Source organism: Anarhichas minor, unplaced genomic scaffold, assembly GCF_050575085.1.
Source record: "Anarhichas minor isolate MPS153535 unplaced genomic scaffold, ASM5057508v1 ptg000026l, whole genome shotgun sequence".
Classification (NCBI taxonomy): domain Eukaryota; kingdom Metazoa; phylum Chordata; class Actinopteri; order Perciformes; family Anarhichadidae; genus Anarhichas; species Anarhichas minor.
The window spans coordinates 6,449,158-6,593,336 of NW_027466472.1; the positions used below are offsets into that span (position 1 = coordinate 6,449,158).

The 144,179-nt window shown below is 42.6% G+C and overlaps 5 protein-coding genes across 13 annotated transcripts in view; 2 read left to right on the top strand and 3 right to left on the bottom strand.

Annotated features, from left to right (window-relative positions):
- Positions 1–29,072: 29,072 nt before the first annotated feature.
- On the bottom strand, positions 29,073–54,072 carry pid1 (phosphotyrosine interaction domain containing 1). 2 transcript variants are annotated; one of them, XM_076100947.1, is made up of 3 exons: positions 53,958–54,072; positions 45,587–45,733; positions 29,073–31,749 (listed from the first exon to the last, which is right to left on the bottom strand). In XM_076100947.1, the coding sequence occupies exons 1-3, from the start codon at positions 53,985–53,987 to the stop codon at positions 31,270–31,272; spliced, it is 657 nt and encodes a 218-aa protein (XP_075957062.1). In that variant the 5' UTR covers positions 53,988–54,072; the 3' UTR covers positions 29,073–31,269. The 2 variants fall into 2 exon arrangements, with proteins under 2 accessions (XP_075957062.1, XP_075957061.1); XM_076100946.1 differs by lacking the exon at positions 53,958–54,072 and having other exon boundaries at positions 45,587–46,351.
- Positions 54,073–57,705: 3,633 nt separating this feature from the next.
- dner (delta/notch-like EGF repeat containing) lies at positions 57,706–102,307 on the bottom strand. Its single transcript, XM_076100854.1, has 13 exons — positions 101,666–102,307; positions 76,735–77,103; positions 76,472–76,569; positions 73,165–73,328; positions 70,796–70,944; positions 69,815–69,968; positions 68,951–69,064; positions 63,245–63,478; positions 59,791–59,913; positions 59,534–59,647; positions 59,191–59,322; positions 58,621–58,867; positions 57,706–57,817 (listed from the first exon to the last, which is right to left on the bottom strand). Exons 1-13 carry the CDS (start codon positions 102,074–102,076, stop codon positions 57,706–57,708), a joined length of 2,421 nt encoding a protein of 806 aa, XP_075956969.1. The 5' UTR covers positions 102,077–102,307.
- A 2,039-nt stretch (positions 102,308–104,346) lies between these two features.
- On the bottom strand, positions 104,347–128,657 carry trip12 (thyroid hormone receptor interactor 12). 8 transcript variants are annotated; one of them, XM_076099835.1, is made up of 42 exons: positions 128,501–128,657; positions 125,225–125,371; positions 124,679–124,804; positions 123,661–124,448; positions 120,188–120,293; positions 118,307–118,443; positions 117,997–118,080; positions 117,721–117,816; positions 117,482–117,633; positions 117,342–117,377; positions 117,139–117,234; positions 116,941–117,033; positions 116,682–116,843; positions 116,253–116,321; positions 115,959–116,124; positions 114,638–114,755; positions 114,331–114,487; positions 113,862–113,931; positions 113,281–113,509; positions 112,986–113,104; positions 112,583–112,790; positions 112,175–112,275; positions 111,858–112,032; positions 111,583–111,724; positions 111,267–111,458; positions 111,022–111,179; positions 110,737–110,894; positions 110,490–110,563; positions 110,159–110,358; positions 109,620–109,747; positions 109,364–109,515; positions 109,108–109,250; positions 108,801–108,957; positions 108,513–108,611; positions 108,290–108,404; positions 107,850–108,004; positions 107,444–107,608; positions 107,159–107,323; positions 106,935–107,048; positions 106,703–106,797; positions 106,479–106,582; positions 104,347–105,873 (listed from the first exon to the last, which is right to left on the bottom strand). In XM_076099835.1, exons 2-42 carry the CDS (start codon positions 125,320–125,322, stop codon positions 105,677–105,679), a joined length of 6,099 nt encoding a protein of 2,032 aa, XP_075955950.1. In that variant the 5' UTR covers positions 125,323–125,371; positions 128,501–128,657; the 3' UTR covers positions 104,347–105,676. The 8 variants fall into 8 exon arrangements, with proteins under 8 accessions (XP_075955950.1, XP_075955951.1, XP_075955949.1 ...); XM_076099836.1 differs by having other exon boundaries at positions 111,022–111,173; positions 113,862–113,934; XM_076099834.1 differs by having other exon boundaries at positions 113,862–113,934.
- A 1,690-nt stretch (positions 128,658–130,347) lies between these two features.
- On the top strand, positions 130,348–141,673 carry zbtb38 (zinc finger and BTB domain containing 38). Its single transcript, XM_076099837.1, has 3 exons — positions 130,348–131,199; positions 131,784–132,065; positions 137,362–141,673. Exon 3 carries the CDS (start codon positions 137,362–137,364, stop codon positions 141,034–141,036), a length of 3,675 nt encoding a protein of 1,224 aa, XP_075955952.1. The 5' UTR covers positions 130,348–131,199; positions 131,784–132,065; the 3' UTR covers positions 141,037–141,673.
- Positions 141,674–143,879: 2,206 nt separating this feature from the next.
- The window catches only part of rasa2 (RAS p21 protein activator 2), a 33,894-nt gene continuing 33,594 nt past the window's right edge, over positions 143,880–144,179 (top strand). The window contains exon 1 of the mRNA XM_076100905.1: positions 143,880–144,003. Coding sequence (XP_075957020.1) covers positions 143,946–144,003 — 58 coding nt within the window. The 5' untranslated portion in view covers positions 143,880–143,945. The remainder of the gene's footprint in view (positions 144,004–144,179) is intronic.

The following is a 144,179-nucleotide window of genomic DNA, read 5'->3' on the forward strand; positions in this document are numbered from 1 at the left end:
GCGAGAGATGAACAGATTGAGAGCGAGAGATGAAGAAAAGAGTGAGAGCGAGAGATGAACAGAGTGAGAGCGAGAGATGAAGAAAAGAGTGAGCGAGAGATGAAGAACAGAGTGAGCGAGAGATGAAGAACAGAGTGAGAGATGAAGAACAGAGTGAGAGATGAAGAAAAGAGTGAGAGATGAAGAAAAGAGTGAGAGCGAGAGATGAAGAAAAGAGTGAGAGCGAGAGATGAAGAAAAGAGTGAGAGCGAGAGATGAAGAACAGAAAGAAGAGAGCGAGAGATGAAGAAAAGAAAGAAGAGAGCAAGCGAGAGATGAAGAAAAGAGCGAGAGAGCGAGCGAGAGATGAAGAAAAGAAAGAAGAGAGCGAGCAAGAGTGAGCGAGAGAGAGACCGAGCGAGAGTGAGCGAGAGAGTGAGCGAGAGAGCGAGCGAGCAAGAGCGAGCGAGCAAGAGCGAGAGATGAAGAAAAGAGCGCGCGAGAAATGAAGAAAAGAACGAGAGTGAGAGAGCGAGAGATGAAGAAAAGAGCGAGAGAGCGAGCGCAAGAGAGAGAGAGTGAGAGATGAAGAAAAGAAAGGAGAGACAGAGAGAGTTTCTGCTTTCGGTCTTCATCAGTGAGTGTTGATGAAATGTTCTGTAGATGGCGTTTGTATATCATTTAATATAAATACCAACAAAGATAAATAAATAGGTCGTGTGTGGGGCTTTTGAGACTTCACTCCAGTCACAAATGCATTTTTTTCTACAGCCAATCAGACGTCTCCTCCAATCTCAACCAATCACATGAGCGCGCCCCCACGAGGGTTTACGTTACGTCTCACACACACACACACACGCACACACACGCGCACGCACACGCAAGAAAATCTTAATTGGCAGGTCATGACTTTAAAATTTTTTAAATAAACATACAAATGTGTGTGACTAATATATATCATTAGTCAAGCATTTATTTTATAACTAGTTATATATTTATATATTAAAGAGTATGCCTGTGCCTCATTTAATTTTCCTCTGTGGTGTCAGATTTCATGTCTTTTTTTTGGGGCGTTTGTGTTTGTGAAAGCTGCAGCACTGAAGTTTTGCAAAAAGCAGCAGTGAGGCAGCAAACTAAGCAACCCTCGCTTGGCTAAAGATCACAGGAACAATATTGGCAATCTGAAGTGAACAAGCTGAACCTTCGGCCTCTTGCAGCTTCAATTAAAAGAACTCTTTCCCTTTCTGAATCCTTCTTTGAAGCCACTTTGATGGATGTTTTTAGATTAAACAGAACAGAATATTTGAATAAAATAGGCTTGCCGAAGATAATTACATTTTTTTTTACAGCAAAAACAATTGTTTAAGACAAAAAACTGACAGAAAAAATGAGACACTGTCAGCGTTTCCTCCTGTGACGCTGCAGGAAGCCGGCTTAACCGCCTTCCACTAATCCATTTAGCTCCCCCATAATTCCTCTTTGTGCTAAACAGTTACAGCAGTCATCAGCCATACAAACATTCAATCCAATCTGCTCTCAGGTCAGATATCGACACTGCCAAGGTCTGTGAAACAGTGGAGACACGCAGCACGTGGCGTCCCAATTCCAGAACAGTATGCCGTAAACTAAAGAGGAAGAGGATATTGTTCCAAACATCAATTGTTTTGTTTTTTTCTAACATATGTCAACAACTATTGGATCGATTGCCAATTATGAACATATATGCATGGTCCCCAGAGGATGAATCTACCGACCTGTCCTCTGACTTTTCATCTACAGATCTGCAAACTCTATAGAGTAGGGAAAAGGGTGACAAGATACAGAACTAAAATCAGGTAGGAGGGTCAATTATCCCCAAGAGAACATTTGAGCAATTTTAATACACAAATGAAGCTTTTTGAGATTAGAATACAAGGAGAAATAATTGCATTGCATAATGATATATTACCAAGCTACAAAGCTTGTGATATTCCCCCTGGGGACCAATAAATAGGGTTGGGTACCGAAAAGCGGTGCCAGTATGGCAGCAGGTAACAATAGCCTCGGTCCTCCGCTCCTCACTCATAGTATTATTACAACGGGGCACTTAGCGCACATAAGCACAACATCCACAGGCACGCGAAAGCTTCTTCTTCTTCTTCTTCTTTGAGGTGTAGTGGCGGTTGGCAAACGACGAATTGGCACATTAGCGCCACCAACTGGTAAAATAAAATAGGTCATGAGACGTGTCGTATTTTGCCAGAGAAGGCAAATATGCTCATATTTCTGCAAAAGAATTGCTGAAGTTTGAAGCTGTAGTGTGTGTACAGAGTGTGTGTGTGTTTTGTATTTATTTATATTTATTTAAGTATACTGTAAACTGTTAACAGTTAATATATTGTTCATAGTTTGAAGTTAAAAAGTTTGAAGCCAAGTGTTTTGTATTTATTTATATTTATAGTATACTTTAAACAGTTAATTATTGTTCAATTTGAAGAAAAAAGTATCGGTTCAGGCACCGGTATCGTTTTAAAAGTATCGTTTTAGCAGCGGTATCGGAAAAAACCCAAACGATACCCATCCCTACCAATAAAGCCTTATTGATATAATAAAATAATTTATTGATTGGATCTAAATCAAACTAATAACTAAAGCTGTCAGATAACTGTAGTGCCGTAAAAAGTACAATATTTTCCTCTGAGATGTACAAGAGTAAAATGGCAGAAAATTGACATACTCAAGTAAAGTACAAGAACCTCAAATTTGTCCTAAGGAACAATTCTTGAGCAAATGTATTTAATTACTTTCCACCACTGGTTCCCCACCCCCATCCTGCCCTTAACCTGCTAAACATCAGCATGTTAGTATTGTCAGCGTGTTAGTATGCTAACGTTAACATTTAACTCAAAGTAACAATAAGATCTTCCTCAAGCTGTCTTGCTAGCTACCCACAATGTAATGTTTTACAGCTGAGAGAGGATTCTCCATGTCCTTTGTGCATTGCATTGTGGCAGAGTATTGTACAATAAAGACTTTTTTTTCTTTTTATGAAAACTGATATTTTTAATCCAAACCTCCAAAATGTAAAATTCTCAATAGCTTGCAAGTACGTGTGAAGGGCACTACAAGACTCTGAAGTGACAAATAGCAAATGTGAAAGATTGGAAGAGCTTTACTCAATACACGCTTTGCCTCATCAATATCTTAATGAGGTCAAGACACATGGAGGTCCAGCCTACTGACAGAAAGGTCAAAATAGAAGCTCATGATTGAATGCAAGATAACCAACAAATACAATCAATACATCCAATATGCATTATAGCATCTTGGTGTTAAACACTGAAACAGGATTGTTGAACAAGTACTGAATCTGTGACAGTTTAAATGATCTCTCCTTGGCATGTTAGAAAATGTATGGTTGTATGAAGTACGCAGCTATCCTATGCATAGGAGCCACTGTACTGTTACACAACATTACAAGCTAACAGGAAAAAAAAGCCCCAATATGATATCTGAAAACAACAAACAAAGAGCCATTGAGGTGTGTTGTGGCAGGTCTTGTGCTGCGTGTTGACGCATCTTTAGACCTGCAGCACACCGACATATTTATGTGACCATGCAACCACGTAGAACCACAAGGTTCAGCATAACATCTGCCGAGACAACACTCGTGTGTGTCATGCTTACGGGGGTGTGAGTGAATTCAAGCTGAACATAACCGTTTGCCTAAATATCTCAAATAAACACCATTGCAAGAAGTAATTGCAGCATTGATCACAAAGACCTCTTGATACACACAAACACACACATATGAAAGGCGTATGCACTCAGCCACACTATTGCTGCCATCCACAGGGGTGGCAAATCAAACCGGTATTACAAAATGGCCAAAAGCACTCACCGCGCTCATGAGGGTCGATCTCTCTTTCTTTGTAAATGGTACTTTTTAAAACCAGTCCCTACTCTCCTGCTGCATCTATCGCTACAACCTCTGAGGCTCAGCATAGAGAGTATTTGGCTCGTGTGTGTGTGTGTGTTTTAGTGTCCCTAATCCCTGCTGAGTAGGTGCTAGGCAGCAAATGTTCACTGGAGAGTAACGCACACAAAACAGGGGTTAATTTGGGCTCTGTTATGTGGTGGGAACCTGTTTTCCTATGGTGGCTGAAAGGGTCCATGTTATTAGTTTCATAGTATTCTACAGGCCCATCGAGCACCACAGAATCATTATGTTTCACATGTACGATTAGGTCATTATTGAATAATCAAACTACAATTACCGCCTCACAGTTGTACGCCTCTGCCAACCCAGTCATGTTGCAGTTTACGCCTGTGTCTGTTCAAAATGTCATCACTGAACCTTTGACATCTTATCAGTTCGTCCTTGAGTCCAGGTGGGCGTTGGTGCCAAATTTGAAGAAATTCCCTCAAGGTGTTCCTGACATATTGCGCTCACGAGCGGAACGACGGGACGTGTGAACAACCTGAAAACACAACGCCTCCGTCCGTGGCCGGCGTATAAAAATACCGCTGGTCCATAGTTGCTGACATTCTCCACAGTCAAAATTCCCTACAGGTTGGTGTTTCAGCACTCCGTTCTCTGTATGTACCAAAAATGAATAATCACAGTATCAGACTGATTTAAGACGCAAACTCATGCCCACACTCGTCCACAACCATTGATCTCTTCATTCTGCTGAGACTGAGCAGAGTGAGTGGTGAGGGCTGATTGTCAGTCTTTTCAAGCTGTAAGCAGTTTAATTCAATTCAATTAAACTTATTTCTGTATGGCCCAAAATCACAAATTTGCCTCAGAGGGCTTTACAATCTGTACACATGCGACATCCTCTGTCCCGGGACCCCCCCCAAAAAAACAAAACTTTTACATGTTGCCATGTAAGTAATACTGTAAGTCCCGACTTCTTAGCAGCCGTTGTGCTGGGGCTGAGTCCACGTCTAGTCCCAGGACTCACATTAGTGATACAAGCTGGAGGCGTTGTGGTTCACAAGCTCATTCATCTTCATTTGTATACTGTCAGGTTGATGGTGTTCTCCCTCATCCGTTGCATCTGCGGTTACCGGGAAGGTCTTGGGTTGCTGAGTGAGTAGACATGGTGAAGGATGCGATGTACTCAAAAAACTTCTTCACTTTCCCCCTGTATGCCAAAACCTCAGCTTTGCCAAAACACTGCTAAAAATACGCTTTCTTTACCTAAATTTGGTGGCAAAGCAGAATCGGTGGCAGCACATGGTCTGACAGTAGAGTAAGCCACCGTGGAGTCAGACACATGTTCTATAATCAAGCTAACCGAATAGAGCTAATTGTATATATTTGTATTTTGTCGCTAACGAGGAGTCTGCTGACGACAGACCAGCTTTATCGGCCACACAGCTACAGGAAGTAAATAAATATGCTGTATCTTTGTCCAGCTCTCCAGGTCAAGTCTTTCCTAAATCTCTCCCACACACACACACACCACAAAGTAGATTAGTGGGGCTGCTTGGTGAGCCCTTAACAGGACTAGTCCGTGACACAGAGGCTAGCAAAGCAGGACAACGAGCCAGACTCTGCTCATCCTTTTAGGGATGGTGATCCCCCGAGAGGAGACGGACCGCTCTGCACCAGAAGGTAACCTGGATGAATGAATCAAGGAAAACAAAGCTGTCGTGATCTCTGCCCCCTCAAAGAAGCCAGGAACTATTTTCGACCCTTGCTCAACCCGGTCTGTTGACCAACAGGAACAGACTGCGAGAGCGTTTGCAGCGAGTGACGTCGGGTTAAACACGCGTACACAAATACCCGGGGGCTGCCCGCCACAATCACATATGTTTGGCCTGCGAGCAGCTGGGATTTCTGGGCATCAGAGAACTTCAGCTGCTGCCTTCAAAGCTTGCCTTGATTTCCCAGATTTTTATCAATGCAATCCGAAGCATAGCATCGTGTTCGGTTCTCCCCCGTGTCTCGATGCTTTTTGCACCGAAAGAGAGTCGGCGACTGTTACTGCTAACTAACAGGGTGAATCAAGCCAAATGGGATCCGACACTTCAAAATTGACCAAAACAGAAAACAAAATTAATTCTGCGTGCTGCTTGTCTTAAATGTATGCAGATATCAATCCTTCATATAGATGGATTCACTCACACAAACACCACATACAGCCAGAGGCAAGAAACAAGATGAATGCAGCTTCTGAAGAGAGTACGGCTCCCAGCAGACGGGTAAGAATACATTCAAGGGTCATAAAGTGTAACATTTTACTTTGTCCGTGTATTAAAGAAATCCAAAGATGAAGTTCTCACTTCTTTTAGATGTAAACTTACATAAAAATATCCTCCTTTCGTAGATGAGTCAGACGATGAGTCTCATCCAGCTGGCGTCCTTGCCGTGGAGGAGACATGACATGTTTTCTATGGTTCAGTTCAGAGGCTAAACTCTCCAGCGTCCTCTGAAACACACACACAGGTGTCGAGTGATTAATGCACAATGCACCTATGACTTGTTTGACCAAAGGGTTCCTTACACCAGCAGCTATTAAACCATTATCCAGGCCACTGGCTTGCTGCAGTGACGGTCAGTGTAACCAGTTTGAATGGTACCGGAAAGTAAATGAAGAGAACTGGTTGTTGTTCTGCTATATGGCGAGCCATGAAGCTGCAGATCACATGTCATTCAAGACGTTACTATACAAGAGTGAAATTGTTGAGACGTATTGTGCCACAATCAAATTAAATTGCGGACTTTTCAGATTATTATGCAGAACAAACAATGAACGCTCAAATCCTTATAAACTAAACATTGACGTCAAGTCAAAAAAAGCTGTATCCGATGACATCATGGAAAGTCAACCATCAAACAACAAATAGGTGAAATACCTGAACGGCAACCATAACAAATAAATGGATCAAATAATTAACTGTGGACATTAAAACAACATAATGAAGACGAACAAATTATGAATATAGAGCGAAATCCAGCTTTACAGTATGTTAAGGTACGAGTCTACTGCATTTCATTATTTGGCAAAGGGTCCAGTACAACCCAGTCACGCAAACCCAAACAAACCGGTGACAGTTATGCTAGTAAGGTAAATAACAATGTCCCAATTCAGAGGCTGGATCCTCCAAAAATAAAATGGGCCATGAGGTCCTCCAGAGGATGTGGGGGCCAGGCTCCTCCTTCCCAAACAAGACTAGTTTCAGAGAGACCAAAACTAAAAAGGTGTGTTTGGGAGTTTTGGGAAACTGGGCCAAATTCCATGACTACAGAACATGCTATGATGTTTGTGAGCCCACATTAGACTATAGATAGCGGGCGTCTCACAATGTCACAATTGTCCGCCTGTCAAAAGTTCCTCACAGTAACTTTACATTAATTGAGGTAATTGCTGGATCCTATCAGTTAAACTTTGATTTTGATGATTATCCAAACAGCTGTGCCCAGTAACAGCAAACCACCAGTAAAAAGTCCTGTCCTCACTGTGAGGGTGTTAGTTCAATTCAAACAAAAGCTGGCTGACCTTTGATGGATCGTTGACACACTTGACTTTCCTCGCAGCGAGGACAACAGATCATCTTTCCAAAATGTGGCGAAAAAGGGTGCAGCAGCTCAGTCAGAAAGTCATGTTCCCTCATCGTGAATGCAGCCGAGGGCGCTCTTATCTGATGTGTCAACATAAAGGATGTGTATTTGTTATTTCCATTTCATTCAGCCTTTATCTAACCAGACGGTTCCATTAAGATTCTTTTTGATATGCGATTGATCCGTTCTCACCGGAGACATTCAGGTTCAAAGATAGGCTCTTTATCTCCGTTCCTTTTCTTTGAAATGAACATGACTTTTGTCAGTGTGGGATGAGGAGACCAAAACACTCCTCGACCCCCAACCCCCCATCACCCAATTCATCAGCTGCCGCCCTCGCCGGCAGTCTTTTTCTGTTAAGAAAACAGACATCAGTCTTCTTCTGCCTGGGGGAAGAACTCGCAGACCTTTCAGAAGAAATGTTAGGGGAGAGACAAGGAGAGCAGAGAGGGGAAGACAGCTGGGTACACACACACACACACACAGGAAATGAATCTGCTCATAATCATTATGCTCCTCGGAAAGAAATATCTCGTACGATAGGCAAATAAAAGACAAATAAGGGCATGAAATGTTTTAATTATTCTCACACAATTGCTCTAATCATATTGAATTGCTCAACCTTTAAAGGTTTCTGTGAGGTGACCCATGGAGGACATAAAGGGGACAACTGCCAAGACAGCTTTCTATTCGAGCCACACACCTGTGAAGGGGACAGAGCTCCGATGACCTGACCCCCCCACTGGTCAGCAACATGTTTTATGTCATTGGCTTTTGCTAATTTACAAAATGTCCCAGCTATCAGCACTTTCTACTCAACAATAGACTACTTGTATTGGTCACGCCAGAGTTATGACCGCCTCGTGGCCCGTATGGTTCCAACGCGCTCAACAGCTGCCTCTTACTCACAGTCAGCATCAGCCTTTAGGAGGTGAAAGCAGCCCGCTGCAGGAGAAGCTAATTGGATAGATAAATGGGATAGTGACTGGTGAATTGTGGGTAAATGAGAAGACCGCTTCCAATAATTGCTATGGATGAAGTTTAGATTAAACACTACCAGGAAAGCAGAGTGATTTATAAGGCATGAAGGGGCAATTAAGATGGGTTTCAAACAGTAGCTGTATTTTTGGTTTATTTCCCAGCATCACGACAACCAGTTGGAGTCACTTGTTAACCAACCGTGACATGAACCCACATCAGCTCGCCAGCTGCCAATAGACCCTTTTCATAGTCGCCATTTTGGACGGAGAGTGAGCAGGTGAGAGGGACGGGAAGGTAAACAGCCGAGCAGAAAGCCCGTGAAAGAAAAGCGTGATCAACAAAAAGAGAAAAGGTCATGGCCATAATTGGGGCCATCCATCATGGGACGGTTTTAGGAGTAGGTGTGATGTGTCATCAATCCATCGAGCGACCGGTTCTCTGAGTGGATGGTGATAAGACGCTCTGGAGCCGCGCCAGCCAGCTCTCACCTTCTGCTCATTTACTGCTGCATGAAGCTGCTCATATTCTCACAGTAAGGCCTGTTGGTAACTCTCTATACTGAGAGTTGGTGGTCTTTGGAAAGATGTGATAAGCCAAAGCATGTTTCCTTTAATATCCGTGAAGCCTTTACCACGCCGTATTGTGTGAACTAACTTATAACGTGTGATCTCTCTTTGTGGAAGACGAAGGCCACACTGCGAGGGATGAGCACAGAGGGATGGAGAGGTGCAACAACTTAATGGATGAAGCTCTAAAATCTAAACGCCACATCAATCCTCCGTTCCCCGCTCGACCTCGCTAAGGACACAGCAGCAGATTCTCCTCCCCTGCAGTCTCGTACGATGAAACAGGAGACCGAGCAAAAAGGCTAAATGAGGGACGTTGCTTTGGAGACAACTGAAGTGGAAGGGAAGAAAAGGAAAAGAGCAGAAAGCATTCTACAGCGAGGAAAGACTAGAGACAGACTTGAGAGTGTTATAACAATTAGTTAACACAAAAACATTTAATTTACAAGATTTGCCTGCTCACATAGTTTAACCATAAAGTTAAGAGTTTATATGGAGTGCTGGACTGTGTCTTGCCTGACAGTAATATATTATTAACAAAAACCAACGCTGTGCAGGATACAGATATGGTTATTAGCAAGGAAGCTGCATTTAATTAGCTTAATAATTCACCTCAGACTGCGACAGTAGCAGCACCGATCTCCTGAGAGGTGATCTCTGGCAAGCTGTGTGTTACGTATTAAAAAAAAGGTCATGTGAAAGTATCATGTAGGTGGGAGGTACACACAGGTACTGTGTATGCGCAACATATGAAGTTGTATTAGTACTATATGTAGAAAGTACTAACTCATCTGCGGATACGAATCAAAATCTTGACAAGATGCTAAAATCATACAGAATGAAGAAGAAGAAAAAAAAAAAAGCAGGAGTCTTGAGTGAGTCCATGCATTTCTATGACGCCTCCACAGTGCAGTGATGCGTCACTCCCTTTAAGAAAGTGACACAGTTACATGGAGGTGGGAGGGTTGTGGAGGTCATAATAAACACGTCGAGTAAATCCATTATGGACAAAACCTTAAACAGTGAAGGCATACTTGTTATTTACTTGTATATATTTTTATATTTTTAATATGTGGATGCAGGTTCAGTGGTCTGATACCATGTCGACTTGTCCTTGACCCTGGTAGGACCCCTCTTAAGCTTGCTGTGAGCGTCCCCTGTGGGGCTGCGGCTTTTTCACAGCAGAGCCGAGTTCAGCCAACCCAATAAAGTTTTACAACATGGGCTCAGACACACCGGTGGGCACAGCAGGGAGTAAGTGGTTCGGTCCTGCTGTTTTTGTCCTTTTTGAATTGAAACATGGGAGTGGAATTACTAAAAAGGGACAAACCATAAGGTGGCCCAGATGTGGCAGCTCCCAACACTATGATTCTTCTCAGAAATCCCGCCAAGTTGAAACACGCCATTTACAGCAGACGTGTCCAGTCGAATTACTGCAATCTGAAAATAACCACCATGTACAGACAGAAGCAGATTCCTTACACATTTAGAAGAATTGGTCCGCAGGGAGCATTTAAACCAAACGCAACATGGTCATCCTCACCACTAAATTGGTAGCAGTCAAACTCTCAAAGCAACACTGACGTTTATTCCTCTTATTCTGCATTTACACCCTGCTGGGCATGAAATAAGTGCTTGGTAACTTGGCTAAAAAGACATCGAACACTATACTTAGCACTCAACGGACTACCTAAAATACAATAGAGTCATACAAGAAAAGAATATGGACCTGTTGGAATACAACCATGAGAGAAAGCCCAAAAAGATGGAACACTGTGTCGGAGAGATCCTGCATGAAAATGTACAGCAATGACAGAACAGTGTGATCATAAACAAAGATTCTAGACAACTAAAGACACCACAACAGACACGTTATTCTACACAGTAGGATCAGCACTCAAGTGTCAAGATCCAAGCATCAACACTCACACCCAATCATCAGATAAGCAGCTGGTCAGGAGACCAAATGCAAGCTGCGATTATCAAGACTGTGAATCTCCTCACAATGCACCGAGGATTTCATCAGAAATCCAGCAACCAGAGACTCTAAGCCAGCCAGCCAGAGACAGAGAGACAGAGAGAGAGAGAGAGAGAGAGAGAGAGAGAGAGAGAGAGAGAGAGAGAGAGAGAGAGAGAGAGAGAGAGAGAGAGAGAGAGAGAGAGAGAGAGAGAGAGAGAGAGAGAGAGAGAGAGAGAGAGAGAGAGAGAGAGAGAACAGACTGGAGCCGAGTGCGTGTCAAGGCAGCCGTCCTGAATGAAACACAAAGCATCCATCAGTTAAATGGAAGCTATTTTGATTGAGACTTAATACTGTTTCCAACAACGATGGTCTCCGGGGACCAAAATCTCAAGGACGGCTGCACGGTTATGTTTCATGAACCAACGTTTACACAAAGACTTATAAAAGGATATTGGGAAAGAATAAAATGGATTAAAAAAAAAAAACACCATTTCTCAGCCCAAATTAAATTAAAGGTAAAGTCCACAGTGCAAAAGCTGCCTGAGATTAGCTGTTAGAAGGCAACTTTCAGTACGTCTTCCCATCATGCCTCTGATAAGCGCAGGCCTTCCTCGGGAAGATGGCTTGCTTAGATTTAGGCCGCTGCTGCTGCTGCTGCTGCCGCCATGCTACCAAACCATCATTCCAAAACATGAATATTTCATTTATTCAATATTATGCAAATCCATTTCGACAGCAACGGAGCACCATTCACAATGAATAAGCCTGTTCCTACGGTACTGTGGCTCTGTGGGTCAAGCTGTGAAAACAAGCGGGGGGGGGGGGGACGTATACCCTCCATCAAACCAGAACGAGGCTTAGCACCACCACCAACAGTGTGCACCATAATGCCACTAATCTTTATGGACTATTCACAACATATCACACATTACAAGTGCCGTGTGCAGAAACATGCAGGCAAATAAACTGCACGTCTGTGCGGACGTGAACACATACGTTCGGGTTTTTATTACCTTTATTATGAGAACATCAAGAAAAGAAAAGACTAACGAGGTAAAGGTTAGAGGTCTTTCTATGATGAAAGAATATCTTCTTTTTTTCCCCACACATACACACACACACACACACACAAAGCCGTCCACGCTTCATTCCTCGCTCCTTGAGAAAAGCAAAGCCTCCTTATTTGGCAGTGAAAATATTGTAATATTTTAGGTCAGGGACTAGGTGGAATTTTGCATTGTTCAGAAGGTAAAAAAGGTAAAAGCGGTGCTATTTCTGGAGTCTGCTTTGTGCAGTGCACAGTAGCAACAAAAGAATGAAACCTCGATTCCACACTAAGGAACACACATTTGTTGCTATAAATAAATAAACACAGATCCATTCTTCTTCGTGCCCGTTTCTTTCTGTGATTTATCTTTATGCAAAGCGGCACGAGGCAAGATGTCACAACAGAAATATAAAAGGAGAGTTTCCCCAAAGTCACTGACCCGACGCTGCAACATTTACCCGTTTACCAAAAGCAAATTCAAGTGGCTCTTTTTAGATGGTGAGCAGACCATTTTAGAAGAAAGACAAGTAATAATAGCAAGGCTAACAAGATATTATTAGACAGAAGAAGCAGCGTACTTATTTCAAGGACCTTTAAGAATCATCATCATTAACATTTTCATATACTATTAACAGTCTATAGCCATGCTGGCGGTGCTTTGAGACTCTACTTTAAGCACAATGGTGCTTTGAGCACTGTGTAATCGGTTAATTCATTTTATAGATTGATGTTTTTAAATACACCCATAAAACATTTCAGAGGCCAAAGGGATGCCTTTAAATAGCATATTGTAAAACCAAAACAATTATTATTGACATGTAATTAAAAACAAGCAGCAAATCCTCATATTTACCCAACAAATATTTGGTATCTTTGCCTAAAAAAACGACTAAAACAATGAATCATTATTATAATCATACTGTATAGATGGTGATTGATTTTGTTTCTATCAACTAATCCACTGATCGACTATATAACCGTTGCAGCTCAACATCTCAGCTTATGTTATCCTGATGGACTCTACATTAGATTTGCTGGTATCTATTGTTATGATAAACAACAAGTATTGGATAAACTAAAGAGTAGCTTAGGGGTTAAGATAAACCGCAAACCAATAAACCGCAGCATCCCCAGCTTGAGCCCGGCTGGGGTTGCATCTCTCTCCCTTATTTCTGGCAACTCTTACAACAACGAAACCTAAAAGTAATGCAGCATTGGTTGTTGGGGGATGACGTAGTAGCAAGAGGCCACAACTGACCACTGACAGTCAAGAGCATTTTCTCAGCACAAAACAAGTTTACTTAACAATACATTTTGTGTATGAATGTGAATAGTATTGTGTGTGTCTTTCACTGACCGGTGCATTTCATTAAACCAACCAAATCGCAGAGAACTGATTTATTCTATTGAACGCAGAATATGCACTGAGATTAAATTTGGTATTTTTCGGCTCTGACCCACAGCCGAGCTCAGCACAGCAGAGATTTGAGAACAGCAGCAATCATCAACACCCCCCCCCCCAAAATCACATTAGATATCGAGCTCGATGCACAGCTTTTATGTGGAATCTTCTTGTGGATAAAACAACTAAACCGGGCCACGATGTGCAGGAGCCAGCTGAGACACACTTCAGCTATTAAGAACATTATGAAATGATATGATCAGCAGATGACCATCCCATGGGTGTGGTTTTATGGTTGGTAATGGATGTGGCTGGGAGTAACCTTTCACCATAAAGTAGGAGCTCAGCAATTTAGATTCAATTATGATATGAAGGTACATAATGCAAGCTGTTACATAAACCTAGAGCACGTGATGTACTGCATGTTGGGAAAAAAAAATATGTGGGATCCAAAAGCCAGATCCCATATTATAGGAACATTATGCAAATAGTGTGATGCACTACAGCACTCATGTTAATAAAACGAATCAGTAGAGACGGTAGCAATGATGCAACACGCCTTTTAAACTCAAACATTTCTCACATTTCACCACAACACAAGTCAACAGCATGGAAGCATCACACTGCTCAGAAAACAAAGACAGCCACAATGCAAAAAAAATAATAAAGTGGACACCAACAGCTAGCAGCAGCAGCAGGGAGCAGGGAGCAGGAATTAGCAGCCCGCAGATGCCAAGGGACTAAACAATTAGCAGCCTGGTAGCGAGTGCTAATGTGTAGCTGCAGGGCACGAACTGAGTATTAGCAGATACTTACTTTGCTCGAGTGCAGTGGTTCTCAGCACGTCATGTGAGTGAATTCATCCTTTTTGGAAGGAAAAAGCAAGCAAGGTCCCAAACCGCCAATAGAGAAAACTCCGAGCAATTATTTCTGCACAAAAACCTGCTGGTGTTGGAAGCAGGTGAGCTACAGCAGAGGGGCGGGGCGCTGTCAGTTCAAACAGCCCGCCTCGTCGCCAAAGGTGCGCTTGATATGTGTTATGGATGTGACTGAGGCAGCGCAACTAGCAGTGTCCGCCTGACTATATTTAGCGACAAAATAACTCTCTATGCCACTATTAAAATGTGTTAAAGTGAAATGATTAGTGTTTTTAAATAGCAACTATAAACTTCCTCATATTTATTGTAGTTGTTATGCTTAAACCTATTCTTATTCAGTAGACCACCCCAACACAACACTAAAAATATGTGCAATATTAATACACCGTGCAATAAAAAAATATTCTGCCTGTATATTTAATATTTTTAGTTATATTTTAGTTATTGTGGATTTTTTACTTTTTTACTAGTTAATATTCCTTACTGTTACTACTTATTTACTTATTTGTAATACTTGTGATCTTGTTTTTACTGTCTCTTGTTTGCGCTATACTATATGCTGCTGTAATCCTGTAAATGTCCCCGCTGCTTATCTTATGTTTATTATATATGAACAAAAAAAAAAATATATATATATATATATAAATGCATACTAAATAAATGAGATTGTGCTATAAGTAAAGCACATTACCATATGACACGACATAATAAACTCTCTAACTGTCTGACCTGAACTAAACTCATCTCAGGTACAGATTTTAGGGCCTAGGCATCACACTAATTGTCTTAAACCTCTCCACCCTCTTTAAAGTTAAGCTAAAGCTCTGTTGTACCAAAAAGCAAATGCTGCCGTGAACAGCACAGTTTTCAGCACAGTTGCTCCAAATCGCGTTATTTACCAGACTTTTGTGGAGTTCGACAAAAGACCAGGTATACCTGGGGCTGTTACACTCAGAAACAGTAATCGTTTGTGATTGGTGGTAGTGAGAGTCAACAGGAGAGGGGGATGATGATGGAGGGGTGGTGAGAGAGAGCAAACTTGTTCAGGGATGAGTAATCTGTCCTCAAGGATTGCTGGATTTCATTAACCCTTCAACTGAGGTCTCTCCGTTTTTTCTCCTTCTGGCTCTCCACCTCTGTGTAGCCCTCCAGCTCTCTCTCTCTCTCTCTCTCTCTCTCTCTCTCTCTCAAACCATGTGGATGACTGGCCTGTCAGAAGGCTGACTGCACCACTCAGCTGGAAAATGATTGGCTGTTCATGTGGTGTGTTCGCTACAGTCAGTGAGGCTCTTACAATAACCAGAATCCTGCAGAGCCCACCCATATCTTTGTTGTGTTGTAAAAACATATGCAGCATGTGAGCCAATGCCAGAAACAGGCAACAATACAGCAGATGCAGGTGTATCAATGCTCCTGCTGCTAAAGAAAATGATTGAATCAGTACATCAGACTAACGTTTAATAAATGTTATAAATGTTAATTTGTTGTACTGATTCATCGATATCTTCGATGCAGGAGCAATTTCAGTTAATCTTCCTTTTCTGCAAGGCGTCATGCATCCAGTACCAGCCTTTGAGTTCTCCACTATCTCTGTACTCTGAGAGCTGCTGCTCTGTACACATGTATTTTACTAAAGCAGATATCTCATATTTTTTTCCATGAAACTTGTTCATAGTCCCAAGAGGATAAATCCTTGTGACTCTGGGCCATTTCCTGACGTTTCTTCGAAAGGACACTGTGAGGTTCACGTTTGTGGGTTTTAAGTGAAACGTCCAGACAGCTAATAAATGGACTGCCGTGACATTTGTCGCGCACATGCATCTCTCCCTCAGGATGAATTGTAATAACTTTGGGACCGTAATAACTTTACATATTACACATCACATCATCGGTTCAGAATTCAAATGTGTCCAATACTTTGATTTATGATCACACACCTGTACATGCTGTACTTTGTACTTTGTTTAGTGCTAAATAGCAAATGTTAGCATGGTTAACGTGGTATAAGCATTTAGTCCACTGTGCCGTAGTGCCTCACAGCCCCAAGCTTGGCTTTTGACAGCTCCTTAATATCGTTTAGTCAAACTTTAGCTTGCTTATGCTACCTTTGTCTTACAGTAGCACGCTCGTGTATTTTGGCCTGTCAAAAACTTGTAGGACACTGGGGATAAGGTAAAGTTAGGCAACAGATTAAACATCTGCCAAATATGACAGAGGCAAGTGAGTTACAGAGAGACAAATGAGACTTGTCAGGAAGATGTCCACAGGGCACCTGTGCTTGTTTGTGTGTGCTAAACGTGACAGTGTTTGTGTGTAACAGTGACGCAGGTTCACTTATGTATTTCTTAGGTCACATTATCATAAATAGCGTCTACATTTGAACTCTGAGAAAATGTTGTTCATCAAATGCTCATCTAAAGTGACCTGACCTGTATTTCTCGGGGCCAACTGTGTTTTTCTTGTACTTCAACATAGATTATGTGTATTAAATCGACCAACTCATCATAGGAACACCTCTCCATTGATGAAGTTTTATGAATACTAACCTTATGCTCTTATATAAGTAGCTTTATGCTCTTGGCTTTTTCAGTACCTCCCCTCCTTATCGCTAAGCCTTTACAATCTTTTCATTATAAGCTAGCGGCTATGCACGATTTCTCTCTGGTCTCTCGGAGAGGATGAGTGAGCAACCTTTGACACCAAGACACCGAAGACTGCAGGCAAATCAGGCACTTTAGGGTTCGACTTCCTCAAGATAGTACGACTGTGCTCAAGTGTATGCATTTTGAATTTGTGTGAGTGTGTGTGAAAGAAGGATGGAGACAGACAGAGAGAGAGAGAGGACGTGAGTGATTTCCAGAGCTCATGTTTTTTTTTTCTTCCCAGACATGCCTCACACCCCATCAGCCCTTCAAATTTCTTACCCTTATCACGGACCACACAGGGCATAAAATATAAATCTGGCTCTGGCACCAAGTCAGCTCACATAACCACTAAGCATTAGAAATAAACAGAGGGATGTTTTCAAAGTGCAAGTGAGGGCAGTGATAGCCCGAGGACACAGACAATAAAATACTTACCAGTTCATTTACATTTCCAGCTGCACATTAAAGTCAAATCCGCAGTGTATTCATATTTAGAGGTTTTAATATTTATCCCGTTGTGGTATTACACATCCATTTTATTACCAAGTGCAAAATTACGATCCTCCTTTATTAAATTCAGCATAATACACCTCCATTCAGCTTTGTTCTTGCAAGTATTTTTACATTTTGTTTTGTTTTTTGATTTATTTCCTTTCTAAGAAAAACAAATATATATCTCAGGTATCTTTTTCTGATCAGATGTTTCATCACCTTTTTTTAAATAAAAGTAACGGGCTAACTGAGTCCTGCTTTTAGATAACAAACCGTGTATCTTATTATTATTTGACTCTATAGTTCTATCACATTTACCAGAGACCCTAGAATAGTGAAACAGCTCTTCGGCTTTATGTAAGCAGTGTAGCCCTTTTGGTTGCTTCCTTCCTTCACAGAGGAATAATAAAAGTGTAGTGTACGGATGCCCGTTTATAAACCTGTGGTAGATGACATGTTTTTAAGGACTAACAACGTGTGTCTGGATTGTGCAGGAAACTCACTTTCTATTGTGTTGTACCTGACAGTATTGTAAAGTTCTATGTGAATAAAGCCCTGTTGCTTTAAAAGAAAAGAAAAGCAACAATGATAGCATGGGACAAATGCGTTATCAAAAATACATTTGGATTTCAGCTGGAAAGCAGCCTGCCCTTATTGTAACATATCAAAAAACTCATCATCTGGGTTTTACATCATCGCCTCTTGACCACTTTTGCCTCCAGATTCTAATGATCTCCATGTGATGTGTTGATGGCATATGGAGTCAGGGTGACCTTAAGTGGCTCAGTGTTGTGTTTTGTGTGGTTTACAGAGACCTCACTAAAAGTACTAGCTCACTGAGAGTTACAGCAACACAGAGGCACTAGGTGGGTGATAATACATATAGATTAACCTCATTGCTATATAGCTCATTATCATTAATCTCTCTCCTCTGCAAACAGACTACACATGGGACTTAATCACTTTCACAGAGACAGGTTTTGCTCACATCAACCGGTCTTTTGGACATGCTGCTTTCTCAAACAGTGGTCTTTGCATCTATTGGTCTTACAGTGTTCTCCCGTCACAGAGTTTCTCAGACCGAGGCGACCGAACTGATGCTCCTCTTTTCCTTCAACAACGCCGCCACGGTTTCGATCGCAGGCCAACCGTCTGCTTTGGCCTCTGAACTCCCTGGCCTTGCTGTTTGCTCCCACAAGACCTGTAATTAAAAACAGAGGGTTTAAGGGGAGGAAATGTCAGAGCACTGATGGGGAATTGTGATGTAACCACAGAGAAAGGTCAGAAGGAGGAAGGAGGGAGGGAAGGAATCCAATATTATCAAATACATATTTGAAACGGAGGAGTGGAGTCCTCCAACAAACATAAAACTAATCTTCAAAGTGTGTTTCTATCAATCTTCAAAGTGTGTTTCCCAAAATGTCAAACTATTCCTTTGAAAAACTTGATTTAACATGTGCCAAGTAGTCAGATGTTCTTTATTTTATATCCCACACAAAACTTTAATTAAAGTCTGTATTGCACACAAAAATGTGTCGTAGTTATTTTACTTTCTCTCAAGAGGAAATATTGGCTGACTGACCTGGTACTCATGTCATTGCAGGTTTAAATAAGGGATCTCTGTCATGTCATTCCTCCCACTTTCGACACCCCCGTGCAAAAATATGCATGTATACATTAAATATTTACTTCACAGCCCCGCTGGAGGAGAGAAGGCTCATACAGCCAAATGCTGGGATGCATCACAAACAAGACATCTGCTGCTAAAAACCCGTAGTGGCTCAAGAGCTCTGGATTAGCTTCCCTTGTATCTGTGGACGCATCTCATCACCTTCCCCTGTTTGATGGGAGATTTATCTTTGCCTGTACACCTTGAATTATCCACAAATACATTTTCTATTTATGAGAAAAGTCTATTTGGTTCAAGTGCTACCTCTCTATTTTCATGTCATTGTCTACTCCCCTGAATCGGTTTCCATGCCTTGTTTATTAGCGTGTTGAGCGGGCTGTGACACCTGGAGAAGAGTCCAAGGACAATGTCTCATTAAATAGTCATATGTAATGTCATGAGGAACAACTGCAACTCCTCAAGGACGCTAGCAGTTCTAGGGAGAAAATTCTATTCTGTTGGTCCATGACAGAGGAGTAAGAGGTGTGAAATGGTTTATTTGAGTATACATGTGTTGGTAGTTGTATATGGACTTAAATATGCATGTTTCTAATCACACTTCATTTGTAGAGGCTGAAATATCAATGCATCTGCATTGCCATGCGTCTGGTTTGGGTAATTTCCCCGCAAGTGCACATAATGCAAAGCATATTTCAACATTGTAATATCACACATGAATATATGCAAACAAAAACACACACACACACACACACACACTTCCTGGAGAGTTCATCCCTCAGCACCACCTGCAGCTTTGCCTCTCTAAGAACAGAGCTGTGGTGGGATGTGACACGTTGACAGGCATGCCTAGATAACCCAGAGGGGGGGCGGTCCAGACACACACACACACACACACACACACACACACACACACACACACACACACACACACACACACACACACACACACACACACACACACACAATGTCCTTGAATTAAGGATAAAGACAACTGACAAGGTGTCTGGTTACAGACCAACATAATGTCCTCTCTGCTGACAGTTAATGGGAACATTCTTACAAGGTCTCCCATGCTTAGCAACTTTCTCCTCCTTTGGGACTGACATTTCTGGGAGTTAAAATTCAAAAGCAATTAAATGCCAAGGTCATTTTTTACATATAACATAGTATTTGGTGGTGTGATGACGACTTTGGCAAGGATCTACTTTAGCCTCAGGGCTCAGCAGACCCCCCAAAAACTTCCTGAGCAAACACTGACGACTGAGAATATTGCAAATCAGAGGAGGTTGATTAATTAAGTGATCCTGGGCTTCTTGGCTGGAGGCTGATGTAGCTGTTCTGGTTTGGAAAGAGTGACCGGAGAAATTTGAACGGATTCATCTGGACATGCTGAGCATAAGAGAGGAAGCTGATTCAAGTGGCCACATGTCAGGACTCTTGATCAGAGGGTTAACTGAAGGACGATTGTGAGTTTAGTTGGAAGCAAACAACCGGAAGAGGATGACTCCATTTTGGTTTAATATTCTTTGTTTTAGAAGACATGCCGGCGTAAAGGGTCAGAATGCTGTTCAATTTTATTAAAAAAATATTTCAAGAGCGTGGAAATGGAAATTACTATGCAGATGGTACTTCTAAAAGACACATCCAATGTAATTGTATAGTTCTATCAGGGAAAGAAGGGATGGAGATAATGAAAAAGCTAAATCAATGCGTCGAACAGTAACAATTTAATGAAATTTGTTATTATTATAATACAGTAAATGGACTGAAACCATGTGTAACACTGACCAGCAGCAAAAAAACAAAAAAAACAACAATTGCAGTCTGACTAGTTGTGTCAGATGTCTCAGGCTGAAGTGTTATCACTGGTGATGGACTTCGCTGTGGCTGAGGACCTTGTCTAAGCTGGTTAAGTGTCTCTCTGTCACTGGCTCCATTCTTAGATGCCCAATGCTGTGTCTTCCAGCAGAAACTTTATCGTTTGCTGCGACAGATTTGCCAGAGATCTTCACAGTGAGGGTGCTAGTGCTCGCTTTGGAGGTTTAAGAAGAAGGATACTTTTGTACAGTCAAGATCTACATGACCTAAATACATGTACAAGGTTATTATCACCACTGTAGCAACATGGCGGAATAACATAATAACAGCCTGTCCACTCACCTGGGACCATCCTCTCACAGTGAGTGTACACTTCTGCATCATCTTTCTCGGGTTCAAGCTGTGGCTCAAACTTAATCTGCTTTTGTCGCCGTGGACTAAGGTTTCCACAACACAAGGCATGGCATTCTACTTACTGAAAGTATTGTATCTTTGAAGGGAGAATCCCTGGACACGTCTGAGCACACCAAACTGGCCGATCGTGGGAGCTGCATCTCTCTGAGCCAGATGGATTGCAGTAATGTGAGCCTCAGTTCAGCTCCCAGTGTTCTCGGGGGCTTTTATCAAAGACAGCGACTCTTCAGTTTTCATGCAGCATCTCTCTGTGAGGAGATGCTGCACTTCGTTTCACTGAAACTGTGAATGTTGAGAATGTGCAGAGCTTTGACGAGACCACCTGCAAACAGCTCCTGCTACAAGATAATTTATCAGGCTGCAGAATTGTTCAGCTCAGGGGTCATTAAGATGATTTTATTTTGAATTGTTTGCACAAAGCAACCAACATGCTTTGCTCATTCCAGAAGGTATTGCATTAGCTGACCATGATGAAGAAAAATAGGTTCATAAAATCCCTCACTGGCATATCTTCATCATTCAATCATGATGATTCACAAAGCCAGACACAACCAGAGCTGACTGAAACTAACAGTTATGTAACGGTTACATGATTCCCATATTGTCATAGTGACATGTGTGGCGACATACATACAATACTTCTGTTCCAGATAAAATATTGTGTTTTTTACTATATATATATATATATATATATATATAACTGCACTGACTCAATACTGTCAGTGTTTCACAAATAAACTAAAACAAATAATTTAGCATCTACAGTACTTAATACTAATGTAACATTATGTAACCGTCAATAACACAGAAGGACTGACAGGCGCGAGGGTCCTATACAGTTGTTTCTCAGTTCAGAAGCAAAGAGTTTGAGTCATCCCCCCCTCATCTAGACAGAGTGACCTCTGACCTTTACCGTCCCTATGTAGTGAAGAGAGGAGACAAGGTGATTATCCTCGATAAAGTGTGCTGACAGACGATGAGCGACGTTATTACATCTGACAGCGCTGCGATGCTCAGCCGCAGGTTCTGACAGCAGACATCCTTCTCTGGCTACGACGTCCCCACACTTGCTGTAATTTGACCAATCACCTGAGTTGTTTGCGGCGTCAAAAGGACCTCTCAGAAGGCAATCAACCAATCAATCGATCACCCTGAAACAGTCACATAGAGCTCAGTCATTACTATCTTGTCACTTTGTTGCTTCTGAGACTTCAGAGCCACAATCCTGATTGAACATGACCCGATAGATTGTGCATGCTCATATACAGTAGGTAGAATGTAAGTGACACTGTGAGAAACGTGAAGGGGAAATCCTCCAACTTTGTAACAGTCAGTGTTCAGAGGCCGACTGCAGGAGGCAGCAGGCAGAGTACAATCATTTAAAGAGAAAAGCTGACAGAGTCCAAAAATGCAGCTGGTCCAGCAGGCCGGAATACAGCAAAGCAAATCCAAAAAACGTTGTTCACAGGAAATACACTAGAAACCCCAAAACACTGAGAGAAAAACAATCACAAGGGAAAAAAGGGAACTCACAATGAGCAATGAGGAACCGACAGGTGGAACAAATCAGGACGGCAGACAATCACAAAGGAGGGAAAACGTACAATATGTAGGCAGTAAAACCAGACATGAGACATAAGGTAAGTATGTCAAAATAAAACAGGAAACACTGAACAAATGAATGAAACGAGGAACAAAACAGATACCTAGAAACCACAGTCCATCTGCATGCTCCACACAAAGTAAAATTCTCTCAAAAGTGACCTGGTCATGTTAGATAGCTAGTAATAAGTCTAGGGGCAGCATTATTTTATGTTGTTATGATAAAACGCTTTCTTTAATAGAACAGAAAGTTGCATGGATGATAAGGGACTCTCAGTTGCTTCTACATGCATGCATCATGAGGAAAAATGAACACAATTTACCTGGGCAATAGGGAGCACTGCTACCTGATCAGCTATATTAGCTTCTGCTCTTTAATACAATTCTAGTGTTTCTTACATTGTTGTTGTTTTTACAGTAAAATAATTTGAGAATCTTCTATTCTATCCAGATAAAAGTGATTATTTTGTTGGTATGCAACAACTGAAATAAATGTTGAGTCCCTCAAATATTCTCTGGCACGATGATGACAGTGTTGTAATAAAAGGAAAATCTAACATTCACGGCAACCCACAACAATTAGCAGCCGATACAGAACCAGAGTGCCAGTAAATTGTAAATTATTTTGTCTCCCGGTCTGATTATGATAATCAGACAGTTGTTCAGTTTCATTTCAAAACTCTTGAAACAGAATTAAGTTTACTGGGAGTTCCGACCAAAGGAAATTATTTCTGTTTCTTGTAATCTGTATTTCTTATTCATCAAAACAGCATGATGAGCAGCCGCCTGTGAAAAGACACAAAACTCAGAGGATCCCTTGTGTGACAATACGGTACGCAACCTGATTTCCATTTGATTTTTAACAAGAATTCTTTGTTTTATATAAAAGTCGACTCAAAACAATATAATTAAAATATATTCCAAAAGGTAAGATTCTTTGCTTCAGCTTGACTGAATGTCAGCAAAGAAAACAAATTATTTCTCTTGTATTTGCTCTACACATAAGCACGCTAGTGACTTCAAGTCACCTTAAACACCACATACATATAAAGCTATAACATTATCTCAATATGGCCAGCTCTCCTCCAAGCCTTCCTTTTTTTGAAATGTGTGGCACACAGTTCTTAATATCCTATCACTGATGACAAACATGAAAATCCATTTTCTATTTCGGATTAAGGTTATGAATCCTTTTCCCACACACACACACACACACACACACACACACACACTAGTCAGATGAAACGATAAAATGGTGCTGTGAGGTCGGTCCTGTGTTGAGAAGATGTGCTTCCATCTTATATCTTCACAACAATCTGTGGAGCTTTGGGGCCTCAGGATGAAACCAGCTGAGCCGCACAGGTAGCCCTCAACCTCAAAGGACACAGTATAATGTCCTCATTCAGTTTCATCTCTGCTTAGGCCCAATGCTGATGTCAGCATGGCCTCCAGACTGAAAATTGTATTTGTATGTAGGCAACAATTGTTTCACTTGAGGTATTGTCCCGATCAGATTCTGGCTGCTGAATTTCTGGATTAAAAACAGGATCATCTTGTGTTTCGTGATCTGCCACAACGATACCAGTTCAATGCTCAGTGATCTCATCTTTGTGCTCCCCTCAAAGGCTTTGACATGGGAGAAGGAAAGCAAATGTGAAGGGGCATCCATCCAGAAGTCACGACATTTTCAATAAGGAAAGCCTGTAGTGGCTGAAAAGAGACCGAATAATCTCCAACATCCTCTCGGCACTAAACTGATGTTTAGATTACTTCCAAGAGATGCTGCTCAAACAGATCATGTTTGTTTTTTCGCAGTAATTTCATTTTAAAATCTCCCACTTTAAGGAAGCATAAAGAGGTTAAGTCGTAATAAAGTAAGGGAGGAAAACAAAGAAATGTACAACCTTTTTAAATGCAAAGTCCCACTGTTTTACACTCCTAGCAATAAAAGTACAGATTGTTCTTCAAAGTATAGGTTCAGCAGCCAACTCTAATAAATTCAGCAATTAATACAACTTTTGAAAATGCTGGTATCTGGAAAAAGCATCATTATCAGCACTTCCATTATATCAATTTTATTGAGGTCAATCCCTCGTCAGACAGCACGCAGAGCACTGGTTTTAAATGTTGAGCTATGGCGACACCAAGTGGACAAAGAAGGCAACAACAGCAGAAGTCGAGTCTTCAATGGTTCATATCAGATCATTTAGGAAAAAGTGTTTTTTTTTCTTCTTTTTGTCTATCTATTTGTGTCTGTGACCTCATTCTCAACCCATGAGACAGTTTGGTCAGTTGTTTATTTTCTGAGCTGTTATTTTGGCGCCGGCCAGCAGGATGTGACAGAGCTGGATTACTAAACTCTTCCCTTCAACATCTGGTTGCAAGATGCCTGACCAGATGAGCCGTGTCTTCACTCCCATCACCTATTCATCCTTTCTCCCCTCCCCTCTACATGCATTCCTTTCTACTTTCCTCTTCTATCTCCCTTGTCTCCTCACTGCTCCTGCTATACTCCCTTACTGTTATGACTTTGAACTGTTAAAAATCAGTTTTCAGCCTTGAAATGAAGCAGAAGATAAACAGTTTCTGCTGCTCCTCAAGCGCGGGATAGATTACATGAAATCTACGGGTAGACTGATTGATTAGTTCAGTATAGCAAAATAGTGAAATTACCATGAAAACGTACATTTGCAAAAAAAAAAAAAGAGGGAAAAAAGGGAAAATATGATTATTCACTTTTCTGCACAACCACAAAATGTAATTTTACACTTTTGTATGGATTAGTGAGCTTTAGAGGTGATGTAGTTACCTTTGGAACAAGCCAGGCTAGATGTGTCCCACTGTTTCTTTGTGCTAAGCTAATCGCCTGCTGCTGTAACTTTATATTCGGCAGATATGCGAGTGGTATGCATTTTTGGAGTTGTTGCTGTCAAATAACCTTTTATTAGTGTAGCCGCTATGGATTCCTTATAGTCTCTGCTTACCTTACCTTTAATTCAGATTCCTATCTGAAACCTAAACTCTCATTTTGTGAAGATGTAGTTTTAATAGATGAAAATGTCAATCTCACTTGTAAAACATAAGGTACAGCTTGTTGGAACACATCAAAACAGGCCATGTGCTTTCAGAACAGTTATATCCTCAGCAAGTTGTTTACGTCTTAAGCGATGTTTTCTTGTATTAACCTCTGAACAGTAACAGGTGTGCGGTTAGCAGAATTTGAACGTATCACAACAGTCAGAGTCATTGACATTCGGGCTCCAGGCTTTGTTTCAGCTTGTTGTTCCCTCGGACTCTTATCCCTCGTTCCTGACAAACCGGCTCCTCCTGGATCTCAGTCCAGACATTTCCTGTCCCCCAGGGATTCAGGGCAACATTTCATCTGTAAGTATATTACAATAGTGATGTGCACGGAATCCTCTGGGCTTTGGCTAACTGAGAGAGTCTGGAGTAGGTTGTGACAGCCCCCCCCCCCCCCTCTTCTTCTTTCTCATAATTCCAGTCCACATTTCAATATGACAGGAATCTTAAATCATATGAAGTTTTTAGGGGATCTGGACATGACCAGAGGAAATAGTTTGTATTTCACAATGGAATATTCTAATATCCTCTTTATCATCCATCCTCAGGTCTGGGAGATGTATTCCCTTCGGCACTTTAGATTTAGAACAAATTGTCTCTTCTTATTTAACAACACTTCATTTTACATGTCTGTATTTTCCCATTAATGACCCAATAGTTTTCTGTAATGTTTTACTAATTACAGGGAAGACAAAGACAAATAAAAATATTAAATTTGTCTACAGTCAAACAAACAATTCAACATATATATATAAAGAATGTTTTCAAAATCAATAACTAATTAATATTTTCGGGGTTTAAATGGAGCAGGTATTTCAAGGAAATCAGTATTTTCCTCATAACCAGTGCAAACAATATTGTTATTTCCAGAAAACCAAGGAATGTATTGTGAAATGATTAGGCAATAAAAGGACCCCTAAAGAGTTACTCGTGTTATTTCAAAATGTGGCTTTTCTTGCTCGTTCTTTTGGCATCTTTCAGCAACAACAAAGTCTTTACTTCCCTGTTCAGTTTGTAACGCATGCAATATAACAGAGTGGTCATGCCAAACCGATTGAAACTTAAAAGAGGGAAGACAATGTGTGCTTTGTGTGCACAAAATAATGCCTGTGCTGAATTAGCAGTGGTTATAACAACCACTGCCAACTCAGCACATACGTCTTATTTTATACCACTACTGTATCTGCCTGGCTACTGTTGACTATTCAGTTACAACACACTATTTGTCGAATGTTTAAAACAAGTATTCTTTCACCATGTTGAACAACACAATGTATGTAAAGTGTGCTTTATCAGTCAAGCCAGAGGCAGAAAGAATGTGTACAGGTCCTGGTCCATTTCATGCATATGTTACACACACATGTTTACAGTACTCCCTCCAAGAGGCCCGGGCCCCCCCTGCTTGGGGAGCGACAGCCGAGAGAGAAAAAGAGAGTAAGGCAGAGACAGCGAGCGAATAACAACGATCTGATCAGAAGCCAGTATTGGCACTGCTCCCCACCCCAGCCGGACCTGAAGCGTGTGGGCCTCTGACGGGTGGATAGACAGGCGGTTTTGGGACTTCGAGGATGAAGCGCGGCCAGCTGGAGCGCTAACAGAGTTGTATTGTGAGCCGACTGACTGACCGACGCCTCGGTGGAGCAGAGACGCAGGCTGATGGGGGTGGCCTCTTTCTGGGCCCCCACAGGGCCCCTCTGTGCCGATGCACTCCTCGAAGTGGGTCAGACACAAGAGCACAGCGGAGAGCGATTGGAGAGTGTTCGCTCAGCAGAGGCACGAGACAAAGAGGCATCAAAACGCCGGAGCTCGTGTACAGTGAGCTGGAAGAGACGGGGGCAGAATGCTTTGTTTACTTGGTGTTATAACACTTTAGTGCGGAGATGATTATCAGTACTGTGGTCAGATTATGTCAAAGGATTGTGGCTGATCAATGTTGCATCTGTGCATTACTCAAATTAGGAAATGTCACTCATCAATGTCCATTTGGTGCATCGGTGTGCACAAAATTCAGCCTCTGTTATCTTTTCCTTTTACCCCAAACAAGCCAATGACGGCAGCAAAAACAATCTGTTTCCCTCCTGCCACATAGAAAGTAATGATTCTCATCACGAGGAGTCAGGACTGTTTATGACAACATGAAAAGGCCTCTTTGAAAAAAAAAAAAAGAAACCTCAAAGCAAGAGGCTGTAGCTCTTCTTGCCAGAGGGAGGCAGTGTTCTCATTCAACACACATTAACATTCTTCACAGCATCCATTTTGCCTCAAATTCTCTGCAGCTCTTAAGCTGCAAAATGATCGCCGGCCACATAAGCAGAGAGCAGCTAGTTATCTTGTTATTGATGTGGGCACCGTGAAGAGACGAGGGCTGCCACAATCTGGCAGACGAGAGGCCGGAGCACAACAACGCAATAAAAGACAGATCAGAGGAGACAGAAGAATGTGAAGAATGGGAGAGTGAAACCTCCTTCAGAGGACGGACAAAGGCAGTGTCACACTTAAAACCTGAAATGAGCTTGGAAACACCATAAAGTTATGTTTACGAGTTTGTTCAGGGAAATTGTGCCCACACGCAGCCTGAGGAGTGATGGTACTGGAAGTGTGAGACGCTCAAACACTGGTCACGACATTTCTGCCCCATCGGCACTCTAACATCCACGATCCCATGAAAACAGAGCTTTTGTGTTAGATTGTGGCTTCAAATCAAACATTTCTCAAGCACATCAAAACAGATTTATATACCTTGAATAGTTGCAGGAAAGTCACATTCCAGTGCGTTGCAACATGTGTGGTTATGCTTTACATATGTCCTGGCACCCTGTAAGAGCATCATCTGGTTACTCGCTCTGTTCGTTCTGAAACTGAACATGCTTTGTATTTATCCTCCCACATGAAGCCGCAGCAGGGAATCCAGTAAGTTAAACAGATTTTAAAGAATGAATACTTCTTCTAGCCGGGGATCTGGTGACAGTTGGAGACATGAGATGTTGATTTGAGACGAAACATAACCACACCATCAAGTGCTTGGTCTTGGTAAATACTTTATATGCAACTGTTTCTTGATCTTTGCAAACACTGTATAGAAAACACTTAAGGTAACACTTTTCAAACATTTAAAGCGCGTCTGAGCTTTCAGACAGACATGACACAGTAATCTACAGCTTTATAAACACTCTCCCCCCTCTGACATGTCCATACACCCCCCTCACCACTCTTCCCAACGCATACAATCACTTCCACACACACGCACAGCCACCGCTATCAGGCTCTCCAATTATTATTCACAGTAGGCTTTATAACACTGTTTCTGTATCGTATGATGGTTCTCAACATTTGTTTTATTATTTAAAATAGCTATCAACATTTATGCTGTAATATTTGGAAAGTGATACATTTGTATTTACATAAGCTTATTGAGCAATATTCAAATACAATGTGTGTGTGTACATTATGTATAATTGTATGCAGGTGTGTATATTTGAGTGTGTGCGGACCAGAGCCACCTGGTCATTCTGTTTGGGTCACTGACCGAAGACCATTTCCACTGAAAGCGCCCAGTCTGTTCAATACAGTCCAGCTAGAAAAGAAGAAGAAGAAGAAGAAGAGGCGTGGAGCTCTGAGGAGTTTTTGCCCCACAGTGGTGCCTCGATGTAGGGCAGCAGAGCAGAGTGAAACTGGTCACCGACTGTCCCTTACAGCTCGTCTGTGATCGCATGAGGAGATCACGGGGAGAATGAAGTGACCGGCGACGGCGCGAGACGTTCACAGCACGTTGGACTCATCATACATTCAGCAGCGGCCAGGAGGTGTCAGTCTTTTATCTTGGACGGCTGTGTTTCAGTGTCCTACATCCTCAGCGACTGGCACATTGAGACTCTCCTGTTTCTCATTTCATAAGAGATAAAAAGTAAGAAAACGTGGCAAATGGTCACAGTACCATATCTTGATTTTAAAACGCCTCCTTAAGCATCAAAATGGATGCTTCCGGGGCGAGAAGTCTTCCAGCTAATCGGTCAAAACCGCCCTCCCCCTAATCTTCCTCCTCCCTTACCTTTTCTCATTCACACACACAGAGATGCAAGCGCTCACGTGTACATTCATATACACAAAGTACAGAAGTAAGCAATTACACCCACACACACACACACACACACACACACACACACACACACACAGAAAAAAAGGTTGGCACGCACACATGGCCACACACACACACACACAGGGACCTGGGTAAGAGACCAAACTAATGTGAGAGGAAAGTGAGGCACATAATCTGATAGGCAAAATCCAGCCTGAATTTTGGTATACTCAAAACAGAAGTGGATGATTAAGGTGTCGCAGACAGGCCCGGGCTTTCAGCCCAGTGAGAACTTCTAAAATGTAACAGCCATGTAGCACCTATATCCTCCGAGGGGCCGTACCAATACTCCGAATCTTTAAGTACCTATTAAAACGGAGACAGCGGTAGAAGCTCCGGCTCCATTGTCCAACATGAGTAACAGCCATGCCGGCAAATAATTTCGGGGTTGGACTAAGGTACCATAGTGATGATATGAATAGTGCTTAAAGGCTTAGCTTTTCTTTCACATCCTCATGTGCTATTACCAAGGTCGAAGGCATTGTAACAGAGATGCACATAATTAAACATCTAAAGAATTAATGTGCTCCAACAGTCTCATAAACTCTGGGTTGGGACCCGAAACAAGCCACCGGCCTATTTCTGCTGGGTCCCTACATGGCAAGAGTAGCAATAGGTTGTCATGAGCTGGGGTCAGAAGAACAGGGACTAAACTCTGTTTGTTTCCTGGGTGAAACGCTTCGGAACCACAAACAAGAGTCTCTGCTGAGTGCAGGAGTGACGCAGTGGTTGGAAATGAAGATGGAAATGTCAAGTCAATCTCTTGAGGGCGATTACAGAGGTGCTTGAGAGGGCCCTGTGGGTCTTTGAGGGCCATTCATTCAAAGTGGTGGCACTTTGAGATCCCTGTATGTAAATGTAGGTCTTTAGTAACTCCTTTTTTCATATACTTTCCCTTTACAGTATTTAAAAGCTACTTCATTATACTGGGCGTGTTGGTTCACAGGGTCCGTTAATTTTCTTCCAAATTGGTAACAGAAAGGGTAGTAAGGGGAGAATGAGAGAGAGCAGGCAATCTGTCCATCCTTCCAGTCACCCCTCGCTCTGTTAGGATGGGGATCAGGAGTTTAGGTGAGATTCAGTTCAACCGTCGTCTGGGGTCGAGTCGTCCGGGGTGGATGAGTCCTCAGCAAAGTCGTCCGACGAGCCACTCTTGTGGATGCGGCCGTCGCTGCGCATGCTGTGGAAAGTCTTGCGGAAAGCCTCCATCATCGAGTGCGCCAGCTTCTTGGCCTCGAGCTTGTTCTCGCACTCGACGGCGTGGCAGTCCATCTGGAAGGACAGGTCGTCATTGATCTCCCGGTAGATCCAGGCAAAGACGTTGGGTCGGACGCTGTGGTCGGCCGTGCAGTAAGCGATCCGTGCCACCTGGTAGGTGTCCATGGTTACCGAGGCCTCGCCGTGCTCGTCCAGGTGGTGAAGGCGCACCTGGAAGGGCCGGATCTCCAGCAGGGAGTTGCCCTGCTGCTGGGCACGACGCTCCACTAGACCCACCACCGCCGACTCTGTGCAGCCCGACAGAAACTGGGTCCCGGAGATTGTCACTTTACCCAGGTAGGCCACCTGTAGGAAGAAACGCACAGATACTATCAGACTCGTCTTTTCCAACAATGCCACGTTTAGCAAACATAAACATGCAGTTGGCTACAAATACACTACTACGGTTACAACTGCAGTTTTCTAACCGAATGTGCAGATGTCAGCTGCAAAGGGAAAAATAACAGAGATGCGATCCAAACTACCGTAGAAATATAAAAAATGGGAATGCTCCCTGTCATACTGAAAGAGTCCTATTATTAGGACTATTTATAAAGCAAACAAAGCTACAAGGAACAGACACAGGGACAATAATAAACTCTTAATAAGTATAGAAAAAAACCAATTGTTTTAAGAAACAATTTGAAAATTGTTACAGACATCTGACAGTGTCATCTGCATAGAAGAGGACATCATGGTTTTGAATCACCTGACTGAGCAGAAAGATGCAAAATTGAAGACAACAGTGGGCCAAGAATGGTCCACCGGGGTGACCTGGCCTAATATTTAAGTATCTACAGAAAGGAGCATTCAACCATCAACCTCAACAGTTCTGCAAAGAATCAATCTCTGTATGTTCAGCTTTAACATCAAGATACTACAGACGCCACTGCCATGCAATGTGACAGCTGTTATCAGGGTCCAGAATGGTCCAAATCACTACTAGACAGGTCTTTATCTTCCTCTATTCATATGCATCTTTAGCTTAATCAACCTTAAAAGAAACTGGACTGCGTTAAGTCTCACTGTAGTGATAACAGCCTTATCTGATTCCAGCCGATTCTGTGGTAAGTGTGCTGACATGCACAGGGATGTGTTTGCTATAAAAAAACAAACTATGTTGAGCTGTAGCTGCAACAAGGAACATAGAATACCATAGTAATGACGCTGCATACCAGAAGAGCGATAGACTGAGGAGATGGAGAGGGATAGGAGGAGAGAGAGTTAAGAAGGGAACAAAGCTGGAGTTTTCTATGGGAACGTGGCCAATTGGAGAGCGGTCCAGCAATAATGGCTGACTTGTGCACGTTCTCTACATGGTGTTCTTTATAGCTTTATAAAAATACACAGAGGAGGCGCCTGCTACGAGTCAAACACTAAGAGAGTCTTTACTCCTGTCTGTGTTTATACTGGGGCAGGGGAAAACTCCTCTCTCTCATAAGTTCATTACAGCTGGCTTACATGCAGCACACATGGCTGCAGATGACATGAGTGCAATGATAAGTGTGAATACTAAAGGAGAGATGCGTATCATATAACAAACAGCCTGGAACATTTGTAGAAGATGTGACCTGCTTCATTCACGTCTCAGTGCACATATGTCAATGTGTCAACAAAGCAGTTGTCCTGGTCCTGTTTTAATCAACACGTGATCGGACTACGGGCTCTTCTTTCACAAGTTTTGTTTAGTCTGCAACCATTACGTCTGCTTGCTCTCATTTTCTGCTATGAGTTACACTGAATGGGATCTTTCAGAATAAGCATGTAGAACAGTCAGCCAGTCACTTAGACCAGCTTCTTGGTTAGACAGGCAGTTAGGTCTTATGAAGGGCCGGTGTAGCATTTACCATTAAGCTGCAAAAAAAAGATTAAAAAAACTGGCACCAATATCGTTTAATTACAAACAAACACACCCATTAAAATAATAAAAGATTCTTTAAAAGAAAGAGGAAATGAAAGCTATGGAGAACACGAGGGGTAGAGACAGAGGAAGCTACTGAGAAATAGAAATTATCAGAAATGTATTTCTGGAAAATGTATTCTCATATAAAATATTTCAACTTCCACAATTCACTTTCTTTCCAAAAGTTGGATGAGAAGATAGATATCACTGCTAGGTCTATGTGTTATGTATGGGGCTGGAGAAAAGACATGGTTAGCCTAGCTTAGCATAAAGACCGGAAGCAGGAAGAAACAGCCATCCTGGCTGTCCAAAGATTAAAAAAACAACACATGTATCAACAACGCTAACGCTCACTTATTAATACGAATGTATAACGACAATTTGTGGTTTTAGGGGTAGTTACATACCTATTGCAAGGTCAATTTATGAAAAATAAGAGATGTTACTGTATATAGCCTGACAGCAACACAAGCAACAATAAAATATAATGCCAACATCAGAGATGTTTCAACTCTGCGCATTAACTGAAATCATGTCAGGATGCACCATGGTAATACATAATATTTCCTGTGACAGTCAGGTGGATTGGTAAATAAACAGAAGTAGCATATCTCACCAAAATGTCTTTTTGATTTGGTGGTGACTCTACTTTAAAGTAGCATGTGTAGTATCTGCTCCATATATATAAAAAAAACACTGGTATGCTACAACTATGGTGGATCAGGCCCTGGTAAACCCCGATTACAGCGCAAGATGACATGGATTCCCAGTTTCCTATAGTAAGAGATCCAGGAGGTAAGAGATCCAGGAGGTGAAAGCAGCTGCCTCCTCAAGCCTTGTTTTCATTAGTGGTGACCTCAGGGGTGGGACATACAGCCTTTGCACCCGATCCATCATTCAGCCGAGTACCACGGGTCTGCACGAGCAGCCTGGAGGCAGGGTGGTTTGCTAGTCGACCACACTGACACCGTCTCGCAGCCAAAAGGCGGTCAGTCACTCAGCAAGCCAACAAATCCAAAGACTATGCCAAGATAAATCAACCATCCACAGTTTGTGTGTCAAACAGCAATAAAGAGTCATTGTGCACTTCTTTTTTTTCCCCCTGTCTCTCCTATTTTGATATCGAGTTACTTGTTTAAACTGCGATCGTTTCTACTGATTGCTTGCTTCCTAGTTGAATGACGGTTGACTGCGTTGCCAGGTTTTGTTCTCTTACAACAGCTGTGAGCGGGCCAAAACACAAAAAGGCAGTTAATGTTTTCTCTCAATCTATGCATGTCTGCTCTACCGTCTCTGGTGTTAGAAAATTAGGAAGTGATCTAGTTAATGTGCCAGGTTAAATAAACTATGTTCACAACTTGGGAAAAAGAGCCAAGATGAAGAGTTGCAGCAGCTTGATATCTAGACTGAATTTAGTCTGATGTCTTTTCTCCAAGGGAAAGATTTGTTCTATTTCCTAAACCAATCATTAGTGACGGGTGTATCCACTACCGTTAGGTAGTTTTATCTGTACAATAAAAACCAAAACCCAAAGGATATGTTAAGGACAGTAAAAATGCAGAAGAGACGAGCATAGTAGACACACTGGCCTGATTTGGCACATTTGGACAGTTTTAACTGTTTGGGTTGAATGTTAACTATCAACATTCCAGACAAGAAAGAAAACGAAATAAACTCGTATAGAACAGGTAGATGTGTGTGTGTGTGTGTGTATAAAGATAAGCGAGGAGTGTGTGAGGTGAGGAGGACACCAGACTCAGCAAACATTTAGAGTTTGTTTCCTCAAAGTCAAAACCAAACATGCAGCTGAAGAGGACATTGTTACATCGCCTGAGCAGAAAGATGAGGGACAGATAGAAATAGAAAAATAAAAAACTGCTTATAAGGCTGTTCATAAAAGAAGAAAAAAAGATACACCACTAACAACGCTTGACTTGGATACGTTTTGTTTTGGTTTGCAGTATTTGAATCAGCCATTTCAGCAGTATTGACATGTTTTCCTTCAGGGCTAAGACACTGAGCCTATTTACACCTGCTATTAAACTGTGGTCTGTAGGAGAACATAGCATCTCTATAAGGAAAGATGAACGTTTTGAGCATTTGTGAAACTAAATGTGGAGTATATTTGGTTCGGGTGCTGATTAATGGCGCTGGATAGACAACAAAATGTGAACAGGTTCAACTTATATGCCAAATAAGCACCAGTATATTGCCATAATTCCAGAAATATATGTTCAAATATAGTCATGGTTTTCACATGTATATTATATGTGGCACAAACACCAGCTGTGACTCACGGCTGTTGTGTCATTAATGTGGTGTTTTGCTGAAAGCAGCAAAACGTACTGTTAATCCAATCCATGTGAAACACTGAAAGTGTTTGGCCGTTGGGCAGAACCATCATGACCGCAGGCAGAACTACCAGTGCTAGAATAATGGACATAAACTATATAATTGTGCTCCCTGGAGACACTCCCAATGAGACAGCAGTGAAGAGTGACAGCGTTTAAAACTAGAAAGGTGCCATTGAAATACACACATTTATATCCTGAGGAATGATAAGAGACTAGATCCGCTGACCCAGCACCTCTCATGGATGTTTTTGTTGAGGTGTTGCTTTCCTTCGTGGGAATACACAAACAATAGACAAGTGGGACCCTTGCAGGAAAGCTGAAGCTGCAATGAAGTTAGACCGGAGTTAAAATGATCACAAAACATGAGATGCTGTCAGGAACCGGCTGAGTAAGTGGCAGTGATCGACTGGACAGTCGTCGTTGTCTTCTAGCTTTGAGGTAATAAATCAAAGCTTTATGATGCAATATCAAAGAAAACTATTATTTTCCCCAGTCAAAGAGGTTGAAGGCAAATGGTTCGATGTGTCACTAGTAAAGGGGGATGCGTGTCAGGAACAATTGAATTCACAGGAGGGGGGCAAGTAGCACTGCCTCTTAAACATTATGTATTACCTTCATTACAGTAAATACTTGCCAATTTTGTGAAGTAGGGATATTTTGAATTTGCAGGGAGTACACATGGAAACAGTAAAGCCTCTACTGCTTCAAAAAAGAAAAAGTTGAAACTTGAAAAAAAACTGTATAAAGGCAGTCAATCTGGCAGACAACAGCAGACATGACATTTAATATGAAATCTGTCCAAGAATGGAGAAGTTGCTTTAAAAAAATCCTTCCTTTCTTAAAGAAAAGGTTGAGACTTCAAACCAAACACACTCTGATAGAATAAAATACAAATAAAAAACACCATTACAGCCTGAGCTGTATAACACATTATCTAAATCTTGTTTTGGTTTGTCTGCAAACATTATAGAAGAAGCCGGCGAGATATGTGGATAATCATCAAAAGAGAAAACACACATTTTTATGTAACTTCTGACTCCAGCTGAATACCTGAATTGAAAACAAGGCCTCAAAGCAGCAGCGCTCAAACGCTCGCAGAAGCACAAGTGAACAATCGGTGTTTCTGGAAGCTAGTGAACTGCAGAGGCGGACCTGAGACAAGTTAGTGGGTGACTTTTAACAGCTACAGTGTTTGAACACACCAGGATGGTTTCCAAAAGTACAAATCACAGGTTTTGATTACAGCAGTGAAATTGACCCGCTGACTCAAATCATCCTAAATGCTCCAGGCGGAGAAGAGTCGTGATTCAGGTTGGACTGATGGACGCGGTGCAGAGATGAGCTGCAGTCAGGATCTCCAAGCCAAACTACAGATGCCTGCATGAGTCAGTGTTTGTGCAGCGTGTGAAGCGAACCACTCCAGCTCTGACTAAGAACTGATCCATCAGTCCATCCATCCCAGACCTGAACACGTCTATTGTTCTCTGCTCTGGCGGCCTGCTCGCCAGTCGTCGCAGTGCTGGCAAGTCAGGCGGGGCGGCTTAAATCATTCCAGAGATCTACAGTCCCCCCCCCCCCCCTTGTCTCAACTCTCCATGTGTTTCTCTTCTTTCTCCCCCATCTCTGAATTTCTGTTGTCTTCTGTCTCTTTCACCAGTTTCACTTTCCAGCATCTGTCCCCCCCCCCCCCCCCCTCTCCTCATCACCCCTCCTACAGCTAGCTGTTAACATTGTTATACCGACCAACTGAAAATAAGCCTGCAAAGGAAGGAATGCTACGAAGTGAAATGGAGCAAACATTGACAGAAGAACAGTGAGGCAACAGGGACGTTGAAATTGAAACTATCCACTGGATTGCTGAAAACTACATGTGTACGTGTACCTGCTTTGTAGGACATGGACAGAAACAAAAGAAATGGAGTGCAAGTGTTTGTGAATGTGAGACAGAGAGGGGAGCAGCGTGGTTAAACATTTGCATGTGTGGCGAGACATGTGGCCACCATTACTGACTCTTTGTTTATGTAAGATATTCCTATTCTAGTCTCTTTCCGTCTCTCTCTTCTACACTGGGAAACTCTACGGCCTGCAAGCTAAAGTCATTGATGGACTAGTTCTTGGTAGCCTTGCTAACTTGTCTTTGTGTCCTGTAAGAAGTTGAAAGAAACAATTTTGGGAGATACGCTTATTTTGATTCCTTGCAGAGGAAGGAGATCAGGGGATTGAAACCGCTGAAATGTCTGCACGCTGTGCGTATGAAGCTACTGGCAGCAGCCGGCTACATTAGTTTAGCGCAAAGACTGAAAACAAGGGAAACAGTTCGCCTGGCTCTGTTCACAAACCCACCTACCAGCATCTCTTAAGATCCCTAAATAACTTGTAGTGTCTTGTATGTTTAACCTGTACAAAAAAAATATTTGCAGTTTTGTAGATTGGAAATGACAGATAAGGAAGAGGAAAAAAGCTAAATTTGAGCAAAAAATCCTAGTGGCATATATCGACTGTAACCTAAAAAAACTCCTATTAAACATCAGCAAACCCACAGCCAGTGTGGTTTATAAAAGTTAACATTGTAATAACAGCTCACACAGCCATCAGTAAACATGCTAGCAGATTAGCTCACTAGCGGTAGCGCTGTTGCTTATGCCACAAACACCTTCCACGCCTCTACCCTCTTGCACTCACCCATATGCAGACAGACATTTACAAACTTTTGCTACATTTTCTTGTGAAATCTTCATATTTGCATCTTCACATTCCTCTTAAAATCCTTCTGATGAAACAATCTGACAAAGAAAAACGTCTGCTCATAACATACATAACCTGTTCTTGGGGTTTACAAGTAGATATTGCCTGATTTTACTGGGAGACGAGCCAGGAAGGTTGTGAGTGATTGCTCTAGTTCCTAAGGTCTCGTTCCATCTGTATAAGAGACATGTCTAGAAATCACCGGGGAGGTTGTGCAAATACGTTCAATACATGCTGGAGTATTAAGTTGTCTCTGCATTGCAAGAGACTGCAACTGTTACTCATTAAAAACATAAAGTATACTGTAGCACATCCATGCCAACAAAGTCACTCTGCCACCACCGCTTTTAAGCACATGCCAGTAACAATGCTTTCTCTGTTTAATGATAAATGAGGCAAACAGATTTTAACATTTAACATGTTTTTGATGAGTCACAGGACACAAACCCAACAATGCCTTAAAAACCATAATGATGGCATGACAAAGGAGAAGCAGACATACATGGGGAGACGGAGAGAGAAAGTTATTGTCGTGAGCAGATTGACAGCAGAGCTGATAGAAAGTAATTGTATGCAAAAGGAGGACAGAAGAAAGTGAGGGATACACAGAGGGAGATAGAGAAAACATCCGCAGTCCAGCAAGCGAGCCTGTGGGAAGAGAGACAGGAACATCCTGGTCCTCTCACACACACGCACACAAGCACGCACACGCAGCACACACTGTCTATGTGTCTGTCTGTGTCGTTCCAGACTGTGTTTGTGTGTAAGCACACAGGCATGCATGTGTGTATGAGAGGTGCAGAGCTTGGGCAGCTGGAGCCACAGCTGGTTTGGCTATCAGCAGAGAAAGGACCAGAGGGGATGGGAGGAAAAGAGGAGGAGGTTTGGGAAAAGGAGGAGGAGGAGGAGGAGAGAGGAATCTATGAGGAGATACCTGTCCCCACGGAGAGAGGCTTTGGGAACATGGAGAAAGAAGAAGAAAGGGGGGCCGAGATGACAGGAAGAGGGACTGAGAGCCGAACAAGGAGGCACTTGTTGAGGAGAGCAGTTCTGGTCCTGTTGGATGAAATAGTCAGCTACACTTCTGGAACCCGTTGTTTCAGCATGAGGCACTTTCCCAGACGCCGGTCCAATGACACACTGGTGGTGCAGACAAAACAAACAGTCTATCTCTCAAGCTGTCTTCCTGTGTTTTCCTATTTGCCCCTCATGGACGCATTTTATGTTCCAAACAGTAAAAGTTTGTGTTCTTTTCCACATGGCACGAGATGAGTTGTCAGTGAGAAAAATACGGTTGTTTTTGTTCATGACTAAATGGCTGACTCTTTGGAAACATGTGGGACTTGTATCTGGCAGTGGCGATCTTATGTTGTTTGCCAAAAGTAAGAAAAATACCTGGTATTATCAGTGTGCGAAAGCAAGCTTGTAACTCAGAAAACAAAGAAAAAACTGTGACCTATGGGAAGTTTATGCTGATCAACACTTTAGCATATTCGTGCAGTCCTAAGGCTTACAAGCTCATTTTAAAAGGAATTGCTCAACATTTTAAGAAATCCGCTTATTCACATTCTTGCAGAGAGTTAGATAATAAGATTGATATCACTCTCATGCTGGTACAGTAAGCTACAGCCAGCAGCCTTAGCTTGGGTTAGCTTTGCTTAGCACAAAGACTGGAAACAGCTAGCCTGGCTAAATCTAACTACCAGCACATACACATCTCACTAATAAACATGTTATATCCGATTGGTTTAATCCGTTTTTGGGAATGGGTGTTATATTTCACTGCAGATGCTCCAAGAAGATTTTCTAACATCCAAAATATCAATATATGTATAGTATTGACCCCAAATATACAGCATTGTCTACTCAGTACCATGACCCTGACAGAGACAGTTACTGAGCCCAATATAAAGATGATACAGCGTGTTCTGTAGATGAAACACCACCGTCCCACTGTCAGAGATGGAGGCTATCCTGGTGTTCTCCCTCAGGAGGCCCCTGCGTCTGGATCCCCCCCAACATAACTGGGAATGCACTGCTTGGGAATGCGGCATTCCTGAAGAGGTTGTTAACATTCCTCTAAACTTATTGAATCAGCACAGTGCAGCTGGCTCCGCTTGCCACGGCATTCGAAGATGGATGAGGTTTTTTTTTCTTCTTTTCTGTTTTTTTAAAGCGCTGTTTGTGTTGCGCGGTGAGATGACGATGCTGTGTGTGTGTGTGTGTGTGTGTGTGTGTGTAAGTACAAAACAGAGACTCAGTGTTTCACTGTAAGTCAAGACAGGAGCACCTCAGTGTATATGAAAGAAGCTTTCACATTCCCTAACCCCTTCCATTAGGTTAGATTCTTCATACTCCCAACGATGGCAATAAAATGAGTCTAAGCTTAAACATTCACTTTCCACTCTAGTGACACTGGTGGAGTTACTTTTTTTTTTTTTTCTGGCCACAAAATATGGTCTCACGCACACAAATTTGCACGAGGCCCATCAGGACCACCCGACAGAGCACGCTGTGGTTAATCTAGTCCAGATTTTTGCACAGAGAAAGTTTTGTGCAACATTGTAAAGATGTTGTTGGAGGCAGAGCCTACATACATACTCATACCAGAGACGTCATATGTTTGTCAGGCCATCGTGATCATAGTCACACCAGTGCAAACACAGAACATTTTAGTGGCACTGGCAGATTCTAACTTGGGGTAAGAAAGAAACACAAGAAAATGCCTGTACTCTGGAGCTCTGTAGAAGTTACTTTGCTCGGGTCTAAGATTATTGGACACGTTTTAAACTGCTGACTCCCACCACAGAGATAACAGTGTTGAAGGCTAAACTTGAGACAGCGTCATGTCTCACTGTCCAGTGCCTGGGTCGGTTATTGGATCTGAGGGAAGCTCTGAACCGCTACTTAGTCTGGCTCCTCCACCAGTTAACCTGAACCTGAACCCAGACTGCCTTTGAACAACCTCCAGTTTCCATAAAAACAAACGTGCATTTCACTACTTTGAATTATGCTTACTGTGGACATTCCTATATTCTCATGTCAAGGCCTACTCCCGAGACCTTGAAACACACTGAGGTGTGAAGAGTTCCTCGTTTAGCAGGGAATAATCCGGGAATGTTTGTACATTATCACACACACACACACACACACACACACACACACACACACACACACACACACACACACACACACACACACACACACACACACACACACACACACACACACACACACACACACACACACACACACACACACAGAAAGGGAAAATCACTGATACAAAGGATCCATTAGTCAAAAACACAGACGCACAGTGGGAGCACCGGTCATCTCGCTCTGGCTGCTAATCATCTAAATGTCATCACTGTGTGTTCTGTTCACTGGAGAATACGGTGCGTCCAGTTCACTGACTGACATCTGAATATCAAGTACAGAGAGACACGAGGCCTCTCTGCCTCAGAGATTAGATAAAGACGTGGTAGTGTAAATTACGTCAGTGTGGGAGGATCACACGCTACCACTGGTTTGGTTTTGCTGACTGTCTTTTTCACAGCAGACATTTGGACTTGCCATACCAGGAAAAGCAAAGGTGTGACTAAGAACTGTTTTAGCCATTACTATCATTTAATTTTTTACACTTTTCCTACTGTGACAAAGGCATTTTAGTCACGTTCTGTCAACCGTCATTAGTCAAATCACTGTCAATCACATCTTCAAGGCTAAGCCAAGGTGCAACGTTTCCTCGGTGTGATGAAACAATGCCAAACCAGTTTTAAAACCTAGAAAAGAAAATCTAAATAAAGAAACATCTGAGAAATTTAGCTTCAAATTCACAATTTCAAAAAAATTGTGAATTCAAGATTCAGAGAAAGTCTTTGTGTTAGGTTAGGGTTAGTAGTCTTGATAAACTAGCCAGAGTACGATTCGAAAAAGTAGATTTTTAAAAATGATCCAACCCAAAAACCAGCCAAGTTTTGCCAAATATTTTCCAATAAAAGACAAAAGTTGCTAATACTAGCAAGAAAGTTGCCACGCCTGCGACACTGACGGCCTGTATCTTCAGAAACGGAAATTTAGCTCCACTCTTCAACAACTTCAACACAAATAAGATATTTTCGTAGCATTTTGGCAAAGGGAGATTCTTGTGGATGACGGGTTGTTTCCACTCCACATCCGTGATAATACTTCTACAGTTTACACAACGTCTCACCAATGGGCTGCTACAAAATGTGAGGTGGACGTGCATCCGACACTTGTGTGCTCATTTACTGTATGCAAGATAGGCATACCCAAGGGGGCCGCATGAAAAAGCATGCACTTCTATGACAATGTAATTTGGCTATAAAGCCAGTCAAAATGAATCACATATTCCTTTGTCAGAGACATGTGAACAGGGAAAGTATCAGGTGATTATCTACTATTTTTTAAACTCTTGGAAAGTAGAGACAAGACTAAAAAAAAAAAAAAAAAAAAGAAATCACGAGTGAGACGTCGTATTGTTTGTATTTTCAGCAGACTGCAAAGTAATTTCATCATTGGTCATGAAGTATGACTGTGGAGCTGGCACGGCTGTAAAGTGCATTGAGGACTTTTTCTCAATGGATGTGAAGTGGACTGCTTTGACGGCAGCAGGCCAGGCAGGGCAATCAGAGGTGGCCTTTCATCCTCGCTAGCTGTTAGCTTTGGCAGAGGGACAGCCGGCCTCAGCGAGCCTTCCTGCCTGCCTGTAAACGGGGGTCACAACTGGGGGCTGGGAGAGACAGAGTGAGAGGGGTGAGAAATGAAAGAGAGGGGAATACAAAACACCGCATGAGCATAATAAGTGGTATCATAGTGTATTGTAGCGTTTAAAAACAAGCAGGAAGGAGTGCAAAAAGACTAGTGTTTGCTTAGTTTTCTCCCGTGATTTTATCATTTTAGAGATATTGCAATGGTAAGGAGCTTTTATCCCAGGAGGATCATTTATGTGTCCGTTTTAAATTGGGTTTTATTTACGTTCTATCTTCCACCTCGAAAGAAATGTGCTGTCTAAATAATGTTTGCTTGAAAAGAAAATAATGTCTCTTTGAGGTCCAACAGTAGAAGCAGAGGGGCAGAAACAGGTGGGCACACAGATATGCAGACTGGCAGGTAGTGACTCAGACAGGAAGTTACACAAGCCAACAGATGCAGGCGACGAGGCAGACAGGACTCGCATATAAGGAGGCTGCAGACAGATGAGGGAAATGGATTTTTTTTTTTTTGTGAGGCTGGTATTCTGCTGAATAGCTGTAGTGGCATCCATGGCAACACGGCTTTTGGCGTTCTCGGAAACGCTGGAAAGAGCGGCGGTTAGAGAAGAGGATGCTGGGATTCAGTGATTCATTTAGATGAGAGAGGGATACCAAGTCCAGATGAGGAAAAAGGTCTTACAATAGTTGTAAAATAGACGCACTTTAACAAGGGCAGGCGGGATAACAGCTGTCTTTATTAAGGGACATGAGGATGAGCAAGAAGAGCAGGTGCAGCGCGTTGTAGTAAACAATGCATCAACAATATCACATCATAAGGAATGTTTTATTTTGTTTTTCTTTTTTAAACAAAGCTGTCATCTGTCAGGTCTCAACACAGACGATATAATCGGTGTCCTGATGTATCCTCATTTAAATTAATTGGATTAAAGATTCATTTTGGAATATCACGGCATTTTATGAATCATATTGTTATTTAAGAAAATACCCCCTCCCCCCGCCATGTGGACTTATTTCTCTCTCCCAGCAGACCAAACTTCTCTCTTCTGCCAGTAAGGTCATCGAACTGACTTTCACTTCATGTTCTCATTTCAACTTTTGGGAAGATGATGAGGAATCAGCACTTTTCGGCCTCTTAACTGCGTTTTTCAATATACTGTATGTTTCTACAGTAGCCCAGAAGGGACAAACCAAACACTGGCTCTAGATAAACAGATTTCTCAGTGATTGTGCACAAATGCATCAGGAGTGCCTAACAACTGTAAAACTGTAAAATGAGACAACCCGTTCTGTTTTTTCTGCTGCCTAACATGTGCTTAAACAGGCTATTCAGATTCGGCTCCCCTTCCTATGTCTGATTCAGGCTCATTAGAATATATAATGCCCCCCATCGGAGCATCTCCACCCGCAGCTTTAGAACTACCTTTGCAAAGGTGCACCATGTTTTACTCGCAAGCCAATCTTAAAATATACACTTTAATAACGTATCGTAACATACTCTTAGTTTGTTTGCTTGTGTATTGTATTTAAAATGTTGAAATTTGTATTTGTCAATCATGTCTTATACTATTGCACTGTGTTTAATGTTATGCACAAAACTTACTTGGCAATAAACCGTTTTATTGGGTTTTTCAGGAGGAGGGGCTTAAAGCGACAGGCGCTAAAACGAGGAGTTGCAGACAGTGGGTGAATACAGGTTTTTTTTTTTTTTTTTAAACATTGAATCATGTAAATTGGTTCAAGTAGAAACCCAAAAGTATGAACCTGAAAATGAACTTGATATGTGGCAACAGCCAGACATGAAATGCGTAGTTTAGTTAGTTGAAAGCTTCCACTCCTTTTCTTGTTTATGGTAAAGTGACCAAAACCAACATTTAACCTCCAAAGGAAAACCCACACAGTTACTTTTCAGTTGTCTCACATGAGCCCACAGTCATCTCAAGTCGATCTGTTCTACTTACAGTGCTGTGGCACAAGGCAAGCAGCTACACAAAGACCCAATCAGTTACTTTGGATTGTAAGTGCTGTGTGTAATACCAGAGCGCGGCTGGTATTTTAATCTGCAGCCCCGTTTGTTTTCCGTTTCGAGGACGGAGAAAAGAGAATAAGGCTGCGAGTCAAACAGCTCATTGGATCAAACTATTTTTCTGACACTTCCTAGAGCCGGGGAGGGCATGAAAACAAAAGGCACCCACGCCAGACCACATGCACACACTTTTCACATTAATTAACAAAGGATGTGATTCAAACTTCACTCTTGTGTGTTGATGAATTAAACGTGTGTGTCCAAAAAAAAAAGGGGAAAAAAAGGGAAAAACAGTTGGATTATGGTTCTATTAATGCTATTATAGATTTACTGTTCGGGAACAGGGCTGGATTTTGGGATTATCGGGTTCATGTGACCCTACCTTGTATCCAGCATGGGTCCTGCCCTTTGTGAGCGGTGTGGTGGAGCAGAGCTCGATGGCCTCGGGCTCGTGAAAGATCACCGTGGGCAGCGGCTCCTTCCTCAGCGTCAGCACATTTAGCTTGGTCTTCAGCATGGTCTGAAAGTGCTGATGGAGAAAAGAGAGACGTACACACCGTGCTTCAGGCAAACTTCCAACCAGCATCACACAGCTATAAGCCGGCAGTTTCCTTACCAAAAATAAATGCAACCTCCACAACATGGGTATTTTAGAGTTTTTGACACTGAGTCCAAACGTATACAACATTCATACGTATACATATGTGATGGGAGAAATAAATCTGCTTGGTGCTCTATAAAACTTTCACGAGACTCAAAGGTTTACAGACATCAGGATATCGTGTTTTCAGTTTTCGTTTGACGTACATATATAAAAAAAAAAAAAAAAAAACAGCAGTATGAAATTCTAGGCAGGAGCATTCCAGATTTACAGAACACACACACACACACACACACACACACACACTTAACAAATCTCAGTGGTGAAAACTGGAGATGAGGGCTGGAAGTGAGATGGTGTGTGAGTTTTTTTGTTTTTTTTAAAGTGGAATGTGAAGATCAGATGAAGGGAGCTCTGCCCCTCGCCACCTCCGTCAAAACAAGAGCGGAGCGCCGCCTGCTCTCACACTACAGTCCACGGCCAGTGTTTCCTGAAGCCGAGCAGAACCACATGGTGGATCTGGCCCTGTGGAATTTCTGCGCTTCCCGAAACAGTTGAGACAAAATAAATTAGCAGCTAATGAAATCAGGACTTTCTGTTTCATCGTAGTTTCTTTGCAACACAAGTTTAACAGCTTTGGTATAAGTCTGTGGATTACATTTAACTACACGGTCACCTGCTCTGACTCGAACTCGCATGCTTTTTAGCCAATGCTACCGGCATGGTCAGTCCAGACTGAAATAACAGTCATATATGGACTGCTATGAAATTTGGTACACATACTCCTGGTCCCCAGAGGATGAATCATAATGATTTTGATGATCTAGCGGCATCGATCAGGTCAAATCTTAAATCTCTAGAACACTTTGGACCAAATACCTGCAAAACTACCGACGTCAGCCTCTGCTGTGCTTACTGCTCATTAAATGCTGAAACAAGATGGTGAACGTGTTAAACATTCTTGTTTGTATGCGAGTCCCTTTATTATCCACTTTCTGTTGGATGTCTCAGAATGTTCCTTAGAGTGGCCACTGTCCTGTTAAATACAGATTAGGCCTATATTTTACAAATGCTTCCATTCACTTTTATTTCTTCTTCTCTTTGGCACTTCAAAGCTGTTTTCCATGTTGGACTTGTCTGTTTTTGTAACAGATGCTGAACATTTTCAGGCGATGAAAACAGTCAATCCTGCCAAAACAGGGTACCATCAATCTTCAGGGTTGGTTTGTTTGGCAAAAGCTAAGAAGAACAACATCAATCAACTTCCAGAAATTGGTTTGGTGTCCAGTCTCTGTGTTCAACGCTGCTGCATTGTTCTGTAGAAATGTTTCACATATTCAATTCAAAGCATTCCTGCGGATTCTTATTTCCTAGAATTGGTGCTTCGTATTCCGCCTGTGACAGAAACAATCATCGGACTGCAAATACCTGGCATTTGGCTAAATTATGCTGCCGCTACCCAATAATAACAATATTAGAGTATTCCATAGAGTCCTCATAACCATTACTATCATTTTAAGGTTTTCAAATCGTGCGTACACACTTATGGCCAATTTAGCAGAAACCCCAGGTGGGGTGGGGGGGGGGGGGGCTGTCAGGACAGAGGAAGATAAGGCAAGAAAAAAAAAAAAAAAAAACAAGGAGCAGATGAAGGAGAATGGGAGAAAAAAGCAAGATGGAGTTGTGAAAGTAAAGCCACATGTGTGTAAACGTTCGCTGACCTCCGCGTCAGCACTTTACAGCTTCCTGACAGCGGCTCACATTCCTGCGGTTGGCCTCGGTACGGAGAGAGAGAGGTGGGGGGGGGGGGGTGGTGTCTGTGGTGGGCTTCCCAACTCCTCCACCCCCCACCAGGAGCAAAAGGCCTGAGCGGAGGGCCGCTTGTGGAGTAACGCTGGAATTCTATTCATAATATTTTCACTGCATTCTAATGTTATTTTATTTCTCAAGTCTCAACAGTCTCCTCATCAAGTTACTGCTGCTATTGATTCTATTTCTGACTTTAGCTTGGACCGGTCTCCGCCATCAGAGCAGTGTGGACGGAGTCGGTTTTTTGAGCTGGTTGCAGGACAAGGATCTGGTCCACGCTTCAGACCTAAATGCTCAACAATGGCTGCAATCACGAGAAAAACCCCAAATCTCAAAACAATGGTCCCTGTTATGATAGGTGATCAAGTATTTATACTCACTAAGTTTTATTACTTCCACTCTTTACATATTTAGACTTGCTGTAAACCCAATCAAACCAATCGGTCATTTGCAAGCATTTAACATGTATTTATAGCGCAGAGAAGTCACAATAAAAAGGAACTTGTCCGGGCCGGGCAGAACCAGAACAACAATTCAGTTATATATATTTTATGGATCTCAGGGTTCATTAATATGTATCTGCTTAAAAACAGTACTTCCAATAAACTTTATCCCACAATTTGTATTTGTACATAGGCCTAACTTTTTCTTTTCTGCGAGTAGTACGGATGTTTAGAAATTGCGCGGACGACCAAGGTAAAAGCCCACAGACTCAGCGCTGCCAGGTAATCCTGACTGATTGCTCTCCATGTATGTCCCCGATTACTGCCGGAAATCGCAAGTGTCATCAGCACAAGTACACATGCTATAGGAATTTTTAAAAAATGAGGAATTGCGCATTTACAAATATGTAAATCACGCCCATGGGAAAATCAAGCAGACAGGCTTTGGGAGAGTTTGCCTCCTGCAGTGATGAGCTTAGCAGGTCACAGATGGTGAGTTAAACTGTTGGCCCCCTGAGGGAGCATTCTTACAGGAAAGAGGTTCCCGGGTCAATCTCACGCGAAGACACTGCACAACAGGGTAAAAACAGACCTCTGCCACGCCTACTGAGACACACAAAATAGAGGCTGCAAGGATGTGATCACGACAAAACAGTAGGAAACAGCTGGAAACAATGTTAAGGAACTAGCAGAGGCTAAATGGGGAGATGATCTGTGCCTAAAGAGCATGATAATCTGAAAAAATACACCACTTTGATACATAAACCTGCTACCGGTTCATCCTGAAAAAGTGGTAAGTCATGTAATGTACGGCGAGGAGCTTAACACAGACCTCAAGACTGAACATCTTTTCTCAACAACATTTTAGCCTGCCTCAGACACATCTGCATACTCCAACCCGAACACATGTGTGGCTAGCTGGAAGATGAAAGAGTGCGTATGAGCTCCGTACCAGATGTTGTGGGTCTTGTTGGCAGAATGCGAGACAGTAGGACGTCACTGGTAGAAAACCAGCTCATCAGTTCCGCATCTTTTCATTTTCAAAAGTCAGCCATGGTCGACTGTCAGAAACTTTCTACTGTGCATTTCAACAGAATATTCGGTATCACTGTCACCAGCCTGGCGTCACCCCCGCTGACCCCCGCTGACCCGGTTGGTCTACATGTTCAGGGAGCCAAACCATGACAGTCAGTGCGTAGAAGCCACAATCTCACGATTAGTCCCAACGATCGAGCGCCACAAACAAGAAGCATCAAGCGTCGCGCCTTGAGCCGCACATCGCTCCTCCTGTAATAGCTGACGAAACGTAAGGCGCCCTGTGGCGTTCTCTTGCGAACAAAGTTCTGTTTACATTTAGTGTTGCTCACCAAAAGTTAATGTGTGTATGCTAGGGGTCCAACAAATATGTTGTATGCATTTCCTTCTTTAAAAAAACAACAACAACCCCAAAACAAAACATTTGCAAAGCCGAACCTGCTTTGTTTACATCCCTGTTTGCTTGCTGGCAGTTTTCTTTTTCACCGCCGTTTGCTGACGCATTGCTACGTTTTTTTGGGGGGGAAGTTACTGCCACTGTTGATCAGTGGAATAGTAACAAACTAAGACACTAACCAAATGGGGACATGCTCATACAAACATTGTCCAATAGTGCTTCTTGTGCCTCCACATGGTACACAGTAAAGCCGGAGCAAAATAGCTTGCATACAAAACAACAGGCATCAAACCACTGCCATTTGCCAGTGAGTAAACAGCACAGAGGCTAGAGTTCCACATCAAATGAATGGTTCATCAATGTGATCCTCAAAGCGAGGCCAGTTTAACCAACAAACCACGTCTCCGCAAACAATGCCTTTACTTTGAAGAGGCACAAAACCTGCGTCACTCTGGACTGACAACCGGCTCCGTCCCGCCAGACGCCACTCACACACACAAACACTTCGGTTACCTGATTGAAGGAATATGCTGTGGCCCCCCATGTAGAGCAAGAGGAGGAGGTTCACTCAGCGTGTGGTGGCAGTTACTACCTAAAGCCAAAACGTAGGATTGCACCCCCCTCCAGTTCATGGCATGGCAGGGACCGGGCAGTGTAACTTTCTAAGCTGTCCCTTCTATGTGTTTACTGCCAACCCCCTCTGATCCGGGGATAGTTTATGAGAGGAAATATGTCTGAGCGGGCGCGTGGGAGGGAGAAGGTCAATGATCGGATGTCGTGATTGGTGGGTTACTTCTGTAGGAGGAAGCGGGTATTAAAAGTACCCAAACCTCAGACCCGGGGGGTGGCAATTTCTGTCTGGCAGTAAAAACATCAACAACTCTGACGTAAACAATGAACCCACCGCAACATCTTAAATGGTCTCCACGTGCCAGCGCACATGAAAAAGACCTGCTGATGACTAAAACAGGCCGCTGTCAAAACCGGTTACAATTTAAATTGAAATATGTTCTATTATTCACCTTCTTTCAGGTAGAAAACAGTGTACAGTGTGAACAAGAGATGTCCTAACCAATGAACCCTCTACGGTCATCAGGTAGCGACTGAACGTGCAAACTAAACATGGAGACGCAGCGTAGTTACTGTGCAGCACAGAGCTGGAACAAACTTCAGAGCATATTAGACTTGCACCAACTTTGACCACATTTGTGTTCTCACCTTTGACTGAATGTTAAATACGCATCCTGAACTATCTTGCCCTCCTATTCTGTAGGTTTTCCATTCTTTTATTTTGGCATTTCGGTGTTTTTGTGCGGTTTTTCTTTCTTTTGTAATGTATTAATGTAAGAAATGTGCTACGTAAGTGCTACACAAATATACTTGCCTTGCCAATTCAGTTTCTGGCGCTTGATTGATCAATTACATAATTTTCCCATTTTAATACGAAAAACTAGGAACATTTGTGAAAATATGTGTGCGGATTATGTCCATATGAACCAGCAACCTGATGGGCGTTGGATATTCCATCAGCATGTTTACCGCTCAGGTCCACATTTATTTAGTATTTGAGGGATGTGAGCTAACTTCTGCAACCTCTAACATGAGATTCTGCCCATACATCAAATCCGAAGAGCCAAAAGCAATTTGTTCACAAGAGGCAAATGTTGCTGGTTGAAACAAAAAAAAGCACAGAAGGAACCATGGGAATTTTGTGCCAGTCTGGATTCCTTTTGCCGCCGAGGCCACAGTCTCAACAACATAGCTGTGGCCACAAAGCAACCTCAGACAGACGAAGAGACAGACAGACAGACCGAGGGACAGAAACAAATAAAGGCAGGCGGAGATGGCCGCAGTGAGTAAAGGTGCACAGACAGCGGCTGATTCCCACCATGTTTGACCTCAGTCAGTTTATTACTGTCAGGTCCACATCTCTTCGTGTGCTCAGCCCTGTTTGTCAGAGTCACACACATTAAAGTATGTGACTCTGTGGAAACCACGGCTAACAGAAGAGCTGCTGACGGAGCGAAAAACACGTTTGGAAGCTCTAGGGATACTCAGAAAGGAAGCTTGTTGTGTGTGTACGCACGCTTAACCCGCCTGCCAACTTGCATGTTTGCCCAGACTATACTGCATATTGTGCAATCTGTTGTTGAACTGACATGGCCTCCGCCTGGGGAGGAAGGGCCCCCCAAAAAACTGATTGAGGCATGTAGTCAGCGAGAGGTAGGGAGGATGGGGAAGTGGACACGGAGAGACAGACGGACAGAAAACCGTGATGCAACACCGACGCACGGCATCGCGACAAAAACACACACTTTGGTTTCTAAAACGCTCCAGAATGTCAATATAAAAGCAGCTTGCCGTTGCTGATGCCTAACTCGAAGCCACGACCTGCATCTCCTCAGCCCCCCCCCCCCCCCCCCCGTCCCCCCCTCCTCCCTGAGCCTGAGACAAAAATGCAGCAAGACATCAGGTGTTGCTATGGCAACAGAGGACAGCACAAGTGAGAATAATATGGACGGATGCCACAGTGAATGAAAACAAAACAGAAGATAATAAACACTGGTACATTCCGGATCAGCGATACCTTCTTCAGCTCTAGAACGCCCCCCCCCCCCCCACCCTCCCCCCCATTCCTGACCCAAATGAGGTGGAGGGTACCAGCCAAAAGCCTAAAAGCGGCGGTTATCAAAAGTACGATTTCTTTAAAACACGCCAACCTGATTTGTTTTTTCCTCCAGCGAGCATTGCACTTCTACAAAAGATGGATCCTGAATAAATGAACTCGCCATCAATGCCCAAACTCCATGCCCCCTATGAGCATGCCCCCTATTGTTGTTTTTTATAGTCTTCAAGGCCCCCCCCCCCCCCCCCCCAAACTGGTCTCACAGGCAGAGTCACGCTCCCCATGATAAGTAAACTGATCTTCAAGTATGCGACTATAAAGGTTTGCTTACTCTTTTTTAATACGTGCAAAGGTTTTCAGAATCTGAATCCGAATGGTTCTCAGGTGTGATGGCAGTAAACTCATTCACCCTGAGACGATGCGTGATGCACCCCCCCCCCCCCCCCCCATAAACTGTTGAGAATCCAGTACAGCGCTGATGCACAATATGAAGGGTTGAGTAAGTTCTGTTTTAGCACCAAGTGTGTGGACGTGGTGGACTGAAGATGGCAATAAAATGCCTAAATCTAAAAAAAACACACTGTGAACATATGAGACAGGGGCGGGCTACCACTGTCCAGCACATGGTTATAGACGGGTAGACGAAGACTGATGGAAAGGTAACAAGTTCACCTCACATTTTTATTTTTCAACCTTGCAACCACGTGACTGTTGATGATGCTATTTGTCTGTTTGGTGAGGGGTACCTGGCAAAGTGCAGTGACTGGAATGATTCACTTATACCACATTTACTTAAGCAGGGAGCCACGTGAGCATGTGAGATATATGGGGACTGAATGACACTTGTTGAGCTTGACACAGAAAGTCAGTTAAAAAAAAAAAAAAAATGTGCTCAGTCAACCTTTAACCTGTGACTTGGATGTTTTCAATGAATCGAAGAGTCGGGTGGTCACGCAGACCCCGCCCCTTAACCCCCACATCTGAGCACCGGAACTCTCGGTTTAAATAATACGTGATTCCATCTTCTTGACGCCTGGGCAGAAGAAGGGATTGTGCAAGTTCACTTGGCAGGCGATCTGCAGGCCGACATCTGGAGAGCATTACGTCTGCTAGGAGACGTGAGGCCAGGCTCGGTGCACGGCTTTGCCCCATGGACATCAAACTACGTGTCATTTACTGTGTTGTTGTTGTTTTTCTCCATTTCTTAACCGGTCGCAGGTAATTTACCCAGGGGCCTGCGCTTTGTTTTTTTCTTGCAGCGATTTCACACGTGAATGAAGCGTAAAACTGTAGATTAAATCATCCTGATGTGACAACATGAGGGCGAAATAGAGTGACAACAGGAGGAGGAGGGCTCAGGAGGTTATAGTGTAACGGTAATGTTGCATGAAACAGGCCTGTGGGCCAAAATCAGCCGTTTTCACGCACTGCAAGAATATGCTCGTGTTCATTTTAAGGAAAAATACCCAGCGGTAGATTAGCACAGGAATGCATCGGAGCTGCAAATTGTTGCACTGTACACCCCCCCCCCGGGCTTGCGTAACGTGAATAGGTGCATTTAAACGTATCACAGAGAGACGGAGAGATTGGCAAAGAAAACGACGGTTGTTTCGAAGCTCGCATTGAGAAGACGACTGAACAAGATCTCGAGCGAGAAGACGGTGCTCACAAAACATCTGTAGCTGCTCGGCAATCGTAGCAAGTCTCCCCAGGCTGGAGCCGCGCACAGCACGGCGGGTTTCAGTGACCGTTAACACGGCTGAACCGTTTATTCACTGCTGCCCTGTCAACAATAAGCGTCTCACACACACGCACGCACGCACACACACACTGGGATCTTACCTGCAATCGCTCCGACGCGGGTTGCCACATATTAGCAGTAGGCTATCAAAGGTTTCTCCGTCTTTAACTACAGCTTGTTCTCTTTTCGTAGTCCGGATCACATCTGTTCGCTTTCCTCTCTGTCCTCCTTCAATCTGGACTGGTCGGTAATGAAGGATGTGTTGCTCCGCCTGGCTGCAGTAATCAGGCCGACCAGCAGGTGGAGCTACCTGCCGCGTCTGGTCGGCTCTTGGTGGTGCCTTCAGGTACTTCAGGAAATTGAGACGACAGTGCGCCGCCGCCCCCCCACCATTATAATAGCATACCGTGTTGATGCTGTGGGGTGAATTGTTTTGTTTCAGAAGGTTTCAGAAAATATTATGCAAGTTTAAGATTAAATACTTTTTAATCTAAAGGCAGTTTGATAACAGAAGGCACTCTGTTATGCTAAATCCCACATGAAGACAGCCATTTGTTTCCCAAATTGTCTCTTAAATCAACAATTACTCATCTTTATATTACACTAATCAACCCACATAAAATTGCTTCAGACTCTGCACTGTTTTGGTTCATGCTCGTGCTCTCATCAAGATGTTTTTCTGCAGCTATATCAGGCAAAAAGCTCTGAAAAAAACCCCAATGGTATGCTGCCCAGCACCAAATTACACATAGCGACTACCTGATGAACAGAGTGGAGCTTTTAGCTGCTAAAGAGCAAGTTATTTCCTTCACGAGCCACATGGAGACTAGACCAGAGTTAAAGGGAGACTGAATACTGGATTACATTCATCATGTGGCCAGAAACACGACACCAAATGAATGCTCATGTTGCTCCATGTCTGCTTGATTTGTGAACAGGCAACTGTTTGCCAACACATTCGCCTACAACTTTATATGTCAGTGTTGCGTTTACAGCTTGTTCCTCTGCCCCCAAGTGGCCAAAAATGTATTGATCATGCCTTTAAGTGATAGCCTGTATTTGCAGGTGTGTTTTGGGATCCCATTTCCCAGAGAGTGCTGCTTGTGATTTTTGAACATCATCACAGACGACCAGTTTGTAATGCTGCAAATTCAGGGGCTTTCATCAGCTCAATCCCCATTGTGTTACCTCGTTCGGTGACTTAACAGACATTCAAATGAAAATCTTCAACATTATTACTTTAATGTCAAATCAACATTACTTTTTTTTTTTTTTTTTTTTTTTACAGCTGGACACCAAAAGGCTCTGTTAATATTTAGCACCATTGTAAATTGGACCTCAAGGTCTCAGAGGATTAGTCATCCAGACCAGAGTAGCCAGCCAGTAATGAAAATGTGGTTACTTTAAAAAGTTTCACAAAGACAGCTAAGGACAAAGTCTAGTGAAGCAAGCAATGCCCACATATTTGAATCTTCTTAAGCTTCTGAAAACAACTTGTAGCCAAACATTCAGTCTGCCTGACTGTTTTGAATGTGTCTGTATGACCTTGTTATTCTAAAAGTGCGGTCTGGGAATCCACTGAAGAATTATTCATAATTATGTCGAGTGAATTAGTTTTACTGCTGCCAAAATGTTGTACACATTTTAACTATTGGGTGATAATTCTGCCTTTTCTGAAAGTGATACCGTTTTGTAATGAAACCAGTGAGAGACGTGTTTTGGGACAAGCCAAACTGTGACTACTCTGACCTTCTGGGGCAAACAGATGGCAAAGGCCGAGCACAAGGCCTCCGAAGCAGACCGTAAGCAAAGGTGAAGAGCCGTCAGTGACATCTGGTGGTCCTGCAGCGTGCATGTTTGTGTACACACAATATATGTAGGTGTGCTGAGCGACATGACTCCACAGGCTCAGTCTGTATTTAGAGGTGTTTACATGGGGAACATCTGGATAAAGCCTGAGGTCACTGAGGGTGTTCCCTTTATTCTCTCCATAAAAGGGCTTTCCCACAGCTGAGGGTTCAGTCTGGTGGGCTTGACCGTTGCAGAAAGACAGACGCTGTAGACTATTTTTCATTTGGGTTTTTGCTTACATGAAGAAAAAAAAATTAAATCAGGACCAAAACGTATTGCCGCATGCTCTTCGTTTCTCTGAATCTCTACAACAGAGGTGTAGAGTGAAAAGTTAGACAAATTGTTATCTAAACACAGCCAGCTGTGAAATAAATGTACCAAATAAATATAGTCTAAAATGGCCTATTTGTAGTTTCAAAGTAAAAAGTATCGTTTTTAGAAGTCCTAGCTATAGACCTTCTTCACAGCCGACATTTTGACATGTCATAGTAGGAAAAGCACAGGTGAAACTGAAAACATTAATGATGACTGAGTCCCATTAAGTGTCCCAGTAAGCTATTCCAGTGAGCCATGCACACACAGACACACACACACACACAATACCAGGGCCTCCACTAAGTGGAATGCAGCTTTTCCCACGATGAAGAGTCAAAATATCGGATGCGAGGTCTATTAGCACTACTATTTAACACCTGCCCCAATCGCCAACACTTGCTGTTGCCAGAACAACGACATGCTTCACAAGACACACCAGGCGAGTACTGTAGATCATGTTCACTTGAATCTTTATTGTTTTCATCATTCAACATAGATAATAGGTAACCATGTGGTTTAAAATGAGAGGATAAAAAACAGAGGATTAGCTGAGCCCGTTGGTAAAATATTGCTTAACCTTGAGAGGAACAACACAGCTGCACGGACAGAGAGGTTTCCATTGGCGGGACACAGAAGCACATTTATTCTGGAGTAGATATCATCCCTCTCAGTCTCCTCTTCCTCTTCCTCTTCCTCTCCACCCTAAAGCCAGAAACTTTTCAACACCGTCAGTACAAGAGGTGAATTTGTACACTAGCATCAACAGGTACTCTGAGTAAAACCAACTACTTTTCTGTGCAATATATTGTGAAATATACCTATTATCCTAAATATCACTGAAAATACATACAGTAGGATGGTAGGGTACTCCCACTTTCTCTACTATTCATAATACCATTGAGAGACTTGCGTGTAAATAACAGGACACTATGCAATTATTTAAAAAGAAAATGTGTGTGACTAGTATTTTATACACGTGTGTATTTAATCTTCTAACCACAAATTACCCCCCAAAATATTTGGCACAATCTTGACAGAGAGAAATACAACGGCAATGAAAAAAAACAACAACAACCAAGTACAAAGGATTTTAAATTAACGCAGAGAGAACATCTAATCTAACCATGCACGAAGTAAGGCAACCTACTGCAGAATTTTTTTTAAGATATAGAAAAAGATACAGTGTATGCACCAAGAGGAGTGCACCTATTTCTACCACACCTGTAAGGACTGCTGTCAGCACTGTCTGCTGAGTTTACACTTAGAAATTTAGGCTTTTGGGATGCTGGCCTTGCCGACGGACAGACTGTCTGGTGCAGACTAAAGTCACCCCCATTGTACAGCAGAGGTTACTGGTAGTGTCGCCCATCATCAATAACTAAAGTAATGCAGTATTCTCTTATGCTACAATAAAGCCTTATTGGAAAATATATTTATCATATTCCGGATTTATTCTTTTTAAACTACAGTATGTCTTTGATTATTTTTTCTCCATTTTACATTCAATTTTGTTTTAGGCTGTTTTTCTTAAGAAATACTTCAAGATTTATACTGACTTTCTGTATATATATGTATACATATAAATGTGTGTGTGTGTGTGTGTGTGTGTGTGTGTGTGTGTATGCACAAGTGTACATGAGCAGTGTACAGCTTCATGTGTACATGTGTCGGGATTGTTGTGTTTTACAAATCCTTTGTCTTGATGAGGGTAACCAAAGGCTTGTCGTCAGGACTGTAGTCTTCGTAGGCGATGGGAGTGGCATCGTACATGGCAGGCCTGGACTTCTTGCCAAATCTGATAAGAAAGCATAAACACAACGACTGCATCAATATTGCATCCTCGAATAAAGTTTGTCAATGTAGCCCATGTACTTTGTTGGTACTGACTGAGTGATACGGTGACAGATACAGAGTAAAGTAACTTTTATTAAAAGGTCACTTTAGTGTTTTAGTGTTGCACTTCTATAAAGTTAGGGGGACTCATAACAGACAGTAAATTAAACGTCAAAATGTAAGCAGCAGAGCCTGTAATATCCTATCTTTTAGCTTAAAACCACTGGATCCGTCAGCATCATTTTGTTAGACCCTCCCTGCCTTTTAAATGTCCCTGTGCTTCAAACTCAACGCCCACAGATTGTAAATCAGGCTGTCTGCTAGAGATTTTAACTTTCCCCGCCCAAGCTGAGATAATCACAGCTGATAACATCATCATGTTCTCCAACGTTATAAAAGAAGAAAGCTTCTCCAGAGCAGCAAAACTGTTTTCAGAGGGGAGTAAGATACTCCCCCATGACTCGCAAACTGACTTGAGCTTCCAGTTTATTCTTGACCTTGGAAACAGCAATGGACTTACTTGCTTTTATTGGGAGTCACGAGGTCCACAAGCTCCAGGAAAACACAGTGAGGGGACCATGAGGTGAGATTGTGAACTGACCTTTATCTGTGAACTTGGTGCTTTTACTTACTTTTGCATTCTTTAAAGGGAAACCCCACCAACACATAGGCTACGTACATACACACATAAAGCTCTGACATTAATTAACACTCTTCCTGTGAGACTTAGTCAATCCGTCAATATATTCAGATCCCGTCACTGACCTGGCGTGGCGGATGGAAGCGATGGCGTTGCTGAACTCGCTGTCGATGCTGCGGCAGTTGTAGAACTCCTGGTAGGCGTGGCGCGACGAGCCCTGGTACTCGATGCGGCTGATGCGGCAGATGCCCACGATGAGGATGATGAGCATGAGGACGAAGGCCACACACAGCGCTCCGATGATGATGTAGAGGGAGTGACGGGGCATGTTGGTCAGGGTGTCCTCAGTGTGTGCTGGTTTCCACTGCAGGTCTGAGACAGACACACGCACACAGTCGTGTTTTCATCACTTTAGAGGACGTTACATTGACTTACATTTATTTCTTGGAGACTTACCCTAACACTTACCATAACTGCTACTTGCCCAATCCTAACCCTTACACCAACTTTAACCTAAACCTGACTTTACTCTAACCTTAAACTAAGTCTTTCCCCTATAATGTAATGATTTACGTTAAGGGGACGTGCCTCTTGTCCCGAAAAGGAAGGCGAGTCCCCACATTGTGACTATGTAAACAGATTTATGTCCCCACAACATGAGTCATGCACACACACACACACACACGCGGACTTACGGATCTCACAGCTGGGCCCCACCCACCCAGGTGGACAGTGACAGGTGAAGCCATTTGATTGGTCAATGCAGGTGCCTCCATGGTGACAAGGGTTGCTCTCACAGTCGTTGACGTCGACCTCACACGTCTCCCCTGAGTGGACATGTAAGGTTGTGTTCAATGACAACTAGAGCAACACAGGCAAGAGCAGGAACCGAGGCTCACAGTGTTCTGACTACTGACGCAGTTGTATACAAATCCAGGTTTTACACACCTAAGAATTATGTGTCACAATCATTTGATAACCCTGCCATGTGAATCATACTAATAAGGTAGCCGGTCTTATAATGGCACCAGCGCTCACCCAGGTATCCAGGTGGGCAGGTGCAGGAAACATTGAGTCCTGCACTCTCACAGTGGCCTCCATTTTGGCAGTGCATCTTCAGACAGGGATCCTTGTAGATTTCACAGTGTCTGCCTGCACACACACACACACACACACACACAGAACATGTCCTATGAAAACCATAACACACAATAGTCTATGTAGAAGTAGAGCAAACTCACAGATGTGTGCCTGCATCTAGAAATAACCTAACTCTGTCATATATACATACATACCGTCAAACTGTGGCGTGCAGACACACTCATAGGCATTGATGAGATCCCTGCAGGTGGCGTAGTTCTGGCAGGGGGCAGACAGACACTCATTGTACTCCTCTTCGCAGTACAAGCCATGGTAACCTTAATGGGACACACAACAGTATATAATAACGTAAGAGTCATTTAATAATTAATCATGTTATTTCGCTGATGCAACCAGAAGATGTTCTAACCTTGAGGGTTTTGCTGAAAATTGCATGCTGAATTTAACTGTGATCAGCAGTTAGTGTAAGTCATTAACTTTTACTGATCTTACTTCTCAAGTGTTGCGGTGTAGCATTTGATGGTGCTATGGGACCTGCATGTCTGTAAAAACAACCTTAGACTCATCGTGAACATTAAGATTAGTCATCACTTTCTCTTTCCCTATGCAGAGAGCAGTTTCATCATGGAGCTCCACATTCATTTTAGATTGTTTCTCTTCACTACTGGTCCACAGGAAGAATGCACAAGACACAGCTAACAGTGTAGCAACACATTTTGGGATTTGCTTGGATTGAATTCGTTAGAAAAGTGTGAATATATTGTTAAGCCCAGTATTTTGCCTTGTTTCAATGGCATTGGGCATCAGGTCAAATGGCATGCAGTGCACTGTGTTTTCCATAGGATGGCAGCTGTGTACTGAGGCAGGGTAGGCCGGCAACATCTGAAAACACTGTCAGTGTACGAGTAACAGAATCAGTGAATCTGTTTGTCAGATAATATTTAGAAGCTAAAAAGAAAAATACAAAGTGTAATGTACAGCTTGTGTCCGCACGCTGTTTAAACAGTTTGTGGGCTAGTCATGAGGATACAGCTATTAGAAACACAGGAACAACTCAAGGACAGAGTGAATGTCAGTATATGTTTTGTAAGTCAGTTCCTATGTATTTAAATCTGCAGTATTTAGGCTGACCAATAGTTGTAATGTATGTAAATGCACTGATAATTGGATGTACCTTCATATACCTGATCACACTCACAGCTGCTCTTCGTATAAACGCTCCACCATCTACGACTTGAGAACCAAAATCACCAGAGGACCAAAGTCTCTCGAGTCCTTACACGACTATGTGCAGCAATCTGTTTTCATTAGCGCTGCTCCCACTTTGACTACATTTCTTAACCGAATCCCAGCGCTGACAAAGTTTCAACCAAACCTCCCTGGGCCTTAGCTAACATGTGTTTGGGGAAGGAGAGAGGGGGAATTAATGAGGAGCCCGGTTAGAGCCTCTCGGGTCCCATCTGTGAAATGCCAGTGAAATGTCAAGTGCCTTTCCAAGACTGCCTGCTTTCTGTGAGCTGGCTGGTGGGCTGGCAGCCTCTCAAGTGAGCTGGATTACAGGAAGCTGAAGGATGGATCCTTCCACGTATCAGCTCCCCGGCAGCCTTCTTTTAGACAGCCATCAAGCATTTACACAACACATACACACACACACACATTAGCACACTTATCCATGGCAGATAAGCACACGTATTACTGTATCTATGAGCACACACACACACAGACAAACACTCATACCTCAGACACCAGCTGGCATTCTGATGAGCTGGAGAAAAGGTCAATTTTGGTCCAAAACACTGTGTGTGTGTGTGTGTGTGTGTGTGTGTGTGTGTGTGTGTGTGTGTGTGTGTGTGTGTGTGTGTGTGTTCACTGTAATGTCTGCTAATTACAAATCGCCCATTTCACCAATCCCATTAGACAGGGAGGTCTGAGTGGAGACATTTGATTGGATGGCAGCATCTGCTTAACTGGCATAGTCACAGACACAGGCAATTGATTGCGAGCCCCCCCGCCCACACACACACACACACACACACACACACACACACACACACACACACACACACACACACACACACACACACACACACACACACACACACACACACACACACACTTCACCATGACAACCAGACAACAGAGGATGAAAGGGGAATGAGGTGACGTAAACGGCAGGAAGATAAAGACAAGGAAGGACAAAGGGACACGTAGAAGAAGGAAAAAATATGAAAGAAATGCAAAATAAAAAAAAGAATAAGACTCAGGCTGTTGGGAAGAAAAAAGATATCTGAATAATTGGAAAGCAACGGACGACTGCTCTGCATGCCGTGACAGAGCAAGAGTGAAGGAATTTGAATAAACACGAAGAACATGATTTACGGAGGGATTATGGACTCAAGAAATAACGGAAATATTTAGGAAACTGTTTCTCAGGTTAGAAAAAGAGCTAGAAAAAAAGCTCATACATCATTTAAAATACAAATCAATAAGGGACAGAACGGCTCTGTGGCAATTCGTCTGTGTCCTGCAGACTATCAAGACATGTCTGTACCATCCTGGTTGAAGCAAGAGAGACAACAAAGAGAATGTAAGAATGGGAGAATTGACTGAGAGATCCAGATGGTGAATGGCTTATACATCTGACTGACAGATGATATAAACAGAGAGCAGTAAGGGCAAAGTTTCAAATGATGTTTATGGGCCAGTGGGTAAGTCATCTATCTCTCCATCCCAGCAAGGTAATTGCAAGACAGTGGATAATGATAAGTCATCATTCCACTCAATTGATTTCATCACAGAGGCATCGATGCAAGCGCCGCAATCGCCCCGTCTAAAAATAACTCATCATTCACCCAGACGATATTTACTGCAACTCTTGAGTCTGAGCTCATGCTAGAAGTCACCGTCTTTCCACTCATCACTAAGCTCTATGTGCTGGTTGTAAAGCCAGATTTAGAGTTCTGATGGATTCACAAGGTATCTTATAGCTGTGGGTGGATTTTTGAATGGGAGTATCGAGCACAAAGGGTCCGAGGGATCAGGGGTCCGAAGACAATAGCTTCTGTTGGAAGTGACTTATATAAACAATTTGTGTGATGGAAAGTCCAAGTGGTAAGTCTTGTCTTGATCAGGTTTCTTTGGCTCCTGATTGTTTAAAGTATCTCCCAATATCAAGTGTGATGGGATATAATCTATTCCTGCTTGACATAAAATCTGCACCACAGGTTTCATTTGACGGTTTCCTCTAGGATTTTCTTTAACATTTGTGGAGAGGGGAGTCAGGGTGGATCAGCTGTGACGGGGAAGCTTTGGGGAAAAAGGTTGACAGGCTGTCATCTTTAGCATGAACAAAATACTTCAGTTCAGGATCTCTTTACAACCAACAGTCCTTCTGTAAGACTCCTGCAGCACAAACACTCAAACTAACTGTACCTTTAAAGTAGGTTCAGACTCTATCCAGTCCAATGGCACATGTAGCATGTGACATTGACATGTAGAAAATTGGCAAGAGTTGCAAAGTCCTATAACAGATGCCCTTTTTATTCAGTAGATACTGTTCAACAAATAACTAAAAACAAGGTGAGCAGCATGACATCAGCTGCCATCAGCACCCTGAACCTTTTCTGCAAACCTTACTAAACCGCTCACCTGGGACACACAGACACCTGTAGCTGTTGCCCACGCTGCGGCAGACCCCATGGGCGCAGGGGTTTAGGGCACAGAAGTCCACCAGCTGGGCACATGTCGGGCCGGTGAAGCCTGCTGTGCAGCTACAGCCGAAGCCCATGGGGCCGGGACCCTGGGCGTAGCATGTCCCGTTGTTGTGACAGGGGCCGGAGGCACACGGGTCCACCTTCTGCTCACATGTGGCCCCCTGGTAGCCTGCAAGAGAGGAGAAGGTGTGAAATACACAGAGAGAAAAATAGAGAGAAAACCATGGGGAACCAGCACAAAAATAATGAAAGTCCTCATATGCCTGGAAGAAAACTTGGTTCCCTTATCAACTAGAAAACATTAAGCAACAGAGCTGAGGTGCAAGAGCAGCCCTATTGCCAACACTGCAGTCTAATTTGGTCATTTCAAGGCTTCAAATGAAACCACTTGCAACAAGGTGGGGAGAGTGGCACAGCAGGGGTTGAGTTAGTGTAGATCAGGTGGTGCAGTGCAATATGTGACATCCACTTTGGCATGGACTCTTCTGTTTATTATTAAGACTGCCTCTTAATGCAAATAGGCTCAAAAAGACACGTCTGTGGGTTTCAGGGGCACCCAAAGACCTTTGGACTTGGAGGTAGAGTGAGTTTTGTCTTTACGTTGATTTAAAAAATCATTTACACAAACTCAAAATATGATTTTATTTATGTCTTTAATTGAAGGTAGAGTCTGCACTGGATGTTTTGTAAGCCACTTAACTTAAGTGATGCACACGTGCTTCATTCAGTGTGGGTGCCTTAATTAAATCTCGTGGCAAAGCACGAGGGAGTAAAATTATGTACACAGAATATGTGCACAAACTTCAGACACAAAATGTTATGCTTGCACAACCAGTAATTCATTCCACATAGATAGGCCTGTCACAATAATTATGTTATTGACTTATCTCTTTTTGACATTTTAAGTAATTTTGGGAAACACACTAATAATCATTCTTGCTGAGTTAGATGATAATATTGACGCCCCTTTAATGTCTGCAGGTTTAGTAGGATATGAATCTACAGCCAGGAGGCAATTAGCTTAGCTTAGCATAAAGACTGGAAGCAGACTGGCTTCTTCCAAAGTTTAGAAATGCTGCACGCCTATCAGCACTTATTAAATTCACTAAACAACACATTGGACCTCATTTGTTTAATTCATACATGAACGGAAACATTTTGGGGGAGTTACGTGCTGTCGGAGAACCAGATTAGCCGTTTCCTCCTAGTACAGAATTCGTGGAACAACCGGTTTGCTGTAGATTCGTATTCTAACGGACTTCTCATCTAACTCTCAGGGGAAAAAGCGAATATAGGTCTTTCTCAAAATGTGAAACTATTCTTTTAATGACTGCCTAAAGACTTTGCAGAAGCCAGTGTGGGGAGAGCGAAGGCACTGATAAAAGATAATATACTGAGAAAAATACAGCACGTGATTTGGATCTGTCATCATCTACTACCCCAAACCACATCATGCTCTTTTGTTTTATGCCTTCCTCCTCGTTGTTGAAGACAAAAACAGACCGTGAAAGCAGCTCAACAGAAAATGAATTCTTGCTGTTGACAGGAACGACTAAACTATTGTGTTAAAAGGAGAGTGGTGGTGTTTCTGTCGTGCTTTTTACCGTCTTTGTGGGGTGACGGGACGTGAAGAAGAAACCAGTGGCGTCAACACACAACCACTCATTAGCATGTGAGCCTCTGCTATTCTCACCTCACCTCCTCGTCTAAAAATAACTTCCTCCCTCTTTTCTTCAAGCCCTTCTCCCCCTCTGTCTTCACCTCCCCATGAGAGCAGCTACTGTACTGCAGAGCGGGAAAAAGACTCTCCTCTGTACATGTATACACCTCGCAGTAATATACAGTGGCTTCTCTGATTTACAGTAACACCGTAGCAAACCCCTGTGCTGACTGCACACTCCATTGAGCCAATGAAGAAATCTCAAGCATCCATTGATCTGCGAGACTTTATTTCACTGGGTGAGGAGGACATGTATCATTCAACAGCAGAGAGGCAAGAGTAATCTGCAGCAGACATCTCACCCAAATCTCTCTCTTTCTCTCTCTGTTCCTTTTGCACTCCTTCCTCGTCTCCTCTCCCTTTCCCCACACTTGCAAAACACACAGATGCTAGCCCACGCACACACACTTAGACACCTTCTTGCATACATTTAATTTCATGATTTGTATTTAATCTGTCATTGTTGAATCCCTTGCTTTCCACAGTGTTTAGCTTCTTTGCTCTGCCAAAGAATTTCCACCTCTTGAGCTCAAACGGTTTCTGTTTATTTGTCTACATTTCTATCCAAACATGCACACACACACACACACACACACACACACACACACACACACACACACACACACACACACACACACACACACACACACACACACACACACACACACACACACACACACACACACACACACACACACACACACACACATAGTAACATGGGACCTGGCTGACATAGAGGTGTCTGTTCATTCCTGCTGCCGGCATTCAAACCTGCCAACATTAAAAGCAGTTAACAGTTTAAATTTAGCCAGCTCGCTCACTCCCCCCCCCCCCCCCGCCCTGATGGTTCTGACTGGAGGCAGTCACAGTACTGACACGCACACTTCCTCTTCTGCCAGTGCGTATAAGTGTGTCTGTGTGTGTGTAAGTGAAAGAAAGTTAACAATGTGTGGCAGTCTCTGATGAGGAGTGAGAGTGCAAAATTTACTTGAGCACATCTTGTGAAAATCTAATTTTTAAATGGTATTCCTGCAGATTTTAGCTCTTCATCACTTTACTTTGAACTGACAGAAAAAAATGGAAGGCAGTCAGAGTAGAGACCTTAAATGTCAGATTATACAATTATTTATATCAAATACAATTAATTTTTTATGTTAAATTGTAAACATCCCGTCCATTTAGACATCCAGAGTCCATTTAGTTTGTATATCTCTCTGGAAAGCTGTTTTTTATTTATTTAGATATGCTGTTGACAGGGAAACAAATATTACCTTCTATTCCGGCAGGGTGGATCTATTTTAACATCCCTGCCTCCCTTGTGATGTAGCAAATGAAAATACAGCTTTTGCTCTCATAGTGATCACAGAGTCGATGCCTCTATGATGACATCTGCGACAGTTGTCATGCCATCCATCATTGTATTTATTGCTTCCGTCTGTGCTGGGACATTGCAAGTCAACATGGAGATGTCATTTATTGGGGTGGGAGGGTAGACCTGTATCTGTGCCTCTGTGCCTGTTCATTTGGCCGTCTGAGTGTGCTTACATTTCTTTACCTGTGGAGGACACTACTGTATAAATCAACTCCTAATTATTATGTACTGTGAAGCATCCTACTCTTTTCTGTCCTTGTGACTGAACTTGTGACTTCTGCTGCAAACAGAGAGACAAGGACTTGGAATGAACGCTTGAGGAACAACAAACTTTTTAACACATTTTGTATTCTCCTCTCTCTTTGGTATCTCTTTGGTATGAAAGGTTTTACACAAGAGATACGTACTTGGACTTGGAATTGTAATGAAATCTTTTTTTGATACAAGATGAAATGTTCTCTTCTCCTTGGAAACAATACTCTAAAGTATCACCTTTACAGTACTCATGTTAAAAAAATAAACACATTCTGATGTAAAACATTACCTTCTACTTTTGATTATTTGCCCGAAGGCTGTTTACATTTAAATAATCCTCCCCTGATGTGTTCGTCACTATGGAAGCACATCTCTGCTCATCTCTGAGTGCTTCCTTTAACACACACAAACTTGTTTTTGTCTCCTATGAATAGATGCAAGTCGTTTTTTATCTCTTCCTTGAAGTCCTACCCAACCCACAACATAAACACAACACTTTCTTTAACAGACAAATGACGCCGTGGTGTCAGTCAGCAGTCCTGAACCTTCACCTCAACCTTACTCGTCCTCATGATGCACAGTGTGACTGAATGAACAGATTTATTAAAAGACTTTCTTGATGCTGTGTGTGTGTTTTCTTGCAGGAGTGTGCGAGTGTTGTTCAGCATTCTGATTCAAGTATTGATTGATAATTTGTTAAACAGCGTGCGCCATTCTGAGACATCCTCTTCTATGGATTTCCCATTCTGAGTTTTTATGAGTGGAGCTCTTCTTTTTTTTTCTGGTTGATTATATTCCTGCTAATCTTGGAAGTTTTACTTTTTTTGATTTGATTATTATTCTTTTCAACATGTATTACTGTCTGTCCGTCCAGGGAGAAGAATCCCTCCTCAGTGTACCTCCTGTAGGGACTTTTTCTCTATCCGAAGTGACAGTCCAGGGACAGAGGGTTTGTCTGCTGTACCGATTGTAAAGCCTCGAGGCAAATTTGTGATTTGTGATATTTGGCTATATGAATAAAATTGATTTGACGTTCTATATTTATTCCAAACAAACTGCCTAAATATTTCAAACTATTCATACGGCAACATGAAATCACTTTCTCAGCACAAACTTGATCAGTCTTAGTAAGCCATGACAGTGTGACAGTGAGCCAGCATGCACAATACCAGGACTCGTTCATTTCATTATTTATACTACTGTGCTTTTACTACTGTGACATCTCAAAATGTCTTGTATGAAAAAGACCTATGGTTAAATGGTTTGCGATATTGCAAAGCTGGACATGTTTTCCTAAATGCTGTATTAGTCACTTTGGTGATTAAACAAAAAGAAAATGGTCCGAGGCAGTTTGACATATTGATTTACCGTGCTGCTATACATGAAAAATAAATGCTCAGAGGTAATTGGTCCAAAAGGTCTCTCGGACCCAGAATTATCCAATAAGCTGATGAAATCTTTAAAAGCCCTCTTTCAACAGTCTCCCAGCACTAATATAGACGTGCTGGCGTGGTCTTCACCGCCTTTTCTCTCGTTTAATTCATAATCCACCACTTGTGACGTAGGTATTTTCATTACTTCCCTCATTGGAGACCTTGTTTTTCTTGGCAGCTGCAGATTACCAATTCAGTCAGGTGTTGCAGTGTGAGTGAGACCTCCTACAGATCGAGAATGAACTGACTGCTGGGAGCTATACCTGGAACAATGAAACAACCTTCCCGCCAGCTTTTACATCCATCTGCTGTTTCTTTATTTATGTGGCCGGGGCCCATTGTTATCTAATGTTTCCCCTGTGTTCTAAGAGTGAATATACACTCCGGCTACACCGTTGCCCGTATGTGGTGTACGTTAATCACAAACTAGTGCGCTCTTATTGAGAAATGCAGTTTTACAGTCACAGATTTCCCCAGAGAGGCTGATGCAGGTCGCTGAGGCTATGAGGACTAATTAGGATAGAGGAGGAAGGTTTAAATTAAGCATCTCAGTGGCACAGATACTGTTAAACAGACACACAGGGTGTATAATAACTGGAATCAGACAGCTGAAAAATACACTTTTTCTGTCTATATGTTCCCCTCTGTGCGTTTGTTTTTTCACATAGAAACACAAACATCACAAGCTGTCGGATTTTGGCAGAAATGCTTGCGTAATGTGTATATTAAATTTTCATCCAGAAATATGTTTATTTTCATTTTAAAACTATAATACTGTGCACTCATATCTATTTTAAAAACCCACAAAGCAAATAAAGATTAAAAAATATATTACAAAATGTCAATAAATTTGATTCCTACCTTCGGGACAATAGCACCGGGGCCCGGCCAAGCTGCTGAAGCAAGTGGCTCCGTTCTTGCAGGGCTGAGAGAGGCAGTGGTCAACCAGCAACTGGCAGCGCTCCCCTTCATAACCTGAGAAAAACACAGTTTATAATCACTACTACTACTTGATTTATTTCATTATATTCAGTCAAATGCAGCTAAACGTGATCTGTTTAAGATTGAGCGAAACAAAATCAACTACTAATAAACAGCCAAGTCATGACAGGAATTCAAAAGCTGGACTTTAAGTGTTTTGCTATTTTTTTACTTGCTTTTAAAATGTTTGAGTTATGAACGATTGTTTTTTACTTGCATGCAAATCTGGTTTATTGCAAAGATTTTTTTGGGGAACCCCAGCAAGAGAGGCAACTAATGGGGATTGAACTAAAGATATACAGAATTATCATTAATGTCCACAAAATCCACCAATTTGAGCTAACTTTTCTCTGTATGCATCTTCTGTTTCCTGTTTAATTTTTCCGGTCAGCTGCCCACACTGCTTGTTAGCACAGTTCCCTAATGGGGAATGACAGGCAATCAGCGGTCACCTCCGACATTTACCTTCCTACGCTTCAAGTCCCTGCCCTTAAATAAATCTGACAAGGTTAAAGGTTCAACACGATCTCATCTCTGTTCCTGTGCTCTTATTCAGAGAAACAATGAGAGAGGGTTCCAGTTTTTACATCACATAGCTCTTAACAAACCAAGACCTTAGCAAGGCTGAGACTATTCATCTAGCCTTATACACATGTGTATACAGCTTTGTCTGTGTTTGAAAGCATCCAGCATGACACACACGCACACACACACACACACACACACACACACACACACACACACCTGGTGGGCAGGCACATGTGAAGTTGCGTCCTTCACCCCCCTGTCTAACGTCGGTGCAGGTGCCGTTGCTGTGACAAGGTCGGCGGTGGCAGGCGTCGAATTCCTCACAGAAGATTCCAGTGTAGCCGTCCTCACACTCGCAGAAGAAAGTGCTCTGCAAGACACACACACACACACACACACACACACACACACACACACACACACACACACACACACACACACACACACACACACACACACACACACATACATTTCACAAGTCAAATCAACGAGCCTTGAAGGCGAAACGACCGGAGATAGCGATGACAGGAAAAAAATCTTGTGAAACAGAAATAATGAGATTGCACATTGTAAAATTATTCAGAAACATAACAATGCACTAACAAGCAGCCGAGACACAGTTAAATAAATAATTTCCCGATAATGATAAAAAGAGAGAAACCGTGAAATGGTGTCTGCAACACCTCCCTCTATTTTTCTACTTTAGTTCGGGGTTTTTTTAGGTTTCTTTAAGTTCAACGTATGGAGAGGGGACTAACGGGTCTCTGGTGGTTCCTCCGTCTTCAGGGGTGCGGCTATACCAGACCCGAGACTCGCATGCATTTTGATCACAAAATTAATGAAACTGTGATTCCCTACTGCTAAACATATGTCATGTTGCATTGCTGTAATCTGTGGCATTGCGCTGTGTTGCTCTGTACGATTCTGACTCGTGTTCTTTTGTTTTCTGTTGTGCTCTGCATTGCTACACTTTTGTGAATAATGATCAACATGCGCTGGACACAACGCTTGCAGCTGCAGTGATAATGTTGGGTTGAATTAAAATGGAAGGTTTTCTTCTGTTTGATGTGCAGATGCATTCTTGTTATGTAAGGTGTGAAGTGAGCTGTAAGCATCTGGATGCTGGAACTTTCTCCTGTGCCTTTCAGCTTCATTCGCTTATGTTTTGTTTTCATGAGAAGAAACATCATTTCTCACCTCGGAGGGCTGTGTGATACATTTGCCTTTCCCGGAGCACTGAGGGTCACTGAAGCTGCTGCCGGGCTCCACACAGCTGCTGGCTTTCACCGTCAGGTTGAGACGCAGGGTGACCTCCGGGGCTGTGGGGGTGCCCACACGCAGCACACCTATCACAGAGGAGTTGAGGGCCTTTTAAACTATTCACGTGTCATTTTTATTCATTCATTTATTACATTTTATAATAAATATGTAATGCATATAGGCCGATAGTATGAAATAAATGAGCCCCATGTCTTTGTAGAGAAAATGTCTTAATTCTAGAGAGGTTTATTAGAAGAATATGCAAACAAACAGCGTTTTAAAATGCGCTTTGATTTGACCTGCTCTAGCGGCGTGGCTTTAGGGATGGCAATGATGGTATGCCGGTTGGACAACCACCATCTCCACAACTATTGGATGAGTCTTATACAGACATTCATGGTACCCAGAGGATGGATCCTATTATCTTTTCCCTTGACCTTTCCTCTAGCGCCACCACGGGGTTGTCATTTGTGGTTTTGAGTGAAATGTCTATAACTATTGAAAGAAATGCCATGACATTTGGGTCATTCATGTCCCTCTTATTCATTTATTAACTTTGGTGATTCCCTGACTTTTCATAGTCCCATCATCAAGTTTAAATGTATCCATTACTTTGGTTTAGGACCTGCTTAGCTTATGACCTTCCCATTAGCCCCGGCTGTACTTGGTGTTTAGTGCTAATAAGCAATGTTAGGATGCTAACAGTCTAAACTAAGATGGTGAACATGATAAACATTATACCTCCTAAATATCACTATGTTAGCATTGTCATTGTGAGCATTTTGGCATTTAGCTGCCTATGCACAGCCTCAAAGAGCAGCTAGCATGGCTGTAGACTCTTGAAGATGCTTTAGGACATATTTTAAATAACTCCCTCCCTAAAGTAAACCTTGCTGCCAAAAAACAATTAACCCCCATGTGGCTAAAGGTGTTAAAGAACTGATGCAGGCAGCTCTTCATTGTGACTGAAATAGAGTGCATGCCTCTCTATCTTGTCTCTCTGGGTCTAGAAGTTCAGAACATCTCTCATTATATCTTCAATCAAAGCAGACAGCGATATGGGCGCTTGGATAAAAATAGCCACATAGTGAATATCAACTGCCATTTTTAGAGCCTGATGTGAGCCAATGAGCTGCGAGGCCACCAATGACGAGACTTTGACGATGCAGTCTCCTCGGCCAATCAGAAGGCCCGACAAAACGACTTATGCTTCTCTGTCACCCCTGACCAAACGATCGTCAGCCCAATGACATCCAATGTTGCACCTGCAGAGTCACCGCTCCATCAGATTGTGAAAGCTCATCGCCAACATTCAGATCCAGTGACGTGTGAAGAGGGAAATGCAACGTCACTGTGCTCCTCCCTCCTTACTGATGCTTTGCATGCATCTTCCTCTTGCAGTTTGACCTTCAGTCCTCCCTCCTTCTGCATCCTGTCTTTCTCTTTAATCCCTTTCTGTTTTGCCGTCTCTTCCCCCGTCTTCCTCCCTCTTTATCTGACTCTTCCTCTCTCCCACCCTCCATTATCCTTCCACCCCTCTGATTTAACTCCCCAATGTCATCTCTCTCTCTCTCTCTCTCTCTCTCTCTCTCTCTCTCTCTCTCTCTCTCTCTCTCTCTCTCTCTCTCTCTCTCTCTCTCTCTCTCTCTCTCTCTCTCTCTCTCCCTCCCTCCCTCTCTCTCTCCCTCTCTCTCCCAAGTTAGAAGACATGTGAAGGTCAGAAGACAGACAGCTTAGTGAAACAGCATCAGGTATGTTGATCACACACACAGAGGTCAACCAGCCTTTCAGACTCTAACTACCCCCCCCCCAACACCCACAATTGTGTGACTTTTCACAAAGTCTGTGTATGTGTCTGTGTGAAGCGCAGTATTAAAATACAGATGGAATATCAGCATAAATAGCCGTTGTTGTTGTTTTTTCAATATGCAAATATAATATTTTGACTCATATATGCAAATATTATGCGCTTCTCCCCAATGTCATGTCAGGAATAAACGCTGTAAATACAATTTTTTTAGATCCATTAATTCCTCAGATGTGTTTGGCTCAGTTGTAAATTAGCTATTTGGAGGTATTAAAAAATGTTAGCTTCTCTATGGTTGTTGGATGAACATATTAAATATCAAATATACAGAGATAATGAAAGTATAATTAAAATGATACATTGTGAGTGAGATTCTGTTGAGTCAATGAACTATATTCTACAGCCTCTCGCCCATTTGTTCACAATAATGATAAAGACGAACTGATATGAATGCTGTTGTGGAAAACTGTATCATGTGCTCGTATACATGACGTCTTACTGAGGAAGTAGTTTTGTCCCAGAGGCAGCGAGCGGTCTGGCACCACCAATCCATCGGGAGCCTGCAGGAACCATATTGTAGTGCCGTTCAAAATGGAGGAACGGAGGAAACCCTCTTCATTCACACGCCACAGCACTGGAGCTCCACTGGCATTCACCACCACCCTAGTTGGAGAGATGAAGCAGGGGAGGGAGGGATGGAGGACGAGGACATGAACGGGTAAGAAGAATCAGAGAGAATATGTGATTATTGTAGACTTTCTCTACAGTTTGGACCAAAGCACAAATTTACAGCGATTGTCGATGATCCCTTTTTAATTGGTGGCAGTTCTCAGCTGCTCTGTTAGCTTTTGTACTGCAGGTCTGCAGTATTCAGTTTGAATAATGGATGGTACCAGACAAAATATATCAAAAGCGCCAAATATAAGAAACACAAACTGCACCATTATTATTTTGTACATCCAGAGAACACTTGATTCATCTTCCCCAGACATCTTGTGACTAAAATGTAAACAAAATCAGCATGAAAGTTAAGATAAATGAACTCATCCTCTATGTGAACTTCTCTACTTCTTCTAATCCTTATTTCAGTCAATTTAAGAAGATTAATGAAACATCGACCTCCATTCTCCACTCATGTCGGTCAGCAGCAACACAGCAAGCTGACAGTCAGGGTCTTACTGGTTGGACACTTTGTCCCGTGTCTGAACCCAGCCTGTTTGTTACTCCAACCTGGCATCATGGGCAGGTCTGGGGAGTAATGGCTGTCAGGGGTTCGGCCCAGTGGGGGGTGGTGTTGAAACACTGTGACCCTCTTGAACACGAGTTGTGAAATACAGGCAGTGTCGTCGGAGGCTATCCTTCATCAGGACCTCATGACAATTTGTACAAAATAGTGAAAACCAAGACGGACCAAATAGAAACTGGAAAAGCAGCAGGTTCAACACGGAGAGAGATGAATAGAAGAGAGAGAGCACAAACAAAGTGTGGGCACTTTGATACTTAAAATAAAATTGCAGTCCATTTTTAATGCTGCTGCAAGGTAATGCCCTTAACTTTGGTCTCTCCTCCACATGCCGTGAAGAAGTGATCAGACATAAAGACCAAATGGGCAGTAGCCATTCAATTTATTGACCATATTCATGATCCTCATGAGATAAACCCTTTCCATTCTGGGCTTACCTCTAGCGCCAACCGCCAGGTTGTCAAAAGGGATGAATCAGGGTATTTACTTACAAACATTCTGATATATCTTTAATGAGGAAAAAATTGGATACGTCTAAGTAAAGAAACAATATATTGTTATGCTTGTATCTGTAATCTTCTGCAGTGGTGACAACCTCTCTCTCTCTCTCTCTCTCTCTTACTCTCTCCAGCTCCTTGGGGACACAAGAGCTCCTTTACATTATTATCAGCCTCTAAATTTGGATCATCTGCGTTGGCTCGCCGCTCGAGTGCCACGTGTGAACTGTTGAGCCGAGACACTCGCCGGTGCATCGCATTCCAGATATCTGGCATGCTGTATATGCTAGATATCTGGAACGCTAAATATCTGGATCTATTGGGGATTCTGTCGGGGAGATACAGTCAATGGGAGCGGGAAAAAAACGGGTTGAGGGGAAACCTGGAGAAGTCGCCTCGCCTGAAGCCTTCCTCTGTGAGCCATGTGTTGAATTCGCATGGAAAGTTGTTGTTGGTGCACCTATAGGGTGTTGGATGTTTAAACGATTAAAGATATAACACTGACTCGCCTACATAAGGGAAATAGTAAACGTAGTTCGGAGATCTCATCGGGATTCCAGGATTTTGTAGTGTGTGACCCCCGGCTGCCGGTCAGTCATGTAGTGTGAAAAGGGGCAACATCATGGACATCCAACATTCACCTTGACCGTTGCCTCTGCATTATTTATTGACCCTTATTTACGGAACCATTATAATTCTGTTTAATAGCAAAAATGCTCTAAAAAGATGGAGTACACCTGGAGTGGTGTAATGCAGGTAATACAGCGTCTCAGGTCTCAGAAGTGGGCCATAAAGAGATTCAAATGGAAGGTTATTAGTTGCAAAAAGCTACGTAATGTTGCCAACAAAAGTTGCTGCATGAGAGGTATGCAGATAAAATGCTGTGCAAAGTAATTTCTATCGTATTTTCTTTTCATTATGGTGATTATGCAGACAATATTCTGCACAGCATGCTCTGTTGTTATTCTTGTTGATTAGGATCCAAAATGCAGGGTTAATTTTGTAGGTTCAATTCTGGGAGTTTGTGTTCTTACTCAACACCAAACTGAGAACCACTGGATCACTGACTTACTCTGGTTGAAATTGTCATGCCTGTTGTCATCTGTAACCACAGTTACCTCAACTAAATTGACAAACAACTGTTTTATTCTATTATTAAAACAACAACAACATGATATCGGCCTCATATTCATGGCTGTCCTGCTCTAAATATCGGCTTCGCACATTGAATAACCCATATTGCTCAACCACTAGACCACAACAGGTGCACTTTTACACCACTAACGTAATGCCGCATTCACATTAAAAGGGTCAGACTTTAATTACGAGCAGCGGAGACGGAAAAACTGTCATTCACCTTGTTGTAATTCAGAGATATTCGGGAATTTCTGACAGCTAAGATATCTCCGACTTGGTGAAAAAAGCTACGTTAGAGTCAACATGAGGTGAACTTAATAAACTGGAGGTCAACAAGATTCTCAGTTGGTGTTGACATTACTTTTAATAGAAGAGTGCTCTATTAAAAAAGGTCCCGCACAACCACACAGGTGTTTTCACTTATTCTGGCTGATTACACCTCTGCTCTGGTTGGAGTTAATTATTCCACATGATAATAGAAACAATTAACGTGTAACACCCAGCAACAGTTAGAAAAATAACAGGAGAGTCCATCAAGCACAGTCTGTACACACCTACCCAGTCCTGAGAGGTGGTCCAATTAAGCGTAAGTGAAATCACCTGTGTGAGTGGACTAATGGGGTTTAGGGCCTTTGAGTACCAAATATTCACTTCCTGATTGATATACACTTTTTGTCGTTGATTATTTACTTTATTGTTTTGGCTCTGGGTTGCTTTTGGAATCGACTGTAATTACCGTTTATCCAAAGGCGTAAGCTACAGGCTGTCACTCAGAGGCATCTTTCATTTAGATACTGTACAATGCAAAGAGAGTGTGAGAAACTGGGCATTAATAGGGGGCCCACAGCAACATTTGGCCCCGGAGCCCCGGCTGGTTAAACTGGCCCTGCTTTAAGAGGAGAGCAGTCAGTCATAAAAGTTACTCTTACTTTACAGCTGTTTCTTCGGGCACTTCCAGAGACAGAGTCAGGGTTCCTGATGTCAGCTCACACAGCTCAGGACTCACACAGTGTAGACCCTCCGTCACCTGAAGCACACGCACACACACACACACACACACACACACACACGCACACACACACACGCACACACACACACACACACACACACACACACACACACACACAACATATGTTATGCATTTTAAAGATAAACCCACAGGAGCTTAAATTGAGCGTGGAAGTTATCTCACTCTGTCTGCCTCCCACGGCACCACCAGCAGCCTCTGCCCAGGTTTGGGTTGCCATGGCTGCAGAGTGGGGGGTGGCGGCGTTGTGGTGGAGGGGATGGTGGAGGGGACGGTGGAGGAGACGGTGGTTGGCTGTGGCGGCTGAGTGGCGGCCGTGGTGGTGGAGGCGACAGGGGTGGCCAGTTCAGGCGCGGAGGGGGTGGCGGGGTCCCACTCGGCAGCCGGCAGGTCCAAAAGGATCTGATCGCACCTCTCCCCCTCGTAGCCTTCGGTGCACTCACAGGTGTAGGCCGGTTCCCCCTCCTCCCCGCCGTCGCTACGGCTGCAGTTTCCATGGAGACAGGGGCTGCTGGCGCACGGGTCTGTGAAAAACTGAAAGAAGCGAGAAAATAAATAAAAACAGGAAGAGGCAGAACAAAAAAAATATTATCATCCAACTGTGTTTTTCCACCTCTGTCATTCCATACGGGTCTCTTTTTGACACGAAGAAAGCCCAAAATGTGAGCATCCATGCTTCATTTTAAATGGATCAAGGAGTGGGTCATTGAAACACTGGAGAACAAGAGAGTGCAGTCATCACTACGCAGCTGCTTCTTTTATTGCTGTCTGACTCAGCTTCCTTCTTTACACCACTCATTTATTTATTGTATTACATTTTGTCTCCGTGTTCCTGATAAATTGTTGCAGGTGTGCACTTCTTCCTCCCTCGCTCCATTTTCACACACACACACACACACACACACACACACACACACACACACACACACACACACACACACACACACACACACACACACACACACACACTTTGTCCCCAAACAAGGTTTTCCCTCGTCATGCAGCAATGAAAAAAATGTATCCCGACAGCCTCCTTCATGCTGGTTTCCACCCCCCCCCCCCCCCCCCCCATCATAATTGATCATATTTGCAGGTGAAAAGGACGAAGCCTAGCTCATGAAGCTTACTGCCTGACACTGTGTTGTCTCTCTTCTTTTCTTCTTTTTTTTTAGCAAATTCACCCAGAATCACTCAGGTATCTGCAGCTCCAGCTGTCTGGTTTAAATGTGTTCAGAAAACAGTTTTAATAAAAGCCCAGAGAAAAGAGAGGGGGTGAACAGAAGGATAGTATTGATGCGTGTACCAAATCATCCAGATATAGATGTGCATGTGAATGTGCATGTGTGTGTGTCTGAGAGAAACAGTGAGAGGCAGAACAACAGAGCATCGTTAAGAGTCTCTCCGCGACCGAGTAACAGCTCATTAGTGCTAATCTCTCTCAGGTTTTTACTCGCGATGCCTCTATCAAACATTGTCTTTGCTCTGAAGCACAGCAGTCCCGACCGTCCCAGCACGCCACTCTCTGGTCTTTACAAAGTCTGCCGCTCTTATCTCCTCTCTAACGGCACCAGGGATTGAGTTTATCAACCTTTAGAGGACAGCGGCGTTGGCTCGTCTGGGTTAAAGGACACATTAGAGTCCAGCTCATGAGCTTTTTCATCTGTCGCTCTTGATTTCTCCTCCATCCAGACTGAACAGAATGTCCTCGAACACTTATACACACACTGTATAGTTATGGGAATAGTATGATCTCAAATTGCTTTTACATACATTAGCAGATAATATTTCCTTTCTTGTGATTACTAGCGAATGCAATCAAGTCAGAAAATAGTGTGCAATATTTCGAATTATCGTTTAAGCTGCATCGTGTGTATCAAGTACACACGATGGCCCCAGCACTTAAATTGTGAAAGTTTTACATGTGCTCTCTGGTCTTACCTGTCAAGGCCTGACAATTTACACTTTCCTCACTCCTATTGGCACAATATATTGAGATTGGGGACTCACATAATCCCCAGGTTATAACTCTTCAGTGTATTTGGCAGCCATTTTCTATGGTGCCATTATCATTCATGCACTCAGTTACTGACTGTCCTCCTGCACGATGTTGCTTCTTATTCTCTGGCCCCAAACGGCTCACATGCCCCGGGCTCTGGCAAACCATGCGAATCAATTTCCTCTAAGCAGCTGATTATAACTCACATTAGTCCCTTTATCTATATTCCTACATGGACCAACAGACTGAACAAAGACATTCTCTTGGGCCAAATGAATTGCTTCTCAAGGTGCTGTGATCTACAGTATTTGCTAATTTGGGATGTTCACCCTGAGCAGCAAGGATCGATACAGCCGGATGGACGGAAACAGCAACGCACTTAAGCCATTGGCATCATTAATTTAAACTGGTGGAGGGGCTGGAGGAGTCTGTTGATGTAGACACCACACACACACACACACACACACACACACACACACACACACACGAGTTAAACAGAAAACTCTACAAAAGGGTAATCTAATTTAGCAGTGTAAATTAAACACGTGACCACTACATTAGATGTCAGTCTCCACACAAATTGATACACTCCTGTTGGATTGCAAGTTTCAAGCACAGCATCTTGAGTTGAACATAGTATTAATGAACATATGGAGAATCACATTTCACAATAGTAAATTAATGATGAATAAAATTTGCTTGGGTTTAAAGTAAGCTTTTCTCTCAATAACACTTCCATTAGCCAAGTCTTTCTATTAGGACATCATGGAGCCATGAAATAAAGCGTCTTTATATGTTTATCTGTAAGATCACTTTCATGATGTTTGCCGCTGTTGTGCTGAAGTGTTGAAAGCATTAAAGAGTAGACTGTTGGGCTACAGAGTTAGTAATCAATGAGACAAACGTGTAGGAAGCTTAAATAAGAAGAAGTGTCCTTGAGCAAGTCATTACAGTAAATCCCAACCAGCTCAGCAGATCTGAAGCTGCCCTCTGACCTCTGAGAGAGTTAAAAGAGAATTTCTCCACATATATTAAAATACATGTTTCAAAACCGCCTGCTAGCTTCCTCATACCAATTTTTTCCAGAAGCTGAGTTGAGTTTAAACTTATGATATTACAAAGTGCATGGTGATGATAAACAGAGGGCTTTATTAGAGAATGTGATGCAGTGAGGAAAAACAAAGCAGTATTTAAGAATGTATCCATTACTCAGTGATTTTACAAACTGTTGCTGTTGCTGCCAAGGTTTCAAGAACTCAGAAAAACACATTTGTTTGTATCCGGACCATAACTGTGCAGCATGTAATCCTTCAAGTACAGCTAAAGGAAAAACAATAGCTGGAGTTGTGAGGGTTTTCCCGTGTGTATCAGCCCAGCCGTCATAACTGGTCAGTTATTTGGTGGAGGCTGCATTGGGAATGTTTAAAGTTTTCCATCATCATATCAATGGATTGAATATGGGGCCAAATGACAAGGGTGCCCACATACTTTTTGGACGGGTGTGTTTGTCACGGTTTGGGCTCAAGGAAGATCTTAATGTCACAGCAAACAATGATATTTTAGACAATAGTGTGCTTCCAACTTTTTAGAAACAGTCTTTTCTTTTACCCCCATGCACAAAGCAAGTCCATGAGGAAAATGTTTGGTGTAGAAGAAAGTGACTGACCGACACACAAAGCCCTGACCGCAACTCCATCCAACACTTTTGGGATAAACTAGAACAACGATTGAGAGCAGACTTTATCGTCCACTAAATGCTCTTGTGGCTGAAGGGGAGCCAAACCCTTTCAAAGAAGGTGCAGTGTGTGCACATTCAACACCTAGTTTCGCACAGGTGGAGGAAGATAATTTAGAGTGGCTATCACCAACACTGCACCACACCCGCCCAGCACCAAACAGCAAAAAGTCACAGTTAGCGACTAGCTGGTCAACTTTGTGGTGCGTTGAGCAGCTAAAGAGACAAAAAGCAGAGCTAAAAGGAGAGTTCATATCGGACTTACATTTGCCAGGTGGCCAGAAACTCCAAATAAATGATATTTCTTTTAACTGCTGAATGTAAACTGTTTCCTAACAAGTTTCTTATATCAACTTACAAGGTGATGATATGTCAGGGTTTACACTCGTTTCTGTTTCCTCCAACGCTGTCACAGCTGCATATTAATGGGTATGCTTTAGGAATAAGTTAGTCAACAATAACACGTGGGTAATGTTTGAGAACTTTCTTTTACTATAGTAGAGAGTTTGCTCTGAACGGGCCGATCAGCAAGTTCAATAAGCACCTGTGAAGCTACAACCCTGACGGAGCTGGAGCCGTTTCACAACAGCAGTTAACTGAGCGCTCCGTTTCATCGGTTTATCAGCCACTTACTGTTTATGGGAGACTCATTTGAGCGGTAGATCATAATACTGCAGGGGTTCACTCTAACGGCCAGATCGTTCAGCTAATCGCACACATGCAATTAGTTGGAAGGGCAGCGATGGCTCACGCCGCACACGAAAATAAAATGCGCACGTGACGAAAATAATAAAGTTCCACACACACTAAGGGCTGAAAGACTGCACGAAAATAACTGATTAAAATAAATGGCTTTTCAGTATCGGCCTGCACAAGAGCACTCGAATACACACGTGAGCACAGGGGAAAGGGAAGGCGAGAAGCTGATTTGGCTCAGCATGTTGTCTGAAATTGTTCTCCAGCCCCTTTATAACCATCAATATGTGTTGCCATGGCTACAGTAGCTAGGTAACGTGAGCGCAATTAGCAAACAGTACAATACGCATTGTGTGTGTGTGTGTGTGTGTGTTTATTTCATGCCCCCACCGCATCAGTTCCAGGCACACACACACACTTTGTATCAATATTTGCCCAAAGAGTCTCATCAGGCTGCAGAGAGACAATCCATTTTATAATCCACTTACTGCCTCATCTGGGCTGTTTATCACCATTTGCCTCCCTCTGTCAGGGTGATAACACCCCCACTGTGGAGAATAGATACAGATAGCATTTGCTTAATCCTTCACTCATGAAAACACTCGCTCACAAATTAGGGAAATATCTCCGCAGCAGCTCAGTGAAGGATAAATTTGTCTCGTTAATAGTCCCTCCTGAGACAAGGGGACACAGAGTGGTTCTCGGTAACATTGTGTCCGGACGAGTGCACTTGCTGTACACTGTAGGGATGCCACAGTGCATCTGAATCTGAGTGGCAGCTTGAGAAGGAGCGAACACTTAACAAGATAGATCTTCAAGAATAGTGTCCATTGTTCAAAGTGAATATGGTGTTACTACATTTAACTTTGCCTTGAGAAAGCATTACAAACGGCAGTTTGAGTATTCGACCCATTTGTCGAGAACTGTTGCTTCAGCTACCTGCAGATCGCATTTTCCTTTATCGGACCATCTCCAACAACAAAGCTGAATGAGAAAGTCTCACTGACATACGCTGAGGCTAATAGGAGGTAAACCCCAAAGAGCCCACTGCTAGCCAGTCTTCTTTCTCCTACCTTCTATATATACACGTACTTTACATGACAGAATGACTTGACACTGATAAGAGCAGATGTAATTCCTTTAAACAGCCTTTCTCATTATTAAGATGACTCCAGGGCATGACCAGAATCTGAAATTCATTATTGATCCCCGGGGGTAAATTCGTATGATGGGGAATAGTTTGCAGTTGCCAATGTCAAGATTGTGTCACAACCACCGACGACCAAAAATTCAAACCTCTCATTGTGTCTGAACAACTGTGGTTTATAACATATTGCACTTTGTCTAATGTGAGTGCTTGAATACTTCACCTGATGCCATTTGAAAATGATGAATCGTTACTTTCCAGTGCCAGTGTTAAGGTTATAATACTGCAGTCTGACTGTCAGCAGAAACTTAATGTGACGTGTTGACAATGGTCTTATATTTCATGTTTTAATGATGAGAGATAGTTAAAAATGTATGCGTCTGATCTAGATCTTCTTTTTAAGACCGAGCGTGTATTTGTCAAGCATTCACTGTTTGCTGAATTCGAGGCTACAGAGAGAAACTGGAGCATCTCTCTGCACTGCGTAATCTCAGAGGAGCAGAACAAATATGAGAAAATATATACGGTTGGAGGGAAAAGTACAATCTTGCAACACGAAGGCCATGTACTTTACAACACACACAGCTATAACAACAGTATTCTCCACAGATCGACAGCTGTGAAACACACTGCATCGCCAGTATTAGGGAATTACAAACACAACTATGTGACTATAACAGGAACAAATACCGTGTAATTATATAATCAATCACACAGCAGCAATTAGCTAGATGAACCGAATTAAACTTACATGTAGCCAGCAGCCATTTTTATCTTGAATGTGCAGTACGTAATGAGTACCCGCAATCCAGCTAAAACAAAAATATTTAATTCATGATAGTGACAAAATAATACTTTAAAATCATCCCTCCCCCCCCCCCAGAAAAGCATTAAAAATTGCCACCGGTACATAATTAACTATACTAATCAAGTGGAAAATGTGCTACTGTGGAAATATCACCTTTCATATAGCCGCAGGAATGTATGGAAGTACAGTACACAACTTTTGGGTCCAGACAGTACTAGTCCCCCAATGCATTCCTGATTTATGAGAAGGGAGACTCAGGGATTCAAACCCAACCGAGCAGGAGCAGTGCACCGAATGAAGCATGAAACAAAACAAATAAAGCGAAGAGTAAGGAATCTACAAAGCAGAGAACTGGTTCAGACGGTAGGTGATGAGCAAATACAGGTCTGGATACCAAACAGTTTACACCCAAGAAGGAAGTTTTGACAAATGATGAGACATATAGGGCTCTGTGAGCACTACAAACAAGGAATGCAAATGCAAAAAGGAACAATAAAATTAAGAAACTGTTTAATATGGATTTTTCCTGTAGACAGTCAAATGTCTCCGACTGAAAAGTGGCAATAAGCTCGTCAAAGGATCAATGTCTGTTCTCACATCATGATGCAAGACTGTGGCAAACATTTCTGTCGTTGGCAGAAATGTGACTATTTTTGTTCACCGGCCAATGGATGCAAGAGGATCAACATTTTTGCAAGTCTAATCTCTGCTCCTTTTCATAATACAAGAGGCTGATGGAAACCCAGCTGAGTAACTGCTCAAGTGTCAAATAAAATTGAAAAACTTGATAAGTCGCAGCCACTGAATATTTTAGGTATTTGGCTGGTGGCAGGTTTTAATTTTAAACCCTAAGAAGACCGTTGCTTAGAAGACTGTACAAAAGGAAAAATATGAACAAATACATGAAATTAATTGTATCCATAGAATCTGCATGTTTTGCCTAATAAATTGATATTCATGAATTGTTAGGACAGACAGAAGACTATTTTTATTCACTGTCACAGTCATTACAAACTAAAAGCAGCATGTGTATACATTCAGTATCCTTCAGTAGTTAGTGTAGTATAGTAGTGCTAACACTGATATACTAACATGGTATGCTCCACAGGTTGTTACGTAGAAACATAACATTTTAGAAACGTACATCTTCCTACCTCTCCAGGTAACGAGTATGACTATTACACAACGTTTAACCATGACTAGCTAGGAATCCACATAAGCAGCCTGAAAAGGAAGACAATCTGAATGAGAGTCTATTATGGAGAATAGTTGTTGGACCCTGGTCAAGTATAACTGTGAGTGTGAATAAGTTTGCCTGACCAGGTTTTTTTTTTTGGTTTTTTTTCATTTTCAATTCAGAAATGTTTTTGCTTCCCCCATACGACCTCATCAACTCAATACTATTCAAAGACAGGTTAATGTGCTGTCTTGAGCTTCTGGTTTAGCATTTAAGCAATATCCTGTCAGTATCCCAGGCAGACATTACTGTTGTTACGGTTTATTACACCCGCCAGTCAGAAAACCACCCAGCATGAAACCCCTCATGATCCAAACTCGTCATTCTGCTGTCAGCACAGACACAACTTAAAGACACCACTTTACTCAGCCTGAGACTTTTTCCTATTTCTGTCACAGCCATGAATGGAGGATCAGTTGATTGTTAGGATGTACTTGTCAGAATTCTGTTATCATTACTTGGGATCTTTCACAATGTTCAGGTATTTGAGCCTTTTTCTGTCACAGTCATTGAAACGGAGACATTACTTTCAGACAAAGAGAAAGGAGACAGACAATCCATACCGTGAAAACAAAACAATTTAATCTTTTCAGAGAGAAGCTGAATAATTGTGTTTTTATCTTGGGACTCAGGCTCATTAAAGCTCTTGTCATATAAAAGGACCAACAGCAACAGATCTATTTTAGTGACTGCGCCTTAGATTTAAGAAACACAAGAGTGTTAAATGTCCTAAGGCTTTTGCCTGTTTGGTGCAAAGCAGACAGACATGAATCAAACCATCAACTGAGAAGAGAGTGACAGCTGTCGGGTTGTGTGAAGAGCTGAGGTAGAAACAAGGCTGTTCAGATAAAATAAAGAACCAAAGTACTTTAATAAATAGATATTCTCACACAAAACTTGACCCGTTCACAAGCAGTGTGTAACGGATGAGATCAGGAGAAACGTCAATAATCCCATTTGGGAAAGCAGGAATGGAAATAGAAATGTTTTTGTTTTCTTGTCAGCATTATTTGTAATATTAGGATATTGTGAAATCACATGTAGCTAAATATATATATTTTTTTTCGATAAGGAAAGTTGGTTTTCAGCACATCTTCACTTGTAATGTGGTTTCAAGAGGCTGCAGTCTTCTCTAGCTCGTTTCAACGTGTATTTGATCAAGTTTTGGCCATTTTCGGTGTTCAGTTAATCTTAGATGAAGAGTGTCAGCAGTCAGTGCTGCTATCTGCCAGATGATTGACGAGTCTCAGCCAGGGCTGAAGCAGGAAGAGGTGGTGGTCTCACTGAATGCATCTAGAAGCAACAATGGATTTTATGACTACTTGTAAATCAAACTGACAAATCCACTGATAATTGTAGTTCCCCTTGTTAGCTATGTGAAGCAATGGCGCCGTTTGCTGAGACGGCCATCAGAAAAACTTATTTCAAGCTTTAAACCTTCATAAACCTTTCACCTGTTAGCAAACAATTGCCTGTTTTCACACCCAGCAGATATACGGTGCAACATTAGCATTCGTTTGGAGGTGTATTTTTAGCAACTTAATGAATGCAAATCCAATATTCACTCTCCTTTGAGCTCTGTCTCTACCAACCATACTATATATGTAGCTAAATGCTATGCTATGGTCTCCAGCTAGTTGCTAACTGTGTCTGTCTGTAGTTTGGTGTGGAAATCAAAACAAATAGCTGAAAGACGCTACAAAACTATTTTGATAATGGTTTCTTTAAAAAATCTTTAAAAAAGCCTTTTTTCAAACCATCCAACATTATTTTTTCACTTAAGATATTCAAGATACGTGGTCTAAAAACAGTCCCCTATATCTTACTGAAATGGGTCTTGTTAGGGGATTGGGTCTTATATTAAATGTTATGAGTGTTAGATAAATATACTTGGTAAGATTTGTTTGCAGTGAAACTCCCATAACGTTTGTGCAGCCCTTCAGGCAGCCTCATAAAATACATTATTACTCACAGCAATGCCTTAGGGGAGTACCGAATGAGAAAGATGGATTTCACTCATTCACTCACTTCTAAGAGCTGCCCGGTGATACCACTAAACAGCCTCGCTCGGGGGTACTTAAAGTACACACTAACTGCATCTGGAGGAAGAATTTACATCCTTAAAACAGATTCCCCAGTAACATTTCTTTGATAAAGTGGCTATAGCTGTCCTCGTTACCGCTTGGGACTGAGCCATGTGACAGCGCACTTATCGATGAGTTGCCTTCCCTCCGACAGCAAGAGAGACCGAAGACGAGCAAGGGACACAATACTTGTTCTGCTAAATATGAAACCATGCAGGCGTTCACTCCCTATCGCCAAAAAAAGGATAAATAATTGTTCTCAAAAACAAAATTGGCTCCCAGAATTGTATTGTCCTCTCAAGCTAATTATATCGCAAACCGTTGTGGGATAAAGACTCCTCAATCTGCAATCATCTGCTTCATATTCATCCAAGTTGTTGCAGCATCCAGTAACACGGGACGGTGCTTTCGCCGTGGCCAGAAAGTGTGTTTTTGTCAGGCGAGCCTTTAATGTTATCTATTTCTGCACATCAAAGCGTCCGCCATCCTTCCCTCTCTCCCAAAATTCCCCATCACTTCCTGGCCCAGTGGCTTCAAAGAGCAATTCCTCTTTCAAAATGTGGATCCATGAAGCCTACGCGAACGTGGCCGAGCACCTCGACAGATTTTTGATCTCGCCTTGATGCATAAATAAATGTAAATGGAGAAGCAGTGGAAGTAAAAACATGCTAATGAGGTGAGACTGCCCTTCGTGCTCATAATTTCCCATCTAAATAATATAATACATATCTTCCGTTCCTACGCATCTTTACTTTTTTATTATCGTATTTTATTGGAGCTTCATTTTGTCTGTCACTCAAAAGCCAACACGCAGCAGGAGGACACTTAGTTTGCTCCACAAGGGTCCTCGTGCTGTCATCAAACAAATGACATGTAACAACCTCCCGTGATTGCTCAATATCCTCCCTCAAAAGACATTTACCTCTCAACTCTGCCAAATAAATAGACAGAAAGATAAGGGGGTTTGGAGGAGAGGAGGAGAGAGGAGAGGCGCTGCGAGGCTCTATTTATACCCATCCAAGTGACGCCGGGGCTGCAGGGTACTTGAACGTCTCTTCTCGACGGCTGGGACACAGTCGTCTGTCTTCTTATCAGACGGGGACTATAACGGATCAGGAGCTTTTAGGCTCTTTGTGAATTTACCAGAAGCTTGGAGCAGATGCACTGACAGATAGAGGGTTTTTTTGTTTGTTTGGTATTACACCATGCAGCTTTTCACATTACAATGACAACTATAGTCTGTCTGCTCGATACTTCACAACACTGCAGTTATTCTTGATTAGCTGTGAATATCGACTCTGTGTCAGTGTTGAGACTACAGTATTTTTAGCTGTGACAAGTAGAACAGACTGCATCACTTGAAATATTAGGCAGAGTGAAATATTGCGTCTCTCTTCAGATTATTCCTACTCTAAATGTAGCTCGGAGCAGGGCACGTAATTTGAAAAATGTCATTTTGGATCGCTAACCGGCCTTAACGAAGACTGATCTTGCTAGCTGTCCAGTTTTCATTATTTTAACAGAATATGCTTTAGTTCACAATTTAAAAAAACACACAAGTGAGCTAATATGGCTTAAATTAAACAAATGGCAATGTTAAAAAGAAAGCACACAATTATTCAACAGTGTCATGTGATTTGCTGCTTTTTTATTCATAGCACTGATTCATCCCTCATCACTTGGCTTCACTGACAGTTTAATATTAAACAGTATGCAGGTTAATGTGGGCCATAGCAAACGGCAAAAACAAAGCAGCTAACTGTGCGGTTCATGCTCTAAACCTCTAGACTCCTACACAGGAAATAAAAACAATCCCTCTAAGTCTCTGTACAAATCACACGTACGCCATCTCACTGACTGGCTTCATGCGACATGTTCACTGACACCCTGGAAATCTCAATAACTGCACTTTTTCCTGCGTAGCTCTTTGACAGAAATAACAAATCTGAACACAATGACATGCAGAACATAACTAACTTTTATCATTTTATTCGTTAAATACCGAGGCTTGGTCAGTGGCCCCAAGCTTCAAATTATGACTCTCTGGGTACCCCTTTCGTGTTTGGACGCGTTGGGGATGTCGTGTCAGTTTCCGCTTGTACATACATAGTGTCTTTTCTAAAATGAACTACCGCTTTCACAGGAAGTTAGGTTGAAGCAACAACACCACTTAGTCTGTCAAGTTAACGTCAACCATGGTCTTTTCCTATACCTAACTAACAAAGAAGTTACGAGACAACCGAGTCATGTGACTAACAACACCACAGACTTGTGACAAAATATCAACTTTTAGTTTCACACGGGTGACACGGTCACTGGTCTCCTAGACAAATGTCTGGTGTTTGTTTGACCCACCTCCCCTTCCCACGTGCCCTGTGTGGACTATCTCGCTCTTTATACTACGCAGTTGCTCTGACAGTCGAATAATAGCGCTGATGGGTTTACATTGGAGGTTAATTGAAATCCGGGTGCGTCGGTATCAGACAGCCAGGGGGACTGACCGACCGTCAGTATTTGACACTCAAGCTCATCCACCAGACACAAACAGCAACAAACACACCTGCACACTGAACAACAAAACAAGCTCAACTACAGTATACTGCCCGTACTGTCCTCAAAGGGATTTTGCACAATCATACTTTGTGGGACTTCTACTACATCACCTCATGAGGAATGGTAAAGCCTTTAACAGCTATACAGATAAGTAGTCATGGTCTATCACCCGTAGAATAACATGTCTCTCACAGTTACAGGCAGTTGTAACTGTGTGGACAGTGGACATATGTGTGTGTGTATATATATATATATATATATATATATATATATATATATATATATATATATATATATCACTCATACATTATATATCAAGGACATTGCAGCAATAACACCATTAGGTCAGCAGCTGTATTTTCGCTCTGCAGCCTTTTCTAAAACATTAAATCAGACGCAGACTCTGCTGTGCAACACACAGAACACTTAATGATTTGGATGGAAGCCCTCCTCCTGGCTTTTAAGCTGTCTCTCTGTATGACATGCTGTTTCATCATTACTTTCTGCATAAGAAGTTACTTCCCACTGTGATCCGACTTGCTGAGGAGCCGGAGCATTAGTTATTGCACATTGTAGTGAATTTAGAGTAACAGGTCTGGATATGGATCGTCTGTGGTTTGTCTGTCCAAAGGGTGAATTATTGTATATTAAAAAAAAATTTAAAAAAAGTATTTCTGCAGGAGAACACAACAAACAATATTAAGTGGTCGCACAAGTGGGCAAGTGCTGGACAAAAAGACAGCAATGAAAATACAAATGAAAAGGTCGGCACACTGTAGCTCCCCTTGCAATTCAATAGCACATTCACAAGTGACGCCATCTTTAAATGCACATGCTCTGGTCACATGAGAGTAACTTGATAATACCGGTGAACCATACAACCCACACATAACAACCAGTTACATATGTATGTTACAAAAGCACATATATAGATATAATATATACAAAATAGAGGTAAGAACCTCACAGCTCATAACAACAGAATCTTCTAATCATAAGAATTGACCTATAACATATAGGAACAGGAATCAACAATATCAAGCCCATGGATATTGACAGATGAAGGGAACAGCAACTACACCTGGAGTCAACCACATACACAATAATGGTTCACCAGTATTATCATGTGACTATCATTTGCCCAGAGTGTGTGTACTGTTGATTTAAGGTAGAGTGTGTAGCATTTAGGAGGATATACAGAAATGGAATAAAATATGAACACGTATGACATAATAAGTCATTAGTGTATAATAACCGGAAAATAAGAATCGTTATGTTTTTGTTACCTTAGAATGAGCCGTTTATATTTACGAAGACAAACACTGGCTCTAGAAAGGGTCCTTAATGTGCTTGTGTAGGCCGACGTAGTTCTCGTTCACGCTTGGCACACGGGGTAAGTAGATGCTGCCAGATCCTACACACCAGACCTTTAAGGAAGCTACCATCATTTTTTTATTTTCAATTTCTGCAGGAGAAAAAGATTACAATGCAAATAAAATAGTCTCTCTCGCTCTCAGGCCACAGCTGGTAAAGAAGGATGTCATTCTGTGCAGAGATCTACGAGTTCGCTGTTCGCTCTGACCTACATACACAGAAGGATCCTTGCAAAACAAGATAGGGAGAAGAAAGGTGACACCTACTGCTGACACAATTAATCGGGCACCGGCATACAAGTAAAACAGTTTCTGGAGCTAAATCAAAGCTACAAGGTGGCTTGAGGCTTTCGTCGCTGTTGAAAATATTTCAGGTTACATTTACATTTTTTTTTAGCAGATGTGAAAATAAAAGCTTAATCTCAGAATGGGTCTGGAGCTGGTGATGCTGCCACAGGGAATTAGTCACTGAAACACTGGAAGTAGAACATCCCGTTCCCCTTGTGACCTGAAAATCTGTAAGTGATCACCATTCATTTCACCTGAAACAGGAATAACTCCGTAAAGAACTACAGATTGTACAAACGAGAAACACAGAACATGTCGTACCTCCTACGACTACTCATTGGGCCACGTGATTTGTTCCTTTTCCTGTCTGGATTAATGAATTAACTAAAGAGGAAGTAGGTGACATTTTCTGCTCGGTGTTATGTGCTCTTCCCCCATTGATCTTTTGGCTCCCCTCGTCACTGCTCTGTTGCTATGGAGACCCCAGAAGAGGAAAAGGGGGGCATAGCAATGAAAGCTGGTCCTCGTAGGAGGCGACACTGGACACGTGTATCATCGCTGTCCTCCCACTGGCTTTGTCCCCCGAAGAGGAAGAAAATGTTCTTCGAAGCCACAACAGAGGAGACGCTTCTTTTGAGGAGCTCCAGATCTTCTGCCACACCGCCTACATATGAACATGTTGGAACGGCAGCAGGAGGGAGAGGGATGACAGGAAGGACGTTCTGAATCCACAATACCAAATGTGATTCGGGGGAGAGTTGTGTTTGGTTCATTTTGTAAAGGATGTGAGGGAGACTAATGTGTCGGTTTGTTGGGATAACAATAGAAGTAAATGTTAATATTGTAATAAGTTGATGCCATTGTTCCATAAAGCTTATTTAAAAGGATACCGTTGCCTTTGTCGACAAATCACATTTAAAAAAACAACAACGTGTTCATCAATAGGAGTCCGTCTCTCAATATATTCTGACTTTCCTACTCAACACCAAACCCATTTGTGATGTTATTAAAGACGTTATTGTTTGAAGTCAATAAATATATGGTTTGATTTTATATATATATTTTTATAAAGGCCCAGTCATTTCAGAAAACAGCTGGGCATTGTGGTTTTTATAAATATTACTCAAATAGGAGACAAAAGTGCATTTGCTGGGGACTACTTTCAGATTGACACACATTGACAGTTGTTACATTAGTTTATTATTTACAGCAGCACATTGAAACAAGTCAGTACGCCGAGTTGAGTTCTTATGATTCAGTTCACTTACTGCAGCTCAATATTTCTCAAAGAACACACAGCAAGTAGTGATGAATTATAGCTCATTTTTGAAAAGTGTCACTGCTTTTATGAAATAGTGAACATTTTTTAAAAAAGCCGAAAAGAGAAGGCATTGTCGTGTGAAACCCCCATCGATCAACAGCGATCAGCTGCGGATCACTGAGGATTGATGTGATCAGAGCGGATGTATCAGCAGGAGATGAAGCTCCGGACGGATCGATTCCCCCCCGACAGGGAGCTGCACTCTCTCCCCCAAAGCTCAAACTCAAGTTTAAAGCACATCACTGCTTGCCACACGAAAAAGAAGATTTAAACACCCGTGAGAAACACGTCCTGCTTTTATAAAGACAGATTTGTGTAGAGACTGAAGACAGCTTGGGTTCAGATAAACCATGTCTCATTTTACAAGATATAGATACAGAAAACTTGTATATCCTGCACAATCTTTCCTACAGTTTTAACAGAGTTTTTTTGTTTTTAAAGGTTTCAAGTAGATTCATGTAGAATATATTAATGTAACTGAAGCTATAGCAACTTGCAGTATATTTTAAATCATGTATTTGGTGTTTTATTTGAACATTGAGTTTGATGTGTAAGCTCTCTCCTCCCAATAAAGCTAATATTGCTTCTTACAAAACCCAATTTTAGGTGAACTTCTTCTTCATATCAGACTTATTTACTTTTTGTCGATACATTTCCAGCATAATCCCCAACGGACAGACCATTTTTCCACAGCGTCTTTCCTATAAACTGGTAGACAGGCCCAGCCGTTAATACGAGCTAATCTCTGTGTCTGACGCAGGAGGCTGGTGACTGTGCCTCGCTCCTCTCTCTGGCTGAGATGCTCTGCTGGTCCTGAAGGGATTTTTTTTTGGATTAAGCTGGCATTCATTGTCTGCAGCTAAGCGAAGATGTTCAAGACACACACCAGTACACACACACACACGCATACACCGCCACATGCTGGCTTGTCTCCCAGTTGGCTTCATTAAATAACATATTGTCAAATCGACTTAACTGACACGTTGTGTGTGTGTGTGTGTGTGAGGAGACAGCAGGAGTCAGTTCTGCATCTGGTACTGAGGCACTGTCTTTTGGAAGGAAGAAAGGCAACAGAGCAGAGGATGATACACACCCCTCCTCTAAACACACACACACACACACACGGATCTGTGTCTGCTGGATTTGTGTTTCCTCCGACCCCAAAGCAGCAATCTCTGCAATGCCTAACCATGACCTAGGAGGGCAAACATGCTCCGCCTCAGAGTCCGTCCCCTCCTGCAAAGTTCTCTTCTTCACAGCTTAGTCGTGATTCTGACGAGGAAGTTATGTGAAAGTCTGAAGAGGAGGTCATGACTGTACATTGTCTTGTATAATAGTGATTACTGTATTTACATAGCACCTTTCAAAAACAATGTTGCAAAGTGCTTGACAGTGAAAATGTGATAAAAAATAATGAAGATCAAGATAAAAAGAATCATTAAAATAAATATTAATGAATTCAAAATATTTGCCGGTGCCTTTACGAACAATTTCCATTTTATGCAAATCGAATGGACAACAAAGTAATGTGAATGATGTGCTGTGAGAGCTTAGAGATGGGGACACACCACATCACTTTGGTCACAACTCCTCATCCAGCAGCCAAGACTCTCCATGAACAGTCCTCAAAGCCACAGACGGACTGGTGACTTCTGTCCAACCACTGAATACATGACACCACATTTGTGTGTTTATGAGCAGTTCAGTGTGTAAAAATGTGAGTCAACGCAAACCAAAAACAACATTTGAGAAGAGGAGGGAGCAGCTGAGAATGAACCACAAACACTAAGGGAATATGAACAGGATTCATCAACTGGTGTGTTCTTGCATCAATAAATACCATATTTTTAATTCTACTGGGTTTTATTAGTATGAATAAAGAAGAATATTTGGTGCCATGGATAGACCTAATAGGGATCCAAATAAACAAAAGCATGGTCTGTATATATAAATAAATATTCTTATAAGAGGGTTCAGTCTCATTCAGATCTAATTTCAAAAATCGAATGAATTAAAATTAGACATTTTCTTTGAGGCTGCATAGGATATTGTGTACTTGATGTAGTATTAGTAGAGAAGATTTATTTGCGCTCACATCCCCTTCATGTCGTCTTTGCCCTGACCAATCACGAGCGAGTGATGTCTCCACTCTGCGAAAGCAGTTGCCTAAAGCAGTTTTTAACTGCAGCCGAAAATAAATAAGCCTATTTTCAAGTCGACTTACAACAACCAGTAAAGCTACACTACGTCAATCTCACGTCACCATTTACGTGGCTATTTTTATGTTTATTAATTGTGGATGTAGCCAGGTAGCTATGTCGGCAAATGACATCCCCATTCTTAAAAAAGGTGCAAGATAAGCGATTAGATCACTTAGATCAAGAATTGTAAGGCGGGTGCTACAATTTTGCGACCGAGCTGTCAGTTGGGAGCATTATTACAGCATTATAAGCTGTAACCACCATATGAGAGCAGTGCATACACACACAGTCCAGTGCAGGTAACGGTTAGTTTTGTACTAAACTAAACCAAACTGTCACAGCTTGGCGAGCAGGCAGCAGGGGAAAGACATGCGGGAACAATGCAGTGATTTAATGGCTATGACTTACAGGTTTTGAGTCTAAAAGGCAGGCAGGAAACAGCAGGCAAGGTCACAGGAAACAGCAGGCAAGGTCACAGGAAACAAAACTCCAAACAGAATTGAAACAACGGAGACGAACTGACAGATGACAAAGGGAGCCCAGAGACGACACACAAGGGGAGGAGGGTGATAACGAGGGACAGGTGAGAGCGGGGCCGATGAGGAACAGGTGAAACTCATCAGGGCAGACAAGCACACCGGTGGGAAACACAAAGGCAGGAGGGGAAGCTGTCTGAAATGGGAGAAAGGTGAGTATTTCAAAATAAAACAGGAAAGTGTGACTAAATGAATCAGCATTACACTTGTAATGTATGACTGTATGAACAGCGATGCGTTCACTTACTGACGTGACGTACACACTGAAATAAAGTTGAACAGGAATGCGACCGCCTAGTGAACAAACGATACTCAGTGACGAATCTTTGAACTGATCCGAACAAAGTGATTCGAATCAGCAAAGTGTTTCATGATTTCCACCTCTAACACACACACACACACACACTCATACACCACACTTCTGACACATACGCTCATTATGTTGACAGCAACAACAACAACAACAACAACAACAAGACTAATCATTAGGAAGAGGCAGCACAATGATGGTGTTATAGCAGAGGTTTATTATTAGGGTGAACTGCTGCTGAGTTAGAGCCTCTCTGCCCTTTTTTTTTTACATTATACTGCGAATGGTGACACAACTCGCTGCTCCATTAAAGATATAAATAGCAATGAGGGCAGACGAAAAGCAATAAAAAAACACCTAAACTAAACCACTGGGAGAAATGTAATGACTTCTACTTTATCCAGGACAGAGAGGGTGAAGTTTCACTTCCAGAAAAATTAAAGAGGCTCAAAGAAGAGGCAATGACACAAAGATAAGAGCGCTGTTCATGATGAGTGGCAGCAAACATGTGAGCGGTCAAAACTGCTTAAAAAAATGCAGCAACTGATTGGCCTGTATTATTAAGGAAACAAGACAAAAAGAAGCGGAGATGAAACATGACTGTAGTCAGAAAGATTTCATTATTTTAAAATTGTTGCTGGCAGTGTTCAAAATTAATTCTGTTACCAATTGTCTTGTGAATATTACTTGTCTAATGCTGTCAACTGACTTATGGTCAGATGATACATGTGGCAATTTCTTTTAATGGATTTAGGCAGTAGTGGAAGAAGAACGCAGATATTTTATCAAAGTAAAAGTAGCAATACCACAGCGTAAAGATACTCTGTTACAAGTAAAAGTCCTGCAATCTTACTTTAGTAAAAGTACACAAATATTAGCATCGAAAAACACTTAAAAAAGTAAAAATACTTATTCTGCAGAATGGCCCTTATCGGAATCATGTATTATAATCATTGATAGATTAATGTATGTATCACTTTAATGATTTTAAGAAAAGTCAGGGGATCACCAAATTCAGGAGCATTCATCCTCTGGGGACCATGAATGTCTGTAGGTTACACAAGTTAACTTCAATCCATCCATTAGTTATTAGGTTATTTCAGTCTGGACCAAAATGGTGGACCGACTCTCCAACATCTCTCTAGAACCTCTCTGCTTTCGTGGCTAAAACTGTTAGGTCAAACACATCAAGTGAAACTAAATCTAACATATGACTTTCACCTGTCATAATGGACCCGTGGGTGACTGTAGCAATCAATACGCAGAGCATGATCACTTGGTGTTGAGCCGCTCACGTCCTCTGCAGACCGTGTCCTCTTTCATCCATATGCATCAGGCCTCACTAACCCATCCACCACCTCAGCGCGAGCTTCCCACAGATCAAAAGTCCAGGTGATGTGTGATATGGAAATAACCAAAGTGATTGGCCACGAGCCCTCCTGCTCAAAGGCAGCACAGTCCGCCTGGCAACATCTAAGGACATCAACATGAATAGTGATAGCTCAGTGATAATAGCTCAAAGGAGTCTTGCTGATTGATAGATGCTGTATCAAAGGTACCGGGTTATAAGCAGCCTGTTACCAAAGTGACATCCTCGCTTTCATCAAACCATCTGTAACTGATTACATGTGGATGTAAACATGTGCTAATGGTGCAACAGTTTGCAGCTGTTTAACACCTATTTTCCAAGTTGACTGTGAAAAACATTCACTGCAAAATCAGAATGTTCTTTTGTTTTTACTATGAATAGTTTTTAAGGGGATGAACTTTCTTCTTTGAACACTCGATGAGCTTTTTCACTGGCCAAAATGTCAACTATGCACACAAGATATATTGTTATCTAAACAAGACACGAAAGATTTCATTTCAGTACTGCAAGGTGTTTTAAGTGCAGTGAGAGAAACAGCAATATTCAGAGTCATCGTGATGTGACATGTGACTGTTTATTTATTTATTTGTTTTTTTATTTATAAATGTCGCCTAAGTAGATTTTACAATGACAGACGACAACATGTGATGCACAGGAGTGTCATTTTAACACCAATATTTTCAGGATTTTAAAGCTGAAACAATTAGTTCATTAAGTCTGTTGGCAGAAAGTTAATCAGCAGCAAATTTGAGGAATCACAATTAATCTTCAAGTCAATTCATGGTAAAGGTTCTCTGGTTCCAGGGTCTCATATGTGAGGATATGCTGCTTTTTGTTGTTGTAATTAATAAATAATGAAAACACCAGCACAGGCAATATGCATGATCAACTGAACATACAACACTTTTGAGGTCAACAAAAGTGCTTCAGTAATTAGAGATATAAAAAGACTGCACTCTATAGCAAGAGGATATGAGAGTCCATTGATACACACACACACACACACACACACACACACACACACACACACACACACACATATATACCCTCTGACTAACAAGACAGGGATATCAAAGAGACCAAAGGCTGGCGATGAGCTTTGAGCTCTGCTTAATTGGATGCGGCTTTGGCTGTTTCGGGTCCAGCAGAGTGAATAGCCCTGGGAGACAAGAGCTACACACACACACACACACACACACACACACACTCCCTTTTTTAAAACTGACAATGTTGTAGTTCTTTGATAAGATGGTGCATCGTATATCAAAATACTTTCACTTTAAACTTTTTGTAATCTAAAAGTCAGCACCCATCTTCTCAACGTTGATCCTGCTGATGACGGCACAGATATATTTGATAAATAAGGCAACAAGCTTAAAGGAAAAGTTCAACATTTTTGGGGAATACACACTTGCTTTCTTGTCTTGAGTTAAATGAGAGGATTGATACCGCTCTCACGTCTGTACACTGAATGTGAAGCTAGACCCAGGATAGGGTTAATATAGCTAACCATGGACAGGGGGAAACAGCTAGTCTTACACACAGCAAGACGTTACATCTTGTTTGTTAAAAATAAAAATAATGTTTGATGCTAGGAAGCGACTGCGTAGTAGTCCTCCAGTGAAATCACAACGTGTCGTTTTTATTCTTCTATTTTGTTACGGATTAAAATAACAAGATATAACATTCTCACGTCTGTTCCTTATTAAATATGAAGCTTGAGCCAAGTTGTTATCTTAGCTTAGCATAAAGACGGGAAGCTAGAACTTCCTAACTGGGACTATTTCTTGGCGGGGAGCCAAGTCTGGAGGTCACTGCTACAGTGCCGAGGAATAATCCCACATATAACCCCTTGTAAAACTGTATCTTGTCCTTTTTCAAATCTAGCTTTAAAATGCTGATATGCAGCTTTTGCTACCGTTGGACAGAGCCAGGCTCGCTGTTTCCAGTCTTGGACTAAGCTGTGTTAACCAGCTGACTGACTGCAGCTTCATATTTGCAGTAAAAAGGGTATCATTCTTCTCAACTCTCAGGATAACTCTCAAAATATCAAACTACTCCTTTGAATATGTTCTTACACTAGTCAGTGGTGGTAGAAAAGGAAACGTCCAAAAATCACAGTAAGAAGCCAGAACTTATATGAATAAAACAGTGAAACAGAGGTACTTGTGAGTGAGACCGCCCTTATACGTGTCCAGGGAAGAACCGGGGTTGAGCTGACATCTAAAGATCATCAATGTGTCAAAAAGCCTTGAGTTCATCCCAGCTCTGACATGCTCTGTGCGAGCTTATTAAATTGAGGCAGAACTGTCGGCTGCAGAAACTGAATTACTTCTGTGCTCGAGATGTCACCTCTTTCACCACGTTTTAGCTGCGACCACGTACGCTCACGCGTTCATGTATTCATGCACTCTCACACACTCACACACACACACACACACGCACACACCCTCACTGATCTCCATGCCAAATCTGAGCCTCCTATAGGACGAAAACTGTGGCTGCCAAACTTAGGGAGGGGACATTTTTGTGGACCAACCGACTGACGGAGCATGCTACAAAGCTGCTGGTTGCAGCTAATAAAACATGCATCCCGTGTTCATAATGCTGGGCCTGTAAACTTAACTTCAGTCTGATCCACTGCTTTCATATAACCGAGTGGTTTAGCAGCCCTGCGAGAGCTTCCTGGACTTGCTTCATGACATATGGCTGTTTTGCGCTGCCACAGCCTGATTGTGTTGTAGAGCAAGTTACCAAATCCATCAGGGCGCACAACAGGCCTTTCAATAATGAATAAGCCCGAGGCTGAGAAGCTAATAACTCAGAGAAAGGCCAGTGGTAGTGAGTTCCAACAGGACAGTTTACAGGCTGCCATCCAGAAAAGGTGCAGGATTATATTAAAACGCAGGGAGTTTAACTAGAGTGGGTTTGTTTTACCCTGGTGCCTGCTGCTGTGGTTTGCATTAGCTGCTTCCACACATTTAAAACACAGCACGATTGGCAATTTAGCCAGAATGTTTTTCACTTAATATCCTGAAATCAACAGGCATGAGTTTTAATCCTTACAATTCAAATTTAGTTTTACAGATTCTGCTTGGTTTGTGCTTTTGTGGTTTGTATGGCGCCCCATGTTTGACACAGAATTTAAAATAAAAGAAGAGAGAGGCAGCGAGGAGGGTGAGCAGATGACACTCGTTTACAGCAGCATTTCTTCACTAAGCCCCCCCCCCCCCCCGCCCCCCAAACCAGGACTTTACTCTCTTCAAGACTCATTTCTCGCCCTTCCTTCACTGCCGTCTCTTTCTTCGATCTCTCCTCCTGCTTTGTCACTGGACCATCTGTGTTGTGACGCATCCAGAGGCAACCAGCCCAGCGCTCTGCCAATCAGGTCATTTACCAAATCTCAATTGACTGCTGCTCCAGTTTCCATGGAGAAGAAACAACCAGCAGGAGGGCAGCGAGGCGAAAATCAATGATTCCCCTCGAGCCTGGCTCGGGGCCGATTCCGGACCTGAGATTTGACGCATAAGAAGAACAAAGCTGGAGTGGATGTTGTTGTCTCAGGATTTTACAGCAGAAGAGAGAATTGTGGGCAAGGTGGTCAGGGAGAGATGGGGTTTTTTTTCTCCCTCTTACCATGAAAAATATGGAAATTCTGTACATGCCTTGTCCAGCCTCAGCTCAGGCTGTGTGACAACATCGTCCTTTGAGGTTTGTGTGGAACAGAGTGTGAGCGCAGTGAAGAGAAGCAGGCTGCAGAGGTAACACACACTGCAGCCTGCTTTCTATTCTGAGACATGAAACCAGGACAGCCAAGGAGACAGTGATCAGGCCCCTGCTGATGCTCCACTAAAGGGCTTCAACACAATGCCTGCACACCACCAGCAGGCTCACCTGAACATACCTTCCATTGGCATAAACAACACCGGCATGCATGCACAAGATGAGCAAACATACTCTATGCCTATCCACATGTAAACACAAAGGGGGGAGGATATGGCTGCCACCTGTTGGTGATCCTGCTAAAGCTCACCCAGTCACCTTGCCGTTTCCCTCCGCGATGCTGCAGCAGACTCATTTATCCTCTCTGCTGCTGGCGGATGCTCTCTTTCACCCGAGCATGACTCATACCTATTGAGCCTAATGCTATACCGAGGCTTAGCCACAGTCCATCTATTGTAAAGCTCAAATGAATTACACGCAATTCAGCAAAAAAACAACAGGTTTATGTACATAGTAAGAGCTGCAAACTCAATCCAGCAATGTGATACAGCTAAAACAATCCTGTCAGTCTATTGTTCTATTATCAGCTATATTCATGCTATTATTCCAGGGACTCACACCTGGAGGAGCAGCAGGCACGGAGGGGGGGAAAAAGAAACATCTACAGTCAAATCTACATTTTTGCAGACTTCCATCAAAAGAAAACGTTGATTAAATTATTTGGGAAACCAAATCTAAACATGATGAAGGCCACGAGGAGCAGTTGTCAGCTAAAAAAAAAAAAGCTCGTGAGTGGATCTTTGATGCTCAAATCTATTTTGAATTTTTTTGCATTAGGCTGATGACATCATGCAGAATGGTATTAAAAGAGGCTCAAGCTTTAACCAGACGAACATAATAGCTTGTGAAATGTGGTGTAACCTGCAACAGAAAAGCACTTATTCATGACGATGTTCCAATTAACGAATGCAGTGTGAAGATGGGTCCTTTGGCCTTATCCCAGATGTTAACGGATTCACCCACACTTGAGTTTGTATCAATCCCACACATTATTAGAGAATGCGCATGAGGAATACATCTGGTTTGCACAGATGTAAAAAAACAAACGTCGGGACGTCATAGGGGGAAATGCTGTTTGTCCGAAATACTCAATAGCTCACACAGTATACTCTCTCTCTCTCTCTCTCACACACACACACACACACACACACAATACTCGCATCTCACTGCTGCCGCTCTTCCCTCCTGTTGCCACAGCAACGCAGCACTCGTCTCCGTGTCTCAGTGACAGCACATGCTCCCATTAAAGAAACATCCGAGAACAGCAGAGCAACAACACACTCATACATGCCGTCATCTACTGTACGACTCGCATGCAAATCAAGGATGCAGGTTGATCTCACACACACACACACACACACACACACACACACACACACACACCATCCAAGTTGAACCCCTTGAGATGATGATAATGAATAATTAATGATAATGGATGACGCTAACATGCCCCATACAAAAAAGAAACAGAATACAAATAATGGGCAAATACAGCTCTTTATTCTAAGCAACACATGGAACAACCTTTACATCTGCTCCTTCATAGTCACCAAGCTCATTCAGTATCTTTGCTCTCAAGCAAAAATCCAAACTAAAGGATAAGATCACACACACACACTCACACTGTGCAGATGACATTAAATTGAAATGTGTCCATACCTCACAGTTGCGTCCGGTGAAGCCCTGTCTGCACGTACAGGTGTACTCCCAGGTGTCCTCTGGCCTGCCAGCGGATGGCAGAGCCAGGCAGAACCCCCCGTTGAGGCAGGGTCTCCCCTCGCAGGGGTCCGGACGAGGTGCCGCCTGGGTCGGGGTGGGCTCGGCTGGGGCCGGGGTGTCCGGGGCCAGCTGGAAGGCAGAGGGGACAGCCCCGATGCTGCTGCTGCTGCTGCCGCTCAGGAGCAGGAGGAGGAGAAGCAGGGGGGCCGTGAAGCCCCGTGCGATCTGCGTGGGACGGCAGCAGGGGACTGCTGGCACCCTGCACACACTCATCCTCATACTCTGGTTTCTTCCCTTCTTCTTTTTGTTGTTGTCTCCCCTTTCCGCAGAGCTAAAGCAGCTGCCGTTCATGCAGCGGCTGAGAGATGTGTGTGAGAGAGAGAGAGAAAGAGAGAGAGAGAGGAGGCGGAGGCTGGTATAGGATGTGGAGCATCAGCTGTGCGCAGGCAGAATGACTGAGAGCAGACTGGCTGATGGTGTGGAGGCTGAGGGAGAGAGAAGGTGGGGATGCAAAAGGAGAAGGGGAGGGCTCTCGGCTCTATTCTGTCTCCGAGTCACAGTGACGAAGATAGCTGACGACACTACCCCCCCCCCCCCCCCCCCCCACACACACTCTCTCTTTCCTGGCTTCTGCATGAGAGTAGCAGGGGAGCTCTGCACCCTCCTCATTTAGAGTCTCATCATCCATAACCTCTCCTTGGAGCCGGTCTTTGAAGGTGGGAGGGAGGAGGCTGTAGTTGGGGAAGACGGAGGAGGTGGAGGAAATCTTTATCAGCTTCGCCATAAGATTAGTTGCTTTTTAGCAATAACAGGAGATGATGCACTCCAAGTGTGAAAATAGCAGAATGATGCTCAAGGTGGTTCAAAGCAAAAATGTCCAAAATCCTTCATAAAACAATTCCCATAACAGCAGGGAACTATGACGTGATGACCAAGGTGGAGAGAGAACATCTTCACATAGAAGTTGAAAGTAGCAGACATGTTGATATATTTTCCAGAGGTTTTTATGGGTATAAATTCAGGACAAAGACATGCTTTAGGTTGTTGGTTAGGTCATAATATGAGCTCTGTTTTGGGGTGGATTTTCCCTCAAGTTCCTAATCTGATGCAATGCTTTGTTGAACTTTACAAAAGGGGCAGTCCACCAATTTTACATATTAAATCTATAGTCACTAGTACCAGTAATAGTTTGAGACAAGTGGCATGACTTGAGTTATCTGGGGATTACAACTTTAGAACAGAATCAACTCAGGTTTGGGTTGTGGAGTCTGAGAAGAGATGCTCCAGAGTTGCACTGTGAGGTACTGAATGGGATCCAGTAGTTTCTAAGCTTTATTTAAAGTGTAGGTTTGCAAAAGTCTTTCTTGAACCGATGGAAGACACCCACTTGATTTCATTAACGCAAGACTACTGAAGGCTGGTATACATTTTCAATAAACTTGTTTTTTTTTGCTCAAAACAAGGACTGTTGATTCTGTCGCTCATCTCTCATACAAACATGTTAAGACACTATCTCTTAACGAACATTAACATGGGGATTATTACAGCAGATAAAAACCGTGTGTAATGTACACACCAGCATCAGGCTATTGAAACACTGGGAGCCTATCCTTTGAACAAGGGACTAAACATCAGCACATTCATTTCTCAAAAGTCCCCCAACTTTATGGAAGTGCTGGATTAAATCAATGGAGTGCCCCTTAAATTGTTTTAATATGGAAAGCTTACTAATCATATAAGACTAAGAGACAACAAAAAAGGTGAATACTGATCAATTTAACCTGCACTTCCAACATAAACGTCCTTACATTCTCTTCGATAAGAAGCAGAAGTCTCATCAGGCCCTGACCTTTCTCCAGACTCAAAGGTGGATGTTTGATTTACAACCTCAATTTATTCCGTTTAAGGCGTTGCATGTTTCAGTAAGATCAATATAAAGCCCTGGTGGTTGTTAATGAGCCGTCAGCCTTAACACTGCGGCCTCAACTTTCACCATTTCCATAATGAGTCCTCCCAAGATGCAATGAATCTGTCACCTTACAGCACTGCAGCCAGCTCACTGACGCTCACGGTGCTGCAGCAGACTGCTAACTCTCTGAGTCTGATGCTGGTTCACACACACACACACACACACACACACACACACTTTAGTCTAGAGGAAATTATAATCTTAGCGTTTCCATTTGGCTCGTCACAAGTTCACGATAAAGTTGAATATTCTATTAGAAATGGATGAATCACTTTGTAGTCAATTGTTATTTCAACACCTACACACATGGTATGCAATTTTAAATCCAAGGCTAAGCTTTCTGTTGTTTCAGAGTTTGGGAACACAGAGGTGGTAACGATGCATCTTAGAGGCCGAGTTTAAACCCTGCTGAGACCTAAAGGGCAACATTCCAGGTGAGTCGAAATAAATCACCTTCGTCACCTTCTCCCATGGCCACTCCCCTCATCCTGTCCAGCTCAGGAACAGAGTGCATCGAGATTTGCCCGAATTATCGTTAACACTTTAATGACCAGCTTTACTGAAAACTGTCCAGTATCTAAAAAGTTCAACCAGCTGTGAAGGATTCATTAGAGCGACACGGTGCAGCGGTGGATAAATAAAAGAACAAAGATGAGTCAAACAGTTACTTTATTTATGTTCAGGTAAAAACATGAACCTGATGCAGTAAATTATTGCAGATCTTAGAAACCAGCACATGAACGATTGGGCCAGGAGAACATACAGTGGCGCCCTCCCCTGGCCAATGACTGCAGGTGCACACCACGGTTTGTTCCAAGCCAGCAGTGCAAAGAAAATAATAATTATCAACTACAGCAAGAAATAAAGACAATATAGAAAATTAAAAAAAAAAAAAAAAAAAAAAAAAAAAAAAAGGGGTAAAGCGGACATTCGCACCTCAAACAGGGTGTGAAACTGCATATAAACTTTATTCTGTAAATGAACTTGAAATGCTATCTGGCCATGAAACGATAAAATGAGACCAGCCAAATATTTTTTTGCCCAGCTACATTATGTGTTGAGGGTTGCTCAGAGCTTGGTCTACCAAGATAACCCTACACATCCGGTAGGGCCCAACAGAAAGACACTAACTATCAAAATAAGAGCAAAACAAAATTTCAACACATTGGTTACAACTCGTCATTTGAGCTGAAGCGCTCTATTATAAAGGAGGCCAGAACACAATCTCAACATGGGGAGAGAAAGAAAAAGATAATATACGCTCATCACTACCCGCATTCAACCAACGGCAACTCTCCTTTTTCCACAACTTGAAGCAAACACACGGGGGGGGGGGGGGGGGGAATGGGGATGGAAAGCCGAACCAAAATGCAACACACAAACTGGGGTCAATATAATACAGAACAGAATGCGAACAGACGAACTGAGAGGAAGAGACATGAGAACAAAGAGCTATTCTATCAAATGTGTAGAATGAGCAAAGTCTGCAAATTTGTCTGTACAAATGATCTTTGGAGCTAAAGTAAACCTAGCTTGCTCGATGGATCCCCTCCCCCCCCCCCCCCGCCCTCCCCTCCCTGACGTCCAGTGACGTTGTCCCCCACTCTGGAGAGGAGACATCCCTTTTTTTTTTTTTTTTTTAAATATCACATAGCAATGCAATTTAAAATGTCACCCAGATGTTTTTTTTATGTTTTTTTAACATTACTCAACTACTGATATAAGTTTTACTCTCTCTCTTTTTTATATTTTAAGTTCTGCGAGTCATGGAACACTTTTCCACTTTTTCTTTTTTTGATGGTTTTTTTGAGAGACCGGGGGCAGCAAATATATATTTAAAGTCTTAATTTTTCTGCAAGCTGCTTTCTCTAACAAGAAGGCTGTACATGTAGCCTTGATGTATGTGGTTACAAAAAACTAAGAAGGAAGTCGTGATTTCATCAGTCGCTGTAGAAGGCATTTGAATGTGAGATGTGGAGCGATCAGGACAGGTGGAAAGACTGCTGGCCCTCACGGGCCGCAATCAACAGTTTCTCTCGCATTATGTCTATGCTGGAGTAGTCAGGCAGCTTCAGGTAGTTGACACAGGTCATGACCGAAGGGAGGAAGTCATCCGGGTTCTCTGTTGACTCGAATGTCTTCCTCACAATTGTCAGAGGGGGATTCAGGCTCCGGAAACCTGAGACACAAGAGCCAGATGTCGGGCAAAGTTAGAGTAGAGACATGAGGAGAGCTAGGTAACGTTAGCCGTTAGCAGCACAGTCATTGGCTAAATAACGGAGCCAACAATGAACTTAATCAGACATGTAGGCCTATTGTATCGTCAGTAATTCCCATGCTTGCTACTCAAAGTAATCACAGTGACAGAGTCCCTCTCTAACACAGTCCTGCTTATAACGGAGCTAACAGCAAACATTAACAGAGGTTGCATTTAGTTACATTATGGTGCGTTCAGGCTCCAAACAGTAAGAATTTGTATTGGTTGAAGGCAAAGTACAGCGATATCATGAGGCGTTCAAATGTAATCTTATAAAATGTAGTTTTGCTGAAGTGTTTTCATGCAAATAAACCCTATACATAACAATAAAGTAAAAAGATAACATTTTGATATTCCGATTTTTTTTTGTGTCCAATTGTCCAAATCCTTGTTGATTTGATTTATTTTTAAGTAGGCCTACATTTTCCATTAAGTCAGATTAGGCTATCGGGCAAGTAGTAGAACACCTCAACTACTTGTCAAAAGGCTGAAAAAGCTTAATGTCAAGTGTTTGTGAGGTCACTCACCACCAACAGGCAGTCTGGGGCTTCCTGTGACAAACTGCAGAAAGAGTCTCTGCTGCTCGGCATCAAAGCTGCTCAGCACGTCGAACAGGAACCGTACGGCACGGCTGCAAAAACACGGGAGGAAACGCACGTCAAGCATTTGTCTCGAGACAAAAGTTACTTTGACAGACAGTCTGCACCCGTATCTAATGGTTCTCCATTATAAATAAAGAGCTTGGTCTCACCTGTCATGTGTGTAGCCGTGGTCCGGTCGACAGCACTCCATCAACGTCTTGACGTCCCACGTCTCTGATTTACTGCCGCACAGCAACTGGTCGAGCTACAAGAGGAGAGACAATGAAGGAACATGTGGACCAACTAATATTTCTATTGACTTTTGTTCAAGAGTTGATGTAGCTGTAAATGACTGAATCATATTGTCAGTTGCGATGATGGACTGAGATGAAATGTGCCTACCTCCTCTGGATAGAAATACTGCAGGTGATGCAGGGGGAAGACTGATTCAAAGCCTTCCCTAAATGACTCAAACTGTCTGGACACTCCTTCATTTAGAGTCCAGTACACCACCAGCTGGAGGGAGAGAGGAGAAAACCGGAAAAGATAAGCCTTAAGAGAAACAATACCAAGACAGACAAAAAGTATGAAACAGTGACTGTTTGCGAGAAAAGACTTTCACATACCCTGAGGTACTCCTCCAGGTTGTAGATTGTGACCGGAAAGTCTTTGCCGCCCTTTTTCAGCTCAATGTTCGGGAATCCTGGAAGAGTGAAGTCCAAACTCAGGTCTTCCACTGAGCAACCGTTCATGTTCAGGCTCTCCAGGGCCTGCTGTAGGGTCTCCCTCGTCTGTTGCACACAAACAAAGAGAGAAAAATATTGTATCTCAGGACTGCAATGGAGACTAATGACGGCCTTTTAGATGCTTTCATGAAAACTCTGCATGAAGTCCTCTGTGCCGTGCTTCACCTGTGATCGGTCCTGTTCCAACCTCTTCTTCTGGCGGATAATATCCTCCAAGTGCTGGATGGACTTCGCCACACCGGGGTCAATGTTCACCAGGTCATGGGAGCTGATGGACACCTCGTGCCGGAGCATCCACTTATAAAACGGCAGCCCCAGAGGCAGGTCCAGCTAGGAGAAGGAGCGAGAAAGTGGTTCAGAAAGTCAGTTCAAATGAAAACGTGCATGAAAAGCTACGCAATGTTTCCAATGCTGAAAGATATATTAGGACTAATATTTCAAATAACAACAATGTATCCGACTGCCAGCAGACACCTTGATTATGCCTGAAAGCTTTGACTGCAACAGATCTAAATAAGATCAATTTACTGCTGGATTTAAGAAACATAGAACAGAAAATAGAGGTGCTTACCAATCTGAAGTCCATGATGGCTTTGGCCATCAGCTTTCCTAAGAAGCGGAACTTCATTTTGATTTTGGCTATGTGTGCTGGTTTGGTTGTCCTGCCGAAGGGAACAGCAAACAGTCCTTTGGAGCTGAACATGTATTTAGTTCCCTCTTGGCTTCCTGTTGGGGCAGAGACACAAGTATGGTCAGAGTAAAATCACTATATTCATATAAATATACACTTGCACCAAAGCAGTTAAATCTACAGTTAGTGCAATCATATTTAGAGTGAAATATCACAAACGTCTGACCAATCACACACAAGATCAGTCCGGGACAAAGAGCTCTTCAGTTAGAATAAGTACATTCCACTGTGGCCGCGTCTCACGTTGCGAGTGAAAAGTAAAAGCCAACACTAACACAACATGCTTTCATCATATTCTCGGTGAGTCTGAAGGTTCGTACCCTTAGGATTGGCCAGTGTGACCTCTTCGCCCCTCCACAGGCCGAGATCAGCCCGCTGGAGCTCCTGAGACACCAGAGCGTAGAACTCCAGAGTGGGGCCAAGACCTGTGCCGACCTGGAGGAAGAGTAAAAGATTAGAATCACTTCTATAAAAACCAAATAAATAGAAGCATTTTATTGCACCAAAGTGAAAGTCATCATCCGGTTTTAACATAACAGATACCTCGTTCTCATATTGGATCTCCAACATAGCCCTGGAGCTGCCCAGGTCCTGCATAACAGACTCAGCCTGTTTCAGCAGCTCGTCGCGGTTTATCGTCCTCTGAACACAAGACGAGGGAGGAAAGAAATTAAGTTTAAGAGCTGTCCTTAAAAATAGGTACCAAAATGTTAACATTTCAATAAGAAAAAGATCCAAACAATCATAAAAAGGCCATTTAGATACAGAGACACACTGTGTTCAATAGATGGCTTCCAGTACAACTGTTCAATAGAACACAAAACATTGTACCTTCTTCCTGTCGAGACGCGGTGCAACTCTGCTGTCCTGAGAATCTGATTGGTTGATCTCAGGGTTTGTGTCCAGTAAGCGCTGCATGGCTCTGTCGCGATCGAAGGCAGTTACATAAAACAACATCTGCCGGGTGTCAAAAGGGAAGAAGAATGGACTGTAGAGAGAGAGAGAGAGAGAGAGAATGTTTGTTAGAACCAAGTCATTTTAGCCAACAATCAACACCAATATTAACTCTGTAGCCAAGAACACAGGTGACAGATAAAACTCCAACTCCTCCTTTTGGTCTCAAGTATGAAACATTTACCAGGTCTTTCCGAGCTCAATGAGCCAAGTCGGGATGTTCCCCGTCATGATGACCAGCGGGTCTTGCAGCTGACGGTTAGCTTTGGCGGTCAGCTTACTGTTGATGAACTCACTGGTCGCCATGATTTCCTTACACACGGCATTCTGCAAAACAACCAGAAATATTACATATCTTCATGTTACTTCCACACACACGCACAACAAAGTGACTACAAGTCACTGCCTTCCTCGTATGATTCTTCAGGACAGAGACGTACGTCGTACAAGTAGAACCAGTATCTACTGATGGAGTGCATGACCCTCAGCAGCAGGTTGACCTCTAAAGAGGGGTCATCAAAGGTTATGGTCTCTGGAGGCTCCGAAGTGAGGTACGTCTCTAAGGGGTTGACGACACTGGGACACACGCCATCTGGAAGAGACAGGAATTAACAGTAGTGACGATTCAGACAAACGATCAGAAGCTGTGTGATCAAAACATGTGCTTCCTTCACGATGAGATAGTTAGGCTCCCACCATGCCACAGCTCATCCTGCTTCTTGGCGTTGCGAGGCGAGGTTTTGGTGGGAGCAGTCTGTGCTCGACCCCTCTTTCCACCGACAGCGTCTTTGCTGCCGTCCTCGTCCTCTCTCACGGGCTTATACCTGTCAGGAAGTAAGAAGGGACGTTATGTCTCCGAGCATGTGACACGACTCTCGGTATACGAACATGTCAAGGAGGAAACGCACTGAGGCCAATAAGCATTTGCAATTCCAACTGTTGGAGAGTATGTGTGTTAATCACCTACTGTGTACTCTCCACCGCGCTGTAGAGTGCATTTCAAAAAACTTTGTCAAATAAATCTGCATGGCGAGACACCACTAGCGTAAATGATGATACATCGTTTATATTTCTCTGACCCTTCAAGGACTGGCTAATGACATTCAGAAAACAAAAAAACAGTGCTCTTCTGTTTTAAAAGTGGCGGTGAAGGTTAAGAAAGTTGGAAGATGCAAAACAGACAAATTTAGAGGCAGAAGACCTCTGCAAGAAAAAAAACAAAAGAAGCATTTTACCATATTGTGTGCGTTTTGGTCCAGATGCCAGCTCGCCCAAGTGGGTTCGCCTCATCGTCCGTCGACTCCCTTTCTTCCTCTGCTTGAAGACTGTACTGCCGTACAGCCTGGTACACGGTCATGTTGTACGGCAGCAGGTGGTCACCGATGTAGAACTGTAGTCTGTGACGCACACTCCCAGAGTTCAGGAACTGCGCCGCCTGTGGTAACCGATGAATAACATATGTGGTTTATTGATAATACTGAAGCGGTTGCAGGACTTCGCTGTCAATAGGATTCCGGGTGTATGATTGAAAAATGTGGCTTATTTGGCATTAACGGTATCACGTACCAGGGATTCATCGATTTCATCATCTGAACCGTCGTCATCGCTGTCTTCATCCTCTTCTCTGATTCGGCCGTAACCTGTACAAACAAGATTTCCAGTTATCAACCCAGCTAAAGAAACACTTTATGGAACACTGAATGAAAACGTTTTGGGCATTTGGAGAATGTGGAGGAAAAACAGGTGCCGTAAGGGAATCCCCGGTTGATGGTGTATCACAGGAGGCACATGGTAATCTACTACAGTCCCTCACCTCTCACAACGAGATATCTCTCAATGGCTTGCACCAGGGCCAGGGGGTCTATCTTCACAGGGCCGCCTTTCCACTGCTTAACGTTAGTGCAATCTGGGTGTCTCTGCAGCTGACACTTCAGCTGATGTGTGTTGAAGAACTTCAGTGCCTGAGAGCCCCTGGAAAGATGCATTTGGAAACAGGTTTTAAACGTATATCAAACCATACAGTTTCATAACCGATCAAACGTGTTTTTAATATAAAGTTATTTTGATCAAAACATTTAAAAAAAATAAAGCCACAGACCTGCTGCCATTGCCGTTGCCACTGGGGAAATCGTGCACTTTGACAGGGAACTGCTCCATTTGGCTCAGGCAGCTGTTCATTTTGTGCACCAGTGCCAGATACGGGCCGTTCTCGGTCGGGTCCAGACGACCTACAAGCTCCGTTCCTTGAACCTGCAACTCAAACGAGAGACGAACAAAATCAAATTCTGAATATCTAGACTGCAAAAGTCATGAAATTCTTTCAAATGTATTCTAGTTTCTCACCGGACAGCTAGCGAACACGTGGAGGAACCTCTTGAGCCGCACGTCGCGGCTCAGCAAGTCCCTGTCGGTGTTGGAGGTCAGGTAGACCAGGAGCTGCTTCACCAGCCCGCTGTGCTGGATCTCAAAAGACGACACGTCAGATTCTGAGACAATACTGGAGATCTCCACCAGGCACTCCAAACCACCGTCAAGCTGGGAAACGGGAACAAAACACATCATCAGATTTCAATTTCAACTTAAAGGACAACATCTAAAACAACCATGCATATCCTTAAGTTTGTAGTGAATGTTATCATCTTATGCGTGGATGCGTTACCTGCAGGTTGAGCTGCTCAGTGGCTGTGCAAAGTCTCTGGAGTACATTCAGTGCAGGGTTGCTGCCATCCACATTTTCAGAATTGAAGTAGCGCTCCACAAACTTACTCGCCTGTTCCTTGATCCAGGCTTTTATTTTGTCTCTACAAAACCCAAAAACAATTCACCGATTACATAGAGTAAACGCATATTACCCTCATAATCACTGGCACTTGACATTACAAGAAAAAGAGCACAATTTGAATAACACCGGAGTGGAAACTCTCAACATCGTACCGGTTATTAGAAATTGAGTCCTTGGGCGGTGCCCTTGCCAGGCCACTCACTCCCGCTGTGCGTGAGGGCTCAGAGTTGGCATTGTTGGTCTGGGCTCCCAGCTTGCCCCAGGTCTTGGGATTAAGACTGGCCAAAAAGGATGATTTGGGTGACTGAGTACTGGTAGGGCTCTTGGCTGTAAATAACCCAAAAGGTAGATTAGGAGGGTTATCCATGGGTTAAAAATATATCAAAGTCCACAAAATAGTATTTAAAAAGCGCCTAGTGGGGATGTTTAAACATCACACATACACAGGGACAGTAACACTTTAACTCACCCTGATTGTCGACTTTATCATCATCTCTTGGGGGAGAGTACTTGGGCCTCCTGGGCCCTCTTTTAGGAAGCCGTTTCCTCTTCAGGACATCACTTAACCGCCTTGATGGAGGAGAAAGTAATTACTATAACCCTCTTGGAGAGACATCAGTATACATTGAGCATATCAGACATTTGTGTACTTATTAAGCAATGCACGTCATTTACTATATTCAAGTGAACGAGTGGAGCTAATTGTCAGGCAATAAAACTGTTTAAAAACTGTTTTTGGGTGATTCAACACAGGATGCAAATGCATGTTGTGTTAATGAGGATAGTTTCCAGTGTGGACACTAGCACCGTAGCCTGTACTAGAAACATTTTTTTTTAAATAAGTCTGTAAACCGGCAAACCGAAGCCACACACTCACCCCTGTGGGCTGAGGTCCAGTGAGTCGTCCATGCTGTGCTGGAAGCTGGGTGAGCCCAGATCAGGAGTTGCATTGTTCGCAGATGTGGTGGATGCAGTGCTGATGGTGGTGGTGCACAAACTGGCAGTACTACTAGGGCAAGCCTTTGGGGGACTAGTGACGAGAAAGCTCTCAGTTTCTGACAGGTTCTTCACCTGGTGCATCACACCTGGGAGAGAAAGCAGAGGGACAGAAATTGTATAAATCCTTCAAAACAATAGCACAATACACAGCAACACAGTGTTTGCCTTAGGATGGAGTTGTAGCAGCGGATGTGAGTCTTCTGCACCTTCAAAGCGTGTTTGTCATGTATCTGTAACTGTCACGTAGAGGATTTGAGTTTTTCCATTGGATTATACGCTACCTTCTCTTCTAAAGTAGACACTGAAGACATCCGGCAGCTTCTGCATGAGGATGTCAGCCATCTGAAGAGAACCCACTACAATCTTCAGGTCCTGGCTGGATAGCATGGAGGCAATGTGACTGTAGAAATAAAAAAAAAAAAATTGATTAAAGTCACGTTACTTTCAACTCAAAGACTTACACCAGTAACTTCCTAGTGCCTTAGAAATACTACAAGGTTATTAACTTCATTTAAGGCAACCCTCTGAACTGGTTTTAATGTCAATGTTAACAGTAATCCACCAGTGAACGGATACCTGGACACAGCATGGTTCCTCAGCACATCCTTCAGCAGCTCTGCGTCAGCAAAGTAGATGATCCTGAGGATTGCTCTAAGGCACTTGTGTCTGACAGCAGGGCCGGCCGACGAGCTGTACACCTCATACAAGACCCCGAACAGGGTTTTGATGAAGCACTTTGCCAGCTCAGGGTCGTCCTTCATTAACTGGGCTCGTGCATCCTCTCGACGAACCTCCTGGTGACTCCCTGGAGAAAGACAGCGAACAGGTCAGGCTCATCTCCACCACACAGAATTTGGTGACACAATTCCACTGACTTGCACGCAGTAAATGTATGGTGATTTACCTGATCATAAAATCACAACTAATTACTGTAATTAACAATTCATTCTCTTTTCCACTTTTTTTTTTGCCATGAAACCGAGTCACTGTTGTGACTCCAAGTCGATTACAGTCGCCATCGTACTCAGTAGAGCAGGCTACAAAACATTCAAGACATCGGGCCCCGACGGTGAGCGTTTCTGGTTCCTCTTATGTTATCACATAATGCTATGCACTGTCATCTTCACACAAATGGTATTTGAAAAGGTCTGTATTACCTGTGTTAGGGTTGGCAAGAGGATTGGGTTTCCTCTGGATACCACGTGCTGTTCCTGTGTCTTCATTAATCTGCTGCATAGAGTTAAAGTCAATTGTGTACACACGGCCCAGGGTTGACAAGCTGATCTCATCCTCCCCGTTCTGGTGTGCTGTCTGCAGGGCAAGATAATCACCACCCAACATCAGTTTTCCATACGGGGAAGCCCCAAATATTTGTGTGTGTGTAAATGTATTGAGAGAGGATGACGCACTGTAAATAAGACTGGATGTTGTCAAGTACTGTGATGCAACATTTTAATTGATTAAATCCATTATTCATCAGTCAGATAATTAACTTGTAGTGCGACGAGGTCCAGAATGACTGACCAAAAATACTGATGATGATTGAAATACAACATATCACTATGTATATCTCCAGCTATTATGATTTCAGATCATTAATACAGAATGTGGGTGATGCACTCATACCTCAATGATGCGGCTGTCAATGCGGTTGTAAGGGTGCCACAGTCCACGGTCATCCCTCCACTGCCAGATCGCTCCCTCCGTCGTCTGGGCGCTGCCCTTCTTCAGCATCACATCGACCGCAAAGATGCCCTCTCTGGGCAGGCAGGGCATCAGCTCGCTGGAAGAAGAAGAAGAGCTGTTTGAGAAGGCTACGACATTTGATCTAATTCAGTTTAACCATCATGCAAATTGCAATATTTTTGCCGTATTGCCCTGCATGATCTCAAAACATAACATGCTGAAAAGAAGTCAGGCTAATAGATGTTACCATATCAGTGAGGTCAGTTCATACAGCTCCTGGGGGCTCCGGGGTACCAGCTCGATTTGTTCCTGGCAGCTGCCGTTTGATGCACCACACAACAGGAAACGCAGAGTTTCTGCGATGTCTGTGAGAAAAAGTTAACACAAAAACATTTCTGTTAGCTGCCCCGTTGCACCTTTAACACGTAATATTCTTTCACTTCTCCTAAAGGCAGTTGAGACTCAATGCTAAGCTAATTTTAGAGGCAGCCAATGAGATGCGAGTTGATGTGAACCGACGTGAATACGGTCTAGAAGGTTAAAATGGAGGCAAAGATTTATCTGCTCAAGTTGAAAATGTTTTGAGGTGCAGTATAGCATGTGCACCTGCACACACAAATACAGGTCAGTTGATAAGTGTCAGCTAGCTACAAGCTACATTTTGTACTGTCATGGATCCTCATCACAAACCACACGTTTTCCTGAAATATGGTACAAAATGCATTTTACTAAGATTGTGAAGGTGTCAAATGCATTAGCTCATAAACAGTAACACAACTAATCGGTGTACGTTTACTTTCTGACTTCGTAAGGGTCAGGGCACCTATAATGTGAATAGTTCACTAAAGCTTCAAAACCAATTAATAAGAGGCAGTTATTAAGTAAATAGAGTTGTACTTGTACAGCGCTTTTACAGCATTTAACACTGCACATCATTCACATGTTGTAGGGGCTACCTTGCAAGGTACCTGCCCATCAGACTAACATTCACACACCACAGGCACAGAGGGGCAATCTGGGGTTAAGTGTCTTGCCCAAGGACACGGACTAGCGGAGTCGGGGATCGAACTGCCGATCTTCTAATTTCAGTCTAATTTCCCTTTAGGGAGAATTGGACACAATCAAATTGATGCTCAAGTGTTGATTGGATTGCTATAACACACAAAAAGGGGTTAGAACCACTTGTGATTGTTCAGTTTGTTCATTGATCGACAGCGAGATCAACCTGACCGTGAGAGGGACATTGGTGTTCCATCGGCACTTTTAGGGTCTTTAATAACCATTTTGATAATTACCAGTGTTTGATAAGACAATGGGGGCTAAGTAACGGTTAGCATAATTAAGTGGGCGTTACATTTTTAATATTTTGAAACATGGACTAAATACAGTTTCCTTTGCTATTCCACACTTCCTTTTCCCCCCTGCAAAATATTTATCAGGCTGCACCAGCTAGTAACTATCTCATTCATTAAGTATAAGTGTCGTGAGTACATACAGTACCAATGTATAAAAATATGCATGACAGCATAAGTGAGTGGCAAGGGTGTGACCTAGTGTGTGTTACTCACTCTGTTTCATAAGCTGGACTGCCAGGCAGGGGCAGTTGGAGCACATCAAGGAAAACATGCGCACAACCATGATAAACATCCCCGAGCTGAGCACCGGAGGGGTCACTACCAGCAGCTGCTGAATGTTGGTCAACAGGTCCCGTGACGCCACCTCCTGCAGCAGGTTCTGTCGATTGAAACACACATGCGCATGAGCGGTGGAGTTGGATGGCAAATGGAGGAGATAACACAGGAATGGCAAACACAAAAACAGCAAACGTGGTGTTAAGCCTTAAAAACCATTGAGGCACAAACCTCCTCATGTTGAAAGTTGTCCACCAGTCTGGCGAAACAGAGGCAAGTGCTTTCGACAGATTTTTTATCCTGAAAGAGAGGTTAGTGAAAATAGCTATTAGTAAATCAGGTTACACTGAAACAAATGACTGAAGAACAATTTAAAGAACAATGTATTGAGGATATGATACAGGGGAGGAATAAACGGTAGCAAAGCTACATTTTTGAGTTAAAAAGTTTAATTTCCTAATGATTGACCAACACACTATACCAGTAGTACGACTTCTCTAAAAAAACACTTTAAGTGCAACACTTTGCATACAGTTATATATTAGAAAAGCATATTTTTCTCTGTTTTTTTCAGCTTGTCGTACAACTAGACGCAGTTCTAACTTCTTTTGCACAGAAAACACTAAATATGGATGAAAATTGAGAAATTGAATAACGCACCTGGTGTGTGAGTCTCTGAGTCAACAGCGGCAGAGAATCCGCAACAAATTGGAACTCATCTGGCGTGATGCTCTGGCAGCAGTTGGCTGCGATGGCCAAAGCATTCCTCTGAGCATTGATGCTGAAGAACTCCAGGTAGAGGAGGCAGTCAGCGAGCCCACCCTGCAGGGGAAGAAATAACATGATCGCTGTATATAATTGTGGCAAACAGAGATGGGATGTTTTCAGAGTGTGCAAAAAAAAAAAAAAAATCACTTACAGCCTGCAAAATGGCTTTGCTGTGTCGCCTTGACAGCATCTCCAGGGCCGTCAGGGCCTGCTCTGCTACGTCAATAAACTGGATCACCTGAAGCTGCACAGAAGAAGGTGAAACAAGGCATTAGCATATCAAAAAAAAAAAAGCCACCGCTGCGAATTAACAAGCGATAAGGGACAGACGGAGTGCACGGTGTCTCACCTTCTCCAGGAAGACAGGAATAGCATCGACCACCACAGCAGAGGATCGAGGGAGCGCCTCCATCATGTATGTGAGTGCACGAGAGGCGTGATTCATCTGTGTGCACGGATCAAAGGCATGCAAACGAGCAGTGTCATTAGGAAAATGAATGACTCACATAAAAGACGACTACATTTACAGAGATAAAAGATCCTCATACTCACAATATCAAAGTTATGCTCCATTTGTAACAGTGTGATCTGTGAAAAAGACAGTTGAGTTTTATTACTATGGAATCAGAATAGTGGAAGTCAAATATCAATACATACTGGAGAGGTTAATGACCAAACAAAGTAAGACTAACCAAAGCGGGCACCACACTCTTGACCGGGAATCCACCGAGTGTTTCCTCGTTGCCCATCACCAGCAGCTGGCACATCTCAATGGCAGCTTGGAGCTGCTGAGACTCGTCACCTGTGGCCTGCAGGCCCTGCAGTAACTGCTGAGCCTTGGAGCCTGTGGACAGCGGGGCAGAACGTTTCATCGGTTATTTACCAAACGTTAGGAACACCGATATCAAGAGTAGGTCGGCAGTGTACTCACTCGCTCCACTGCCGATGGTCCTGTGAAACAGCTGTGACATCCGGGGTCCCAGGGGCCCAAAAAGATGTGGGGGGAGACCCCTGGCCTCCAGTAGGGCTATAGGCACAAAAACAGCAAAGTTTAGAGTGCTACTATACAAAAGCCAAAGCATTAAAGATCAGAAACACCCGTACATTCGTTCATGCAGACACAAAGTGACAGTCTACAAATGGTCAATCTCGGCAGCGATTGAATGTAAAATCTGAGGGGGGGGGGGGGGGGGGGTGGTTAATGTACCTTGAAGCCTTCCCATTTCAGAGTCATCCGACTCACTCTCTCCAGAGGTGGTCATGCCCACTGCTCCGGCAACTGAGCTTGAAGCTGGACACAGAACATATCAAATCAGATTTCACGGTGGAACAAGTTAAACAGTAAAGAAAGAACTTAGTCTTTCAAGTTGATGGCTGAATTTCATAAATAAATAGAGGAAAAGCTTAAAAACCCCTGTGGGCTTAAACGAGTTTAATTCCCACACAAGTTTAGTAGAAACATTTTGATCATTCGCTCTCCTACCAAACAGGAAATGAATAGGTGGCATGATGGGTACCTGAAGCCCCTTGTGATGCCTCATCGGTGCGAGCGGCTGACGAGTTGGCCCCATCCTGGTTGTTGTCGGAGTCGGCCATTTTCTCCTGGCGGCGAGCGTCGGCTGCCCCGCGCTTGCCCAGGCCTGAGCCCCGCCGACTGTAATACGAGTAACAGGGCGACAGTGTGAGTGACAGCAGCGTAATCACAAAGGAGGACGTGCATTCTAAGTCAAATGGATATAGAGCAGATAGAGCGAGATGATCTAAACAATACCCTTACTTATTCTGTGAAACAGCTTCGTCACCTTAGTGGGGAAGAAGGGTTTTATATGGGAAACAGAGGGTGAATTGCTCACATCATACATTGCGTCATACACACAAAAAATGCCCCCATAATTTCCTCTAATAATAATGATAATTTAATGAACTTGTCAAAAACATCGTAGCCTATATGACCCGGTCCAGTTGCCATTGAAGTTTTTTATTTTCGCCTTGACTGATGTTGCGTTTGTTTGTGTGTGAAGAACCGAACGTTCTAAACAAATAAATAAATGGAGCGCTTCTTCATCAGACCTGTGACTGCGGTCAACTCAGCAGACACTTCTTGCATGTTAGTGCACCTATATGCTGAAATTCACGGTAAACGCATTAAAACAGCACAGATCGGGAGCGAGCGAAGGACTTCGAAAGTTAGCGGAAAGATTAACGTGAGACAACATCCGGTTTCTTCAGACGAACATCCGGTTTTCAGAATAAGATGCCAACAAAGTATACATATTGCATAATGGAAATTTGATTAAATGAATTATATTCACATTAAGTACAAAAGATGCTACCTGCATCTCGTGAGTTAAAGGGAAAATACACCTAAATTGTGCGTAAAGTGTCTTTATTCTTTGATTTGAGGGTTGCTAATGAATAATACCTGACTGACAGTCAATTAAGATATTTTACTAAGCAAAAACTCTGAACTGAATTTGTACCTTCAAATGGCACATTTTTGAAATGTTTAAGGTGCTACAAAAATATTTTTCCTCAATAATTCCATACAATGACTGATGTATATGTAATCAAGGCATCGTTGACTTAATAATTGTTAATAGTTGTTTAAATTTTTTTTTATAATAACAATAAATAACTACAAAGAAATAAGAATAAAATTGAATAGGATTTATGTTTTCTGTTTTTTTTTTGTTCAAAAAAATCTAAGAAAACACTTTGAATCTGTAGATTACTGCCTAATAGTCTTATTATTGCCATTTGATGACAATTGATCATATACTGTAAGCCTAAATAAGTATATTTATTATTTTGAACAAAGGTTAAATGTTATTTCACAAGTTTCAAAAAGTGCCCCCAATTTTCTTTTAAATGCCCCTGGATTTCAGTCAGTGGGGACAAAAGTTGCCCCCTAAAAATATGTAAATTTCCTACCCTGGTCATAGAGCTTTCAGTGTCTCTTCACCATAAGCAAAGGCTACCGTTGCCGGGTCAAACAAAGCTCACAGGTTCCCTGGAGAGTTTTTGACTGCTATGGAGGTTTTTCTTTGAAGGGGTCCCTGTTCTGTCCTGTCCTCTTGCTCATGTGCAAAAGCATGCACACGCATGCATGCGGGAGATGTAATTCATAGTCCTATTCCACTGATCTACCCCTGTAGATCAGTGGAATAGTGAATAGTGTTACCACCTGGTGGCAACACACCAAGAAATGATGCAATGCGCCAGTAAAGACAGAAGAAGACTGCAAGCTAAGGAACATGGCTGTAAACGCACTCGACCCGAGTTCAGCGGGTTGATGTTGCTTAAACTCACTGGTGAGCACCAATCATGAAGCTTTAGACTCCTAAATTCAAGGCATCAATATACTCCAGTGAACATGAGGTCATTGCTGTGGTCTGTACCTGGTGCTGGCACAGGAGCCCGTGGTCTTCTGGCGTGTGCTCCGCCGAAAGCTGGGGAGCTCTGCTGGAGGAGACTCGCTGCGCTTCTTAGTGGATTTCCTCAAACCTGCGGCGAAAAAAAAAGGCGACACATAACCCAACTGTGGACTGGGCAAAAAACACTGGCAGCAAGTTCCTCTGACACACAAACATAAAATCAAAACCATTGTGCTATTTGTCATTTAGCTACAATAACCATGACAGACAACAAGTTTTAGAGAGTAAGCAGTCTTATTGTGGTACCACAACAGAAAACATCCGTCCATATCATGATTATTGGTCACAGACTGATGCGGAGTGTTACCTTTCCGTATAGTAAAGGCTCTAGTGTTGCCGGTTTGGAGCCCCTGACTAGATGGGTATTAATAGTAACCCAAGCCATGGTCCTATAACAGGGCAACCTTCATGCTAGATCTGTGACTCATAATGCAGTAGTACAAAAATAAACATTGAGAAAGTTAAGACCAAATGAATTAAAGATATAAAAACTATCGTTTCCTTTTTTTCCTACTTCATTTGACCTTATACCAGGGAAAACATTAATCCCACACACGCACACACCTAATAAACCTAAAACCATCAAGAGCTAATTCAATGCGATCGCAAATATTGTTTAGGCGTCTGTAACATCACCAACCCAACATGACCGAAAATATATTGTGCAATGTAAAGCCATACAGAATCATTGGATCACAGGCAAATATTGTAAACGCTTACTCACCATTAGAGCTGAAAGTAGCAATCTATGTGTGTTAAGAGATATAAGCAGGCAGGCAGACATATGAAGTGCTGTCCTCTTGACAGAAGCAGTGAGAGTTCGTCCCTGCCCTCAGACATACCCCTGGTCAGCTGCTGGGCCAACAAGCTGGGCCAACAAGCTAAGCCAACTTAGGAGGGGTCTCTCCATTTTGGCCCATGGCACAGAGCCCGCCTCAGTTCCTATCCCCTCACCTATCTAGAACAGACTAACCCCGCACTGACCTCAACAGCTTACCCACCAAATATCTACTGTAATATCTCGGTGTATCTAACCTAGTGTCCTGCAATGTTGTCCTCTTCTAATAAGGGATGGGTATCAAATCATAATACCCTTTAAAGGGGCTAGCGTGCAGTATTTTGGCAGATCTATAAGCAGAAATGGAATTTAATATTCATAACTTTATTTTCATTAGTGTATAAATCACCTGAAACGAATAATCAGTGTGTGTGTTTTGTTTGTTAAAGATGAGCCCTTTATGTCTACATAGGGAGTGGGTTCTCTGCACCGAGTCCACCATGTTTCTACAGTAGCCCAGAGGGGACAAATCAAACTCTGGCATATAGCGGTTTTTTACGTTACCTGTGAGCCACCGTAGCTTTCTGACATCTGATACAACTATTGGCTAATTCAATATATTTGATGTACCGGACCTTTGCATGAGGAAATTCTCTCTAACTGGACCTGGTTGAATTATAATTGAAGACCCCTGGCTTAGTTTGTGTTTAACACTGGTGCATCAAATACATTTGGCTTATTTCTTGTGTGTGATTTTACTGAACCAAGTATGGTATATGACAAAGACACTGTTGCCATTACCTAGTTCCACCACCAGAGAGCAACAACAAAAATATAACGTTTCCATAACAAAATGATTATGTTGCGAATTTATAATAGAGGTCGAGAGATTAATCCATTTGGCTAATTAATTGGCGCAGGTAGGATGTTTTTACAAACTATCGATATCGGTGGAACTGGGCTCCGATAATATCCAAAAACCTTGAGCGCATGATTACTTTTGGCGATATGCTGAGAAAATGTGGGCTAAACCTTTGCCGTCCCAGAGAACAGCTAATTTTTGTGGTGGTACTCATGACCTGGTTTCTGTTTATTTCCCCCCACAAAATATACACAACACTATCAGCTCTTTGTCTATGAAACAAAACAACCAGACAGGGAGGAAAAGAAATCCTTAACTTATTTACCAATTTCCCCATTCTCTCTTTAAAATAATTCAGTCATGTTACCAAGCATTCACACTGCCGCAGTTGAAAGGGATGGGCATTTCAAGCAAAACTTCTATCTGATAATCACTGGGGACTAATGGCTCATTATTACCCCCAAGCATAACCCCAAAAATATCTTAAAAAGATCAAAATGCTACCTTAAGTAGAAACACCTGAACCCTTGCTACCTTAAAAGACAAACTGTAACATAACTCTAGCGTTGTTCCAGTACTATTATCAGAAATGCCTCCGATACAGCCTAAAATGATGGATTGGGTATAAGTAAGTATGCAAGTCTATGTATCAATCCGATATCACGTTATCATATCATTTATTAGCTCATTTATGCTACACAGGAGCAACAACACGAGTCGTACATCATACCTGATTGCATGTGGAACACTCAACAGATATGTGGAAGAAGCAAGTTGGCTCACTTGTTAACCACTTCCTTCATCGGCTCGGAAATCGATGATAGAAGGAACTAACGAGCGGCCATCTTACTTCCTTCACATCTCTTAAGCTAGCAAAGAGTGGAACACTAGTCAGAGCTTGAAAAATTGGCAACATTTTACAGTGGAAACTCCCAACAGTAAAATGGAGATGTGTTTTAACAGAAAGGTACACGGCATGGTCTGATGTGCAAGTTCAGGTATCAGAGTTGGTATCGGAAAATGTTGTTGGAACATATTTACATCACTCAGGATTTCTACACCAACAGTATTCATCAGTGCGGCCCGTGGATTAATGGTCGGCATTAGACTATATAAATAACACCATGAAGACTATTTTATTGAGTGACCAGCCGTATTTATGCAATTAGCTATTCTCCAATGTCAGGCTACTGGTACTTAAGTCTGAAATCTGAACCAGTTGAACCGCTCAGTGAAGCCCACACTCACTACATGTGAGCTAGACAAGTAATTTAAGACACACATGCAATATTGTAGGCAGTGTTACCAACTGCATTTATACATGATGCATGTTCATCATATAAATTAGGACAGATGTCTGGATTAAAAGGTTTTGGCTGTGTCCAAAATGATTCCCTATATAATGAACTATATTTACTTTATTTGCCAATTTTATTTCTAGGAGTAAAGCATTTATCTGCATAGTTTACCTCTGTGGTGGAGGTATGATGTAATGTATATCAAAAAAGCAGCAGTTACACCAAATATACTAGCTCCCAAAGGTTAAGAGTAAGGTTTTTTTAGTTGATGCCGTGATGCTGCTTAGATCACATGTCATGTGACATTTAGTTATAACCTCCGTTCAAGCACGCAAAAACAATGTGCTGACCCCTCAATCATTTTATACAATTAGAAGCCCAATAAAACAAACCCTTCCCTCGCAGCATGCTGTAAAAGAGAGATCGCCTCAGACTGTGGAGTAAAAGGAGCATTTCTAGTACCCACAGAAGGGCTCCATACACAGGTAATGTGACTCACTTGCTAGTTTAGCTTGTAATCCTGATGGCCCAGGTTTGGAGGTCTCAGTCTTGGAGGATCCGGGCAAGGACAGTTTGGGTTTTGGCAGGTTGACTTTGGGGTTGAAGCGCGCTGCCCACTCAAACTTTGAAGAGCTGGCGGTTTTAGCCTGCTCCTTGTCTCGGGTACTACGGCGAGGGGAGGGGCTTGAGGCGGAGCGAGAGCGTCGTGCCTTGGTCTGATCTTTTCCCTGTTTGACTCGGGCACCCTGCGTGGTGGCGCTGTTGGGGCCTGTGGTGGAGGAAGAGGAAGAGGTGGAGGCAGAGGAGGAGGAGTCCGTCACGTTGCTACACCCAGCTTTGGCTGAGGCGGCTGATTTAGACGCCAGCTTGGTGGGTTTTGCAGTTCTGCCCTCGGTACGATTGGGGAGGGACCCAGCGGCGCTACTTAGACCGGGGAGGGAGTCCGCTTTCTTCCGTTTCTGGATTGGTGAGGCCCCAGCGGCCCCGCTCTTCTTACTCTGGCCTCGACCTGACAATGCAGGTACCTCTGAAGCAAGTGGCCTCTTCTTGGACTTAGCCGGGCCTTTCTTGGTCTCTGAGGTATTGTCTCTGGGCGGTGGGAGCGATTTGGACTTCTTGGCAGGGGTCGGTGCAAAGGTGCTGATTTGATCAGGAGCCTCACTACGCTTAAGCCCACGGGCGCCTTCGCTTTTTGACTGGTGGCTGGGTCGTTCTTGCTCAGATGTCCCAGCAGCCTCTGGCTCGTCTTGCAACACAAATGAAGCCACGGACAGAGTAAGACCGCTTCTGCCAAGAGGGACAACAAAAACATTATCTTATAAAACTCCTCAAACTGTGAAAAGTGATTTAATTACACGCCACATTCATTGTACTCATTCAGATTTAGAACAAAACCCAAAACGTGTACAATACTGTATGTTTGTCTTCATTGTGAATTTTACTTAGTATGACACTTGAATAATGTACAAACCCTACATTCACACACACAATAAGCACCAAGTAGAGAGGAGGGGTACCTTCTTGAGCTGTGGCCTCTGGACTGGCCAGTGGCTGAGCTGGCTGAGGCTTTGGAAGCCTTAGAATTAGGTCTTCTACTTTCAGGTGGGGAATTCGCTTTATGTTTTATCTGCTCTGACTGCAACCTGTAAGGTTGGAAATTAAAGAGCAAAGGATATCGTGGGTTTCTGTAATTAAGCCACATTTAAAAAAAAAGAAAGAGCCTCGATCAGTCCGCAAATAATTTTTGCTGACATTGACTGTATAACCTCTTACGTTAACACATCTGGAGGAGCAAGAAAAACAGCTAAACAAGAGTTAATCATCATTTTACTACGCTAAAAGAACACAAGATAAGCTTCCAGTCTGATCAAACAGGCCAGTATAAACATTTTGCATTAAGTTGAAATTCAAATTGACTGCAGGAAAACACCACCCATGAACTAAGTACCTATATTCCTCTACTAAAACAAACCTCATTATTTTAAGAAAACCCAAACTAATGTTCCCCACAAACCATGATAACGGCCTCTTACTTTGAATTGAGATTTAAACTAAAGACTCACCTTCCTGCGACTGTATGGTCTTGTGGCTGGGCCGCAGCAGTGTTCCTCTGTGAACGGCGCAGTGACCCCCCTGGATTGGAATTAGGCCGGTTGGACATTGGCACCTCTCTCCTGAAGGGACATACCCTTTCTAGATACTACCATTCACTGCAACAAAAGAGAGGAAGAACATAAGAATACCAGCAAAATGCAATGGCTTTTATCTAATCTTTCCAACGACCACTGCGTTATCTGTGGTATAAAATGAGTTGCTGTGCTGTGGGTGACAGCTGATTGAGCGTTTGTACCATTAAGATCACCTCTCTAGCCCATTTGAGATGATCAGGGGAACGACTGTCTCATCAATTTTCCTAAGATTGTATGTCACAGGATACAAACTCCAAGCAGAAAACTACTGACAAATCTTATCACTGACACCACTTGTCATTTAGCCACAAAAACAGGCTGCCACAAAGATCAAAAGCAAGGGACCAGACAACTCAGCTGATACAGTAACTATTGTAGGATAGTTTTTCTATGATAAAAAATATTTCATTAAGTGACTGTTTCCTGAAAAACAAAAACTAGAGATCCACACAGCTCAGTTTCTGTTCCAAGCACCATCTCACTCTCCCATCTGCAACTAAATGTGTATTTATATGAACCACTTACAGTAAACCACTAAATGACCTTTAAACATCAACTATTACGAGTGTATATCAAATCAGAATATAATGGTTTTAAGAGACGGCACATCATAAAGAAGTTCAACCGTTTTGTATAATGAGTAGAGTTTGTTTTGGACTGCCAATCATACTAACCACAAGTATACTTAACTTGCATTTTTTTAAATGTACATACATTTGTACGTTTAGGCCGTTGACAGGAGGGACAACTGGCATAAATTCACCAGATAACCATCATCATAAAAATCCCTATATATTATTAATACACTAACCACAAATTTGTTTGAGCAATAATACAAAAAGATCAGTCAAATTGAAATAAACCTACCATTGGGCAAAATGCAAATCAAATAAACCACAAAAACAATTCAAACTCAAAATCCTTTTGAAAATGAACAGTTGTTGATATTCTTTAAATGACCATTACATTTAGATACCTGACCAACAGAGCTGGTTGATGGAGTAGGTTGTAGTAATCATTTTCGTCAGGGTGTGAAAGAAAATGTCTAATTTATATGTAATTATCATCAGTCAATAACACGAGGGTACTGATAACGGGAGTGATTTATATATTTTGAACACACACACACACACACACACACACAGCTGAATGATGTAATCAAGTCATAGACAATGACTAATGATTTGCAACCTAAATACTTTTCTTTCATCCAGAAAAATAAAGATTACTAATCAACCCATTTCGTTATGGTTTAAATCACGATATCACTGATAATAACATACGCCACACTTGGCAAGCTCACAGGGCCATTTTAGGCCTTCACTGACAGTGCATCCTCGTCTTTGTTTATTCGTCCCTTCTGACAACTGGTGCACCACACTCGCGTATAATGTGATTAGTTAAGCACATCAGATGATCGGCTGCTCGTAACACTCGCCGGTAGGACGTTTATTACACTACACCATTAAAACAAGCAAGTCAGTTTCCAAATTTACACCCATGATTTACAGAGGCCTACATTTCTGACGTAGTTCTCTATCACCACCGATTCACGTTAGCATGTTTAGCCACTCACGTCTTAGCTAAGTCCCATGCATTTTGACAGTGGCTTAGTAGAATACGTGTAAAATCCCCAAAAGCGAAAATTGTCCCGCTGAATCTTCACTTTTACGACAGGAAAATGCGAAAAGGCTAGAAAGCACACACCGGAGACTCGTTAGTTAAAGTTACGTTGGCCAACAGTGGTTACATGGAAATGCGTAGTCGGCGTAACGGTACCGGTCTGTCTGTCTTTAGCCCCCAAAGTAAACGCATTGACACATTAGAATAGCTAAAAGCTACCTTGTTGTGGTTTGAAACGGTCATTGTTTTTATTCAACAGTCAAGACCAGTAACCGTTAGCTTAAGTTAACCCAAATTAAACATCGAAAATGGCAGCATCAGCAGGTCCGTCTGTCGCAAGCGGTTTAACGTTAACGTAATATAGCTAACAGGCTATAAGCTAACTTGGTATTCTGACTGCCATGACACACTGGTCTGTGTTTGGCTGTCGATCAAGTTTGAAGAAAAAAAAAAAACATATATGCCTCGCACGCAAGTTAGCTCACCTTCTGTACGGTTCGATGAGATGATAAAGTCAATAATACACAACTGTCAAGTCGTTTGGTAACTGGCCACATCCAAGAATCACTCTTTTAGGAACTGTCAAACGAATGTTGAGTACACAAGTATAGCTAGCTAACGTTAGCTAGCTATGGGGATCACTTGTTTTCTAAGCTGATTTAAGGCCAATGCCTGCTTCTGCGCTGGCTAGCGTTGTAGCTAATTTTAGCCAGACAGAAACAAGCTGGCTACTAACAAGCAACGTGTCAACAAAGTATATACTTCCTAGTTCGGTAAAAAGGGACAAATTAACGCCAAGAATCTAATTCAGCTAAGTAGCCTATCTTGGCATGAATAACAAGTATCGATGCTAACTATTAGCAAGCTAATGCTAGCTTATCCAAATAAGATAGCGAATGTTTAGTCAATGACGATTCACTCGCGAACAGTAGGCTGACAAATATAAACACTTGGCTGTTAGCTTGGGAAGCTATTGTTACTTATTGTTAATTAGTGAAGATAGCTGTCCGGCTGACAAAAAAATTACTGACCTTAGCAAAACCGAATTAGCTACTGCCGGGCAGTTACGTAGATGACGTTTAGCGTTGTCAAATCAAACAAGAGCATTATTGCTATTACCAGCTAACCTTGGCATGCGAACTAATTAATATTAGCGAGCCTTGTTGTCGCTAGCTAACGCTTTGCCAGCTCGACAGAATGCTAATGGGATTCCTTTGACAAACAACAGCCTCGTTACGACACACGGATTCAGCCTTTCTGGGAACAATTTTATAACATTTTGTCAATATATTAACAATTTGTCTAGCTAGCAGCTAGCACGTTAACGCTAGCTAGCAAAAAAAGAAATGGCCTCTGATACCTTTTAGACACAAAAAAACAGGAAAGCAGGAACGGGATTCGAGATATTTTCGCAACACTGAGTCATAATTCCTCCGATGTTTTTCGATATTGAATAATCTCGAAGGTCCGAGTGACTGTTGGCCGAGATGTCACTGAAAATGTCTACCTTTTGTATAATGTTGTTACCTATTTGTTCCAGTGTTGTAGTTGTAACAGACAGTGCACCAGCTCCTCTTTTCTCTCTCTACCCCTGCTAGTTTCACATCAGCTGAGGGGGCCTACAACTGCAATATACATCCGCGTGATTCATCCGCTGAGGGACTAGTTAAGTCTACTGCTGATTTTCAGCTTGCAGCATCTGCTTGGTTTTTTAGCCAACGATGCCGCCGCGAGCGCTGTGTTTTGCTCTTTAAATATACGGCTAAAAAGTATTCAGACAAAATGCGCTGTATTTTTGTTGGTATTCAAATATAACGACTGCAAATCTTAAGTCATTGGTGACATTAGCTTGTATCAATCCGCTGGGTCGTGACCCCCCCCCCCCCCCCATACACACACAAACACCTTTAAAAACATACAACTATAAAATAATCTGATGTCCAACAATAATGCTTCTCATCAACCCACATGACGTTAAATCCAGCACAGTGTTTCCAATACAGTTAAATAAAATAAATAATGTTATTTCAGTTGTCATGGTAACAATCGTGCGTCCAAAATGGCGTCTTACAGGGTCCACCTCCTCAAAAAGATTTTTATTACCAATATTGAGGTTGAGTGTTTGTAGGAGTTTCTACTTATTGATCAGAGCCTCAAAGAATAACGTTGAGTCACTGGGGCTTAATTTTCACCTACAACGTTAACAGCTAGCTAGCTTATAAATAATGCCTTGCTGGGCTTCTCATTTATACTTGGTAGACTACTTTCTGGCAAAAAAAAGACTCCAGAAACATTTTACATTTCAAGTTGAATTGAGTGTTAAGGTAAACAGTGAATTGATGGCAAAATTATAGTTACCAATTTTAAAATGAATATTTAAAATAAATATTGTAGTGGGTTAGAATCCATCATGCCTCAGGTCATTTGTTATTCCAGATATTATTATACATAATTGTATTTTGGATTCATGTGCAATATAAGCTTTTCCTGGAATTAAATCAAGTCATAATATCTTCACTGTGCCGTCACGGTGTATTTCTTTCTAACTTTATTGAGATCATGGACGATTTCTGTGAGACTTGACTGACAAAGAGCTGAAGACTTCCCATGACAATTTCCGACTTCAGAAAATGCTACAGTGTTGGTTCTTCATCAGAATAGAAACCAATTCAATGTCCAGTAGCCTGAAAATCTTTTTCACTTTTGTTTGGCAGTGTTACAGTACTTAGTTTGGGCTCAGCATTTGCTTTAATGGGAATCTATCATTTGATGTCCAGGGTGTGCTTTCCACTCCGAATCTGTGGAAAAAGTTGGTGCAGTTTTCGGGCAGAGGATCCTAGAATACACAAGATCACTTTGTCAAGGAAAGTTGGGTTACCGGATGACATAGTGCTCCAAATCCTGTCCTGGAGCTGACAGATGTGACACTGCTGGCACAGGCCTCGCAGAGATTCAGTGAGGTAAGAGCCTCTTAAAATGTTTTAAAAGTTTACAACAGTACAATAGTGTCTATATTAGATGAAGCAGAAATGTTGTGTTATTTTCTATTTAGCTGTCTCTCCACCATGCACCTTTGTGCTGATTTATTTTTACACTGATAACCACACCTGTAAATCTGCATTGTGACAATACCAGCTCGGCAAGTCTGAGAGGTTTTGGGAGACAACTGCGAGGAATCGCTGTGCTGAGCTTATCGGTGACATGGAGGGCATAGCAAATGCTATGGGCGGGAGGAAGATGTTTTTTTTACCTTTTTCCACACCAGTGTCCGTACGGAGAAGCAATGAAGCAACTGAACAGTTTAATTACTGTTGTGAAACCACTGCAGTACCATTGAGTGTCAGTAATAAAAGTGTACTTTGAGAAAAAAGATCCAGTGTTTTATGTGAGGTTTAGTGTTCATAAGGTTTACATTTTGTGTTGAAATGTGTAATCTACAAAAAAAATACATATTCAATAAATTCAAAAGTGCCAGATATTCTTCAAAACAAATCCTTAATTCTATTCTCCATCAAAATATTAAATAGCAACAAAGTAGTACTATATGATATGATTTTATTGGGGACTAATATATTGTGACTTGACTATTTATATATCTGTGTTGATCACATGTGGTTTTATTATTCGTAACTATTGTCGACATGTGTATTTAAGCATGTGTATGTATGATGTATGTTCTATGCGTGTATGTGGATTGTGATGCTGGCAAGTGTATTGTGTGATGCAGTGGCTTGGAGCCCAAGACAAATATATATAAAACATGATTTAAAAGGATTATTACAAAAGAATAATTCTTAAGAAACTGGAGTCATGCTGACATCATATCAAGGTCAATGGTCAATTTCAACATACACTTCCTGTTTACATTTGCCAAAGAACTGCTACTGCGCCCTCTGCTGAGGTCCCTCAGCTCTCAATGCTTACAGCCAACCTGGGTTTGCATACTGTCTCTGTGCTGTGTTCACTGGTGTAGCCAGCAGAGGGAGCAACATGGCAATGGAAACTAGAGTCAGATGATGGGAGGAGGAGGATCAAGCAAATAAACCCTTGGGTAACGTGTGCAAAACAAGTGCTGTAATTCTGGTAACCATATCCAGGCCTAAAGACCACAACACACCTTTTTCTGGATTGAAACCTTGAACAAATGCGTCTGTGGGGGCATCTGCCACACCGGTCCTACCTCCCCTGAAACCTGTACAAGCAAGCTACAGTAACGTAAGACAAAGGTATGCATTGTTTTTTTTTTTTCGTTTTTTTTCTAACAGGTATCTTATTGGATCAGAGACAACATATGGGATAGTAATTGTTAGCTACATACTAAAATACTGTCATTGTTTGTTATTGTCACAACAGGACAGAAAGAAACACAAACATAAGTCGTTCGCTCCTTTGTCCTGTCTTAAGGGATGAGAAGAATGTGTCGTTTTCCAGCATGCTATTTTACATTAATGTTTAAACTCCCCTCAATACTAAAAATTCTTCCATCCAAATGATAGCCGCGTGTTGGAATGATCTGACATAACCGCATACAGCCTTGACTGGTTGCTCCTATGGCCTATTATTAGCCACTGATCACTGGATACCGCCTTCTCAGCTGGGTCTAGTCGAGGAGGAAAAATATTCATGACGTAACAATACAGGATCTGTCTCCCAGACCCACTTCCTGAATACCACAGCAGAAACTAGGCCCTAAACCGAGGCAGAGCGGAAGCCTCATCCATTTGTTTGCTGGAGCAGTGTAAAGCTGGGCCGCTTGTTTCATGCTTATCCTTTGCTTCCTCACATTCACCACGCCACCCCTCCTTCACAGCTCCTCTTTATGGGTCAGTGATGCAGCGGGAGTGACGCAGCAGCAGCCTCCAGTCCAGAAGACAACTATACACGGCAGGACCAGGGAACCTCTGCCAGAACCGTAGTCTACCGGCAACTTCCAGACTGCAGTGAAGAGGGAAGATGGTGAAGGCCTAATCTAGGCCAAAGAGAGTGAGCGGGAGCCGGGTACTCACTGTCCTTTCCTCCTCCAAAACAAACACCAGAGAGACGTCCACAGTGGCAGAGACAGGCTCAGCAAGACCTGCGCAGAGACATTTTGGTAGGCAACTCAAAGTATGAGTGCGGGCTACAGCAGTAACATTGAGTGCTACTGCAGGGATGAGTGTCTTTCTATGCTAAGAGTGTAAATGCTTAGAGAATTAGGATGAGGCCTACTCAGCCTTGTACGGCGGTCTGTGCCTCCCTGCTAATTGGAGTCTCTACAGGCCACAGCCGAGCTTACTGAGCATCGGAGGCCTGAATATTTGTCCCGTATACAGAGTAGTATCTGTGCGCTTTAAGTAAGGAGAGTGAATCATTAACTGTTTTGATTCCAGTTTAGCTTGAGATGAGATCTACTTTGAATGTGAATTTATAAAAATTATAATTAACATAGATAATGGTTCCCAAAACTGTAAAGCATGTGTGGCAGATTATTTGAAAGCACTTATTTTATTGGTTTAAGACAGATGCATTTCAGCGTACATGCATTAATAAGGTACATACAAATTGGGGGTTATTTTATGTAAGAAGGACTTAAGGAAGACAACACGGTGGACTGGATCGCACAAAGAACCAATGGTTTAAGAATTATTAGTATGGCCGCCATCAAAACCTGCATTTACTATCATTGAAGTTACTGGGGACATACACACTAAATGTTACAACGATAAAACTTCTGTGTAGTTTCTTTAAACGCCACTGGTCTTCCTGACCTGGCTCAGAAAAAAACACAAATATACAGCAGTCATCACTCTTTAACATAATGGCAATATTTTTGTTCACATGAATTAATTCTTATTAGTTAACTTGACTTCTTATAATGTGTTTCTTTGCTGTGAATTTGAGAAGTTATATTATCTTATGATTGGCAGCAGTCTCTGCAAATAACAGCTGTGGTGGTTGCTGCAAACTCATCCCACTTCAACTCCAGCCAGGCTCCCCCTTAGTCTCCCAAATTTAGATTTTATGGCTCCAGTTATAGAGTATGCACTGAAACCACATTTTGCCTAATCACTTGGATTGCTATCTCTTTTTTTTGTTGTCGCACCAACATGGCCCATTGTGTACACCGGCTACTCCCCCAGGGCTAATGTAGAGTTCTTCGAGGAAGCAGGTCTTGCTGTCAGCAGAAGACTGAGCTTGTAGTTAATTGTATATTTATGATACCAACATAATGTGATCACTTCAGAAAAGGGAACAGGACAATATCGCAGCTAAGACTTAGAGTGATAATTGAGTGTAATTTAAGCGACTAAAGCACAAACACACCTTATATAGCTTGTTTTCTTCAGGGCAATGACTGACTGCATGCATAATGATACGGCACCTGCTATTTTGTCTTTTAACGCCAACAGTGCATCAAATTAAATGGCTTTCGAGAAGACCCACACGGTCATATGACTACACTCAGTTGTGCAAATTAAAGAGCTGCTTCCGTCCTCGGAGGCTAGCGAGAGGCTCACAGTGCCACGTCGGGTTCAGCTTCCTCCCCTCCCCCTCGTCTGCAGTGCTGACGCATCTGCTGCTTTTGCATCAATCAGCAACCTCTATATAGGTATACTGAGAGCACCCGCTGATAGCAGGACTCCCTTTTCCCCCTCAGCCTTGCATTTTAGTTCGCACACTCGCTGCGATTGTGAGAAAAGGCATCGATGAACATCTGTCCTGTGATTGCTGTTATCCACAGTAGGACAGTAGTCACTGCCATCTTCTCACGGGTTCTGCTCTGCATTACCTAACCACAGTGACTGCGTAAGCACAGACGAAAGGCTTTGATGTAATATGTTGCTGCACAGATAGAGTATGTGTGCACAAGCGTGAAGCAGATGGTGCAGCATTACGCATTCAAGGTGCATGTTGTCTTTATGAGGGCTATATATATATATAGCCTTATTTCATGCAAAAGAGATTTTTCATTTTGGTCAACCTCGATGCATCGGGATCTACCCGGTGTGGTGCTGGGGGAGATTCAATATGTCATTTGTTGTATAGCGGAGTATCCCCACGCTCTACGCTGCTACCAGCTGAGTGTGTTTTCTCTGGCTGTAGCATCGAGCACAGAGCTGGTGTGTGATGTAGCACCCAGCATCTCTCCGCTCTCCCTACAGCCCTCTGCCATGCTTAATAAAAGTTGCCGCTTCCTGCTCAGCGGCTCCAGAACGAACGCTTCAGTTGCCCAGCTAGCACAAAGGCAGAACCATACTCCGGCTTAGCTACATGGTGGATAACCTGTGAGTTATTCCTATAGCGGCGGCGGCACATTCAGAGGAGGGCAGGGCAGATCTAGCCCAGGACCTGGGCTGCATGGATAGAGGCGAAGGACGTTTGAGCTGGAGTCATCTGCACATAGAGAGGGAGGGAGAGGAAGAACGACGTCAGAGAAAGCTCTGCTTCTGACAACACCACTGTTCAGCGACTATCATAGAAAAAAAAAAACTACTTGCTCTCACAAAACAGTTTTTTAGGTATATATTGAGGGCTGTAGAAAAGAGATACTGCATGACACAGTTTCCTGTTTGCCCTGCATCATTCTCTCTGATTTACTAAGGTATGTTTGCATGGTTTCCCTCAATTCATAACCTGTTTTTATTTGCGGAAGTATGCTTTGCAGAGATGCGTGAAGTGGCTTTTGCTTTGACATTTCGCTCTCTGTTTGACAAAACTGTGTCTGTGTGCTGTATTGTCATTTCATGGTTTGTGGTTTAGCATGTGGGGATTTTTTATTTTTCAGGTTGAGACGTTAAAGAATAATATCACATGAGCTTTGAAGGTAAAGCAAGGTTGGGTGTGGCATCATCATAAGAACTGATGACAATTTTTAAAAATTTCCGCTCAGCATGTGGTGGCAATAAACCACAGCAATTGGTACAAACTGTGGCAAGTGAAAGTGGTAAAGTAAAATAGCAGAAGAAAATATGAAACTGTTTCTGTAAAACGTCACAAAAACGAGAAATTAGAACAAAAGCCGTAGCACATCACTTGCTGATATCAGATGAGAAAGTCCTTTGGGTAGCATCTCTGCTGCAGACAAAGACAGACCGATACACACAGACACAAAGTACATTCAAGCGGAGACAAAGGCAAACCTCGATTGCTCTGTAGACTGCTGTGTGCTGCAGGTTCTCAGAGAGGGCAGGATGTTTGTGGGAGAGAGGGAGATCGAATACCCGGACAGCTCAGACAGTCACTTGCCATCCAGCTGAATCCCAATAAGTGCTGCGCCATAGCATGTTGCTATGACAACGGAGGCCTGTCTGAGAAAGAAGGCAGGAGGCTGGTTGTGTTTTCAGCAGTCTGAGAGGCTTGAAGAATGGCGGCCATATTGGATTTGTTGCACGAACACGAAATTGGAAATGGATGAAAAAAAAAAAAAACATAAAATGACATCACTGATAATTTACCTAAACCACCTTTGTAGTAAACTAAAAAAATACTGTAAATGTATTTTAGAATAATAAAATGTCAACTAATTTCCAAATGGTGTGTAATGCCCGAAACAAAATTAGTAAAAAAACTAAATAAAATAAGAAATCAAATTGAACTGCTTGTTAATTTAATATAACTTCAGACTATCTTCACAGTATAATTTGCGTAGACTAAAACCCAATTACGACAAATTAAACTCTTCTCCTGTTTTCCACTAAGTAAGAACGCAGAATAAATAAGTTTCCAACAGAGAGACAATAATAATGTGAAGTACTAACTGAAGATGGATATTTAAAAAGACTCAGATGTGATGATTCATCACTTACAAAGGCATGCTGAATGTGTTTTAGCAGATTCAGTCAGCATGCTAGCGTGAAACACGACTTAGTCTAGAATCACACCACACTGACTCGGTTGTGAGTAGGCCACAGTTAGAACACCATGCTGGGTGACACATCCTCTTTCTAAAGTGAGAATGAATGAACTTTAACTTCCTTAACTGGAGGATTAAGATATGTGGCCTATACTATTAACAACACAGTTTCTTTGAATCGGCCGAAGAATGTTTCTATTTCACTTTATAGCAGTGACTATTGTGCTTCTGTGCTACATTACATGATATGAATGTCTGTAATTTCCCTCATGAGGCATTAATTAACGGTTCCTTGTAGTTTTTAGAGTTGACAAAAAATGTATGTGGGACAAGTGAAAGGATGCCTCAACTGCCAACTCACAGACGATTGAAAATGGGGCATATGAGTCATCAGTGCGCAACTGTAATTTTCATATTAACCTAGGCCTTGAGAAGAATAAGATGACAACAGAACCAGACCTAGTGAGGAGCTGTGGTAGCACACTGGATTCAGTTATTATAAGCAATAATCAGGAGTGAGTGACTCATGGCATAATTTACTATAGGCGCAGGCTAATACTTTTTTTTTTTTTTAGAAAAAAACTTCCACTCGTCTTCTCATGACTTCGTTAGATTAGTGCATCACAGACTTGGTTTGTTCATGACAAGAATATTCCACGTATGAAATACCAAAAGTCAGCGATGGAACAGAAAGGAAACTATTGGGCAGACAAAAAGTAATCGCATGTAGGAAGTAATTAAGAATGTCCTACATTCAGTCACCATATCCAAGACTTTTTCAATCATAATCTTCACAGTATAATTCTAGATCAGTAGCAATATTTATATTTGGTTGTGTTATTTGACATAGAAACTAATTCTTGTGATATTTCTAAGTAGCTGGATCATGACCCCCTCCCACCTGGGTGTTTTCTAGTGCAACTCACAGGCCACTAAGCTCCACTGCAGCATTTGGTAGTTAAATTTCTGGCTCAAATGCATGTTGACAGTAGTATCAACAGACATAATCCCATTACTCAAAACAATCATTGCCCCACGTGTTAGAGCTGACAAATGGTTTACAGCTCGCAGTGACTGAAATATCATAACAAATGTATTTCTATTACAGTATTACATCAGTGAGGTCTTCCCTATAATGACAGACATTGATTGGTCTCATTTAGCCTTTAGAAGAGATTAAAGATCTCTTACACAGGAGGAACAAGAATAAGAAAAAATAAAACAAAAGATCAGAAGAGACTTAGGAAAGTAGTGACACTATCCTTAATCAGTTAGATAAAAGCGCCCACGATTCATTAAAGTTTAAATTGAAATTTATTTCAACGAGACGGGATGGAGATTAGGCTGTTAGAAATGTTGACCAGACTGTTGGCACTGGAGCTCATCTGTCAGGATATCACTGCCATCTAGTGTTAAAACACTGGAATAGCTCAAATATTTCAAATACAAAATGTACACACTTCATCTTGATTTATTCAGCACAATCAAAACAGTCCGATTCACCATTTTGTAAAAATCTGATGAAATAATTTATTTTTCTGTCTTCTTTTTCTAGATGACTGTGGTGTCCCCGTGCACTCAGAACCTCATGGATAGTGCTCACCCTCACACCGTGCTCAGCAAGCTCAACGAGCAGCGCTCACAAGGCCTCTTCTGTGACGTTACCATTGTGGTGGAGGACGTTAAGTTTCGGGCCCACAAGAACATCCTGGCAGCCTGCAGCGGGTACTTCAGGAACGCTCTGACATCTCCTGAGACATGGAGCTCCGGCCAAGTGCTGGAGCTGAGGGACCTGAAGTCTGAGGTGTTCGCTAGCATTCTCAACTTCATCTACTGCTCAAAGGTGACGTCACCTGGTACAGAGGACACAGGGGGGCTGGTGGCGGCTGGAAAAAGACTCGGAATTCCCTTTTTAGAGAAGCTTGCAGAACAACAGAGGCAGGATGAATGTGTTAAATCCACAGACTCTGGCAAAGCCCCAGTGTCAAAAAAAGCAAAGCAGGAGGCTCCCAGACCTGAGGACATCGACAGAGGGCCCCGCATCACCAATGCCTTCTCCATCACTGAAGTGTGTCCTGGGAACAATCTCTTCACCCCTCTGGTTCAAACCAATAGGGAGAGGCAGTTACCAGATGTGGGACCGCTCCCATCAAATAACCCAACAACCTCCTGCCTCAACAAGAACACTGAGACAACGCAAGCCCTCTTGGAGCACTCATATGCAGTAATCAAATCTACTGAAGGCAACGACAGCAGTCAGTGGGACAACAAGAAGGTCTATAAACCAGCCACATCTGAGCCAAAACAACTCATTTACAGGAATGCAGGCCCGCTTAAAAAGCGCCACAGGCTGGGAGGAACTTTGTGTCGAAGTATACTTCCAGCGCCAGCTGAACCGCAAAAAGATAAACTAAATACGATAACCCCGACATTAGCTGATGGTGTTTCTGTAGCAGCACCTGTTGCAGTCATGACCCCACCTTCACTTATTTCAGAGGTAGAAACTGAAAAAAGTATGGGGTCCGGGATTCCTATAGCCACCGACAATGTTCAAATGGAGTTAGGCCCACCAACCCTTTCCCCTCACACGGAGGACAGCATTTCAATTTACGGATGTGGCCACTGTCCGGAGATATTCACAAATAAAGCTCTTCTCGCCATTCACGCAGAAGTACATAAGAAGCGGTTTGTTAGTCATTTGTTTTGCAAGTTTTGTCACAGAAAGTTCATACACCTCAAACGACTGCGCAACCATGAGCATGTCTGTCCCAGAGCTGCAAGAGACCCGCCTAAACTGGATGCTCCCGAAATATCAACCAAAGAGGCGGAACTCCATTCAGATGACGCGCCGAACGCGGAGAACAACGTGACACAGCTTCCCTCTGCGGATCTCTCCACACCTTACACCCCAGAGCCCCCACGAGTGGACCAATCACAGCGTTCACATGTTGAGAAGCCAGTGAGGCCAGGTGGCAGTCAGAGGAGATACAACTGCAGTGTGTGTAGACGGGTCTACGTCACCTTGTCCAGTCTGAAGCGGCACGAGAATGTACATTCCTGGCAGAGGGCATATCCCTGTCACTATTGTAATAAAGTGTTTGCATTGGCAGAGTACCGTACGAAGCATGAAATCTGGCACACAGGTGAACGCCGCTATCAGTGCATTTTCTGCCTGGAGACGTTCATGACCTATTATATCTTAAAGAACCACCAGAAGTCGTTTCACGGTATTGATCCCAGTCTTGCTGTGAAGAAAAAATCGGCCAACGGTGGTCTGAAAGCCAGTGTTTATCCAATCAAACTCTACAGGCTTCTGCCTATGAAGTTCAGAAAGAGACAATACAAGACGTACAGCCAGACGTTCTCAGAGAGTGTTGAAAAAGATGACGAAGCTTCACCGGAGAACAACTCTTTTATCCCTCCATTTGAAGAAAACGGTCTGAGCAGCAACCCCGATGCCGTCTCATTCCCTCTGACTTTCATGGCAACACCAAAGATGGTGGCACCTGTCATGCCTCGCATCAGCTTTGGCAAGCCATGTGACCGGGAAGTTGACCAAAGTCTGAACAATGACTTGGAAATTCAGAGAGGCACAAGAATAGAGGCTGAGAATAGAGATTCACCTTTCACCGACTACCACAGCACCTTCTCTTTGCAACCCGAGTCTCCTGCAGTGGGTTACAAAGACGATCCTCCCGTACTAAGTAACTCAGAGCTCATCAGTCACAATCTGCCATTCCTAAACTCTTTGAACACTGTTAAGAAGTTAAGCGAGTTATCAGCTTCTGCAAAAAGAGTTGAGGACATGACCAAGGAGATACTTCAGTCAAGCACTGAGAATCTGGCGCGCGATAAAAAGATGGGGGCGAAGACAGAAACGTATATCGCCAAACCTGCGTGCCCGGGTCCATCTGTGGATGGTGCTGCCATGCCCCTCTGTCAGATAACGGTGAAAATAGGCAATGAAGCCATTATCCGTCGCCGAATCAAAGGATCCAAGCTCTTCCCCAGAAAGAAAAGGAGATTCAGAGAACTGAGTGAGGAGGAGAGCCCAAGTCAGGGCCCGCCAACACGGGAAGACTCAGAGAGCCCCAGGCTCCGTCTGAGACAGGAAGTCACTTCTGCCACAGCGCCAGAGACGTTGGAGGATCCCAATGACTGCGACACCGCTGATATGCTTTGGCGTCCCTACTATTCTTACAAAGCTAAAAAGAAAAGGAAGAAGTTGAGATTCAAGCACGGAAAGGCCTTGTTTCACGGTTATCCTGAAACATCTGGAGACAGAAGAGCTCCCGGCGAGGCCCACCTTGATAAAAGTACTTGGCTGACAGAAGAGAGCATGTCAGGTTGTAGTGGAGAGGGGAAACGCAGTCTCAGCAGGAACTCCAGCCCGAGGACCACCTACAACTGTGACATCTGTGACAGCTCTTTCATCACAGAGACGGGTCTGAGAGCTCACGTTATTGGTTCCCACCCGTGTTTCTGCAGGACCTGTGGTAAACAAGGTCCCCCTGGTGAGGCGCCCGCCGGTGGTGATTACATCTGCAACCGCTGTATGGAAAATGGCTCCTGCTTTGATAACACACCCCGGAGCCCCAACCCAGAGAAGAAGTATCGCTGCTCCTTCTGTCCCCAGCGCTTCCTCTACCTCGCCACCAAGAGAAGCCATGAGAAAAAACACCAGGAGACAAATGAGGAGGGATATAATTCAGACAACTTCACACCATGTTCTAATGACTCTGCACACTTGAGAGAAGACAATAAACAAGACGACGTCAAAACAGAAGACGGCGACAATCAGGGAGGCATTGACATAAAATGTGAAAGGGTAGAAGAAGGACATTGTTCCATTGATAAAATGAAGCCTAAAATTGAGGACACAAATGACTTTATGTCTTTGACTACCTACCAAGACGTGTCCAACATTAAAAGTCCATTATCGCCTTGCATTGATCCATTCTTTTCCCTGACAACCCCAAAGATGAAACATAAAATGGCGAAAAAAGGGATCAATGCACAGCATTCTATGCATCTCATCTTAAAAAAGCAGGCTTGTGACAGAGACAGCGATAGCAACCAGGACGTTTTGACGGGGCCAAGAACATCCAGTCACAACGATCTGGAGAAGTCCTGTAAACTCTTTAAGAGAAATGACTCTGAAATGAAAGGTACCCATGTTTCTATACACAAGCCAGAGAAATGGACGTGCAAAGAGGAGCCATTTTTTTAAAGATAGCAATCGGCAAGAGAGAAAGTGAATAAAACTTGACTTCAAGCCACTGCTTTTGGTTAGGAAATGTAAAGTTGTCATCTTTGCAGCTGAGCTCAATAAAATGTTTATGAATCAACAACACTAAACATCAGGATCTAATATGACTCACATGCTGTAATGTCTTCCCTTCTAAACTCACTGACTGAATTATTTTTCACCTTTGTAGAAGATATTTTTGGGATAATTTAGGACCTTCTGACACAGACTGTACTTTGCCCATTGTCTATGCATATATGGCAGACTCAGTGACATAACTGTACACAACTTCAGAACAGGGTTTAGGGTGTTTTGGAGAACTGAAAAGCTTCCTAGTGTGGTCACAGCTTCACTTTTTAAAACATGTCTAGAATAAACAGTATGAATTTCACAACTGTCACATTTCTGAATCTCACGTTCAGTTGCCTGGCCATGGTGAGTTGCACTTTATAAATAGACTATGCTGTTCTGTTGGTTCAAGACTTTGATAATAAGTACCATTGAAATACTTCTAATTTCTAATCAACACATGGAACCATTGAGGTTAAAGTTACTTTTGTGTGTTTAAAATGTATAAAACATGTAAAACTACTTAAATAAATGTTGTTGGTATTCTAAACAGATACATCCTGTCCTCCTTTAGCCTGGTATCGGGAAATGCTTGATTATCAATTCACAGTATTGAGAGACCACTGACTGATAAGCACACTCGCCAATTCTCTGACGGTAAGGGAAAAGATTTAAACATTTTAAATATTAGGATTTAAACAGTCATATCTGTACAAAACCCGTTTCATAGCAAACTATTTCCTAAATATAAAAGCCACATGGTGGTTATCTGCTGCTCCGGGTGCTTCAGGGACCTGCCGCCCATCTGAGAAGTTCATTCCCTCATTCTTCAACACAAACTGCATCTGTATTTAGAGTTGGGCCTCAATATACAATTTCCAGATGTTTTTTTAAATTCTTTGCTTCTTTTCTAAAACTGAGCTGATGTAACAAATGGATCATACGTTGGAGGTACAAGGCACTGCTCAACACACTGGTTATGCCAGCGAGGCGACTTTTTCCATTCGTTTAATAAAGGATGATTAAGTATTAAAAACACTGATAGCAACAATTCATGTGATGTTACTGATGCTATTGAAGATTGAATATGAGCAGCATTTTCAGTCACTTTTCATTCACAACCTGTAAGAATATGGCTAATGGCATCGTGAGCCATTGCACTCTGAGATAAGCAAAGATTAGTTACAAGTATAGTGAGAAGCATGTAGTTGCAATCATGTCAATGTACAACTGAAAAGGCACATGCTCACTATATTCTACTATACCTACTATGTAATAAAATATAGAATACCAATCCAGAATATACTTCATATGTTCCATCTATTTTTGGTGTTGTAAAATGCTTCAGAAAGATATTCTTGGTCTCATTTAATAAGGGATTTCAAATACAAAGATTTGCTTTATATGGCTTTTACTAAATGTCTATTTTAAATAGAACCCCTGATCTGAGGAAGACATGAAATATGTTACATTAAAGGCCTCGATGTCACAAACGTTGATGGTAAAAAGCAGAGGATTTTGTGACATAATGTGCAGCTTAAAAGATAGATTAGATGTTAATAACAGGTGTTGTGAATTAGTGTGAGCTATACCTTAACAGGAGACAATAAATTGATTATGAAAGTTATAAAATCATACCTGACCGCCCTTTCAGGCTCCCGGCTGCTATCAGCGATGAAAATCAAACGCGTGTTTTCACCCAACCAAAGGCAACATCACCTGGGAAAGAAGAAGAGAACACAGAACGTCTGCCATGTTTTCATCCAAGGGAGGTATTGAAATGAGATTGTATTGCAGATTAAGAGGAATAAATCATCTTTAGAAATCAACAATCTTGGAATATTATATTAGGGGGACGTTTGCAGATGTCCACTAATAATTATCTATTCTAATGAGGAAATGACATAGTGATCATCACCTTAGCTATTTTCTAATGTCATTCTTTATCTTGCTTTAAGATGCAACCGAGGTACAACACAACCTCAGACATGATGTAATAATCTGTTAGATGAAAACACCACTGGGAGAAAAACATTACAGCTTATACTTTACATAAACATGTATAAAACGAGTTATATTTGAATGCATACTAACACCTTTATTAGTAGCATTATACCAGCTCTTAAACTGACTTTTTTGTACATTTTTTAAAAAGGAAATGGCTATTTATATACTAGCCTGTTAACTTTTTTTCAAGAGTGCAAGACAAACATAACACCAGCTAGCTGTGATGTGTGAATTTGTACGTTTCCAGACACCTTAACAGGATCACTCTCCATTTCAGTATATTCTTTGTACAGTTCCTCTGATTTCATGTAGCCTATGTTTTAGACATCTGTGAGGTTTCTTTTTGCAACATTGTTCAAAGTGAAGAATGTTTTCAACAGTCCTGAAACTGTGTGCCTTCAGAGAATGAGTTTTAACCCAGTGACACATGTCCATCTGTCTGACACAAGCATGTCATATATACAGACAGGGTTAAAACAAGATTAGCTAGCTAAAGCTAACTAGCTCCACAAGTCAAAAGTAACAGTTCTCCCGCGAGCGCAGTCGTTGCACAATGAACAACATTTACAGAGAGACCTAAAACTCCTACCAATCTGCACAGTGAAGCACTAGTCAAAGCAGGGCGCTCGTCTCTTTTTGAGGAAGCTTGATTTCTCCCAAAAACGTCGAGAGGCACCAGTGTGTACGGGACCTGACGTGACGCGGCAGTGGGGCTGGCTCTTTTCCTTCCACTCTCTGCCTGCATTCATAAACGGATATGATAAACCAGCGCTGCTGAATGCACCGGAGCAGCGACAACAAGTCAGCTCTGAACCATGGCGGAAGAGGACGACGCGACGGTTCGGATTTTACAGAGCCTGCGGGGTAAAATATGTAAGTCTTGACCCGGCTGAGCACGATTGTTTTTCCCCGTCTCTCGAGGTCGGTTGAAGGCGGAGGGGCGCGGCGTGAACAGTCAGTTGTGGAGGCAGAGGTTCAGTCCATCTGGTCGGTGTGCTGCTGGTTCACTTCAAGTTAGCCTAGCGTGCTAACAGGGGCTAGTAGCTTGT

What these genes read in the sequence shown, in the direction of transcription:
- pid1 (XM_076100946.1), bottom strand. Translation starts at nt 45,892, where the DNA reads ATGTTGTATACGTTTGGACTCAGTGTCAAAAACTCTAAAATACCCATG. An exon ending in GGACCCATGCTGGATACAAG is followed by an intron (nt 31,750 to 45,586) that starts GTAGGGTCACAT and finishes TTCTTCCTACAG; the next exon opens with GTGGCCTACCTGGGTAAAGT.
- dner (XM_076100854.1), bottom strand. Translation starts at nt 102,076, where the DNA reads ATGAACGGCAGCTGCTTTAGCTCTGCGGAAAGGGGAGACAACAACAAA. An exon ending in GTATCACACAGCCCTCCGAG is followed by an intron (nt 69,969 to 70,795) that starts GTGAGAAATGAT and finishes TGTGTCTTGCAG; the next exon opens with AGCACTTTCTTCTGCGAGTG. An exon ending in GGGGCCCAGCTGTGAGATCC is followed by an intron (nt 58,868 to 59,190) that starts GTAAGTCCGCGT and finishes TGTCTGTCTCAG; the next exon opens with ACCTGCAGTGGAAACCAGCA.
- trip12 (XM_076099828.1), bottom strand. Translation starts at nt 125,322, where the DNA reads ATGTCCAACCGGCCTAATTCCAATCCAGGGGGGTCACTGCGCCGTTCA. An exon ending in ACAACTTTCAACATGAGGAG is followed by an intron (nt 116,125 to 116,252) that starts GTTTGTGCCTCA and finishes TTCAATCGACAG; the next exon opens with AACCTGCTGCAGGAGGTGGC. An exon ending in CTGGACCTCAGCCCACAGGG is followed by an intron (nt 112,276 to 112,582) that starts GTGAGTGTGTGG and finishes TCCTCCATCAAG; the next exon opens with GCGGTTAAGTGATGTCCTGA.
- zbtb38 (XM_076099837.1), top strand. Translation starts at nt 137,362, where the DNA reads ATGACTGTGGTGTCCCCGTGCACTCAGAACCTCATGGATAGTGCTCAC.